This window comes from Coenobita brevimanus, chromosome 41 (assembly GCF_032717465.1).
Source record: "Coenobita brevimanus isolate Jiangsu-jjx chromosome 41, ASM3271746v2, whole genome shotgun sequence".
Classification (NCBI taxonomy): domain Eukaryota; kingdom Metazoa; phylum Arthropoda; class Malacostraca; order Decapoda; family Coenobitidae; genus Coenobita; species Coenobita brevimanus.
Window position 1 is genome coordinate 16287893 of NC_136994.1, and position 144179 is coordinate 16432071.

Below are 144179 nucleotides of genomic sequence, written 5' to 3' on the forward strand. Positions count from 1 at the left end.
GGTGAGAAGACAGGAAGAAATCAGTAGGATAGAAGTTGTGGAAGCAATGAAGAAAGTTAAATCGGGGAAAGCCCCAGGAATTGATGGAGTGTGTGGTGAAATGCTGAAGCATGGGGGAGAGATAGTAGTAGAATGGATGTGGAAGATGTGCAGATTGGCCTGGGAGGAAGGTAGAGTCCCGGAGGATTGGAAGTCAGGTATAATTATTCCCTTGTACAAAGGAAAAGGGGAAAAAGAAGTGTGTGGTAATCATAGGGGCATTTGTCTTCTTAGTATAATAGGAAAAGTGTATGGTAGGATACTTATAGACAGAGTTAGAGAAAGAACAGAGAAATTAGTTGGAGAAGAACAGGGAGGCTTTAGGAAGGGAAGAGGTTGTGTAGATCAGATATTCATTCTTAGATGTTTAGTGGAAAAGTTTCTAGAGAAGGGAAAGAAGTTGTATGCGGCTTTCATGGATTTGGAGAAAGCATATGACAGGGTGGATAGACAAGGATTGTGGAAAGTGTTAAGAATATAAGGTGTAGATGGGAAGTTGTTGAATGCTGTGAAGAGTACGTACGATGGTGCGAAGGCTGCAGTGCGTGTGGATGGTGAACTAAGTGAATTTTTCTCTTTGAAAGTTGGGTTGAAACAGGGATGTGTCATGTCTCCATGGTTGTTCAATCTGTACATGAATGGGGTAATAAAAGAGGTACAAGGTAGGGTAGTGGATGTTGGAGTGGCCCTGGTGAGAGAGGGTAGTGTTTGGAAACTCCCTGTACTGTTGTTTCCAGATGATACTGTGTTGTTGAGTGAAGACGAAGGGGAGCTGCAAGGCTTGGTGGATGAGATTGGGAGAGTGTGTAAGAAACGGAATCTAAAGGTGAATGTAGGGAAGAGTAAAGTGATGGTCTTTGAGAGAGGTGAAGTTAGTGAATGTACAGCGAGGTTGGATGGTGAGGAATTGGAAAATGTGAGTACGTTTAAGTACTTGGGTAGTGTGATGAGTAAGGATGGAGGTTTGGAGGGTGAAGTGCTTGAAAGGGTACAGCAGGGAAGAAAGGTTGCTGGTTCTTTGAAAGCAGTGATAAGAAACAGGGAAGTGAGCATGGAAGTGAAAAAGTTACTGCATGACAGTATTGTGATACCAACTCTAACGTACGGAAGTGAAGCTTGGACATTGTTGGAAGGACACAAGTCGAGAGTGAGAGCAGTGGAAATGGGTTATTTAAGAGGAGCCTGTGGAGTCACGTGGAGAGACAGGCTGACGAATGAAGATATAAAGGAGCGTTGTGGTGTGGATATGGATGTGATAGGAAGCGTTATGAGAAACACACTGAGGTGGTTTGGCCATGTGGAGAGGATGGAGGGTGAAAGACTGACGAAGAGAGTGTATGTGAGTGAGGTGGAGGGGGGAAGAGGGAGGGGGAGGCCGAGGATGAGATGGAGTGGAGAGGTATATGAGAGAGGGGTGTGTGAGTTGGGAGCAGGGCAGTGAAATGGCGGGGGACAGGGCGACTTGGAGGCGATTTGTTTGTGGTCACCCCAAACGGGATTGAGGCGTCTGGCAATAGATAGATAGATTTATTACTTCAGTCCTGCAGTCTATTGAGGTCCGCTTGCATTGTCAACAGATCATTTTCTGAATGTATATCCTTAATGATTTTGGCATCATCAGCAAAACGTAAGGTTGGGAACTCCAGTTCGCTCACCAGATCATTGATATAAACTCAGGAAAGCTTCCTGGCATAACTCCTTCAAAACAGAATATCTAGTCCTGCAGTGGATGAGTGGAATTAATCTGATACTTAAACAGGTACTAAAGTACATGCCTACACAATTTTCAACCAATCCTTGAAAACAGGTGGCTTAAAACAATTATTTTTGCTGTCTCTGATCTTCAAACTTATCCTAAAACAAAGTCAAGAGATAAAAAGGATGGCAATTACGAACGTGTCTGTGACTGTAAAGGATGAAGAGCTGGGTGAATCCCCCGAGCTGGGCCCAGTGAACCACACAGCTCTAGGGCATGGCAAGATCATTGTACAAACCGCTACATCTCTCATCAAAAATACGTTACCGTGGTGCGAGCTCGAACTGCGAAGACAGAAGGCTACAACCTGGGACACCTGCTGTTTGGCCTCAATGCAAGGTCTGACAGTCTGGCCACCATAAGTCAGTGACAGTCATTGTACGGTACTTTATCTTTAATAACACTGACCCCCCCCCTCCTTATATATCCATGCAATACTTGCCTGCCCTACAGCAAAATTCTATATATAAAACACAATAAATCATTAGCGACCTCACCTTCATCCTCCAACTTCCAACACAGTTATATAGTAAATCTTGTTTTCGCAACAGATGTATAATTTCTGTAGGAAACATAAAATAAAAGAGAATTAAGTTAGAAAATACAAAAAATAACAAATAAAAATCGGCCGAAGAAATTTTAAGAGAGAGAAGAAGTACTGTTAAATCTTTAATCGACAATATTACCATCATATAAGCAGGATGTAATGACTTGTTGGGCGTCAATTTTAAAAAGTCCCGAATGAGGGGTCAAATATTATGTGGACTTCATAGGAATCTGTGAATAATAAACCTCACTACAGAAGAAGAACACTGAATAATATAGGTAAAACATGACCTGGATGGACAGCCAAAGGTCAAACAGCCTGGCCATTTGACAGGTTCTGATTCATGACCCTCTTTACTATAGGGTCTCTAGCTTGCATGAGCGAAAAGAAGCTCAAGGTGTAGGAAAGACAACATAAAACACGTTCACATTTTCAATCCCACGGCGGAGAGACGCAAATGCGACGTCCATCCAGGAACTAAACTTTACATTCTTCACCGCGCCTCGCTGTGGCGAGGCGCTGTCCACCATATATATATATATATATATATATATATATATATATATATATATATATATATATATATATATATATTAGGAACATTGGTTCGCTGCACGGGATGGCACTGCAGGGGAGATTGCTTGCCTGTGGCTGATGGGTTAGCTCGGTCTGACAGAGTACTTTTTTTTTTTTTTTTTTATGTGTCCGACTCTGGGCATAGGCTTCACAGCCTGCTATCAAGGCCCAGCAGTCCTCCTACATACCATACACCTCTACATGTCACCACTTCGGCGCTAACACCCACCGTCCATATTGAATACATGCTAGGGCTGTCTCATACAGGACTGGTGTATTGGTATTAGCGGGGGTATTTTTACGACATGTCGGCGGGACTTCTGGTAGATCAGTAAAGCCTGATTTAATGAAATTCAAATCCTTAAACTGTTCCCTGCACCAGCCGGGATTCGAACCTGGGTCCGTTAGGACTGCAGGCCATCTCTCTACCGATTGAGCCACCGCCTCCCCCCACTGCTACTCAGCTCGTCGCACAAGGCTTAACTTTACCGCTGAAATTTTTATTAGCGCTTCGTACCTTTTACAACAATAACTACTTAAATTTCAGTTTAATTTGTATTTATTAGTACCTATGTTATTTTTTAGCAATCAATTTGAAAAGAATAAAGATGACGGATTAGTGGCAACTAATTACATAATTCACTTTCAAATGAGCAATACTTGAAAAGTTCACTAAATAATTAGTAAAGGCCATATAAATAACATTAATGTAACCCCCAGGAAAAATATTGCTGATTGTAAACAAACTACGTCACAGCTGCCATCGCTGAAGACGGAGTTACTTGGGATTTTTCGTTATTTTTACCTTGTTAGTGCATTTAATCACCAGAATCTTTTGTCAGTAACCATGGGAAATACTTGGAAGACTATAACTTCCCAGAGAAGGTTGAAAATAGTGCAGGAGATCGTGAACTCGCTTTAATAGCTTGGGGGAAATAGAGAAAGAGAGGCGGCAGTTCCTCTCGTAGTGAAGTCCCGTGGGTTATTTTTACCTCAGTAGCTTCTTGCCCTTCATCTGGTCTAGTCGCACCCTCTCCTTCTGCTAAGTCTTTATCTTCCTGTTTATTTTATCTCGCTACAATCTGTTTGGACTCTAAACCTCGCCCCAAACCCCTACAATCTCTCTGGACTGTCTTAAAACCTGGCGTAAAGCCCCAACCATGATACAAGCCCTCTGAATCCTAATTTAAACCCGGTCTTTCCCTGGACGCAGACAGACCTCCCTTAAATCCCTTACAGTATTTGTAGACTATTGTAAACCTTGCCTACTTCCCCTGCAATCTCTTGATGCGAACTTAAACTTCACCAAAAACTTCTACAGTCCCTGGCCTCAATATTAAATCTTGCCAAAAACCTTTACAATCTGTCTGAATTCTGACCTAAACCTCACCAAAAATCCATAACATGGATGACGATATGGAAGACGAGATCATTTACGAACTGTTCACGGCGCACATCCACATCATTTGGAGGTATCTGGGCGTCACTTCAGCAGGTCTGGTGGAGTTCATCATGCCGGGACCAGGGGAAAGCTTCAAGACTAAAATATTCCAACCTGGACCCTTCATGTTCCTGATGTTTTTGATCCTCGTGGCGAGTGTGGCATTACAATCAAGCAGTCATGTCATCCGCCACTGGTTAATCAAAGCCCCCTACCTCCTCGGCCTCAATTCGGTGGCCGACTCGACCTTTAAGAAGATCGGCGTTGTTGGATTGGATCTCACGAATGCCACAGAGAATGTGACGTGGGAGTTCAGTGATGGGATTGTTGGGGTGTATGGGATGCAAGGTCGCCGCGGCAACATGGAGGATCGCTTTGCAGTCCTGCAGGATGTTGATGTTGGTGGCAAGAAGATGTCCTTCTTTGGGGTGTATGATGGACATGGAGGCCAGGTAGGAATACAAGTTGATGCTGTACCAGTAGTACTTATATTTATGGTGAATATTAATTTATTTTATTTGCCTTGCCTGTTTTTGTTTAGGAGATTCATTCATATCTTCCATATTAGTTGTACAGCCAGTTTGTTCATAAGTTTCATTTCTTCCAGTTGTTTCATTCTGCCTGTTTTCTTTCATGTTTCTTTCATTTCCTCCTTTTTAAAAATTTGTTCTACCTATTTTTGTTCATAAGTTTTAGTCATTTCTGTGTGTTCTTTTATTTGTTATGCCTGTGTTTTCTTATAGTATTCTTCCATTCCTTGTATTGGTTCTGCCTGTTTCATTCATTTCTTCCTTTCTTTCTGTTTGGTCTGCCTGTTTCTTTTCATAAGTATCTTTAATTTTTCATTCCTACTGCCTGTTATTGTTCATATATTTCTTAAAATTGTACCATTTCTTTTATATTTTTGCCTGTTTGTTCGTACTGGTAAGTCATTTTTATTTCTTCCATTCCTTTCAGTGGCAGTTCCGCTTGTTTTTGTTTGGAAGTTCATTTCACTTTCGTACATTTTCTCTGCCTCATTTTGTTCATAAGTTGTTTAGTTCCGTCCATAATTTCCTCCAGTAATGTTTTCTTTTGATTTTAGTGTCCCAAGAATTTTAATAGCTACATCTTGAATTAAGGTAGGTAAGAATAAGTTAGAAAAGGTTCGGTCTTATCCTGGTGTTAAGTGTGAAGTCAGGCCACATAAAGTAGACAAGAAGTAAATGGTTCATTTGACGGGCCCTTATTTGGTCCGGTCCTCCCAAGGGATGTAAATCCAAACAACAAATGGTTCATTTAGTTTCTTCTAGTATTGTACCTCCTTTTGTTTCTGGTATTAGGTTTTTTGGGATTCATTTAAAGAATCAGAAGTTTTATCATAAGCAGTCCAGGAAGAAACGAAAGAATATACAGTAACACCAGAAACAGCTGGAACAAATAAAAGTAATTTTTATCATAGTGGTACTGATGCTTCTGTTGAAATACTGAATTTGTTATAGAACGTGCTATAATTACCTTATCGTTTGCAGTAAAGTTTTGCTAGTGCTGTACAGTGTAACAATATAGACATCATTACTGGGTAAAAATGTGTAATTCAGTTCCATGGGCATGAAGTGGTATTGCAACATAATTTTCACCCAAGTTTTAAGTATTTCTCTTCTTGTGTGTTTTTAATATCACTGTAAAGGCATAGATGTGGTATGGTAAACACAGTGCATGTAGTAATATTTATCGTAAGCATTTAATGTGTGGTCCCTTAGCTAAACTTATCTGCCTAACTCAGTGTAACTTACCTAGCTATTTCAAATCCTTTATGATGTTACCGTACCAGTATTACTTTGCATGATACTAAACTGGATATTACTGTATATTCTACTGTTTACTACAGTGAACTCAATTACAGTAGGCTGTCTGTCATTGCAGTATCCAGCCCAACTCAGTATCTGGGACTTTTGGCTTGGTTCTGTTAAAGCAACCAAACACAGGTATACCCCAGTTTAATGATGCATTTGGTTAAGTAAAAGCCCATCGCTAGGTGGAGTATCATATCTCGGAGTAGATTTAACATGTAAAGTACAGGAATGCGTTTTTAAACCCTTGTTTCCCCCCCAACCAAGTCCTAAACCCACCCAAATAAGTCCAAAAACAAGTTTCTAGCTAACCTAAACCCTCAAATATCTTTAAAACATGCTAAACTAAGCCTAAAGCAGTTTATAACTCACCTAAACCCAAAAATAAAATCTGAAAATCATCAAATATAGCTAAGTCTGAAAAAGTCACAGTAAACTGTACCCCAAAATGACAATGTTCACCCGACCTGTGACAAAAACACATTAATCTAGGTCTAAAAGCAGTTTATAAATCAACGTAAACACAAAATTTAAGTCTAAAATATCATCAAAATAGATTTTTAAAAATCAAAACCCATCATTAAACCAGGATTTGCCCATCGTTAGGTGAGGTATGGTAGTATTTCTACCTCCATCTCTAGGCCGGGGATTTGCATGTAGGGGTATCATATCTCAGGGTATACTTGTATCAGGTGAAATTATGCAATATCCAGCACCAGAACAGGAGGTAACTGGCGGGTCTATGCAATATCTGGCTCCGAGGTGTATCAACTTGCTCATAAACTTCGGCCAGCCGTTGCTGTATTACTGTATTTTATTGTTACTTTATTGTATTTTATGCTTAATTTTCATCTTTTACTCATGGGAAAGTTTTTAGGATAGAGGGTTGAGACAGATAATAACGCAGTATCCATCTCGATGCCAAATATTGAGCCAATGGGAGGGTACTGTGTAATATGCGCGCAGGGCTTGGCTGAATTACACCGGAAAATTGAGAGTTTACTGTATTGTGGAAATATTCGTGAGGGAGTACGTCTCCAGGTTGGTGAAATATGCTTATACAGTATTGTAATATAATATTGGTAAATATTGCATTCTTTATGTTGTATGATAAAACATCGCTTAATGGAATAGGAAGGTGGGTGTTAGACTGCTTCTAGCCAACTCTAACCCAACTTAAGTTGCCATCTCTTCATCTTGATTAGTGATTTGTAAAATTAGATTAGACCTAACAAAAACACTAAGCTAGTCATGAAGAAGTACTATGGAAAGGCTGTACATCCATAGTGTTGTCTTTTTCCCCCCACTTATGTTCATGAAATAATGTTAAAAAAAAAAAGAAAAAAAAAAAAAGAAAAAAAAAAAAGGCCAGGTTAAGGTTAGTAGAGTATAGCTTACTTGCTGTTTGGAAACAAAAGTAGACAAATGATGTGGATGAAATATAGCATACCCACATAATAAAATAATGTGTACTGTATTTTGGAGTCCAGGTCAGAGCAGAACTGTTTTAGCCTCACCATAAACACAATTTCACCAGTCACTCATGAATCTCATTTAAGAGTAGCCTTGATACAAAACATTTCCCTGACGGACACACATGTAGGCTCATGTCTGCAAATGAGAAAATAGCAGACATTTGCCCGGGCATGATTCAGGCTTGTCACAGATGTGCAGCAGGTGGGGATGAGATACATAAGTATTTTTTCTCAGCTTTAGCTTTAGCTTCTTCTCTGTCAGTTTCAGCTTCCCCCACTCCTTGTGCACTGGTATGTGTGTTGTATGTACTGTGTGTGGGGGGGGAAATACATGCCTGGGCAACTTCACATAGGATTGTATACTATAATCTTTTTCCTGTTTCATATGAGTCAGGTATTTAGACATTTCTGTGTTTTACAGGCAAATATTAATATGTAGTAATATAAATGATAGGTGAAATATAGAGGTAAGGATCATTAATTACCCTGTCCAACAAATTAAGGGTGTAATTCTCAGATGAATGTGCACACCTGTAGCAGATGTGTTTAGGCTATATTTCTTGAACACTTTCAGTCTCCAATGACTCACTCCCAGCTGAACTTAATCATCCAGTACAGGTTGGAATAAAATACAAGCGAAGACCATGATAGGGTTAATGGTAATAATATTAACACTCAGGCTCCTTTGACTCACTCTAAGCAGAATAAAATTATCTGCTGCTAGCGGTGATAAAATAATGTTACAGAAGATTATGAGATATTTATTGGTGACAGTACAGTAAAACCTCGATATAACGGACTTCAGTAGACCGGAATTCACTTTTATCGGACTTGAGGAGCTACCGGACTAAATTCCTATATATCGGAAAAAGTCTGATAAAGCCAGAGGCAGTCCGGACTGCCTGACCACTTCAGGTGTGTTCAACACGATCAGGTAAAGACATGTTTATCAGTGTATAATATAGTATTATTGTATATATTATACTACAGTAATCACTCTAATATCCGGACGCCCAATAACCGAACATCCCCACTAACCGAACCTTATCGTCCTGGGATCAAACATTCCCAAAATGGTCCGAAAATCCAAAAAAATTGGAAAAAAACCCGATTTTTTGCCGTCCGTAATTTGAACTTGCCGCGCGCGCCGCGTGAGAGCATTGTTTTGGTTCGTCATTCCTCCGACGTCCGATAGAGCGCCGCTGCATCCTCCCCACTTCCCGCCTGTCTCTCACCGCGACTGGACCTGCGCTCTTCGTAATGGCTGCCCACGTGCTCGCTTTTGTGGTGGTGCCGTACTTGCTGCAAGGCCTCCTGCTGCTCTCTGCCCTACTCTTAGTGTGTGTGATGATGGCCCCGCCTCCTGAGAAAAGGAAAGAGAGTGGTGTTGACTCTGGAGAAGAAACGGGAGATATTGGAGAAGGTTGATGCGGGTTGGTCTTCTCTCGCATTCTCCGCGAGTTCAACCTGGCCCGGTCGACTTTGTTTGATATCAAGCGTTCCCGAGACAAGCTCATGCAGTACACGGCTGACTTCTCGTCGAGAAGCAAACGCAACGTGGAGAGGAAGGTTATGTTTACTCCCAAGTAGAGATGCAGAGATCGACACCGCTCCAACGTTGGATTTGCAGAGATCGACCGCCTGGGAACACCAGATGCTGTTGGCATCCCTACGTGTCAAGTGGGTTGGTGGAGGATTATAGTAGCCGCAGCGAGAAATGAACGCTGTGGTGGGGCAGCCGGTCATCCGGGGATTCCCCCACTGTAGCCATATCCACTTGTCACCGACCATAGAGGTAGGATGTCACCGACCATCGGCCACCGCTGCAGCCCCGCTCCATGATCCTTACCCTGTGTCTCTGGCTTTCTCTTTCTCTCTCGGTTTCTATATAAACTGCTGTATTTCCGAAACTAATTATGAAATTATTATGACTTTTGTTCCACACCACCACTGAGGTAAAAATCAAGGAGAGTTTTCTGTATAAAGGTTTCCCCCCCCCTTGTCTGAGGGCAGGTCAGTTCTGGCGAGTGTATAATTATAGGTCAGGCGGAGGTATCGGCAAGGCCGCACTCCCCGCTCATATGCCACATTTAGGAGGGGGAAAGACTAAGAAAAGAAATTTAACGCTAACTAACCTTCTTTGTTTTATTGCTTTGAAACTTAAAAAAACTTGGGAAAAGTTAATGTGCAACACTTAAATTTAATGGAACATTATTTGGACTAAAGTGAACACTGTATCAGGAAAAGAACGGACTTCTGTGTGTTAGGACTAGAGAAAGTTCAGTGCAAGACTTCAGGAAGAGTGTAGTGCAAGTGTCTTTAGGAAATGTTCGTTACTGTCAGAGTCCGAGAGGAGGCGATACGGTATTCATCGAGGTCCTCGAGACTTGCTGTAAGTACAAAATGTTTCATGTTGTACTATTTTCCATACTATATTTACTCGAGAATGTTTCATATTGTATGTTTTTTTCCCATACTACTCCAAGCACCACTGTGAGTGTCATACTGTACTTCTAGAGTTCCATACTAAACTTACCTGGAACATGCATGCTAGTAGGAATGGGTTTTTCAGAGTTCGGTTAGGTCCGTAAGGTTAGGTCTGGTTAGAGTCCTAATATACCAGAATGTTTATTAATGTATGAATATTACTTCTACCACCCTATTGCATTTATCCAGTCATTTATATGCCTTATTGGTGTGATTTGGGTGTTAAATGGAGTGCTATGTATGTGACCCCCGTTGTACCTAGGTGTTTCCTTACTCCGTAAATACAAGTCCTTTGACGCGGCCCAATATCCGGACTAACGCCTGATATCCGAACCACGATGCCCAGCACAGGGGGATAGCTTCTGAGTGATTCACCTATGTTGCTACAGTGGGGGAATCCCAGGTCATCCCGGCTGCCCCACCACAGCGTTCATTTCTTGCTGCGGCTACTATAGTGCCCCTCCCTGTAAAACAATTAACTCTAAGCCCTTGGCCACCCCATTTGGGATACATGGCGTCTGGCAATGAATGAATGAATGAACATTTTTGTTGATGATTAAGCTTAAGAGACATATTAGAGTACGGCATCTTTGTAAAAGAAAGCCTTGAGTAGAATGTTGAAAGGCAGTAATATTAAATTTGTTATCAGCTCTATTCCCTGCATATGACAGTACCATCTTATCTTTCTAAATTTGTTGGTATTCTTTTCTGTCATACAGTCAAGTCAAGTTGCCTAATCCACGGCAATTAGAGACTGGTACCTACCCGCTGATTACAAATTCCGCAGTTTACAAAGTTAAGAACCAGTGGGAAAAAAGGATATTTAGTGTGGACCCTCGTGGAACCCCCCTACAGCACCCTACCTACACCTAACTACCCAACAGCAAACACAACCAGACAATCTTAGAAATATTCAGTGCATGTATTTAATAGAAATAAACAATAATTAAGTGGAAATAATAATTAAGGGGCCTCACCTGACTCCAACAAATGAAAATGCTTAAGTGGATGGGGTGGGTAGGGGCCAAGTCTAGAACTCGCGGGGGAACACATGTAGGTGGTGGTTGGTGGGACTGGAGGTAAACAAAACATGGTGGCTGTAGTGTGCACACTTGCCACCAGGGCCGGGCTATGATTGGCTGCTGGGTCTAGTTTGTCTGTGATTGGCTAGCAGCTGCAGAACACATCATGGGTGCCCGGACATTATAAATCTCCTCGGAAATGAGCCACTTTGGAACTTAGGAACTGCGTTTTTTGAGTTTTTTTCTTGGAATAAAAAAAATACTGACTTAGTTGGGCAAAGTACCACGGCTCACAAATACGCGGCTGACAGGTATGCGAATTAGGCGACTTGACTGTACTTATCCATCAGCTTCATATTTCTCTGACCTGGTATGACATGACAGTGCGTGATTCATGCTTTGATTTCATCTTTACTCCTGTAATTTACTGAGTTAAGAAATTGTAAAGTGACAGAAAAAGCAGGTATTTCTGTGGATAAAAGTGACTCAGCTCCATCAGTACAGTGAATATATATTTTTGTAGGTGCTGTCAGACAGTTTGATTTAGCATAGGAGGGACCTACCTGTAATTTAGTGATGAGGTTAAAAGTGTCCATATTGATTTCAGTTTATTGAGTACAGTAGTGTCTCATTTATTTTTGCTTAAACCATATGAACATTGTATCAAAATACAGTACTGTATTACCAATTCTCACCACTCTAATTCTCACTAAAAGATGGGGTGGAGTAGGCTGCAGAAACTAATAGAAAGCAGAAAAGTGGGAGAAATATGAAATAGTATGCCCATTGAAGTTGGCCACACAATCTTTCATACATAAAAATTCACAAATCTAAGCTCCACCTCGCAGTATTATGTTATGCAAGTTTATCTCCATAAATTTGAAGGCACTGTACTTCAAAACGTATTAGGACTGAAGCTGACTAAATTTGCTTAATTATACCTTACATGAATACCAGGACAATATAAATTTTCCAGGTCACAGTAACCTACATACAAAGCAGATTAGAGCCACAGTGGGTAAAAATGCTGACACATAATGATAAGTTTACACAGCAGCAATCTCACACATGCTACCTTTTTATCATAGTTTTTCTTGTATAAATTAGAGGATGACAGCACTACATTCATGGGTAACATCAACCTACATACAGAGCAGAATAGAGGGTGGAGGACAGGAGTATAGAGTCGACGGGGGCTGGTTTCTAATGCATACCAAGTAGTAATAGTAGAAGTAACAGTAGTACTGTAGTAGTAGTAGTAGTTTTAGTTTATTAGTGAGAAGCCAGGTTAAGGTGATGATGACAGAGTTTTAAACAGCAGCCTGTGACACATACAAGTTATGTTGTGAGCAGCGGGAAGTAGGGTAATGACAACAGCGACGATATTCTAATAGGAAAATGTGGTACCGGTATATAGCCTAATGTTGTGAGTTGCAGGAAATAGGGTAGCAATGATGATACTGTACATAGAACATGTGGCATATACAGTACTACTGTGAGCATTGAGAAATACAATAACAATGATACTTTATGAGTTACTTATGGCATATAGTGTTGTTAGTGGCATGAGACTGAAGGGTGGGGAAGTGTGGGGCTGGGAAACTTGCCAAGCTTGCCGGTGACAGAAACATCATTAGGGTAGTGCAGTTTTCTTAGAGGTAATTGTGCCAGCCAGCTACACGCCTCACTTTTAGGTACCTATTGACATTTAGTATCATGTGCTTTAGGTATTTTAACGACTACAGTGTTCCCTCATATACTTTATTTTTGTTACTTCATCATCATTATTACCATCCAGACCTCCTTTCCTTGCCCTAGGATTGGGTGGGGTGGATTCAGAGGGATAGAAAAAAGCTTGATAGAATGAGATATTGTCCAGAGTTGCCAAACTGAATGGACCACACTCCCATTCACTCACCATTCAAGCCCCCACAATCCACCAGACAGAATTATTCACCTCAGGTTAGACTTTGCAAACTGGATGTGTTTGATACAGCTTTCATGAACTACTTCAATATGTGGGGGACTTCCTAAGGTGAGCAATATCATGTGGTTCCATCAAGAATATAGTAAAGACGATGTCACCTAGAGTCACATGGTTAGGGTGGTGGGTTTTCTCCGAGGTACTTGCGCCAGCCAGTTACATGTCTCACGTTTAGAATCATGTTGGCACATATACTATCATGTGTTGTACCTATCTTGTCACTTGAATCAGGTGATGTATTTTATAGTTTTTCATGTTAAATTGCCTCATGTTTGCATTGAAATTAATATCCACATTTAGATATTTGTTCACACTTTTAGTATCATGTGATGTACCCAGTAGCTACATAAACTCATTCTCTCTCTCTTTCTCTCTCTCTCATCTTTTGGTGTGAAAAGAGGTTTGAATGATGATGAGTTTTGCTACTGCTGTGTTCAAGTTGTGTGCCTTATCATATATCCTTTGCCCCAGAGGCCCCTTCACAGAACCTCATCCCTTGGTTTCCTTGGTCAAATTGTGGGAGCTCTCATGTCTTTTCAGATTTGTGCAGTGCTTCAGCCATTTACTCTCACATATTCTTTCCATGTGTCCAGATTATTGTAATAGTGTTTGGCACCTCAGTGTATCAGTCTCATTTGGTTGTAAACTCAGTAGACTGCAGGTTGGCTGTCCTTCTCCTGCAGTCCACCAACCTCTTTTGGGGGGATCAGGATGCAGGAGAGGGTTGTTTGTATAACTGGGCAATGCAGCTGCCTGGTTATATTAGTGCCACAGCAGGAAGGCATCTATTTCCATTGCTATCACCTTGCTAATACGTTACTGTAAATACAGTTACCGAGTGTCATCATAATTCTGCAGACAGTGTTCTTTCTTTCATTGTACCATCACTTTTACCTCCCATCTCTCTCACTCCAGTAGGCAGCACCTGTACATGTATTAGAGTGCTTATAGAGAGTGTTTGATAGATGCACAGAGTTTGTGAGGTGCATTGTTATTGGTTGAAGTGTGGATATACCAGTAGTGATTTATGGAATGCAGAAAGTTTGTGGAAGTTGTGTGTGAGGTGCATATGGTGTGTGTAAGAATGTATTGTTATCCATGTGGTGTATATTGTGGTATTGCCTATAGCTTTTTTGGTAGGAAGTAAATGACATTGAATGGCTGACCATGGCTGAAAAGCCTGAACAAAAATAGTCACTTGTATTGTCATGACAGCTTTCACAAATTTTCAGTTCATGAACATTTCTTAGTACAGTACCTGGACTACACAAATGTTGAGAACTGTCTTGATATTTGTCTTTCAAAAGTTGTTTTCCATTCCCAGCTATTATATGAATAACTATTGAATGAAGCTAGAACAGCAGGACTTTGATGGGAGAAGATGAGAAGTGTTGGGGTGGCAGGAGAGGCAGTGGAAGGGAAAGAATCGGGTTAAAGGCCTTCATTTCGTAGACATTCATACTGTGTCTGGGGATGAGACAACAGTTGAACACCGTGTGTGACTTTCCTGTTTTCTGTAGAGAGCATCCACTCACTGTCAGTAAGGGAAACAACTCCCAAAATAACTTAAAAGCCTTTGTGACTCTGCACCACCTCTGCAGTAAATTGTGTCACGCAGGTTCCATGACTCATTGACACTTCAGAGCCACGTTCCTGACCACGTATATATATATGGACCCAAACACAGAGAGAGAGACTGTGTAGTTGATAGTCATTCATGTGGATATTCAAGGTGACTTAATTAAAGGAAGTGCCAAGGTAATACTGACAGATAGATGAGGAAGTAGACCCATACACAGATTACACAGACTATTGGGCATGTGAACTGGCAAGGTTGTGTAATGACAGACGGGGAAGTAGACTGACAGATATAGAAACTGGTAGGTAAGGGATGAACTGCCAAGGTCGTAGTGACAGATAGATGAGGACGTAGACGCAGATATCACACAGAGAAATGAGTACCGTACATTAACTGTCAGGGTTGTGTCAGTGTGTAATGACGGATGGGGAAGTAAACAGACATAGAAGAACGAGTAACATGAGATGGATATAGTAACTGATAAATGGATATAGAGAGAAATAACAATGATAAAGAAATACTATACTCATTTCACCTTAACTTGAACGAAATTTGTCCTTTTCCATTTTATTTCTCATAGCTCACTGGCAGAAAAATATAATACACTGAACTTTATTGTACATCCTTTACATAGCACTTCTTCTTGACTAGCATCATTATCTAACATTGATCCATTCTTACATCTGAGCATTCAATATGGATAGATGTCAGTTTAAGGCCAGGTTAGAGTGAAAAGAGTATATTAAGTACGGGAATGAAATGCCAAGGTTGTTTGCTGATTGGCGAATGGATATAGAGGGATTAGTATGATTGGCACTAAGAGATTGATGCACACACACACACACACACACACACACACACACACACACACACACACACACACACACACACACACACACACACACACACACACACACACACACACACACACACACACATTTATGAGAGCACGCACATAACACACGCATTTATGAGAGCGCACACACACACACACACACACACACACACACACACACACACACACACACACACACACACACACACAGCATTATGGTAGTAGAAATTGAGATAAGTAGGTAGAAAGGAAAAATTAGAGATATAAGTACTGTAGGTAGGTCAGTAGGAGAGAGAGAGAGAGAGAGAGAGAGAGAGAGAGAGAGAGAGCTTTAGTTGTTTTGAATGACGTGTAGTGATACAGTACATGGGTAGTATTGTTCTGTCCAGTCCTCACAGTTGTAATGATAGTACTGTACTGTAATGATAATAGTTTTGCAAAGAGGGGAATAAAGTAATAGTAATTGTGTGTGTGTGTGTGTGTGTGTGTGTGTGTGTGTGTGTGTGTGTGTGTGTGTAAAAGGAAGGAACCCAAGGCTGATAGTCTGCAAAACTTAAATTCTTCCCGTTTATTTCAAGTAGTAGTAGTAATAGCGGCAGCAGTAGTAGTAGTAGTTGTAGTAGTAGTAGTTGTAGTAGTAGTAGTAGTAGTAGTAGTGGTGGTGGTGGTGGTAGTAATGATAATAAGAATAAAAGACTAATTCTTCGCAAAACATGGCAGGAAGTTGTTTGTGATCATAATTTACATGAAAAAGGAATGGACCTGGTTTCCTGTGTGTGTGTTTGTGTGTGTGTGTGTGTGTGTGTGTGTGTGTGTGTGTGTGTGTGTGTTTCCTCTGTATGATTCTCTCTCTCTCTCTCTCTCTCTCTCCAGTTTGGCATGGGGAGAACTCTATGTTGCGTCTTCTCGCCATCTCATTAATTTTCCCTGACACTTCTGACGTAGAGAGAGAGAGAGAGAGAGAGCGCACACACACACACACACACACACACACACACACACACACACACACACACACTGTATCCGTCTGCCTGTCAGTCTTAATTTCTGTCTCCGATATATTTGCAATGTATTTAATCTCATCGATATGGTTTCTATATGGAGAGGATGGAGAATGAGAGACTGACAAGAAGAGTGTACGTAAGTGAGGAGGAGGGGGAGACCAAGGATGATGTGGAGGGATGGAGTAGAGAGATAGGCAGGTGTGAGTTGGAGGAAGGGCAGCTTAATGCTAGAGGACAGGGTGACGTGGAGGCGATTTGTTTGTGGCCACCTCCTACGGGATTAAAGCTCCTGAGTATGGATAGATAGATAAATAGATATAGGTGGATTAATAGTTTTTTTTTTATAATATCCACAACTATAGTACTTTCATCTTAACTTGGCCCAGATTTTCGTCTTTTTGCAGCTAATTTCCTGTACCTCTGACATAAAAGACTAATACGGCATCACATCATTCCCTAGCACTTCTTCGTGACTAGCACCATATTCTAGGGTTAATCTCTTGCTACATCGCGGAATTTAAATAGAGATGGCAGTTTTACGCCTCGTGAAAGTGAACAGAGTATAGTAGAGGAAATGATTTAACTTTTCGTTTAAAAAAAAAAATCACCCGAAACTGAATCTGCGTGACAATAATAAAAATATAAAGTTACAGACGTCACCGGAGAGAGAGAGAGAGAGAGAGAGAGAGAGAGAGAGAGAGAGAGAGAGAGAGAGAGAGAGAGAGAGAGAGAGAGAAAGAAAGAGAGAGAGAGAGAGAGAGAGTGGTGCTTTTCGCGTTAGCTTGTCTTGGAAGTATTCAGTTCAGACAAGGTATCCCAAATTATCTTCCTGTGTTCCGAGAGAGAGAGAGAGAGAGAGAGAGAGAGAGAGGATGTTTCGCGTTAGCACGTCCTAGAAATATTCAGTTCAGTGTATCCCAAATTTTGTTTCTGAGAGAGAGAGAGAGAGAGAGAGAGAGAGAGAGAGAGAGAGAGAATGGCGTATGGAGTTAATATCTATCCTGAAGTATTTAGACGTTGCAGGCTGAATAAACTCTTTGTTGAGAGAGAGAGAGAGAGAGAGAGAGAGAGAGAGAGAGAGAGAGAGAGAGAGAGGTAAGGTACACGAAAGAAATGGGAAAGATATGGAAGAAAAGGTAGAGATAATCGAATTACAAAAAATGTGTGTGTGTGTGTGTGTGTGTGTGTGTGTGTGTGTGAGAGAGAGAGAGAGAGGGGGGGGTAAGGTATACGAAAGAAATGGGAAAGATATGGGAGAAAAGGTAGAGGTATTCGAATTACAAAACGTGTGTGTGTGTGTGTGTGAGAGAGAGAGAGAGAGAGAGAGAGAGAGAGAGAAGCACTTCTTGCGTGCTGCGGAGAGAGTAGGTTGGCTCAATGAAAATTATTTGATTATTGATAGAATTAAGTCGTAGTTACCTAAGTCCTCCCCCCCTCTCTCTCTCTCTCTCTTTCGTAGTTAGCGTGTTATATCCCATGAAGGAGAGAGAGAGAGAGAGAGAGAGAGCTTGTTCCGGTCTTGGCAAACTATCACACAACCCACCTAAGGCTTTCTTTACCGGGGAGAGAGAGAGAGAGAGAGAGAGAGAGAGAGAGAGAAAATCTAGGACGCAGACACAGCATCTTTCCTTATTACTAATCCACCTACATTTGGGAGCATGAGGGCAAAGATGAAAATTTGCGCTTGTCACCCCTAAAATGGAAGTTGATAGAAAATGAGGTTGTCGCCGTCCTCTTTTGCGTTATCATGACTGCCACCCCCTCCTCCTCCTCCTCCTGCTCCTCCTCCTCCTCCTCATCATCATCATCTTAATCATCATCATCATCATGAGTAGGGTTGGTTCTGAAATATGGAAATTGACACAACGTAGGTTTGATTTAATAATAATGATAATAACGGCAGTAGTAGTAGTAGTAGTAGTTTTGGTTGTAGCAGTAGTAGTAGCAGCAGCAGTAGTAGTAGTAGTAGTAGTTGTTGTTGTTGTTGTAGTAGTAGCCGCCTGCCCTGACTCCTCTTCAATAAAATGCGAGGAATTAAACCAGTGATTGCTTCCACAACTCTTTCACATACATAACAGAAACACCGCGTAATCCTCAGTACATTACACATTAATAAAATAGGAAAAAAAAAAGATGATACGCTAATTGCTTCAAGTCACCATCCTCCCACTCCCTTGTAGACCGAATTCTTTTTTAGATGTTCAGATATGGTACACTTAGTCTCGTTTATTATTATTATTATTATTATTATTATTATTTTGTGCAAGTGTGTCGCCCCAGATTTTTCCACTCTTTTCTGAATGTGGGAAAGTAGGTTAGGATGATGATGGTGATGATGATGATGATGATGATAACGACGGCAGTGGTGGTGGTGATGATTGATAATGATGATGAGGATTGATGATGTTGATACTGGTGATGATGATGATGAGGATTGATGATGATTGGAGGAATGTAGAATGAGATGAAAGTCACCGCCAAGCCAGTTTGTGTTTCATGAAGATTATTTACAAATGGAAAGAGTGTTTACGTGAAAGAAGAATGCGAATGTTTACCAGTGGAGAGAATGGGAATGTTTATAGGAGTGGGGAGAATGTTTATCCTGTGCTTGTTGCCCCTTCATTGGTGCTGTACAAGGACGCCTTCACATGGTGGCACCGATATGACGGGACGGTGGAGCTGCCCCATCATGCATACGTCCCTTAGTTCCCTCCCTATTCCCCGAAAGGAGATTGGTGGGGAATAGAACAGCTTCATTTAGCAGTCCATAGGAGCGCATATAGATGAGTCTCATTATCGTATCGTTTATAAAGGCTCCATCATTCTTGCATGCGTCGGTCTTGGTCACCTAATGGCGGCTCCCCACGCTGTACGATCTCTGGCAGCCTCCCTATTCAATCTCTTATCCCTGAGGTCACACTCTACGACCTAGTCCCAGGTCTTTTCGGTGTGCCTCTCACAGCCCCACCCCCATGGTTCACACTTTATCACTTTCCGCGCCCCGTTGTCATCCTCCATCCTCTCCACATGCCGAAACCATCTCAATCTGCCTCTCCTCATCACAGCACCAATACACTCCAGTCCCATCCTTCCTCCTCTCAACTCCTCTCGTCTTAACACCTTTACATACTGTTTTAAATACGTTACTTTTTTTTTTTTTTTTTAAATCTCATTTGCTAGTGTATCAGCAGTAAAAATCCCTTGGTATTATCTAGATTAGCTTTCCCAGTGAGACATGGAGTCACCTTCAATGGGTTTATTCGTGACTTTGTTTTGTACGTGGGTCTTTCTGTGAATTGGCGGGAAATCCCCTTTTTTTTTTTCTCTCTCTCTCTCTCTCTCTTTCGTTCTCATCCTTCTTCCTCCTCTCTTTCCCATTAACCCCTTCCTCCCTCCCTCTCTCTCTCTCTCTCTCTCTCTCTCTCTCTCTTTCTCTCTCTCTCTCTCTCTCTCTCTCTCTCTCTCTCTCTCTCTCTCCATCTCATCCTTCTTCTTCCTGTCTTTCCCATTAACCCCTCCCTCCCTCCCTCCCCCTCTCTCTCTCTCTCTCTCTCTCCCTCTCTTCCCCTCCCTCCCCACTAACACAAAATCTTATCATAGTGCGTTTCTAAGCTTTAACACGTTATAGATATGATACTACAAAATTTGTGACGTAACATTTTTGGATACGAGAAGATAATTTTTTTTTTCGTGATCAAAGGCGTTGCAAAAAGATATAATTACATTTTAAAAACCTCTTTTGGATCTTGTTCACGGTTTTGTTTTGTAGAGCCCAGTCGAGCGCTCACACACACACACACACACACACACACACACACACACACACACACACACACACACACACACACACACACACACACACACACACACACACACACACACACACACACACACCGGGCGTACTGTCAGGGTCATGTTAAATAGCTTGTGGTCAGTAATGGGCAAGTGCCAGGACAACACCACCAGCATTAACAAAGACAAGAAAATAAAATGTCGGGTAACATAAATTATTTGTGAAAAACACTGCCAAATTTTTCCCTCCCGAAGAAAGTTAACAAAATCATCATCATCATCATCTTCTTCGTCTTCATCATCATAATCTTCGTCATCTTCTTCTTCCTCTTCATCATCATCATCATGAAGAGAAGAGAGAAACCTGTACTTTACACAGGAAAAATCATCCAATATACTGTATTACCGTTATGCTGGGAAGCGAACCCGGGACTCTCAGGTGAGAGCCAAGCAGCATACCACTACACTACGACCTGGTAGAAGTTATTTCACATTGTCACAGTCTTGTAACCAATGTCCCTCCGCCCCCACTGTGGGCATGAAGAGGATGAGTTAACCCCCTGGCACTCGGGCAAGTAGATGCTTTTAATCTGTCCCAAGCACTTACGGCAAGTCAGAATGCCCACAGTGGGGGCGGAGAGACATTGGTTACAAGATTGTGACAGTGGAAGATAACTTTTACCTGGTCGTGGTGTAGTGGTAGCCTATGCTGCCTGGTTCTCACCTGAAAGTCCCGGGTTCGATTCCCGGCATAGTGCATGGATGGATCATCATCATCATCTTCTCTTACATCTTTTTCTTCTTTGAGACGCTATTTCCAGCTAATGCATAAGATGGTAGGGATCCAGATATAAGAACATAAAAACTCAAAAGTCGAAGAACTGTTATCATGGTTCACAGTAAAATCAACCAAACATTCATTCTCTCATTCAGGCTTGCGATATTCTTGGTTCCATCCCACAGATCAAAAGATCCACACAAAAATGCTCTTGACAATGCCTGTGAAATACGTAGAAGACATTTCGTTGACCGCCAAGTTTAAAATTGCTGCCTTTGTTTTGAATTTTTACGCATGGTTCGTTGGTGTTTTGAGTGAACCGAACACATGATAAAAATAAATGGTAGTAGTAGTAGTAGTAGTAGTAATAGTTGTAGTTGTAGTAGTGGTAATAGCAGTAGTAGTAGAAGTAGTAGTGGTGGTAATTGTAGTAGTGGTAATAGTAGTAGTAGTAGTAGTAGTGGTGGTAATTGTAGTAGTGGTAATAGCAGTAGTAGTAGTAGTAGTAGTAGTGGTGGTGGTGGTAGTGGTGGTGTAGTAATGTAGTAGTAGTAGTAATAGTTGTAGTTGTAGTAGTGGTAATAGCAGTAGTAGTAGAAGTAGTAGTGGTGGTAATTGTAGTAGTGGTAATAGTAGTAGTAGTAGTAGTAGTGGTGGTAATTGTAGTAGTGGTAATAGCAGTAGTAGTAGTAGTAGTAGTAGTAGTGGTGGTGGTGGTAGTGGTGGTGTAGTAATGTAGTAGTAGTAGTAGTAGTAGTAATAGTTGCATTCCTAATCTCGTTTGGAAGTGAACCCGGTGGACTGCAGGCCGAAGTTGCCCGTGTCCGGTAGTCCACCATCCTCCTTTTGGGGATTAGGGAAGGGACGAAGCGGAATTTAGTGACACCTTTTTATCTTAGTATTGCTATCTCCAGCCGTATTATTATTATTATTATTATTAATTATTATATCCATTTATTTATCCTTAGCCAGACCATAATCCCGTAAGGGGTGGCCGTTTGTCTTTGAGTTAGTTGATTTACGAGGAGGGACACTAACCCTCCGTCAACCTACTTGTTGGCACGTTGGGAACACGTATGGGTTGTTCATATGGTTACCACTCAGCGTTGTAAGTGGTTTCGTGGCTTACGAGAAACCATTAGGGTTGTCACTCAGTGTACAACCACCAGAAAAGGAAAGAAGACTAATAAAAAGTGACAGGAAAGGTGGGAGAAACAGGAAGAGAGGAGGGCAGGCGCAGAAAATGAATGATAACGGTGAAGGAGGAAGCAACACTACAACAAGTGGATGATGATCGCCACCACCTAACACACATTGTTATTGTTACTATTATTATTATTATTATTAATTATGGAGAATTCGAACTTCAGGGGTTACAGTAGATACAGCTTACGTTAACCTCTGTGTGAATAAAAGCGTGTGAAGACGACTAAAATAAGAGAGAGAGAGAGACTTTATAGTGAGAAAGTTACACAATTGGCATTTACGAGTCTTTACGCACTTACCGCAAACTCACTTTTTTTTTTTCACCTTTTCGTTTTATTTCGTTTATTTTCAGTGTTTACGGAACTAGAGCAAAATAATAGGTCATGGGGCTTCCTTAGTGGTGTGGGGGGAATGGTAGTGGTTGGGTGTATTTCCGAGTATGTGTATTTATCTATTGGGTGTATTTCTGTGTATCTATGTTTATCTATTGGTGTTTTTCTGTGTATATTTACCTATTGTTGGTGTTTTTCTATGTATTTACTTATTGGGTGTATTTCTGTGTATCTATATTTATCTGTTGTTGGTGTTTTTCTGTGTATGTTTATTTACATATCGTTGGTGTTTTTCTGTGTATCTGTATATTTATTTTTTCATGTTGGGTGTTTTTCTGTGTCCGTGTCTTTACCTATTGCTGGTGTTTTTCTGTGTATCTGTGTATTTATCTCGGGTGTATTTCTGTATTTCTGTATTTATTGGGTGTATTTCTGTGTATCTGTATTTGTCTCGGGTGTATTTGTGTCTGTATTTATTGGGTGTATTTCTGTGTATGTGTATTTATCTCGGGTGTATTTCTGTGTACCTATATTGTATCTAGTTATCTGTTGGGTGTCTCTGGGTATCCATAAATTTATCTGTCTAGCTATCTATATACAGACAATGATACAGATAGTCAGATTGATTGAACGATAGATAGATAGATAGGTAATAGATACAGGAGATTTAGGCTACTTACTTTTATACGTGGATATTATTATTATTATTATTATTAGTAGTAGTAGTAGTAGTATTGGTGGTGGCGGTAGTAGCAGTGGTAGTAGTACCGATACTACTAGTACTACTACTACTACTTCCCGAATATACTGTGAGAGAGAGAGAGAGAGAGAGAGAGAGAGGTTGCAACCCCATTGCAGTGTGTATTTCTGAGATGACCAACACGATATTCCCACAGAGTAAATGTTGACGATCCCTAACTGGCAGGGGAGGATTCGTAGCTCCTCTTTCTTAGCGATTTTGTCTGCGTATTACACCTGAACATTCGTTTTCTATGATATTTATGATGTTTTAATATCGATATACATTGCAGCTTAAGTGAAGATATTGAGATGCGCAGAGTAAGTCACTAACGATGAGATGTTGCGAATTCTCCAGAGCAGGGTATAATACGATCGCCGTACTGGTCGATGGTATTATTATTATTATTTTATTATTATTACGAGTATTTCCAGAGTTTTAATCAGCTTAGGAACGACCACTTGTAATTCCTCCTCCTCTTCCTCCTCCTCCTCCTCCTCCTCCTCCTCTTCTGTTTCTTCATATACTTATGGCCCCAAGTTCATCAGAAACGTGAACCCAGTAGACTGCAGGCTGAAGTTGCCCTTATGCATTCCACCAACCCTTTATTGGGGGGATAGGGAGGGAGTTTAGGGACGTTTGTATAACCAGGCAGTATAGCCATCAGGATATATCAGTGCCATCACGTGAAGGAGGCGCCCTCTTACGGCATTGTGATTTTGCGGATTGCCGATTTAGATTTCACGGATTAAATTTTTCGAAATGTTTATATTTTAAAACTGGAACTCACAAGCAAGCCCACTTCCTGTTTAATCCTAACGTAACGAACCCAATGCCTCCCCGGTTTGACATTATTTTCGAATAATTGAATCCGCGAAATCTAAATCTGGCAGTCCGTAACATCAGAATGTCAGCGCTGTTAACATATTCATGGGATTACTTTTAGATATGCTATTTTGGCCTCCCTTACACCTCAGCCTATCTGTGTTGAGGTGAGGGAAGCCTCTTAAACTAGTTGAGGCTAAATATTCTCTCTCTCTCTCTCTCTCTCTCTCTCTCTCTCACACACACACACACACACACGCACACGCACGCACGCACGCGCGCACGCACGCGCACGCACACACGCACAAACACACACACACCCCTGGCTTGACACGTGACACAGGCACTGGCACGTTTCCCTGTCAGGAGAGTGAGAGAGAGGAGGAGGGGGAAAGATGGTTGTGGGTGTGGCAGAGGTCATATGGTAAAGCAAGAGAGAGAGAGAGAGAGAGGGGAGAGGGTAATGGGAAAGAGAGTGGAGGAGAAAGGAAGGATGAGATGAAATCAGAGGAAGAATGGAAGGAGGGAGGGAAGGTATGAGAGAGAGAGGGGGGGGGAGGTTATATGGTAATGCAAGAGAGAGAGGAGAGGGGAGGGGTAATGGGAAAGAGAGTGGAGGAGAAAGGAAGGATGAGATGAAAGCAGAGGAAGAATGGAAGGAGGGAGGGAAGGTATGAGAGAGAGAGAGAGAGGGGGGGGAGGTAATGGGAAAGAGAGTGGAGAAGGAAGGAAGGATGAGATGGAAACAAAGGAAGAATGGAAGGAGGGAGGGAAGGTATGGAGAAAGAGGAGGAGGAAGAGAGAGGGAGATGGGAAAGAGAGAGGGGGAGGAAGGAAGGATGAAATGGAAACAATGGAAGAATGAAAGAAGGAAGGAAAGGGATAGAAAAAGAGGAGGGCGAGAGAGAGAGAGAGAGGTGCCAACTAAATTAAGACACCTTTTTACATCCCTCGCTCACTCCCTTCCTCCTGCCACACACTCCCTCGTATTTCTCTCTCTGCCTGTGTCTCAACATTTTACACACTCCACATTTGTATCCCTCAGTTGTCTCATATTCACGTTCTTCTTTTTTCCTTAGTTTATATCTTGCTGCTTTCACTTATGTACCATTGTGCGGTGGGTCTTTTATTTATATTTTGTTACCTTCACTTATATACATACCGGTACCGGTGGTGCGTGTGTAAAAAAAAGATGTTGGATATCTGAGGGTGATATGGGAAAGTTGCAGATTGATCTTGCCGCCAACCCCATCTGACCCCAAGCCATTCCTGGTTAGATTAGAATAGGTTTTGGTTAGGTCAGATTAAGTTAAATTATATTAAGGTAGGTTAGGTATTGTTTTGTTTGGTTACGTTACGTTAGGTTTGTTTGGGTTAGGTTACAAAGGATGAAATGATGAGGGATGGATGAGTTGCCATTTTCCCTCAGTTTGCAGTGCCAGTTATATGGAAAAAATTGCTGTATTTCGAAGCATATCTTTGGTTTATGATGAGGATAGCCTGTACACTAGGTTTAGGAACATGATTTCTTTAGCTGGAGGGGTCTCCTAATCTGGGTAAAATAAGAATGCAGTTTAAAATGCTAAGTTGTCCATTGTGTGTGAAATTTTTATTAACTGTATTTACCTAATCCTATTCCTTCCAGGGGTTTGTCTCTCCTCTAGTATTGTACATCAGACTGGTGGTAGCTGTAATATTATCATACAAGCATCCATTGCCTTGGAAAGTCTTCATCTCTGTAGTATGATGGCATCTTTTTATTGTCCATCATGGAGTTGCTGGAGTGCTGTATAATGTGGTTTAGATTAAGGTGCACTGGTTGAAAGATGAGAACCGGGCTGCAGTTTAACCTGTTGAGTCCAGGGGTGGATCTTTCTGTGTATTATTGACATTTCCTTATGATTTTATTATTGGAATAAATTTCTTGAACTGCAGGAGTTATTTACAGCCTTAATAAAACTCTTCAATAAAAAAGAACCTTCCTAAGTAAAATCAGTTCTTCAGTCAGAAGTAAAAATAAGCAGGAGAGCCTTCCAGATTCAGGAAGTTATTGATGGGTAATTTGTCACAAGTCATGCAATGTTATCATTTCTCTCATGATTTTGTGTTTTGTCATACACAAATAAGGTCTGGCTTCTCACAACAGTTCTACCTTTTTCATTAACTTAAGTTCCTGTTTCTTATCTGCTTTATCTCATTTCATATTACGGAATTATTTTTATTTTATTACTGTGTATTCTTATTCCATTTTATGTATTCCATCTGTTGTAACTGAACACATCATGGGCTCACTTAATTTTACCCTGGGATATTTTGGAGGTTTGTTCTGTAATCATAGTATAAATATACACTTGCCTGCTTATTCAAACTTAAAGTAATCTTATTTGGTTGCACAGTATTCTTCAAGTCTGATCAACTCTCCTTTCTTTCAGTTCACAGCAGAATATGTCAAAGAAAATCTGTTCCGCAACACGATTGAGAAGATACGTCAACTCCGCACTCAGATGAACAAGGCAGATGAGAGCAAGAGCAAGACTAGTGGTGGTGGTAGCAATGTGAACAGGAGTAATAGCAAGACTGGTAACACTGTGACCCTGAAGAGAAGTAATAGCAAGGGAGTTTGTGAGAGGCCAACCATGGCAAGTGAGGAGAGCAAAGACCAGACTAAGTGTGGATCAGATGGAGTGAAATCAGACAAGGATGCCTCAATAACAGATTCTACATGCAGTAAAGATGATAATCCAGAGAACAAGAAGACTGAAAAGGATACACCAACAAAGAAGGCAAGCAAAGAATCTCAGAAGGACTCCGGATCAAAGAAGGAATCCCAGAATGAGAAGGAGAAGGATCAGACAAAAACTCAAACAGGCAGCTGCGTGGAAAACCTCAGCTCACACTCCTCTGAAACTTGCACCAACGACGTCCCTCTCAAGAAGGACGATACATACACGAATGTAAACCTCTTAAAACGCAATTCAGTTTCCAGAAGCTCCATAGGGGGTGGTAACAATGATACCCCCACCGTCACCCCAAGCATTGACTCGCAAGACACTGGATACATGGATTCTTTTGGAAACCTAAACTATACACGACTCTTGACTGATCAGATCTTGGCGGTGGACAGGCAGGTTGTCCAGATGTGCAAGAATCACAGCGATATGTCCGGTGAGTTATTTTTTTATTGTCATATACAGGATGGTCCATATATTGCACACCACCTTGCCACTCATCGGACAAAGTAGTCATATGCTCTTATGTTGTGGTGACAGAACATTTAGCATTATCACTGTCATCTCAGCCTTACAAAATGTTAATCAGCTATACAGTTAGTAGATGTAAGAAAGCACAGCATGAAAAACTGTACATTATGGGGAAGTAAATAATGGTGCAAGATAGATACGGTACTGGTAACACTGATTGAGCTGTCCCATCAACACACAAGAAATTGTTGACTGAGCAGCAAGGAGGGTCCAGTATGTGAACCACTGTATATATGGTGACATATATTTGTTGCTGCAAATTAAATAATGTTCTTCTTGGTACAGAGGTTGCTAAGTTGCAAGTAATTCATTGTATTACTTGAGATACATTAAAGCGCTACTGTATTTGAGTAGTAAGAGGAGGCTTGGTGTAGTCAGTGCTGAACTTTTAAGCATGAGACTAGATATCCCTTGGCATATTAGACTTTATCTGTGAGTAGTTCAGATTACCTCAGGAGTTTGGTTGAGTTAATTACTGGTAAAAAGAGTTTGGTATAATAAGGGCTTACCATAATGCTTGGTTGGTTTATGTCTCTTTTGTACAGTATAGAACATGTCTGACCAGTGTTTGGCCACATATTTATGAAGCCATGAATACTTTTAGCATACAAATAGCATAAAATTTTTCACATATATTTGTTTACTATATACTGCAACTACAGTATATATATATATATATATATATATATATATATATATATATATATATATATATATATATATATATATATAATAAGACCAGACAGACTAGTAAACCTATTACTGTGTCAACCACCAGGCACGACAGCTGTGATTGGGATATTGGAAGGTGAACTGTTGGTGATTGCCAATGTGGGTGACTCTCGAGCAGTCATGGGGGACACCCGAGGCTCTGCCATCCCTCTCTCATTTGACCATAAGCCAAACCAGGTCTGTATAGGGACAAGGGCCCTTATTTTTTAGTACTAGAATGTTCTGTTGTACTTGTGTATTTTCAAATGCAGGTATGCTTGAAATCCCACTTCAGGGGGGGAGGGGACCCTCAGAGATAACGAACTGTCGGCTTTAACAAACCTGGCTATCCCCTATTAGTCCATTATAATGAGAGCCAACTGTATTTACATGTACACACGGTGGTGAATTTATTAATACTGCCCTGGATTCACAAACACACCTAAGATCAAATCCCAGATGTACTTTGGTGTGTTTTCCCAGGAAGGACAAGGAACAGAGAATGCAAAGTCGTCCCATATCTCAGTCCTCCTGCAAAAGCAGATCTATGTTACAACAGGGAATATATTGTAAATACTTTTAAAAATCGTACGTAGGTTTGGGGTAGTCATAGCATGGAAAAGACGCTGTGTTTTATATTTCATTTTGTCAAGAGCATGGGGCTTGAATGATTGTGTGGCCCATCTTACTAAGATGTTGTTGTTTGGTTCTCCCTCTTTCGTGCTTTCTATTTACTTGTATCTGGGTCCTGCCTCACCCCATACATTGGTGGGAAAGAAGGTCAGGATGATGATGATGATGCTTGTGGTGGTGAGTGACTTATCAAGGTTTGCAGGTTGACACTTGGTCCACATTTAAAGTTGCTTGAATTGAATCTGTTTATAGCAAGACACATAAATTCTGTAATTGGTGGCCACAAGCAAATCACCTCCATATCACCCTATCCTCTGCCATCAGGCTGCTGTCTATCCAGCTCATACCCCTCCCCGTTCTCTCTCTTATACAATGTACCTCCACCCTGTACCTCATTCTCATACCTCCCATTCTCATATACTGTATATATATATATATATATATATATATATATATATATATATATATATATATATATAATATATATATATATAATATATATATATAATATATATATATATAATATATATATATATATATATATATAATATATATATATATAATATATATATATATATATATATATATATATATATATATATATATATATATATCCATTCCACCCTTCTATCTCTTCATTGGTTCTCTCTTCCCCTTTGACCCCTCCACCTTACTCTTATTTACTTCTCTAGCTAGTCACTTATTCTTCATCCTGCCACAAAGGCCAAACCATCTCAGAATATTTCTCCTAACACTTTCGGTCACATGCACATCAACACCACAGTGCTTCCTCACTTCCTCATTTGTCTATCTGTCTCTCCACATAACTTCATGTGCTCCTTAAAGATAACTCGTATCCATTGCTCTTATGACTTGTGGCTTTCCAACCATCAGTTGAAGGAGCGTCGACGAATCAAGGAGGCAGGAGGGTTCATCAACTTCACTGGAGTGTGGCGAGTGGCAGGCGTCCTGGCCACCTCCCGTGCCCTTGGGGACTACCCTCTCAAGGAACCTCGGCCGCTTGTCACTGCCGAGCCTGATGTCCTCACTTTCAGTCTCCGCGACCATAAGGTACACAAGCTAAGCCAGGTACTTGGTTGTTGGTTTGTTTATATTATTATCATCATCATCTTTCATCATCAAATCCAGTGCTGCCCCACGAGGAGTGTAGACGCCCGGGGCTAGGCAAGTTGGTGCTGACATTTAAGATGAGAGTGACCAGCCTCACTCATCCCTGAGTGGCATTACTTGAGCAATAAACCCCAGGCACTGCTTGGATATAAACCTGCACCGGTTCAATCTGATTGGAGCGCCTAAATTTCCCACTAAACCACAAGGCCTTAAAAATTATTATTATTATTATTATTTCTTTAGTGGTAGGTGGGGGCGCTCACCATCCACTCACTCAATGTATTGCTGCTCTCGGGTGTCCGCCCTTTCCTCTTTTCCATCCTTCTTTCCTTCCATCCTCTTCTGTCCTTCTATCCTTCATTCTTTCCTTGTCCTTCTGCCTACGGGTGACTTTACACTCCCTCTTCTGTCTTTCTTTCCTTCATTCTTTCCTCTTCCTTCAGCATGTGGGTGGCTCTACACTGAGTGACAAGCCAAATGATTTCCTGTGCACCAGGAAACCATATGATACATTGGGTGGTAACCATATAACCAATTTTTGGCACCTGGTGGTTTAGTGGACAATTATTGCACCCCAGTCGGATTGAACTGGTGAAGGTTTATATCCAAGGGATGGTTGGGGTGACTTGCTCATGTAATGCCACTCAGGGATGAGTGAGGTTGGTCACTCTCATCTTAAATGTCGAGACCAACTGCCTAGCCCTGGGCTCCTACGCTCCTCTCGAGGCAATGTAGGATTGGATGATGGATGGATGGATGGATGGATTATTTCTTTCATTATACAGTAGTTTTTCTTTGATATTGTCTGTTTGTTTGTCTTCCTTCCTTCCTTTCAAGTTTCTGTTATGTTATATTTTAGCACTCATCCTTGTCTCATTTCTAGGCAGTTCTCAGTTTTACTCAGTACTGTAATATGTTGCAAAATATCACAACCTTTGCTTTTGACTATGAATGTCAGTTGAGGGAAACTAACAATGCAGCTTTAGAGGTAGGAATAGAGCTTTAATAGGCAGCTTTTCTGTTATTTACTGTGGACTTAATAGTAAAAGACTACTCTACTGGTATAAAAAACTACTTATAACAAATATATACGGTAATAACTGGTGCTGGAGAGGGATGCCTTTATGCTGTAGCAGTAATATTACTGGGCAGGTTGTACGAATACCATTTTGCTGTATCCACATCCTCTGAAAAGAGTATAGTGAACTGCAGGAAAAGGGCAGCTTGAGTCTGTAGTCCAGCAGGTTCGCTTTCAGATGAGCCTGGGGGTCACAACAAAAGCAACAACGGCAATTAATGTGCAGTGTATTGATCAGTAGCATCTGTCCACAGGCCCAGTTTGTGATCCTGGCCACTGATGGTCTGTGGGATGTGGTGAGCAATGAGGAAGCAGTGGCATTCATTGCCCCAAGACTCTCACAGCGGGACCACGGTGCCTCCTGTCTTGTGAGACATGCTTATTCCCTGGGCTCCCAGGACAACATCACTGTGGCAGTTTTAACGTTAGGTCACCTGGCAGGCTAGAGAAGGGCTGGGACTTAAAACCAGGGTAAATCTAGGAGCCATACTGTCATCAATTAAGGAGGCTTCCTAGCACCTCATCATAAGTTATTTAGTTTGCCTATTATACCATACAGTACTGTTTTCTGTGTTACACATGTCATTGTAATATCAGCATATTTTGCATAGTTGACCCATGGAGTTCAGTTGACATCCTTTTTAGTGCAGAATTGTTCTCCCATGGGATTTTGTTCAGCTTAGGAAAGGCTTCTTGCACTGAAGGTGTTTATTAATGCTATATCTAACCCCTCCAGTTTAAAAAGTCTGGCCTACGCTGAGTAAAATCATCAGAATATAGCAAGAATAATACATAAAAGACATCTCCAGGCCTAAACGATTAACATACAAAGGGATAATAACAATCTTTATTCAAAAGCAAGCTGGTTAGGGAGAGGTGCCAGTGAGCCTCCATTACCAATAAAAACATGGGCCTTGAGGTGTATGTGAATTGTTCCTTATGTGCTCTGGTTAATCCATGGAATCTGGATGATGTTCATTTTAGTGTATTGTTGCTGTTACCAGATTTTTTTTTTTCAACTTAGGAAAAGCTTCTTGTATTGAAGGGGTTAATTGATATACAGTATTTAACTCCACCAGTACCAAATGTCAATACTACACTGAATCATAACTTTACAAGACATGAGTAAAAGAGATGTCCCTGTCGTAGTGCACTGTGTAAATTCTGTAAAAATCCAGGGTACTGAAGGGAATTGACTTGTCCTGGGTGGGAGGTGGATGTACTGAATGACTCCTGGTGTATATGTGTGTGCATTATGTAGCCCAGATGTGCTGTACTGAGCTTTGGGTAAATATATACCAATTAATGTTTCCTTTTTTGTCAATTCCAGGCATACTGGTAACTGGCTCTTCTGTCTCTACAATTACCTTGTAGTAAAAAATAATACCACAATTACACATTTCACTTTAACTTGGCCTAAGATTGCCATCTTTCTATCTTGAATGTCATTGTAACAATAATTTCATTTTACAAAATGATGCTAGTCATGAAGAAGTGTTGTGGAAAGGCTGTAGAGCCATAGCATTTTCTTTTTGTGCCACAGAAATATGTGAAATGAGTTGCAAAAGGATGAAAATATGGGCCAAGTGAAGATAAAGAAACTATAGTCATAATGTTATTTTTCTCCACAGTTTCATTTTGCCTCTCAGCACAGCCAATCTGTAATTTGTGTACAGTCAGGGAGATAAGTTTTACTGTTCCATTGCATTTGCTTCACAGCTGGGAGATGTCTGTCACTTTTCCCCTTGATACATGGAGATCCTTGGGCAGAGAATCATACCAAGCCTCTTTTGGTGTAGAAATACTAGCCAGCAGAGGGAATTACGATGTAGAAGTGATGGAATACTGTACTGTATTTGGCAAGCATCGTGTCGGAGAATCATCCATGGTCAGAGAAGCATACCAAACCCCTATTCCCATAGAAATACTAGCCAGCAGAGGGAAGATGGAAGTAGAAGTGATGGAATACTGTATTTGGCAAAGTATTTTTCCTCTACTATACATTTACCTCATCATCATCGTCACTTTTCTTGATAACCACACACTGATGCAAGATACCTTTGATACTTGGTTAATTTATTGTATATTTGTATGATTCTTTTCTCACATTTGTAGAAGTTTGAATTCCTTTAGTTGGTATATGTCATTTCTGTTCCTGCTGGTGTCAGACATTTTTTATTTATTTTAGGGGAGATATCATATAGTGAAAGAGTTGCTGAAGTCACTGAAGGCTTTATCTAACCTCTTCTGTTCTAAAAGTCTGTCCTGAGCTGAGTAAATCATCAGGAGGTAGCAAGAATGAAATATAAAATACATCACCACTTGCTACTGCATCATTACTACTTAACATTTTCAGTTCGATGTTGTATATTTTATTTTTTACTTGCTACCACCAAGCAGTTTTTTTCAACTTGACATACCTCTAGGAATCCAGGGGTTAATGAAAGCTATGTTTAACCCCTCCATTTCAGAAAGTCTCTCCTGAACTAAATAAATCAGTTTGTATGTGGCAGGAATGAAATTTTAAAATATGACACTGGATTTAAGAGGTTAAGACATAAAGTTGAAGAGGCTGTACAACTTAGTCATTTGGTCTGGATTCCTTTAACTGGCCAGGATGTTTATGGTATGGTTGGCTATACCCTTTTTTTTATATAAAGGCTTCTTTGACATTCAGGAGAATAAAATATATAATGTTAGCTGGAATAATATACCAGAGTTGTCCTGATTTATAAATGGTGATACTATTAACTGCATCAGGCTTGTATACTGACTAAAATGTTCATATGACTAACTCTCACCTTAATGAAAAACATCTGACATTAGCTGGAAATTGTATTTAATGATGTCAGAAACATTTGGATCTGCTGTTTATAATTTGGGATGATTTTCGTAAGTTGACTCAAAATGGCAAAATTGTGCAGCCTCTTGTTTTCTTTAACAAACCTTTGTTTTAATACATTAAGAAAGTTGTGACTGCTGTGTTGACAATACTTGATGATTTATCAGTTAGAGTTCATTATGTTGAGCTGAATACTGTACATGTAGTGTTTTTCTTTCTCACATGTATTTGTAATGTTTATTTTTTTAGTTGTCTTCCCCACTACCTTGTTCATTTGATGCAGTAAATTCACTCTTGGCCAGCCATGTATATGCAGGATCATTATTTGTCCAGGAGTTTTATTTATGTTGAAGGAATAACAAACTTGAGCATATAGGAAAAACTGGTATTCTTCCATGTATGCAGAACTGTCCTCCTTAGTCTTGTAGTCCCACATAAGACTATGTAATTGAAGAATGAAATGAACCCATCTGTGTCTCGGTGAATTTGTTTATGATGTTGATAGAAAAGAAAAAGATCTCTTATTTTGGGAGGAAAACAGAAATTGATGTCTGAATTTTGATAGAGAGGAAGAGATAGCTTACTACTGTATTTGTTAAAACTTTTGCATCACATACTTTACTGAATTATATGTGAAGCATCTGTCTTTACCTTACTAAGGTTGATGAATCACTTGTAGAAAATATTACGTTTCATCAGTGCTTGCATGCTGGAACCATTTTGTATTTTCTGTCCACCCCCATTGATTTTTCAGGCATTTTAACACCCACATTCATGGTCAGGTGTATTCAGTAGTCTTAGGTTCACTCATCTAGTACAGTTCTTGTCTTCAGGAATAAGTAGGAAAATATGTCTTAACTGTAAGATTGAATGTTAGGTAATTTTTGTTTATATATGGCTAACATATTGATGAATATGCATTATGTGAGTCTGTTCTGTGATACTGGCTATGCTTTGTGGCTTCTGTGTGTGTGTGTGTGTGTGTGTGTGTGTGTGTGTGTGTGTGTGTGTGTGTTTTTTAAGGGTCATGAATAAAAGAAATGTGGAATCTTATTTCCCGCCCATATTTAGGAAAAAAATTTAAGGATGATAATAAATGGATGATATTTGGATTACCTACTTGGTACTTTGGTATTGTTAAGGTCTGTATATACAGATGTTAGAGTTTCCCTATAAAATCATTCTGCTTAATATTTTGTAAGCTTAAGTGTGATGAATAATAGAACGTATTGCATTTTAGTTACTATTGTATATTGTACACTTGTGACTCATAGTTTCTACTTATCCTCTATGCCTAGTGCAAGGTAAAGGGAAGTTGTAGCCATAGTTTCACACTGAATGTAGAGTCCTCTGTTAAGATAGTAGTTTGAACCATCAAGAGACATCACAAGTAACATTTCATGATATGCCTGTTTACCCATACCATTCAGAAGAGCCATGAATCACCAACATTATCCTCATTTAGAGTGAAACCCTAGCCAAGATTTCCCTCCCTCTTGTGGTAGGGGTAAAGAGATGGCCAGAGAAAATGACACAAGTTTAGGTCCTACTTTAGTGTGGTTTAATCAAAGGTCATTGTTGTGGATATACTTGTTAATCAAATGCATTGTCAGAATGTATTTTTATAGAGTAAGTAACAGTGATTTGATATAGAAATGCATCATTATGTTGGAATTACTTCGGTGTGAGGTGAGCGTTAATTTATGATACTAAGACACACTGTTCACAAGCTAAACATTTATATGAGGTGATTTTGTTGGCATGGGAAAGATGTAGTGTTTTCTGTTAATGCCTGAAGTATCATGACCTCTATTTTTTTTCCTTATAGCAACTACAAAAGGGTTTTTGTGGGTCCTAAGAGAAACTCTTTAAAAGAAAGGAATTTATACTTCAATAAAATAGGATTTACTGTATTTGTACGGTGTTTCCACAGTAGCTAACCTGTTCAAGAATTGTAAGAGGTGATCTAAATGTCAGCTGGAATAACACAGGTTCACTTCACTTCCCACTGTTGCCTCTGGGCTCCATTCATAGGAGCCCTGCAACTTCATTAAAAATTAACCATGAACCATCCACTCACTCAATGTAGTGCTGCTCTCGGGTGTCTGCCCTTTCCTCTCCATCCTTCCTTCCTTCCATTCACTTCTGTCTTCTTTCCTTCATTCTTTCCTTGTCCTTCTGCGTACAGGTGACTTTACACTCCCTCTTCTGTCTTTCTTTCCTTCATTCTTTCCACTTCCTTCAGTGTGTGGGTGGCTCTACACTGAGTGACAAGCCAAATGGTTTCCTGTGCACCAGGAAACCATATACTACACTGGGTGGTAACCATATAACCAAATTTTGGCGCCTAGTGGTTTAGTGGGTAATTATTGCGCTCCAATTGGGTTGAGCCGGTGAAGGTTTATATCCAGGGGGTGGTTGGGGTTGGTTGCTCATGTAGTGCCACTCAGAGATGAGTGGGGCTGGTCACTCTCAATTTGAATGTCAGGACCAACTGCCTAGCCCCAGGCTCCTACGCTCCTCATGGGGCAATGTAGGATTGAATGATGGATGGTTGATGGATGTAGGGGCACTTCCAAAGATGTATCAGTAAGATTAAGATGTAGATACATCAAGAGCACAGATTGAATTGATGATGATGGTGATAGTGTTCTACATATCTGATGACAGTGCTTGCCAAATGGAAGAACTATACTCACCCTTGGAAATGTTGTTTATTGGCTCAACATGGACTCAGATGGAAGGTTCACATATAACTAAAGCTGTTGTATCTCCCTGATGAACAGCGTGATGCTGATATCAAGGCACAATGCTTAACCCCTTCATTCCCATGATGCATTTTTAAATTTATTTTTGCTATCTCCAGACAAACTTGTTCATCCAACCATCCATCATCTAAACCTGTGTTGCCCTATGAGGAGTGTAGGAGCCCAGGGCTAGGCAAGTTGGTCCTGACATTTAAGATGAGAGAGACTTGTTCAACCTGGGACAAACTTCTAGTAGTGAAGAGGTTAGTGGAGACTACATTCAACTCCTCCAATTCACCAGATTTCTCATAAGCATAGTAAACATGTATGAAAGTAGCAAAAATAAATTATAATTTTGGCATTGGACTTAAAGGGGTTAAAAAATGTTAACCATAGATGGGTTGCCAGCATTTTCATTCCATTTCTGAAATGGTGGATATTGGGAGTAAAAATAAACCAGTGTATGTAATTTTAGCAAAGAAGATGCCTCATTGATTTATTTATTTACTTGTACATAATGTTTGCATAAAGAATATATAACATGTATCCCTAAAGTAATATATACGAGAAAAATACAAAACTCTAACATTATGCTTTTGAATGTGAGTAAGTGTATATTGTAGATGTAGTGATGTTTGGTACGGAAGTATTTCGTTATTACATGTGTCATTGTTATATAATACTTAAATCATTGTAAGAGAAGTTAGTGCAGGCATATTGTAGTGATTGCATTAGAAATTCTCATATATTTTTCTCAAGGTAAAATGCAGGAGAGCATAAAAGTCTCATATTTTTCTGAAGGTAAATTTGGACACCCTTTGCGGGATTAGGGCGTCGGGCTATAGATAGATAGATAGAAATTTGTAGTAAAGGGTTAAGTTTATTAGGTATGATGAATTATATTGCAACCAAATTTCATATATTTATCTTATGGTAAAATGCAGGAGAGAGGTCATAGAGAAGTATTATTGATTACCTCTATATTATGCATTGTCCATCGGTTTATATTCTCACATGCAAACATAATATGTCTCATTGCATGTACTGAGACAGGAAAATAGGACAATAACACCATTTTCCCATAAGTATTCAGTTGTAGATGTATGGGGAAGCTGGAATACTGCTGAATGAACCAAACCCAGATCCGAGAAAATGGAGGATAGATTAATAAATTTTGAACACATAGCACCTTTGGAGTTCTTCCATGGGATACCATATATTATGTTTATGATGATACTCAGTGAAGGAATTCAGAAGGTGTCCTGAGTATAAAAAAAAAATCAATCAGTGAGTCAATCAGTCAATCAATTCTTTGTCAAACTTCCATTTTCTCAGTGTATTGATTGTGGCACGTTTGGTGTTGGTCCACAGATAGCCTTATATTTTTACAGAGTATGTGTTATGGCCTCATGCATCACTTAATTCTTTCTTTCACAGATGCTAGTTGAGAAGACAGGAGAGCTAAGTGTTCCGTCCCACAGATTCTGTTTTCCAGCCACTCCCTTCCTCCCTACCCTGCTTGTACAGTTTGTTCACTTGACTCACATTTTCTAAGGTCTTTTCTCCCACTTTCATACTTGCTTTCTGGATCCTACCTCACCCAATCCTTAGGTGGAGGGGGGGAAAATCGATAATGATCACTGTGATTTTTCCTTGACCTTCCCAGTATTGTGACATCTTATTTTACTTAAATCTTGGTATTGTTAGATGATTTTATTTAGGTTAGGAATAATCTCATGTTGAATGGGTTAATGAATGATGTATCTAACCCCTCCAGTTCAGAAAAATTCTAGACAATTTTGTTCAGCTTATGAATACAGTACTCTTTTATACTGAAGGGATTAATGAAGGGTAGAATATACATAATCCCTTGTGTTTGAAGAGTCTCTCCTGAGCTAAATAAAATCATCTGAAGATAGGTGGAGATTATCTAACCCCTTCCAGTTAAAAGAAATCACTAGACAATTTAGTCCAACTTAGCTGGTTTGTATACCTAACCCATCCAGTTTTACAAATCTCTCCTAAGCTGAGTGAAATGTGAAAATAGGAGATTACGAAGATGCATCATTGTAGTGAAGGGGTTAGTTTGTACCTTATACTTACCCTTACTTGAACTGTGAATGTAGCTTATGTAATGAAAAGGCATGGTGTTTATATTTTTGTCCCTTCATTTGTTTGGGTTTGCATACAAGAATTATGTTTTTGTAGGTGATGTAGAAGAATGTAGTGATGACTTTTATATTTTCTATTTTGGAAATGAGGTTACTGTTTGAGTACATGTAGCTAGTTTTTATTTCTGATTTTTTTTTTTTTTTTTTTTTATGACTGGATGATTTGTAACTACAGAAACACTGAAGGATTTGTGTAATTTTTCAGCTTTTTCAATAGAGGAAAAAATTATGGTGACAAAAACAGATGTCACATCATTTCCGTTTATCCCTGTTACTTGAATATGCCATAGACCTGGGTTCCCAGTCAAGCTCCGTGTCTCAGTTGTATGAAAATTGTTCCCCTGTACATAGCTCTTCTTAACTTATTGTCATATCTGTTATTGAGTCTGGAGTTGGCTGTTTTATAGATTTATTTGTAGTCCAACCTATCCTGATATATAATATCAGTAAAAGTGATATGCATTTAAGTAAGCTGCATTTTATTGGAATGCATTGCCTGAGAATGAACCAGCAGTGGAAGAGAAGATGACTGTGAAAGGGTTGACAAATGGGCAGGCGGTTGGTGCTAATGAAATATATAGACAAATGGTGAAGTATAATGGAGAGATCCGGCTAACTGTCTATCAGAAATTGGCCAGAAAGCTTGAATGAATGGAACTGTACCTGCAGAGTGCTATAAGGCTCTGACAGTACCCTTGTACAATAGTAAAGGTAACTGAAGTGAGTGCAAAAATGATCATGGAATAAGTGTGCTGAATATTATCTTGAGAAAGTACGACATCTCAGACTTTGTCAATTGAAGAACAGTGTTTCCCAGAGTGGCAGGAGGTATAGGAAGTAGATATCTGCAGAATGACTACAAGGTAATATGGCATTTGTGGATTTAGAGAAAAAAAAAAAAGTATGAAAAGGTGAGCAGGGAGGGAAAATGGAAGATACTATGTAAATACTGCATGTAAAGAATTGGTGAGCAGAATTGTTTATAGAGAAAAGGTGGCCAATGCCATGCAAGGGTTGAATGGAGGTAAATTTAACCCCCCAATTCAAAATCACTCCTACACTGAATAAAATTGTCTGAAAATACCAATAAAATGCAGATCACGCCATCCTTTATCCTGGGAACATCTTTATTTATTTATTTATATTATTGCTGTCTTTAGGCGATTTTATTCAGATAATGGTTGACCTGTTGAACTGGAGGGATTACATATAGCTATTATTAACCTTCTTCACTACAAATGGCTCTCCTAAGATGACTGGAATCGTCTGGTAGAGACAGAAGTATACTGTACAAGGCAATCCCTATACAGCATAATGCTCATCATCCACTCCACCCAGTGACTTCTCTTGTGTTGTGGGGACGGCTCAGTCAGCATTATCAGTATTCATATCCATCCTGCATCATCCAACCAATTCCTGTCCCACTGCTACACCTATGCCCATACCAGCAGACTGAGCCATCCCTATAACACTTGAGATGAATTTCTAGCAGAGCGCTCTGTACAGACCACCCTGTGTTACAATAGGACGCACTGTATTCAGGTGTTAAATACTGACTCTCCTCATTATTACCCCATTTTTCACTTTTTGAAAATGGGTTTGGGAAGGATCCAGAGATAGACATTTACATCTGACTGTCTAGTGAAATGTGATACATACATATATACATACACACCTGTAAATACACGTGGCTACTTACATATGAAAGTACAGTATACCTACCTACCTGCCAATCTACATACTGTACATACATAGGACTAGACAGACACAAATTGCACATACATACATACATACATACAGACTGACAGACATGAACAGTAGACATACATAAAAACATTAAGCCATCATTCAAACCTTAATTCTAAGCTGATCAGAATATGGTTCAGTAATAACCGTATCACAATACTGTACAGTGTTTTCATGTTTACAGTATTAATACAGTACATTGATACTGATACATGCACCACATATTTTCCTTAATAACTGATACCCTTTTTGATTTTAGGCTCTACAGGAAGACGTGGATAATAATGATATTACTTATGCTAGTGTTCATTAGTTCATATCTATAGTTCTTTTGCTTAAATTTGACCAGATATTCCCTTTTCAGCTTATTTTACATAGGTCAGTGACAAAATATGATAATGCCACGCCCTGCACAATTTCCATAGCATTTCTTCATGACTAAGTCCATACTCTAGTGTTAATTTATCACTATAACTTAGGCAAGACAGAGAGCTGTCAGTTTAAAACCAATCTAGAGTAAAAAGAGTATAGTCGGTGTTTTGCTCTACAGTTATATTTGTTAATACAATATTGTTCCTTAAGGCCAACTGTTAGGGGGGTTCTGATGTAAGTGGTTTAGGAGAACTCGTAACTGGCGTAGCTACGAAGGGGGCTGTTTGAGTCCCCCTTCCATTTGAAATAAATTCTTTAATAATGTTGATATGCAATGCCCCACAGGGTTTGGCCCCACCCTTCCCATATTTTGTGGAGACCTTGCAATGCCCCTGGTAAGAAGCCTCCCTTAGCAATTTATTCTTCACACTACACCTCAGCGTGTCTTGTACGAATATGTTGTCAGTTTAAGTGGGTTTGGAGATTGTGTACAACTTCTTTCTTGGTGATTTATTCTTAACATTACACTTCAGTTTCTCTTGCACATTATTCGTCTGTCAATAGATGGATAGATAGTAAAGTAGATAACTAGTAAAATGACTTATGGAAAATACATGTACACAAACCCTTGTTTCACAGTGGTTTGATATGGTAACATACTATGGCAGGTCTCTTCACTGCAAACAGATTTTGCAACATAAGTACAGTACTTGTGCAGTATAATATTGCCTATACATCCATCTGTGTTAGTCTCTTCTTTACCCCAGCCTGTTCGCACCGAGACCCGAAATAGGAACAGGGATTGTAAAGTGACAGTTGCCAGCCACTCTGTCATTTCTCAGCCGTCTGTCGTCACTCACCCTCCGATTCCACTAACATTGGTTCCTCCCTGTGATTCTTCCCTTCCCTCTAAGCATATCCCAACAGGAACATTCCTCCTCTATCTCGATCTTCTGTTTCTCAGGCTCTCTGTTTTATCTTATATCCTCTCTGCCTCTGGTTTCTTCCTTCTCCTCATGCATCCTCCACCTCTTCCTCGTCCTCGTCTTCTTCCAGCCCATCCTCCTTCTCATTGTCATCATCCTCCTCCTCCTCCCCCTTTATCTATATCTTTTTCGCAGGCTGTCTGTTTTATATTATTTCCTGTCTTTAGTTTCTTCTTTCTCTTCTCTTCATGCCTTCTCTTTTACTTCTTCTCCTCCTCCAGTCAGCAGCCCCTCCTCTACCTCGGTCTTCAGCTTCTCTGTCTCCTCCTCCCACGATGACCCATAGGACTGCTTCTTGGTTTCTGGCGGGAATGAATAAGAAAGTAAATAATCTCTCTCTCTCTCTCTCTCTCTCTCTCTCTCTCTCTCTCTCCATAGGGCTGCTTCTTGGTTTCTGGCAGGAATGAATAAGGAAGTAAATAATCTCTCTCTCTATCTCTCTCTCTCTCTCCATAGGGCTGCTTCTTGGTTTCTGGCAGGAATGAATAAGAAAGTAAATAATCTCTCTCTCACCTTCTCCCTCCGGTGGCATAACACGTTGGGATATGAGATGCAGCACAAAGGTGAGGGCGGCCACAACCGCCCCTACTAGATACAGCCAAGGCCCTCCCAACCACGAATATATCAGACCCCCGCCAAACATACCCAGTGCAAATCCTGAAACACAAACAGAAACAGGGCATTAGAAGCTTTGCTATAGTCAGTTTATTTTCATCTGACGGAATTGGAACACTCTCACAGCATAAATAGGCCTATTAATTCGTGACGGTAAACGGCATGAAATTCAAAGAACCTTAGTTATGAGGAGGGAATCTCTTTAGTTACTACCTGTCTTACTGACTACACTTGGCCATCAATTGAGCTGAAAGGGGTCAGGGATCTTCATCAGGTTAGAACAATCATGCCATGCAATCTCCCCCCCCCCTTTTTTTTTTGGCATGTGTCCCTTTTTACGCAGTTTTCTTTTTTTTCGATAACGGCTGTGGCGTTGGCCCCTTGGTAGAGGACTTAGGTTTGGTGTGTGTAGCACTTTATGACCCGATGCCCATCCTAATGTCTACCAATGACCCTTGGATGGACTCGAACTTCCGACTCTTCAGCTGCAGCAGAGCGCACTAAGCCACTGAACCACAGCTGCCACAATCTCTTCCCAGTTTCATTTAATTTATTTTTATATATAACTCCTTCATTACGATGACATACGTTACAATTCATTGTTATTAGATTACTTCAACCATGGAGCGCACGTTAACAGTGAAGGAACTGATGTACTTCCAAGCTCATCTGAAAAGAAATATCATTGGACTGCAGGATTAAGTTTGCAGTTCTCCATCGTCCTTTCGTGGGATGGGGATGTTGATGAGGAACGTTTGGAGCCGACTGTCTATGTCGGTGCCATCAAATGAAGGTGTCCCTCTTCAGCACCGATGGGGTTAATGAGGGATTAATCTCTCATAAGCTAAATAAAAATGCCTGGGAATAGCAAGCCGAAGAACACCTGTTGCACATACACATGTGAAGAAGTTACGTTGATGAAATGAAACAAAGAGGTGTATTTAGTGGATAAAACAAAGCATAAGATACTCATTACAAAAAAATGTAGAATATCCTTTACTCCTGAAAGCTCTAATAATTAACAAAGGATGGTGAGACTGATCGGTGCTGGAGGCGCCCGGCACAGACATACTGACGAACACCACATATCTTTTTAAATGAGTGTAAATTGGGGTATCCATTACGCTACACACCAAAACTCTCATAGCACAGGTTTGTAAGGCTCTGAACGGTGGTGGAGGCTCCTGGTGGGGATATTCTGGAGGAGTAGACTACAGTGGCTGTGAAGCCCAAGCCGTAGCATGGCCCGTTGAGCATCTCCACGACCAGGGTTGTCCACAGTGGCCAGTTGTAGGCCCCTGCCGCACCATGCCCCAGCATCCGCACCACATACAGGCCGAAAACCAGGGATGTGACGTGGTGAGCACCCAGTCGACGTAGGAACCAGTCTGTGCACGGTATGGATAAGTTACACTTAATTATTCTGTTACACTAGAAACTGTTACTGTAAATAGTTAATGAGAATAGTAATTAATATACGGTAATCATGTGCATCCATTATGTTTCGAGATGTGATGTTGAATGGTGTAAAAAAAAAAAAATCCAATAACGCCGCACGATAGGCTACCACAAGGATTAATAAAAGTTAATTGAACCATAGGCCTATATGTTACCCCACAGAATCAAATTTACTAGTGGAGTGCAAATATTAGCCTACAGAGAAGCGAGAAGAGAGTTTGAAGAAGAGATAACAATGTGTTGGGGACAGGAAATGGAATGATATAAAAAACAATATGGATAGAGGTGTGATAGGTAGTATCTATTATAGGGCTAAAGCACTGTGGAGCAGGGAGGGGGAAGGGATTAAGAACTTTTCAACAGGAGTATGGAAGACAAGGAATTAGGCACGCGTTTGGGGAGCCCTAAAAAAAAAAGTAATGAAAGAAAAAGAAAGTTCCGTTACGAAGCTCAACCCCAGGGGAGGGCCAAACTCGACAGGGAAGATACTGTACATACCTCGCCCGCGGGGTGTCGTGGTTGTTTTGGATTGTGGTCGTCTGAAAGTTGTGGAAAGTTTCTGTCATTTAACCTGCATGGAAGACTCAGTTAAAAGGAAAGCCTAGTGCTCATCCTGAAGCAGAAACCTGAAGCTTGTGAGCGTATCGAGAAAGGTAAATATAAACATAATTTGATGTGAATTCACTGTATGATCAGCTGGTGACGTAAGGCGAAAAGTGCTGTGATAGAAACGAAATGTACGGTTTAATGAAATCATTTGAAAAACCTTACGAGTTTATTACTTCTTGTTATAGTTTTTTTTCTATATTTTTTTTTATGGTAATTGCATTGGGATGATTTTGCGTCCCTGTTGTTTCATCCATGTTTTGTGTTCCCAACGCATTTTGTTTCTTGAGTATAATGGCAGACACTAAAAGGAACCGAACTTTACCAAAATTCACATGGTTTTCCATTTCGGCGTGTTTGACTGTTACTGTTGGTTAGGTTTGGTTAAGTAAAATTTAAGTTAGATTGATTCTGGAATTTGACTCATTTTGTTTTCATTTTTTCTTGGAACAATCTTTCTGGAATCTGGCCTTTGGATCGTCCTTGCATTAAAAAAAAAAAAAAAAAAAGTTAGGTTGTTGGGTTATGTTAGGAATTAGGATAGGTTGTTACGTTACTTCTGGTTAGGTTAAGTTTGTGTAGGTTTTGAATATATAAGGTTACGCAACTACAGCTGTAAGAATAGGGGAGCGCAGTGATAGTTCGGCCAGGAGGATGGTTCGGCCACTGGCCTTCCTGAATAATGTAGGGGACCTAGATCACTGAGATTTCACATGAAGTTGCGTGATCTTGCCGACAAATGGCACATGTTTTTTTGTTTTGGTTGGCCGGGAAACAGCAACATCAGGTTAGATTTTATGATTTTTCATGACCCCTATGTACTTTTTCGGTGATCCAACGTAAGCAGTAGCTCCACTAATACTTCAGGATTGTTATCCATATATAGTGCAAATATCATTTATTGTCTATAGGTGACGTGAGAGTAGATAACACTCGAACAGCTTATGAACTCTGGGTTTCGGGGCGCCATGTGTACATCTTTATACATGGGGGATGATTCGCCACTTAAAGTGAGGGATGGTTCGGCAGGGTTGCCCGGTGGCTGAACCATCTCTCATAATTATCTAATGATTTATTTTCTTTATTTAACAATTTTTTTTCTATCTATCTATCTATCTATCTATATACCTAGGCTGCTTCCCCCAAGGAAAGGGAGGTAGCCGAGACAGGACGACACACTCCCCATTTACTCATCCATTCAAACACATTCATTCGCATCTTAGCCCCAAAGGGGAGAATGGACTGATCCTCACCGCACCACACCGCACAAAGGTCAACTGCGCAATGCAATCAGTGACATCTGCAGCAGAGCCCGACAGCAGAACTGGTTTACCCCTGCCACATCATAACAGACTCATCCCCTTACCTTTTTTCTATAAAATTACATATTCTCTCTCTCTCTCTCTCTCTCTCTCTACTTTCCCTCAGAAATCGATGAAGCTTCTGCTTCAAGAAACGCTATAATTGGAGTATTACCTGAACCAGTTTCACAAAGCACTAAGCGAAGGCAAAGGTATTACAACCTTGGATTTTTATTTCACTGGATTTAAAATGCGTTAAGAGTAAACAGCATGTAAGAGAAGTAGCTTTCATTTGACTCGGATATTTTCTTTCACAAAATTATAGTTTTATTTTATCAGAGATAGGCAAGAGTAGAGCCATTTAATTTCATTATAAGGAGATTGTTTGTTCCTTGTTTCATTAAAAGGAGATTGTTTAGGTAAAAATAAATCCAATAAATCATGTCAGCACAGATGAAAATTTGATTCTTAATTTCCTACTGTATTTAATTCTTTAATTGAGCCCCAGAGGCAAATGGCCAAATCATCCCACATGGTGGCCGAACCATCCATCGCCAGTGGCCGAATCATCCACACCAAGAGGGATGGTTCGGCCATTTTGGAGACCTTAAGAGTTTGGATTACTGCCAAGAAATGACGTAAGTTTAAGAACTGACAATAGCACACAAAAGAGCCAAAAGATGTGGCTTCCTCTTGGAATAAGCAGATTTTAAGAATTTCTTAAACTTTATTTATTATGATTTTTTTTTCGAAAAAGTGGCCGAATCATCACCGCCCTCCCCTATATTCCGGTTGATCTGAGTAGTTTTCATAAAGTCTGCCAGTACGCTTGAGAAACGACACGAGTGAATCGGAATGGACATTGATATAAACAAGAAAATCGGCGATAGACTCATTACTACCACAAAAATTATAAGAAAACCAGGGAAAAGAGGAAGTGAATCGGTAAGGTATTTCTGCTACTTAAACTAATCAGCATCTTTACCTTATTAAACTGTATGAAAAACGAAAGTTCCTCAGATAGAAATACTACGCTACTTTATTCAAATGATTTTCTCAACAACGATCAAATAATGCCCATCCAATTGATCATAGAGGCGATTTCTTTTTCCCTCAGGGTTGACTCATAAGGCGAAAAATACGGACTGGGAGCTAACGATAGTATTTACTTTGCACCAAATTCATGCTGGGATAAATCAAAAGGCCTTTGTCATAGTTATAGGCCGAAGAAACCTGTCTTCAAAACATGTCGCAAATCAGCTTTAATTTCATTATGAAGAATATTTGTGTTTGTTTACATTTGACGTTGCATTTCACACGAACATCGCTAGGTTGGGTTAGGTTACGTCGCAAGGTTGGATTAGATTATTTTCTAGGCTGGGTTAGATTACGTAGCTAGGTTGGGTTAGGTTACATTACTAGGTTGGGTTAAGTTACGTCGCCTGGTTGGGTTACGTTACATGGCTAGGTTGGGTTAGGTTACGTCGCTAGATTGGGTTAGGTTACGTCGCTTGGTTGGGTTAGGTTACGTCGCCTGGTTGGGTTACGTTACATGGCTAGGTTGGGTTAGGTTACGTCGCTAGATTGGGTTAGGTTACGTCGCTAGGTTGGGTTAGGTTACGTCGCTAGGTTGAGTTAGGTTACGTCGCTAGGTTGAGTTAGGTTACGTCGCTAGATTGGGTTAGGTTACGTCGCTAGATTGGGTTAGGTTACGTCGCTAGGTTGGGTTAGGTTACATGGCTAGGTTGGATTACGTTACTCCTATCATTCAGGCGGAAATGTCAAAATCGATTGTATCACTATAACCATTGAAGAACTTTATGTATGGGAGTTTGGTGTAAAGATGACCTCAGGGATTATAGTTCATTGACTGTTTTGAAGATTTTCGTCCTTTTGCTGCCTGTTTCCTGTAACCTAGTGGCATAATAAGACAATACCGAAGTCCTGCATCCTTTCCATAGCACTTCCTCGTGACTAGCACCATACTGTAGTTGTCTCATGCTATAACTGGACTGAAGTTGGGTGAGGAGAGTGATGAAATTAAGTAGACTGAGGTGATTACTGCTTAAAAAACAATAACTATACTATGCTTACTTTAACTAGGCTTAAAAATGCAGTCTCATTTGAATACCGATCTGTAACAAGGAATTAACATTAGAATACGATGCCAGTCACGAAGTAGTCATGAAATGGATACAGGACTGTAGTAATGTCTTATTCAGTCACTTAACTACAGGAAATACGCAGGAGAGAGAGAGAGAGAGAGAGAGAGAGAGAGAGAGAGAGAGAGAGAGAGAGAGTACGCCGTTAGAATGAATGAACTACCGTACTGTATGCTTTCCTGGAACAACATTAATTCTTGAAGAGCTTTTAAGTGATGCAAATTTACAGTTACGGATATAACATTTGATTCACGTAATGGGGATAACTGTGAAGTGAGTAGCGACTTGTGGAACGCAGTGATGTATATTCGTAACCCAGTGGACATTTCAAAACACAGCGTTCGAGTTTTATAATAATTCAGACTATAATTGGTGCGATATTACTACTCTGTGTTCACCCTAACTTTCCCTAGATTTTCGTCCTGTTGCAGTGTATTTAATGGCAGAAAAAGAAAATGTCTTACATCCTTTCCATAGCACTTCTTCGTGACTAGCATCTTACCCATGAGTTTATTCTGTTGTGAGCGTTTTCAAGATGGAGAGATACCAGTTTTAGGCCAAGTGAGAAAAAGAAAAGTAGGCTGTATTTTCAACTGTATTATGCTGAGAATTCCGAGATGGATGATGATGGTCCTGCAGTTTGTGAAGAGAGAGAGAGAGAGAGAGAGAGAGAGAGAGAGGATGTACTTTATCGTTTATTGGAAGTGTTCGGGTAGCATGGATATTAATTCCAATGAAAATTGAGAGAGAGAGAGAGAGAGAGAGAGAGAGAGAGAGAGAGAGAATGTACTTCGTTGTTTATTGAAATTGTTAAAGTAGCGTGGATATTGATTTCAGCTGGGGTGCAGAACAGTCGATCAACAACAGTCTACAACATGGCATCAGTCAAGCCCACATCACAACATCGGCCTACATCCTACAACAGTCTACAGTGTGAAGTGAGGAAGGAAATTGTACTGTATGCCCTAATGGTGAGTGTTCATTAAAATCATGTAATTTTTCATTTTTTGAGGGGGGGGAGGGGTCAAAGTCTAGGGGAGCTACAATTTATAACTTCATAATCACATGTATTTCAAAGTTTGGCTCTCTTTTAATATTTTCTTTGCGGGAACAGTTTGCGGCCTTCAAGCTTTTGGTTCCGTCTTTGCACACACACACACACACACACACACACACACACACACACACACACACACACACACACACACACAATGAGTTATAGTTTACTGAAAATATAATGGTTAGCTATGCCTGGTAGCCCACCTGGATTTTTACCTTTGTTACGGTACAGGTAGGCAGTAATTAGGAGGATACCTGACACGGTGAATTTCGTTGTTTTCATACTGTGCAGTGTCTGATAAAATATAAAATACAGCTCTTTTTCTTGTATTCATTTCACTCAACGTAACTTTATCAGGGAACAGACTACCGCAGATTTGAACCTCTATTCTCGGGAAAGAAGCATCCCTAGCACCTCTTCCTTAACGATTTATTTCCGAAACTACCCATTATTATTATTATTATTATTATTATTATGCTCCTTCTGACTTGGAGATTTATTTCCAAACAACGCGTCAATAATATCATTGCTTTCTCCTTGTATCCTTTTAATATCGACATAGATTGCATGAATAACACACAAGAATATAGTAACGAAGCAGTCAGAAATACACCGGTAAGGAAGAGGTGTTAGTAAGCTTCCCAACTGCACGAGAATACCACACTAATATTACGTGTCTGAGGGCATTATGTATTAAAACTGAGTGCCCAAAGGTTTAGCCCTCCTTTATTTATTTATTTATTTTATTGATTTTTTTGCAATATGAATGTATGTGTATTGATTTGATGCTTTGTTTATATCTCACACAAGTTCCGAAACATGCAGACTTGTCCATAAATGAATCTAAATATAACCAAACCTTTATACGAACGAATGATAAGAAAATTGTGAAAGAAAGGACGACTGCAGTAAAAGTGTTTGTCCATGCGAGGTGAAGTTACCGAAGTTTATAGATATAGGTAGGTAGGTGGGTAGGGTAGGTTGGTAGGTAGGTGAGAAGTGACATAGATAAATTGATAGTGAGATTTAGGCTGGTAGGTAGGAGATAGATAACTAGACAGTGCGGTAGAGGTGGGTAGGGTAGGTTGGTAGGTAAGTGAGAGGTGAGAGATAGATAAATAGATAGAAGGAGAGGCATAGGTAGGTAGGTAGGGTAGGTTGGTGAGAGATAGGTAGATAGGTGTAAGCTGGCAGGTAGGTGAGAGGTGAGATAAATAGATAGACAGAGGTATTACTAGGCAGGTGAGAGGTGATAGATAGATAGGTGAGATAGATGGATGGAGAGGTATGGCTAAGTAGGTAGGTAGGTGAGAGGTGATAGATAGGTGAGACAGACACACATACAGAGAGGTATAGCTAGGTAGGTAGGTAGGTGAGAGGTGAGATAAATTGATAGATAGAGAGGTATTGCTAGGTAGGTGAGAGGTGATAGATAGATAGATAAACAGATAGAGGGAGGCTGTCATACTTACTCGTAACAGCCATAAAAGGTGCCTCCGTACCACACTGCACAAACAGAGTCAACCCTTGTATCAGTTTTATGTGACTCATGTACCAGGTCCCCTCCGCCATATCCTTTTGCATGCTGAGGGGGATAGGTAAATGCAGGTGAATTATTGTTGTCATTATCTTCATTGTCATCATTATTATGGTTATTATTATTATCAGTGATTCTTGTATGCAAGGGGGAGGGCAGATAGATGTGGGTTTATCATCAGCATCGTCGTCATCATCATCATTATTATTATCATCATCATCGTCACCACCACCACCACCACCACCACCACCATCATCATCATCATTATCACCACCACCACCACCACCACCACTATCATCATCATCATCATCACCACCACCACCACCACCACCACCACATTCTCTTACATGAGCACGAGGGTCGCAGCGATGATATTGAAGGCACCATTGAGCACGACGAAGGCACAGAACACCAAGAACCTGGGCTGCTGCAGGAGGGGGAGCACCGATTTCAGCTGGCCTATGTTGGTCTTCATTTTAGGCACCTGTAGGGAGAGGGAGATTAATTGAAGGTGTTTCTCTCTCTCTCTCTCTCTCTCTCTCTCTCTCTCTCTCTCTCTCTCTCTCTCTCTCTCTCTCTCTCAGTTAAGGCACCTGTAGGGAGAGAGAGATTAATTAAAGGTGTTTCTCTCTCTCTCTCTCTCTCGTGAATATGGTATTCGTAGGTGACCTGGTAAGATGTAAGTCAAAGATTCGCTTAGGAAATTATATATATATATATATATATATATATATATATATAGAGAGAGAGAGAGAGAGAGAGAGAGAGAGAGAGAGAGAGAGAGAGAGAGAGGGCAGCTCAGTGTAGGGTGGACGGTTTCAGAAGGGTGAGAGAATAAATCAGGAATAAATCAGTGTTTTAGTCTTAGCTGGTACAGGAACAAGACCTAAAATGTAACCAGGTACCGCTTCCGTATACCTGGTGTCTTAGAGTCATTAAGTTTTCACATGACTGGGGGGGAATCCTCTCAGGTACGTAAAGTCACCTGGAGGTAGCCAAAAATAATTGAATAGTTAGGACTTTTCGTATAGAGTGCTAGAGGTAAGCTGTGCCCATTCCTTACCTTGATAGTTGAAGCTGCTAGAAGTACATCCGTAATCCCTAGAACGAAGCATACGAGGAAGGCAGGTGTGTAGTCCTTAATGAGTGATGTACCTGAGCACCAGTCTATCAGGCAGCCACTCAGAGGACCCATCAGACCCCAACCAAAAGTACCCCATACACGCTGTGAACCGTAATCTCCATCAGGGCCTGTGGGGCGGGGGGACACAGTTAATATCATCATCATCATCATCATCATCATCATCATCATCATCATCATCATCATCATCATCATCACCACCACCACCACCACCACCACCACCACCACCACCACCACCACCACCACCACCACCACCATCATCATCATCATCATCATCATCATCATCACACTCAGTCCTTGAGTCACTCAAGGACTCAGTTAAGGTTGGCTATTATTTGCATGCACAGATGCACGCGAACATTCCCTCTCTCTCTCTCTCTCTCTCTGTTCATCCATCTGTCCATCCATCCATCAATCCGTCTGTGTGTGTGTGTGTGTGTGTGTGTGTGTGTGTGTGTGTGTGTGTGTGTGTGTGTGTGTGTCTATCATTCTATCCATCCATCCATCAGTCCGTCTCTCTTTCTCTCTCTCTCTCTCTCTCTCTCTCTCTCTCTCTCCATCCATCTTTTTATCAGTCTGTCTATTCATCCATCAGTCTCTCTCTCTCTCTCTCTCTCACCTATAGTGTCGACGGCAATAGCATCATTAATAGAGATAGCTGTTTTGAAAGCTATAGTGCCGGAGTGGAGGAGGGCAGTATATCCCCAAAATTGCCACAGCCACCACACTTCACCACAGCCCTCACCACACCACTCACCGCCACCACACCACACACTGTAAGGAAGAGAATGGTTGAATCAGTACCTGCCGACTGCACGGAGTTTACTGAGGCAGATAATTGATTAGTGTAAGTCTTCTACCACCTCTCTCTCTCTCTCTCTCTCTCACACACACACACACACACACACACACACACACACACACACACACACACACACACTGCACCGCTCGCTGGTGCAGTGGTAACGTTCTCGCTTGCCATCTGGTAGACGGGAGTTCGCGCCTCCCTCAGGTTGCGAAAAGTTTCACTGACGAAGTGGGTGGTTACTGTCCCCCTTGAGCAAGGGGACGGGTGTGTGCGTGTGTGAAGGTCACAGTCTTGCCATTAGATCGGACTATATGAGCTCTCAGCTCCCTTCCGGGAGGGTAAAAGCTGACGATCACGTCCATCATGTGATCCTGACCGACCCGGTGAATTACACACACACATCTCCCATAAAAACAATATTGGTTTCCCTCGACCGTGAGAGGATGCAATGTTGAGTTTCCTGGTAGTGTTACCGTACTTTCGATACATTCCTCTCTTTCTCCACACATAAAAGCACTATCGGCAATAACAGTATTAGTTTCCCTGGACCGTGATCTCATTATGCGATGTTCTGTTTCCCGGTTGTGTTACGTTATATATGCCTGAGCAGGTTTAACCGTCATGAGGACGTGACGTGCATGTAGGATGTTTGTTAAAAGGAGTCGAGGTTAGCGGTGATTAGGCTGGATGACGAGAACAACTCAAGATTAGAGATTCTTCAGTTGGAATAAGATTATTGTTTTTGTTTCATCTCATACAAAAATGAATGAGAACCAGAAAAACATGTCCCTTTCAAAAGAAGTTGAACAAAATTGTCATACACAAAATGCGTTTATATCTAGATGACTATATACATTGAATCTTATTATCATCGGCTCTAAGCAATATATATCTTTATGTATATATACATATAATATATAGATACAGGGTATATATATATATATATATATATATATATATATATATGTGTGTGTGTGTGTGTGTGTGTGTGTGTGTGTGTGTGTGTGTGTGTGTGTGTGTGTACATTTTAGTATCATATTATTACATTTCCATCCCAGTTCCTAAAAGAACCACCACTATACCTGATATTCGATGTGACCAGCTGGTCCGAAATGTTTACACCTTCGAGTCGATACAGTCGCGTCCTCTCACCCACCGTCTGATCTTCCTCCTCTTCATCTTCCTCTCCTCCTTCTCCCCCTCTCTCCTCCCTCACCTTCTCCCATAGCACCTCCAGGCGGGTGACGGGGAGTGGGGGGATGGTGTGGGTGTGAGGGGAGGGGGTGGTGACTAGAGACTGACTAGGAGAGTGACTGTTCCTCATCTCACACGACCATCCCTCCTTCACGTAACACCTGCCTGGGGGATTAGAAATTAATTTAGAGTTTAATTAACCTCTTCACTCCGATGACGTGCTGGAGAGACGCCTTCCTGTGGTGGCACCGATATGTCAGGGCGGTGGAGCTGCCTGGTTGTATAATCGTTCCCTCCTTCCCCTCCCTGTACCCCGAAATGAGGATGGTGGAGTGCAGGTTAAGGGCAACTTCAGCCTGCAGTCCACTGGCTTCACATCCGTAGGAGCCTGGGGTTGCACCCACCATTCCTCCTCCTTCTCCTCCTACTACTACTACTACCACTACTACTACCACTACTACTACTACTACTATTACTACTACTACTACTACTATTACTACTACTACTACCACCACTACTAACTGCTGCTACTCCTCCTCCTCCTCCTCCTAACTACTACCACTGCTACTACTATTACTACTTCTACTATTACTGCTACTACTATCACCACCACCACCGCGTCATCAGACTAAAGGGGTTAATGGTATACTCTGTCCGTTTGAGTACGATGCTAGTCACGAAGAAGTGCTGTGGAAAGGAATGTAGGGCCGTAGTATTGTCCTGTTCTCCCGTTGAGCTGTAACAATATGGTGCTAGTCACGAAGAAGTGCTGTGGAAATGAATGTAGGGCCGTTGTACTCTTATTCTGCCATTGACCTGTAACACTTAAGAGTACGGTGCTAGTCACGAAGAAGTGCTTTGGAAGGGAAGTTGGAACCGTGGTAGCTATTGTTTGACCAAAGATTAACACAAGAATATAGTGCTGGCCTAATCACGAAGAAGTGCTGAGGAAAGGATGTACAGCTTTGTGTGTGTGTGTGTGTGTGTGTGTGTGTGTGTGTGTGTGTGTGTGTGTGTGTGTGTGTGTGTGTGTGTTTTAAAAGCTACAGAACCAGAATCTTTGCCAAGTTAATATGAAAGAACCGTATGGACACGAACCACCCATATCCAGAAATAAATCGCCAAGGGAGAGGTGTTAGGGAGATAATACAAGCCACAGTCACGATCGCCGCGTTACCTGGCCGCTTACACACCTGGTTATCTTCTTAATTAACGGGCATTTAACACCTGTGCAAGATTTCATTGTATATTTGCATAAGTAAATATTTTCTTTGTGTTATTCATAGACTGTAACATAAAACAGATTAAACTGCATATGGCCGTGGGTGGGATGATGATGATGATGATGATGATGATGATGATGGTGGTGGTGGTGGTGGTGGTGATGGTGGTGGTGGTGGTGGTGGTGGTGGTGATGATGATGATGATGATGATGATGGTGGTGGTGGTGGTGATGATGGTGGTGGTGGTGGTGGTGGTGGCGGTGGTGAAGATGATGATGACGGTGGTGGTGGTGATGATGATGGTGGTGATGATGATGATGATGATGATGATGGTGGTGGTGGTGGTGGTGGTGGTGGTGGTGGTGGTGGTGTGCTTTTCCCAACAGTTATAGTCAGGGGCGTAACTAGCTTCCAAAAGTTGGGGGGGACACTGACGATATTAGGTTTGCTAGCTGTGGCAAGCGAAGCGACCCTGTAAAGCTCCCCCTCCCTCCATGAGAAAGCTGTGAGGTTTGACAAACTTTAGAGACGTTTTTGAGGCCATATGGGGTACGTATTTGGTCAGGTTAGTGTTAAGTAAACTCATTGGCGAATCTAACTTGTCAGTGAATTGTTCGAGTAGCTGACTTTAATCATAAGCACATGCAAAGAAAAAAAAAACATCAGTAATAATATTCATCAAATGTAATACGAAACTCAAATGAACGCTTTGCACAGCTACATTTTTTACAAAAGTTACATAAAAAAATAGCTTGCTGCCATCACGTTTAATATGCCAACATCACACGGTATCAGTATTTACCAAATGTAATATGAAAATTAATTAAACATTTGCATAGCTAATTTATTTACAAAAGTAACGTGAGAAAAACAGCTTGCTGCAATCAGGTTAATCCACCAGCATCACACAATATCAGTATTTATGAAATGTAATATGAAAATTACCTGAATATATTCATAGCTAAATTATTTACAAAAGTAACGTGAAAAATGGTCAAAAAGGTAACGCCTTATTAAAACACACACACACACACACACACACACACACACACACACACACGAGAACATGCTGTGTTCCTGTAACCTCTTTAGAATACAGAAAAGCCATGAACCTGCAACATTCGCACACCACGGTCTATGGGCAGAGTCCAGACAAGTTATATTCTGATGCACTGACGATACTGGGTCTAATTTAGTGACCACCTGACGAGCCCCAGGCTGGGCTGTAGTTAGACGTGTGCAGGACCTGTCCAGTTCAGTGCTCATACACTTATTAAACACGGTGGATGAACGAGATTGACAGTTGTCCCGGGTTGCAACATTTAATATCCTTTTCCCTGTAAGTTCTCAGATTTTCGTATGAAAAATGAACATCTCTCTGGTTCAAAAGTTGAGGGGGACGTGTCCCCCCTGTCCCCCCCATGAGTTACGCCCCTTGTTATAGTTACTGTACCTAATAATGAAATCCCACGAACAAGTTGTGTACACTTTCCATAATACTTGAGAAGCTGGTTTTGATGTAAGGCAGATTATATTTGGAAGATATATCGTAAAAGGCTATATAATATATACACGGTAAGGTAAATCAATAGATGTGAAACAGGAGACGTAACATTCACTGCAATTGCAGGCTCAACATTGATCAAAAGAACTACAGTAAAGGAGTCATGTTTTATATTTCCTGTACCCACCGTTCCCTCCTTAAACCCCTCCCTGCCCATTAGCCATACCAGAGGTGAAATGCGGGTAGTTATGAGCGTAGAGTTTTACAAGGTGCTATCCTGTTGATTTTTTTTTTACTGTTCTCGTTCCAAAAAAATGAGTTTAAAAATGTCAGAGAGAGAGAGAGAGAGAGAGAGAGAGAGAGAGAGTCGAACGTGGAGTATAACAGAGTAATAGGCCAAGCGTCAGCAATCTGTAAAACGTAACCGGCAACATAATACAGAAGAGCAGCGCGTCAGCTGGTAGTTTCGTTTATTCATGATCTTTGAAGCTACTGAAGCGAAGCCTTGTGAATCAGACTAATAGATGCTGACCTCTTGGTATAATAGATGTTGACCTCTAACGAAGAGAACAAGCAATGCTTTCTTCAACGAATCTAATATTGATGTTAATTTTCATCAATTTCTAGGGTTATTACTCTCTGTGACACATGGTGTCTTTTAAAAATGCATAGGCAGTAAATTAATACTAAATGTATTGTTTCCTTATTACTTTTTTATATTTCTTCTCAATATAATATATTGAAATAGGAAAAGGAAGACTGCGCTAAGCCACAGTGATGTTGTAGCGCAAAGAAGGAGATTGAGAGGGAGGAAAGCAAGCACGAGGGAAAGAGAAGGAAAAGAGGGAAGGCTGAAGAGGTACCGGTATATAAAACAGGAATATTATTTATCTGTCTGTCGTATAAAGATCATACATGTGATTTTGGAGAGATCATTATTTTATAATGTTATGAGGAATGAATATTTTGTCAGAGGAAATAAGCTTACTGTATATTATTGTGATTTTGTTCCATGCCTACCGTTGATGAGATATATCAGAGTTGAAAAATTATCAACAGTGGCAAATATATGTTAGGCAAAAACAAATCCTCATAACTGATTACCATGCCGTCCCTGTATTCATTTTCACCACATTAAAAAACATGTCCTATTGAATGACTGTTATGAATTTTCTTGGAAAAGATAAAAGGAGGTAAAACCGTTGTGAGATATGTGTTGTAATCAGCGCTGTGCTCATCTCGCAGGTATATCGCACACGGTAAACATCCTGGCAATCGATAGTGATGTCTGTAAGTTATACACAAAAAATATGCAACAAATCAAAGCAAGCAAACATATGATCTTAAAACCCCGTCTACACTATCGGGCAGCGCCCGGCGGGCACGAATGATAAGCCCGTCATCGAAAACTTTATGCCCACTTTGACAGGCACACCAGCGAACTGCCAGTACCCTTAGCTGAGCGAAATCACCAGACACTTCCCGGTGGTTTGGCGCCGGGCGTGGGCCGACGACCCTATCTATCTATTGCCAGACACCATAATCCCGTAAAGGGTGGCCATTTGACACTGAGTTAGTTGTTTTACAGGGAGGGGTACGAACCCTCCACCAACCCACTTGTTGACACGTAGGGAGCACGTATGGTTTGGTTATATGGTTACCACCCAGCGTTGTAAATGGTTTCTTGGCTTACAGGAAACCATTGGGCTTGTCACTCAATGTAAAGCCACCTGTAAAGGAAAGAAAAGGAATAAGAAGTGACAGGAAAGATGGGAGAAATAGGAGGAGAGGAGGACAGGCACAGAAAAAGAATGATAAAAGCTAAGGAAGTAGGCAGCACTACATCAAGTGAGTGGATGATGGTCGCCACCGCCCCTGCCATCCCCCAAAAGTTGGCTCTTTAACCAGAATGTTTTTTTCTGCACGCTGTCATTTATTTAATATTATATAATTGCAACAATTAATATGCTCTACCTAGCTATTGTTTTTTCTTTTCAACTGTTGCGCATGGTGATACCACCCTCAAGCGCTGCCGACCGTCTATTGACAAGTGGCCGACTTTACTGCTTGACCAGCTAGCCTACTCAGCAATGTGGACATCACAGTCATGCCCTACAAACTGTGCCCGATGAAAGCACAGTCCGCCAGCCACTGCCCGATACTGTGGACGGGGCTTAACCTCAATTCGGGGAATGACTAGCGTCAAGCAATATAATTATTTATTCAAATGAGGAGACAACCTCACGGCTACCAGTGTTAATTGACGCTAGTTACTCATTTCATAACCTCTTCATTTCACTGTCTTCATTGCTGTCTCTTTCCCTCACTCTCCTCCAAGCAATGTGGAGGAGGGGTCGGTGTTGATTATGTATTGCAAATCAAAACTGGATATTTGGTCACCTAGACCCTGTGTGATGTTACAAAACGATGTTGTATGCACCTTATGGACGTGAAAGTAATGAAGTGGAGCTGCTGGGAAGAATTTTAAGGTAACCATCCATAATATATGAATGTTACTGATTATCTGACCATATTTTTGAGTTTCCAATGCAGTGCATGTATAATAAGATGAACCCCGTAGGGGAGTATTGCCTTCAGAAAGGTGGGCGATAGTTAAAGGGTTTTGGCGCCCCTTCGGTCCAGAGTCAATCCATTTTACCTCTTCAGCCTTCCCTCCTTTCCTTCTCTTTCCCTCGTGCTTGCTTTCCTCCCTCTCAATCTCCTTCTTTGCGCTACAACATCACTGTGGCTTAGCGCAGTCTTCCTTTTCCTATTTCAATATATTATATTGAGAAGAAATATAAAAAAGTAATAAGGAAACAATACATTTAGTATTAATTTACTGCCTATGCATTTTTAAAAGACACCATGTGTCACAGAGAGTAATAACCCTAGAAACTGATGAAAATTAACATCAATATTAGATTCGTTGAAGAAAGCATTGCTTGTTCTCTTCGTTAGAGGTCAACATCTATTATACCAAGAGGTCAGCATCTATTAGTCTGATTCACAAGGCTTCGCTTCAGTAGCTTCAAAGATCATGAATAAACGAAACTACCAGCTGACGCGCTGCTCTTCTGTATTATGTTGCCGGTTACGTTTTACAGATTGCTGACGCTTATTACTCTGTTATACTCCACGTTCGTTCATTAAATACTGTAGTATTCTCTATACACTGTTTCGTGCCACTTATTGGTTATTAACTTTCATGAACGTATAATATGATGAGAATATTTGCTTCACCACCACTCAAAAGTTCAGCCAGTCACGTTCTACCTGGCACAGACCCTAGGATCAGCGATTCATTCATAAAGATATGTGGGCTTACTACGGGGAATTGCCAGATGTCTCCATATAACCAAGTATTTTTTCGCACTTTCTACAGTACTTGCCCAACTGTACACTCCAGGTCCTTTTTTTTTTTTTTTTTTCCTTCAGCTTTGCGGTGTGTGTGTGTGTGTGTGTGTGTGTGTGTGTGTGTGTGTGTGTGTGTGTGTGTGTGTGTGTGTGTGTGTGTGCGCTCCGTCCCTACAATGAGTGTCTTACGCTAATACAGGGCAGTTTGTGCACCTTAACTCAGTGTTTTTCGTTCATTTGTGGTGTGCCTATTGTAGCGAGTTAACTGGCAGAATAAGACATTACTACGCCTCTGCATCGCCTGCCCATTTTAAAAGAGTCTGCATCGCCTGCCCATTTTAAAAGAGTCTGCATCGCCTGCCCATTTTAAAAGTCTGCATCGCCTGCCCATTTTAAGAGTCTGCATCGCCTGCCCATTTTAAAAGAGTAATTTTTATTGTACTTCAGCCATTCAGTCACTGGTCTTTCAAAATTGCAGCCAGTCATGTTCAGTATTGCCCATTTCAAGGCTTGCATTCCCCCATATTGCCCATTTCAAGGCACGCATTCCCCCATATTGCCCATTTCAAGGCACGCATTCCCCCATATTGCCCATTTCAAGGCACGCATTCCCCCATATTGCCTATTTCAAGGCACGCATTCCCCCATATTGCCCATTTCAAGGCACGCATTCCCCCATATTGCCCATTTCAAGGCATGCATTCCCCAGTATTGCCCATTTCAAGGCTTGCATTCCCCAATATTGCCCATTTCAAGGCAAGCATTCCCCACAAAGTTTGACTATACGTATTTGGAGTTGTAGTCTGAGCGGCTTCCTTGATTCCCCAACACCTCTTCCGTTGGTATTTATTCTGCTTATTTCTCCATACTGCCCTTTGTATGTTGATGAGTGTTGACTGATTATATTTAAAAAGATCATGGCAGCAGTGAAATGACGGGGGACAGGGCGACATGGAGGCGATTTGTTTGTGGCCACCTCTTACGAGATTAAGGTGTCTGGCAATAGATAGATAGATAGATAGCTGGCACCGTAACAACAGAGATGTATGCCACCTCACGACCAGAACAAGATGCAAACTTTATCGAGATTAAAACGATAAGAATAGCACACAAGAGAAATGAACGGTGTAGTATGCTATCATGTTTTTGTTTCTTCTTAGAGGGAACAATTTTGCGGGCAGGCCTTTGGTTCCTTCTTGCATTAAAAAAAATAAATAGGTAAGGCAGAGGTGTTGCAAAATCTCCTATTCCGCCTGGATTATTCTCTAGAGCATCACAGGCACCAGGGCACCGCGTAACGGTAAACGAGGTAAAGCTGGCCATCATGAAGGTCGGAACGTGGGATTCGGCGCTATAGTAGGACTCGCGTACGTTTGCGGCTGTGGTGTGGCCCGCACCTGTGTACAATGGTGCCACGTTTCCCCAACTTGCGATGTGAAACGAAAGCTATTTATGTACAAGGCATCACAAATTCGATAAATTCAGATGAATAAAACTTACACTTGTGTATTTTGATGGATGAATCAACAGTAATCTTATTATGCATAAAATATTTATACAGTAACACAGAAACATGGCATACATATTGTACAGTGTTGCTAAAAGAAATTGTAGTCACTTTTAATGGTTTTTAGCGTAGTTTTAGGGTGGGTAATAATATCACAGTTATAGATATAAGATAATGAGCCTGAAAAAAGAAGAAATATGCCAATATCCAAAGTAAAAGAAATAATTCATGTAATTCTTGTGAGTGGCAACACTTACACATCCAGTCTGGCCTAAGGTAAAGTACGTACCTCCATAGACCCAACCATAGCTTGTACAGGTGTTGCTAGGGAAAAATGCTCACATTTACTGGCTTTTACCGTAATTTTAAGGGCGAGGAATAATCACATTTATAATCATAAGCTAATATGTAGGACAAAATAGTAGGCATATGCCAATACTGAAGTAAAAAAAAAAAAACATTATTCACTCGCGAGCGGCAACACTTCCACACCCAGTCGGTGAGAGAGAGAGAGAGAGAGAGAGAGAGAGAGGCAGGAGAGGGGCATGCATTGAATGCATTGTCGGCATCACTAAATATAACAAAACCAAATTAACAAATGAAAGCTCAATTATAAATAACTTAAAAAAGAATCAAAAGTACTCAGGGTGGCTCACATTTCCCGCCAGGAGAGAGAGAGAGAGAGAGAGAGAGAGAGAGATAACGGTATAGAAAACGTGGCAACACTGTACACAGGTGCGGGCCACACCACAGCCGCAAACGTACGCGAGTCCTACTATACTCGCAAAGAACTAAGCTTCAAGAACCTAACCGCTATTTATTCAACGGTGATGTGATCCTGCATGACACAAGTTTATGTTTCTGAGAGTTAAGATTAGTTAAAAGAAGTCAGCCACCCGGCAGTGAGAAACGTACCCCTTTTGTTTCATCACGTCTTTGTCGTGAATAGCACAAGTTGAAATATATGAAAGTCTTGGGTAAGTTCGTGCCACATTTCACTTAACAGATTTCGATAGGGCAAGTGTTTGATGTGGCTTGAGTTGCTGGCCTTGTCTCGAATAAAGGGCTGCTACAACCTACTTGCAGATTTTTGGAGTGATTGGTGAACTCTAAGTACTTTTATTATCATTTTTTGTAATAGTGCAAACTTTTTTACCTTTCCCCATATTTATTAGACATGGAAAGTTGGCCGGGTTATGGTGGAAGTTGAATCCCAGTAAAAATAATTAATCCCAGCCAGAGTTAAAAGTGTTAGCCACATTACCCACCGTCATCCTTTGTCAACAACACGGGGTCCTCCGGCACGGGTTCCCGCGTCCCAAGTCCCGCATCTGGCACTGACTCCGGCTTCACTCCCTCACCCCCACCATCCCCCACACCCCTCACCAGCACACCTTCCACCCTGATCTCCCTCCCCATGCGCGGGATGAAGGCTATGGAGCTGAGAGACGCCACCATGACCGTCAGGGTGAGGAGGAAGATGAATCGGCGGTGAGAGGGGAACGCGTCGGAGATTGCAGAGATGGCTGGCTTCAGAAGGACGACCATCATGAGTGAAGCGGCGATGAGGGCTCCGGTCAGGGATACAGGCAGACCCAGCTCAGTGCCGACCACCACCAGGAAAGGGATGATGGGAGACGCACCTGGAGGGAAATAACGGTAAAATGATAACTGAGAGAAAATGGTAACGGTAAGAGAAAGTGGTAACGATAGAATGGAAACGGTGAGAGAAAGTGGTAACGTTAAATGGATAAATGTAAGAGCAAATGGTAAGGATAAATCGGTAACTGCATGGTGTTAACGGAAAAATGGTAACTAGAAGAAATAGTAACGGTAAAATGGTAACTGTAACAGGAAACGGTACCCACCACCATCAGGAACGAGAGAGAGAGAGAGAGAGAGAGAGAGAGAGTGAGTGATTGTGTATTCACAGGCAGATCCAGCTTTGAGAGAGAGAGAGAAAGAGAGAGAGAGAGAGAATCATTCCATCAACAGGCACCTAATCCCGGAGTTCATTAGGGTTTGATCAATAAAAACTCCTCCATACTTTTTTTTTTAACCATGGTTGCTGACTATGCACTTCAGCCACTAAGCTCTCTCTCTCTCTCTCTCTCTCTCTCTCACACACACACACACACACACACACACACACACACACACACACACACACAACTACCCTTCTTTTCTGCCCACAAACACCCAATCCCAGAGTTCATTCTAGGCTGCAAACCTCTTTTATCCAACATGTAGGCATATTGCAATAAAACTTAGGGCGTGACCACACTTATTTTATTTAGTTTTATTTATTTTTATTCTCTCTCTCTCTCTCTCTCTCTCTCTCTCTCTCTCTCTCTCTCTCGGGTACTTACAACCGAAGAAGCAGAAGTAGTGAAGTTTCAAGGGAAGTAGTTTGCTGTTGATCCTCATACTGGTAAGTGTCTGGAATTGAAAACAGGACGATTATAACTGATGTAATAATAATAATAATAATAATAATAATAATAAAAATAAGTAAAAAAAAAATAAAAAAAAAAATAATAATAATAATAATAATGTAGATGTGTAATTTCTTCCTGTCCATTCACATACAACATGGAAGCTGCATACCCAATCCTGCGATATGTATGTGTGCCGAGTTCGTTGCCATCGATGTTCTCTTTTTCCCCTATTTCTGGTTGTTTATATTTTTGAGAGAGGGACTGATCCCCCAAGAGTCCCTAGGGGGGTGGGTTCATGTCCCCCAGATAACGTATTACAGGTTAGAGTCCATTGTGCAAACCATTACTAAGATAGCAAAGCCTTATCTGCCTTCCTTTCATTAGTTCTGAGATTTTTTAATTTGGCAAGGGCGCCTGACCCCCTAAAAATCACACACACACACACACACACACACACACACACACACACACACACACACACACACACAGTAGACTGGAGGGTTGATTCGACTAGTAACCGAGGAGACTCATTTCTAACTCACTACAAAGTCCCATCAGATTTTATTCAAACACGGCTTAGTCTCCAAATTGCTAAAATGTCGGAGGTTGAGAGACTAACTAGGAGAGTGTGAGTGAGGTGGAGGGGAGGGGGAGACCGAGGATGAGATGGAGAGATGGAGCAGAGAGGTATATTAGAGAGGGGGGAGGGTAAGCTGGGGGGTAGGGCAGCGAAATGGCAGGGGACAGGGCGACATGGAGGCGATAAGTTTGTGGCCATCCTTACGGCGTCTGGCTGTAAACAGACTCATATCCTTAAAAGGGAATTTGACTAGTAACCAAGGAGACTCTGAAGCCTCATCGAATTTCACAAGCAACCAAGGCTCAGAATAAGTTGGAGAGTAACACAGTACCAGCACATGGAAACAGCGGCCATAACCTGAATGACAACAGTTTGATATATACCGTAGCACGTCTGATGGGCAATGTTTGTGTATGTGATGCCATGTGGTGCTGGTGGTGGTGGTGATGATGATGATGATGAGAGAGAGAGAGATAGCAGGGGTGAAATATATGAATTGTTTGCGTTCTTCCTAGTCTTCAGTTGTAATAATTTTAATACTGCAGTAGCTATAATGTTTTTTTTTATGCTAAGAGAGAGAGAGAGAGAGAGAGAGAGAGAGAGAGAGAGAGAGAGAGATGCAGTGTTATTTAAAACCAGTTCAAGAATGCCAAGGGAAACTGGTTCTTAGGCTTATAATATGTTTTTGCTGACGGGTGTTTTATCTGCCATTACACACACACACACACACACACACACACACACACACACACACACACACACAAAGCACAAATCTTACATACATACATGCATATATACACGTATATACATGCATTTATGCGTACGTGTGTAAAAGCATACGGTACATACATAGGGTTCACATACACACAGCCATACCGCATATCAGGCATCATAAACGTCGTCGTCAATCATCATCATCATCATCACCCATTCCATCATCATCTCTCTCTCTCTCTCTCTCTCTCTCTCTCTCTCTTTCTCTCCCTAATAAGCTGACAATTTCTCCATTTCATTCCCACCATCACCTGTGCGATCTTATTGACACACCTGAGTCTATAAATCAAGTGGAGGTGGTGGTCTAGTGGTAAGGAAGGCGTTTGCGGTCTATATGGACGGGAGTTCGAGCCCGTACTGTGGCAGAGATGAGTTGGATGATTTCAGATTCGGTATATTGAAATTCGCTGATCCTCCTCCAACACCCACCGACATGTCATAGTGTATTCAATATAGACGGTGCGTATCAGTGCCCAAGTAGTGAGTTTTGAAGGTCTATCAACCTATCTATTGCCAGACGCCGTAGTCCCGTAAGGGTTGGCCACAAACAGATCGCCTCCATGTCGCCCTGTCCCCCGCCATTTCATTGCCCTGCTCCCAGCTTACACCTCTCTCTCTCTCTCTCTCTCTCTCTCTCATATACCTCTCCACTCCATCCCTCCATCTCATCATTGACCTCCCTCTCCCTCTCCCCCCCTTCCACCTCACTCACATACACTCTCCTCGTCAGTCTCTCACTCTCCATCCTCTCCACATGGCCAAACCACCTGAATGTGTTTCTCCTAACGCTTCCTATCACATCCACACCACAACGCTCCTTCACTTCCTCATTTGTCAGTCTGTCTCTCCATGTAAAGTGTGGTTTGAATGTATGGAGGAGCGTATATGTTATTTTACTCTTTTTACTTTACCTTGCCCTCCCTAAAATTACCATCCTTCCTTCTTGAATGCTGAGCTGTTAACAGGAGATAGCCACTAGAATACGATGACAGTCACGAAGAAGTGTTATAGATAGGATGTAGAGCCACAGTATTGTCTTTTACTGCCACTGAGCTACGTGAAATAAGCTGCAAAAGGATGAAAGTTTGGGCCAAGTTAAAGTGAATGAAGTGTAGTGCCCAAGTGGTGTGTTGTGAAGGTGTGTGTTGTACATGCTTCTCCAGCGCGTAATAAGATGTCAAATTATTTCAAATCCATTGCTGTTTAATCTTCTTATCATCATCATCGTCGTCGTCGTCGTCATCATCGTCGTCAGCATACTACTACTACCACTTCTACTACTACTACTACTACTACTATTGTTCTGGTGCAAACTATTGTTACATATTACATACAAAGTTGTTTATTCACAATTAACAATGTATAATATACTGTGAATGATAAGCAACCAAACGCCATTTCACTGTAAAGTGTGGCCTGGGATGGGATGCGCAATCAGACATCTATTTTTAATAAAGAAACCTAGAGTAAAGGGAAGGCAGTAGAGAAATATGAATTGTATATATGTTTGAGTCTTGGGGGAAATATTTGCCTTGTTGGTATACCTTAATGTAATCAGTACTATTTTACTGAGGTGTATAATGAACGTGGTATAATTATGATGCTTCTATTCATGTATCAATCCCAGTTGTCTGTGGGGTTTGGCATCTCTATATTATGCTGATTCCAGTGCCACTCCCCAGTGGGGGAAGGCGGCTAACAGCAGAAAGCACGTAGCACTAGAACGAGAGGGACGTATAAACTCTGAGCTCTCTCTGTGTCACAGTTGTATCTTTCTGTGGCCCATAAAAAAAGAGAGATATCTGCTCTATTTCAGTTCACCCTGCACACGCTACCTCTACATTCCTTCAACAGGATTCTACACCGATACAGTGGCGAGATTCCTATGCTGCTGATACACTACTACTACTACTACTACTGCTACTATTAATATTGCTACTACTACTACTACTACTACTGCCACCACCACCACCACCACTACTACTACTACTACTGCTACTACTATTACTATTGCTACTACTTCTACTACTACTACTACTACTACTACTACCACCACCACCACTACTACTACTACTACTACTATTACTATTGCTACTACTACTGCTACTACTACTACTACTACTACTACCACCACCACCACCACCACCATCACCACTACTACTACTGCTATTACTATTGCTACTACTACTACTACTACTACTACTACTACTACTACTACTACTACTACTACTACTGCTGCTGCTACTATCACTACTACTACCACCACCACTGTAACCTGACGAAATCCATAAACCCATTCAGCTCGGTTGATGGCCAAGTGTAGTCAGATGAGAGGGACTGACTAGCAACCAAGGAGACTCATTCCTGCGTTATATCAAGAGTTCATTTAATTTCACGCAACCACGACGTAGTAATCAGGTTGTGTGAGTTGCCCAGTTCCGTCAGATGAAAGCACAGTGAGGCTAGCAAGCACAAAGAAGAAAATACGTACTGGCCTCTGATGACGTGTAATTCCTGGGGTGGAAAGGTGGGCAGAGTTTGTTTATCAGGGAAGGTTATGGTGATTCTGTTTGTATGGGCTGTAGTTTGCTGGGCCGTGGCTAAAACACACACACACACACACACACACACATTAATTATACCTTATCGTACCTAAATCCACACACACACACACACACACACACACACACACACACACACACACACACACACACACACACACACACATTAATTATACCTTATCTTACCTAAATCCACACACACATACACACACACACACACACACACACACACACACACACACACATTAATTATACCTTATCTTACCTAAATCCACACACACACACACACACACACACACACACACACACACACACACACACACACACACACATTAATTATACCTTATCTTACCTAAATCCACACACACACACACACACACACACACACACACACACACACACACACACACACACACACAATCCAAACCCCTTCACTCCGCTAACTTTTTAAAATCTTGGCCCAGATTTTCGTCCTTTTGCAGCTTATTTCACGTAGCTCGGTGGCAGAAAGGGACAACTCTACATACTTTCCATGGCACTTCTTCGTGACTAGCATCATAGTGTAGTGCCAGTGTATTCTCACAACTCAGCATTCAAGATGGAGAGAATGGAATTTTAGGCCAAGTTAGAGTGAAAAGAGTATAGCGTCTCCCAAGGCTTATAGAAATGTCTGGCGGTAGCAATAACTGCATACAGAAGACGTCATCATTCTATCTATCATGCTCTCTATCTATCAAAATTCATCTATAACTATCCATCTATATCTATCTGTCTATATATCTTTCCAGACATGGGGTAATTGTAATCTGTAATCGTAATTGATTGTCATCGATTACAGACTTTTGTGTAATCGTAATCTTAATCGATTACTTTGACATTTTTTTTTTTCAGAGTAATCGCAATCTTAATCGATTACTCTCATATTGTAATCGTAATCATGGTTACTTTTACGATTACAAGGCCCCAGATAAGTTATTCTTCCACAAATATTCGTCAAGAATAAAATACTGCAGTTCAGTGTCAAACAGTCAAAAATACAACATAAAAGTCCATAAATAATATGAAAACAAAAGTGAATTGTAGGTTATCACTCAGACGCTTCCATATAATATCCTGCCTAAGCTGCAATAACATCACCCGGGAAGATGTCAGTTGGTAGAAAAGTTAACCGAATGAAAGAGTCAGGGACAAAGTGAAGAAAAGTCTCGGTGCTTGAATTATTAAAACACATTTGTACTGCATATTGGCAAAAAAATAAAGGAACAACTTACTGGCCATAGCACTGTACAAAATATTTTTATCCAGAGTAACAGTCGCCATAGGTTCTGCACAATCCCAGGTTCTTCCTTACGCAGGCAATTCTTATTAAAATGAGTTGCATACAAGATATATATCCCTAGAAAATATCAGTTTTATATTACTGGACGATGTTTTTGCCTTTATAAAGTAACATCAGCTGTTTACTTAATGTCAAGTACAAAAGAAACATGCTCAAAATTATATAGTGCATTACGGTACATGTAATCATGATTGTAATTATGATTACTTCTTATGTAATCGTAATTGATTACTTTTACTTTTACTGTAATCGTAATCTGAAGTTTGCAAAGTAATCGTTATCGTAATCGATTACAATACCCCTGTAATCGCCCCATGCCTGTACAAGCTCTCTCTGTCTACTTATCTATCTTTCCATCTATATCTACCTATATATCGCTCCATCTATCTTTCTATCTGTATATCCGGACGCCCTAATCTCATTAAGGGTTGGCCATAAACAAATCGCCTCCACGTCGTCCTCATCATCGACGCAACTCATACTCAATGCCAGCTAACTTCAGACGATGTTATTTATCCGAGAGTGAGTTATAAGAGCCTGAGGGGGTTCGTACTGTAATATTAGCTCTCTCATGGTCGGGGTGAATCTAGTGTTATATGCTCGCCCACGACAGGCTGTTAAATTCAGGAGAGAGTCGCGGCAGCCTCAAAATACAGGTATTAAAGAGAGAGAGAGAGAGAGAGAGAGAGAGAGAGAGAGAGAGAGAGAGAGAGAGTAGAAATTATAAACAAAAATAAATTATAGTAAACAAATAAGACTGTGTGTGTGGGTGTGTATGTGTGTGGGTGTGTGGGTGAGAGAGAGAGAGAAAGAGCGAGAGAGAGACAGAGACAGACAGACAGACAGACAGTAGAAAATATAGTAAACAGAAATAAGAGTGTGTGTGTGGGTGTGTGGGTGTGGGTGTGTGTGTGTGTGAAAGAGAGAGAGAGATGGTGTAGAAAATAAGCAGAAATAAGGGCATGTGTGTGTGTGTGTGTGTGTGTGTGTGTGTGTGTGTGTGTGTGTGTGTGTGTGTGTGAATCGGTAGAGAGGCGGCCTGCAGTCTAAATGGACCCAGGATCTAATCCCGACTGGGGCAGGGAACAGTTTAAGGATCTGAATTTCATAAAAGCAGACTCTACTGATCTATACCAGAAGACCCGCTGACATGTAAAAATACCTGTACACCAGTCCCGTTTGAGACAGCCCTGGCATGTATTCAGTATGGACGGTGGGTGTTAGCGCCGAAGTGGTGACATGTGGAGGTGTGTAGGAGGACTACTGGGCGTTGGGATAGGCCTTGAAGCCTTTGCCCAGAAGAGGACACAAAAAATTACAAAAAAATGAAAAATAAAACTCTGGTCCTGATCTATGCCAGTGTTACGCAATGCTCTATCAACTTTTCCACAAACCACCAAAGTAAGAAACAGTGTCAAAGTCAGCTATCCTGGTACAGAGGAGAGTGGCACCCTAGAATTCTACTAGCGATACTTCCCCCAGTACTTCCAAGCAGCCCGGCACTGACCTTTGGGTGAGGTGAGGGGAAGTAACCGAGAGGGACGGGAGTGTGAGAGAATGCAACCACCCTCCTCGCTGGCACGTGGGTAACTAAGTGCTGGCAAATGAGGCAGGGGGTTTTATATGCTTGGTAATACTTTCTTGGCACCTTCTTCATAGCGATTTTTTTTCCATATCACACTTTTATCACATAGGTGTAGGTTTGTAAGTCACCAAGAAGGCTTCGTGGCACTTATTCCATTCAATACGAGATCGTCTTTACTTAAGGGATAAGGGACTGAAGAGGGAGGCTGCCAGAGATCGAGCAGCATGGACACCCGCCATTAGGTGACCAAGGCCAACGTATGTAAGCATGTTGGAGCCTTTATAAACGAAATGAGTCAATCGTATGCCCTTTTTTTTTTCTTTTTTTTTCATCGTGCTATCTCCAGACGGTTTCACTCAGCCTTCACTCTGCCTTTTGACATGGAGGGGTAGATACAGCCTTCATCAATCCCTTCACTGCTAGAGGTCTGTCCCAAGCTGAATAAAATCGTCTGGTGGAAGCAGGAATAAACTAGGAGATGCCTAGGATTCAGGGGGTGTTGTTATGTATGTATGTGTTGTGCTGCATTGTGTGTGTGTGTGTGTGTGTGTGTGTGTGTGTGTTCTTACCTCACCTAATTGTTCTTATCTGATTGTATCTTTACAGGAGTGAGTGAAGCTCATACTATCCCGTGTATTAAACCATTTTTCTCACATATCCTTAACTTTATAAATAGTGTTGGCACACACTATTTCATTCGGTAGTGCATTCCACTGATCAGTTGTCCTATTTGGGAAACTGAATTTCCTTACGTCTTTATCGCCTCTCCTTTTTTGTAGTTTTTTTGCAGTGTCCTCTTGCTGATGCATCCCCATAGGTTATATATTCCTTTATGTCTTCTTTCCCTGAGATGCATTTATATAGCACAATCATGTCTCCTCCTTTCCCTCTCTTCTGTAGTGTTGGCAGATTCAGTTTTTCTAGTCTTCCTTCGTAGCTTAGATCCCTTAAGTTTTGTACGCATCTTGTAGCGGCCCTTTGAACTTTTTCAGTCTTATCTATGTGTTTCTTGAGATGAGGATTCCAGACTACTGATGCATAATCCAGGGTTGGTCTGATGAATGATGCTGTTATCCTTCTCAGCTTGTCTTCATTTATGTTTGTGAATGCAATTCTCAAATTAGCAAGCAGTGTATACATGTTCCGTACCTTCTCACTGATGTGGTCAGCCGGAGTTAGTCTGTTATTGATAATCACTCCTAGGTCCTTCTGTCTTTCTGATGTGTGTAGAATTTTACTTCCTAACTTATAATCCCAATCTGGTCTTTCTCCACTCTTACCAAACTTATTTTCGTGACACTTGGCCACATTGAATTCCATTTGCCATTTATTCCTCCATTCATGAAGTTTATTTAATTCTTCTTGTAGCGCTGTACAAGAGTCAGTGTTAGTAATTCTCCTTTGTATTTTTGCAACATCCGCAAACATATTTAGAGAGCTTCCATTGTCAGTGTTATTGTATATGTCATCTATATACACTAAAAACATAATTGATGCCAGCACTAAGCCCTGTGGAACTCCGCTAGTCACTTCCCTCCATGATGAGTAATTTCACCCTAATACTGTTCTCATTTCCCTTTTTTCTGGGAAAATCCTGCATCCAACAGTACAGATTGCCTTGGGTACCTCCTTGATGGTACAGTTTCCATAAAAGTTTTTGGTGCGGTACTCTGTCAAATGCTTTCTCGGAATCTAGATAGATACTGTCCACTCATCCATCTCTTTTCTGTAATGTTTGTGCAGCTCTATGATAGTAGCTTAATAGATTAATGACACATGATTTTCCCTGTCTAAAACCGAACTGCCTTTCTGTAATCATATTGTGCTCCTCTAGATGGTTTATCCAAACTTTTCTTACCAACTTCTCTAGTATCTTACAACAATGGTTAGTGATGCTGGTCGGTAGTTGAGTGGATTTTGTCTATTCCCTTTCTTGAACAGGGGAACAATATTTTCTTTCTACCAAATATCAGGTAGTTTACCTTGACCCAAGGATTCCTTGAATATTAAATATATAGCAGCCAACATGAAATTTCGTCGAGACCATTTGCTTTTCCTTTGTCTAATTTACTTAACTCCTCCTGTATTTCTTTTTCTGATATTTGTATATCTGGTAATACGTGTGGGCATGCATGTTGACTATATCTCTTTTAAATTATTTTCTTCTGTAAAAACTGATTGGAAATTTGTATTTGGTGCTTCACAAATATCTTTCTCTTGCGTGTAGGTGATCCCCTCATCCGTAATGGATTGTATTATATCCTTTACTTTGGTTTTGCTTCTGATGTAGCTGTAAAATAGCTTCGGTTGATCACTACTTTTATTTATGATATCCTCCTCAAACTGTTTTTGGGCTTCCCTCCTTATTCTTGTATAATCGTTTCTTGCCTGTTTGTAATTATTATATGCCCTTTCACTATTGTGGCTTCTGTATCTATTCCACAACAAATCTCTTTATTCTTTTGATTTTATACATTCTGTATTGAACCATTTCTGTATTTTCTTTTCCGCTTCTTTGTGCTGTGGGATGTAATTTTGGACTCCTATTTCTTAAAGTTCACAGAATTTTTTATAAAATAACATTTAAATCTTGTCTTCTAAGCTCTTTTTACCAATCTGTTTCTAAGAAGTACCGGTACTTCTTTAGGTCATGGTAGTTGCCCTTTTTGTAGTTCAGGCCGTTTTTGTAACTTTCATTACTGTTAACTATGTCATATGCAATCCTGAAGTTGCAGTTTGATACTGCATGGCCACTTTTGCCAAATGGAGGGTGATACATTGTAATGTCAATATCATTTTCTTGCCTAGTAAATATAAGATCTAGTACTGATGGATCATCAAGTCCTCTTTTTTCTGGTGTTTTCCTTTACATTTTGTGTTAGGAAAAACTCCTGCACAAGGTCCAGGAGCTTTTGGTCTCAACAGCGTTCATGGTTTTTTATATCTAGAGCAGGGGTGGGGAACCTTTCTCCTATTAAGGGCCATTAGGATATTTTTAGCATCATTTGCGGGCCATACAAAATTATCAGCATAAAATCAGCTGTAGCCCAGTACATAATATAGATAGATAGATAGATTGATTGACTGATATTCGTTCATGAGTTTATGAAATTGCATTTATGAATTGCCTCGCGGGCCTGACATGTAGAGGTGTATGGTACGTAGGAGGGCTACTGGGCCTTGAAAGCAGGCTGTGAAGCCTATGCCGAGATTCGGTCACATAAAAAAAAAAAAAAAAGATGGTCTTGCGGGCCTTATACGGCCCGGAGGCCTGACGTTCCCCACCCCTGATCTAGAGAGCATTCCTATTCATAATTGTATTGAAATCTCCAGTTAATATAATTCTTTCAGATTTCCCTTCCATTCTATGTAGTAATGCTTTTAAGCTCCGAATTGTACTCTTTGCCTGGTCTTCATATTTGCCTCTTTCCCAAGTGTTTGATCTGGGTGGCATATATAAATTTGCCACAATTATTTTCTCTTCGGATGTATTGATCTCTGCTGCAACAATTTCTACTTGTGAGGATATATCAAGTTCTATTTCTTTGCCCTGTAGATTTTTCTGTGTTCTCATTATAATTCCTCCTCCATTTTTTAAATTCCTGTCTCTTTTCCATATATTGTATTCCTCTTAAGTTTAGGATGTCGTTTGATACCCTTGAGGTTAATTTTGTTTCAATTAGGCAAGTAATATGTGGTTCCTTTTCTTTGATATAATCTTTCATCACTGATAATTTAGATACCATTCCATCCATATTTGAGTACATCAACTTAATCATCTTGGTTACATACTTGTCATTATTTGAGTCTACTACGTCTTCTTATTCCCTTCTGCTTATGTACCATTTTCGTACCTGCAATCTAACTACTGTGTAAAAAAATGCACTCTTCTCTTCCTCTAATCTCCTCTCGGTCTTTGTTTTTGTCTTCTCCCTCTTCTCTTTCAGTAATTCTAATTCCTCTTGAGTTAGGCATCTTTTTATCCATACTTTTTTAACTTCCTCTTTTTCCATAAGTTTGTTTGCATTTTTTAGTATCTCCTCCACAGTGTTCACCCTCTGGAAGGTTGCTTTCAGGGGCCTTGACTTATTTCTCTCATATTTCCTTAGCCTTTTGTGTTCTTCTGTGTCTTTATGTGCGCCAAGTTAGGGTTAAAGAAGTAAAGCAGCGTGTGAGAGTAAGGGATTGCATGTCATGGAAGAAGAGAGCAGATGCATGATGAGGATGTGTGTGTGTGTGTGTGTGTGTGTGTGTGTGTGTATCTATCTGTCCCTCTATCACACACACACACACACACACACACGCACACACGCCATCTTCATCATGCACTCTTCTGCTCTCTTCTCCCTTGTCATGCAACCCCTTGCTCTCACACACTGTGCTATACTTCTTTCACCTTAACTTGGCCCAGATTATCTTTCTTTTGCAGCTTACGTAGTTCATTGGCAGAATTAGACAGTACTACGGCTCTACATCCCTTCCATAGCACTTCATCGTGACTAGCATCGTATTCCCATGTTCATCTCGTTACAACTCAGTATTCAAGATGGAGAGAGGTGAATTTTAGGCCAATTTACAGTAAGAAGAGTTTAGTCTTTAACATTCCATTATCCTTATTTCTTTTCACCTGGCCATGTGGAGAGGATGGGGAGTGAGAGACTGACGAGAAGAGTGTATGTGAGTGAGGTGGAGGCGGGGAGAGGGAGAGGGAGGCCAAGGATGAGATGGAGGGATGGAGTGAAGAGGTGTATGAGAGAGGTGAGAGCTGGGAGCAGTGCAGTGAAATGACGGGGACAGGGCAACATAGAGGCGATTTGTTTGTGGCCACCCCTTACGGGATTAAGGCGTCTGGCAATAGATAGATAGATAGATAGATAGATAGTTTTCATCTGACGGAACTGAACCACTCACAAAATTCCATGAAGCTTGGTTTTGAGGTTGGAATGAATCTCCTTGGTTACTACTAGGCCTTAAATTGGCATCTCATCTTGAATTCTGAGTTGTCACAAAACTGACCATAGAATATGATGCTAGTCACGAAGAAGTGTGATGGAAAAGATGTAGAATCGTAGTATTGCTTTATTCTGCCACTGAGCTGCGAGAAGTAGGCTGCAAAGGGACGAAAATATCCACCAAGTTAAAGTGAGAGAGAGAGAGAGAGAGAGAGAGAGAGAGAGAGAGAGAGAGAGAGAGAGAGAGAGAGCTGACAATTGTGGTAAACAGACCAGCTCCAAAGTAGTTTTGTATGAGAGAGAGAGAGAGAGAGAGAGAGAGAGAGAGAAACTAACTGTGGTAGTAAACAGTCCTGCTCCAGAGTAAGGATTTGTATGTGTGTGTGTGTGTGTGTGTGTGTGTGTGTGTGTGTGTGTGTGTGTAATAAATCCTCGTTGTTAAAAATCTCCATATATTAGGATCAAGTCGCTTTTTGGAAACTATGCATTACAAGAAAACACAACATATTTTCATTCCCAGTAGTAAACCAGCCTTGGATCATCTTAAAACTTCTTTATCTTCAGAACGCATCTGATGTTTTATTTTTGCCTCTCTCACAGGGACGGCCAAATACAGTGCTTGTCTCTGGGTCACTCCCTCCCACATCACTCATCCACTGCGTTGCTGTACCTTCATAAAGAAATGGGTCCAGGCGCTATGCAAAGAGTGTTAGGAAAACGAAATTTTGTTCAGTGCTAGATCTCTGCTTAGGCAACGCTTTGGCAGGGTGACACCCCCAAAGGCCACCGCTACGGGAGGTCCTGGCCAAAGCCTGTATATACGGTTATGGTTTTTCATCTAGGAACACGAAATTTTCCATACTGGTAGCGTTCATCCCGACCTTGTTTTGGTTAGGGTGGGACCCCAGTGGCCGCTACAACGCCATAGTTTTCACGTAGGCACACGAAATTCTACATAGTAATAGACACCTTCATCCTGACTGGAATTTATAGAGGGAGGGACCCCGGAGGCTCGCCTCTTCGCCTCACCGGAAATAATTCTTTCCCCTTACAATATTGTAGGGGTGGGTGCGGCTCTCGTTGGTGTCATTTGCCTTGTTGCTACCTTCTGACGATTTCATTCAGTTTAGAAAAGACTTTTCGAATTTCATGTAACCACAACCTTGTATTTAGACCATGAAAGTGGCCCAGTTCTGTCAGATACAATCAAACCGACAATAAAAACGAGAGAGACTCACTCCAGGTTCATAACTAATGAGCGTCGTACTTCATGTAACCACGACTTAGTATTTAAGATGTGGAGGTGATCCACCTCCATCAGGTGAAAACAAGCCAACAGCAATAACCAAGGAGATTCATTGCTAAAGTTCAACAAATATTATTCAACCAAGTCTTAGCACTCGAGTTGTAGGGGCCCAGTTGTGTCAGATAAAAGCAAACAGACTACAAGACTAATGGATGTTAAGCAATATCAGCGTGTGTGAGAGGAAAGTGTTGCATGACGAGGGAGAAGGCGGTGGAAGAGTGCATCATGAGAGAGAGAGAGAGAGAGAGAGAGAGCCTAGTGAACCAGTATAAGCCAGCCCAAACCAGCCACTGTTTATGAGAAGAGAACGTGACGTAAACGGAGTATCTTGCATTGAATTTAATTTCTCCAACATGAGGACGTTCTCGAGTAGTTTCGTCGTCCAAGGGGAGGGTCTTATTATTTTTCTTACTGGGGATGTTATACAAATCCGTTATCAATACCTTCTTGCTGGGCGAGATCAAATTTTCATCTGACAAAACTGCGCCACTCACAACTTGATTACCATGTCGTGGGTGCATAAAATTTGTTGAACCTTTGTTATGGGATAGGAGTGAGTCTCTTTGGTTGCTAATCAAATCAAACCCCCAATATAACTACATCCTGGCATCAATTGAACTGAGAAGGACTTCGATATTTTGCCAGATGTACGGATGAAAAAGCGCAGAAACAAGAGAGCATTTGGAATGGGAGGAGATTTTGATTCCTCTACCCACTCCACACTGCACTGATTAAACGTGTGTACCTGATGCAGTGTTGTAATGGGTATAGAACTCTGAATCTCCTCCCATCCCAGCTGTTCCATTGTTTCTCAGCTTTATTTTATTATTATTATTATTATTTTTTTAAGCAGTTTCCATCCCTACATCATGACAATCATTTGAGTATAAAATTTTTGTTTTCCAGTTTATGATGTTTTATGGAGGTTAGCTACCAAATCCCCATTAGCTATGCTGTATAACGACTTTCATGGTCACTTCCCTGTTTCTTATCACTGCTTTCAAGTAACCTTGTTGTGATAGTAGATGTCGCGACTGGATTTTATAGTACTCAAAATTTTTCCGTGGAATGAGGCAACATGAATTCGTGGAGTTTTACTTATTATGAGAAGTCTAAGTGCTAGTTTTTTTTTTTTTTTTTTTATAACTCGCGTATTGTAGCCCGGATGCCGCACCATGTATGAAAAGAAACATCCTCGGTTGTTAAAAAGCGTTTTGGTGAGTAATACGCTTGTGTACGCCTTTTCGTCGTGTGTGTGTGTGTGTGTATATATATATATATATATATATATATATATATATATATATATATAATCTAAAGGTGAAAGTAGGGAAGAGTAAAGTGATGGTCTTCGACAGAAGTGAAGTCAGTGAATGTACAGTGATGCTGGATGAGGAGGAAATGGAAAATGTGAGTGCATTTAAGTACTTGGGTAGTGTGATGAGTAAGGATGGAAGTTTAGAGGGTGAAGTGCTTGAAAGCGTACAACAAGGAAGAAAGGCCGCTGGTTCCTTGATAACAGTGATAAGAAACAGGGAAGTGACCATGGAAGTAAAAAAGTCGCTGCATGACTGTATTGTGATATTGTGTATGAAAGTGAAGCTTGGACCTTGTTGGAAGGACACAAGTCAAGAGTGAGAGCAGTGGAAATGAGTTATTTGAGAGGAGCATGTGGAGTTACATGGAGAGACAGACTGACAAATGGGGAAGTGAAGGAGCGTTGTGGTGTGGATGTGGATGTAATAGGATGCGTTAGGGGAAACACACTGGCGTGGTTTGGCAATGTAGAGAGAATGGAGAGTGAGGGACTAACGAGGAGAGTATATGTGAATGAGGTGGAGGGGAGGGAGAGGGAGGGGAAGGCCAAGGATGAGATGGAGTTACAGAAAATTGAGAGCGTTAATTACAGTTTTTGCCACGGATACGAACGGCACAATCCGACATCGCCACGTGAAACCAGATTCATTTACAGCTTGGCAGGTGTTACGGGAGGGATTTATGCCCCAAAATGAAATATCTAATGACATTCCACTGTAGTTATTAAGCCTTCATGTACTTCTTGATCTCCTCCTCCTCTTCTTCTTCTTCTTCTTCTTCCTCCTCCTCCACCTCCTCCTCCTCCTCCTCCTCCTCCTCCTCCTCCTCCTCCTCCTCCTCCTCCTCCTCCTCTTTTTCTGTCCAGATAACTTATTTTTACCAGCTACACGTAAGCTCATTCCCTTCATGTCTACAGGACACCCCATAAACTTAACGTACCCGCTCATAGCGTCGTGTCGCGTCATGATATGCGGTATTTATCAATTTATTGAATGCAAAGCACAGACTAGGTTATGCACAGATAGCCCTGAGTTATCGGTCACTTCTCTTACTTTCGACCTGTGATGGGCTGTGGATCACTGAGGGTCCCTGTTAGTCAAGTGACCACCATCGGGATTTCTTTAATGTACCAGGGGTCACTGCTTCAGGAGGAAACTTGTGTACTTGTCCCGCTCGGGAAAGTTCCTTGTCTCAGTGGAGTGAACGGAGCTGGGGCCTGTTGACTACTCCCAGTTAACTCAGCTTACCCATACATAATGTCATGCTTTAGTTATTTATTTATTTGATTATTCATTTTATTTTTTTAGTTTCTCTTTCAGGTTAGTTAAACTGGTATCTTGTCGATAAAGAATTAGAGAATTTAACTTCCACTTCAGTCTTTCCTATGAAATAACCATGTCAGTTTATTCATACATCATGTTGGTCCTCACCTTTTCCCGCCAGTTTTAACTGGAGGGTTTGGAGGGCGGAGGGAGCCTTCTTGCTTAACTATATTTATCCTTCAGCATGTAGAATTAGAACTCATAGTCATAGTCTACTCAGTAACAGACAGCCTTGATAGGACCATAAGGTCTGTTGCTGTTTGCTTTGTTCAGTTTATATTCCTCCTCCTCCTTCTTTCTGTCTTTCTTCCAAACACATTTCCAGCTTATACAGACCTAAGAGTCGTATGCTAGTGGGCTGAAGATGGATGAGTAGATAGATACAGATAGACAGAGAGAGAGAGAGAGGTAAATAGACAAGTTTTTAAAATGCAGACCCGAGTCGCATGCTAGTGGACTAAAGATAGATCGGTAGATAGATACAGATAGATAGACAGATAGATAGATAAATAGATAGACAAGTTCTGATAATGCAAACCAAAGAACCGTATACTGGTGGGCTGAAGATAGACATAAGTAGATAAGTACAGATAGATAGATAGATAGATAGACAGATAGATAGATAAGTTTTGATAAGGTAGACATGAGCCATATTTTAGAGCACGTCTTCCTTTGTGAGTGTAGATAGATAGACAGATAGATAAAAGGACTGACAGGTAGATAGATAAACAGATTGATAGATAGATAGATATATAAGGCCATGTTCTAAAGTGTTTTAAATATATTTGAATAGCACCTTTGTGAGAGTAGATAGATAGATAGATAGACAGATAGATAGAAGTTTTGCCAATACACAACAAAAAGGCTAAGGTATTTTTTGCACGTATTTTAGATAGATAGATAGATAGACATATTTACTACGTATTTCTTGGGGGGTAAATAACACATAGATAGATAGATAGATAGATAGGTTGACACAGATAGATAGAGATGGATAGATAGATATTTCGCGTGTCTTTGAAGGGGCTAGTTTCTGGTTGGTGGTAATTGCAGTATGTATAACACCTGTAGTTCCGAGTATTGCATCGGTGTGTGTGTGTGTGTGTGTGTGTGTGTGTGTGTGTGTGTGTGAGAGAGAGAGAGAGAGAGAGAGAGAGAGAGAGAGAGAGAGTTGTGCTTCAAAGTCCTGGCAGCGTAACAAATGAGAGAGAGAGAGAGAGAGAGAGAGAGAGAGAGGGAGAGAGAGAGAATGAAGCTGACAAATGTGGTAAACAAACCTGTTCCAGAATAAGGTTTGCGTGAGAGAGAGAGAGAGAGAGAGAGAGAGAGAGAGAGAGAGAGAGAGAGAGAGAGAGAGAGAGAGAGAGAGTGCATATGTCACAGAATCGTATATTTTTCAAGTAGCAGATATTATACTACATTGTATAATTACTTCCAGTGGAGTATAATAAGTTGTAATTATCACTGAATTATTATAGAACAGAAAAAGTGGAAAGAAGGAACGTAGAGGCAGGGGACGAGAGGGGAAGGGAGGGGAAGGAATGGAGGGGGGAAGCAGAGGGGGAGGGGAGGGGAGACGGTAGGGAAGAAAGGGAAGGGAAGGGAAAGGAAGAAAAGGGAAGGGAACAGAAGGTAAGAAAAGGGAAGGGAAGGGAAGGGAAAGGAGGAGGGGAAGGAAGGGAGAGGTATGGGAGGGAGGGAAGGATAGGATAGAGTATGGGTGAGAATACAAAACAAAATCTACTGCAGTTAAATCACCTCCCCCCCTCCTCTACAGGGCCTGTTGTGTATGAATGTATATCTGTTAGGAACGCCAGGAATTTGTATATTGTATGTCCGTAGAAAGGTCATGGTCAGCCGTAATAAATCCATGTACAGCCGTGATAAAAAAGTGCGCTGATAGTTCCTCTCCATCATCATGCCCTGCTTTCCATATTTCTTGTTCCCCTCCAAACCATTGGGAATATGCTTTCTGTTCATACTCTTTTCCCGCGTGCTTCATAATGCTGTCATATGAAAGTGTATACGTCTGTCGTTTCCCACGCCAGCAGAGAAGTATGACACACACACACACACACACACACACACACACACGCAACCGCTTACACCAGTAGCATGGTTTAAGCAGGATATATTTGATGTTACAGAATAATGTAACAAAATGTAACTGAATGGAGTGCGGGTATATGCCAATGAAAATAGTGAGGGTATGCCGTACTCCTCTGTACCCCCTCCACAACAGCACTGCTCATGGCTGAATACTCGTACCTGCTCGGAAAAGTATCTGAAAAATTTTCCATTTAGTCAGTGAACTCGTATCGTATCATATTGTTTATAAAGGCACCAACATGCTTGTATGCGTTGGCCCTGAGTCACCTAATGGCGGCTCTTCACATACTTGATTTTTTGCAGTCTCCCTATTCAATCCCTTATCCTTGAGGTCACACTTTTTTTTTTTTTTTTTAACCTCGTCCCAGGACTTTTTCGTTCTGCCTCCCGCAGCTCTACTCAACGTTCACTCATTTCACTTTCTGCACCCAATTGCCAACCTCCAACCTCTTCACATGCCCAGACCATCTTAATCTATCACACCTCATCACAGCACCAATACACTCCAATCCCATCCTTCCTCTCAACTCTTCATTTGTAAACCTAGCCCCCCAGGCCTCACATTCAAGGATGCGCTAGGCATCCATCTAATCTGCTTCGTGACTGTATGTTTGAGCCTACGAAAATCCATTTCCTTTACTGCACAGGTATCGCTACCATACAGCATTACATTCCTAGCACATGCTGCATACAGAGATCCCTTAGCACAGAGGTAGAGAGCCCTCTCAATGTCATTAGAGGCAACAGCTCCCTGAACTTCTTCCAACCACTCCTGAGCTCATACCCTAGCCACAGAGCTAGCTCCAACCCCACCTCCAGCACGTAAGAAATCCTCCAAACAACAAAGCTCTTCCACACACGCACGACTTGCCGGCAAGATCAGCCCTTTCATGCCTGATATTCCCTACATGCTCTCCCCGACACACTGTACACATGAAATCAGCATTATCTCGCAGTCTACCCTTAATACCACTACGGTACATCTCTTATGCACCCACTTATCACAAATACTGTACTGCACAAGATGGAGTTACAGTAGTTCCCACATCCTTGTGACAAACTACACATGGTCACTCTCCCTCTGCTTTGACAGTACCGTCACCAGCCCTAACTATCATTGCCTTTGTTTTATCCGCATTTTCTCTCAAATTCATGAACCCTATTCTGCCTCTCCACTCCCAAAATCTTTCCTCCACCTTCCTTTTACTCTCTGTAATGAGCACCAATATGATGCATTCAACATCTCCCATGGGAGTCCATATCTGGAGCCACGTGAGAGCTGTTTCCTCCTGTCTTCCCCTTCGTCTCCTCAACCATTTTCTTTGCAGCTTTATCTTGGCCATCACTAAGTGATGGTCCGAGACTCCATTCCCCCACCCTCTCCACACTCTTGCATCCAACACTTGTCTTCTCAATTCGCTCATCCACACACACTTAGTCTATCATTACCTTTCGTTCAACAAGTTCTCCATCCATCCTCCTCATTACTCTCCATGTATACCGGTGGATCATCTTATGCCGAAAGTAGGTGTTGGCTATTGCCAACCCCTTACGAGCACAGATATCCACCAAAGCACTACTATTCCCATCTACTTCAGCTGGCACACATTTGATGTTGTGTAATCCCCCCCTCTGGGGGTAGGGGGGTTTCATGAATACTCCTCCAGTATCCCTGCTTGTCGTACGAGGCGACTAAAAGGGTTGGTGGTGGGTAAGTACCCCACCCCGTAAAAAAACCTAACTAAACAAGCGAATAAAGCGCCTCGGACCAGGACGGACCATACATTGACGACTAAGGAACGGACAAAGGACTTTCTGAGGGTGGGAACGTGGAATGTGAGAGGAGTGAATGGTGAAGTGAAAGAGAGATTGTTCAGGTGCCTGAGGATGCAAGAGTGGATATATGTGGATTGACTGAAACTAAATGGAAAGGTGAAAGGGGGAGAGAATGGGAATATGGTTTAGGTATATGTGCGGGAGTTAATGTGAGGGCAAGAGAGGGAGTATGTCTGATGATAAGCAAGAAGTGGAAGGAGAATATAAGAGAGTATGGAACAGTGGGTGCAAGGATTGTATGGGTGAGGATGAAAGTAGGTATACAAGCGTGGGCGATTGTATGTGCTAGGTCAAGAGAATAGAATAGGGTATGTGTGTATGCTCCGACAGAGGACCGAGTGGCAAGAGTGAAAGATGAGTTTTGGGCGAAAGTAGAAGCATGTATGGACAAGTTTGAGAGGAGCGAGAGTGCTTTTGATTGGAGACATGAATGGCAAAGTTGGGAATGTACAAGTGGATGGAGTGGTTGGTCAGTGGATTATTATCTATCTATCTATAGCCCGACGCCCTAATCCCGCAAAGGGTGGCCACAGACAAAACGCCTCCAAGTCGCTGTCACCCACCATTTGACTACCCTCCCCCCAACTCACCTCCCCTTTCCTCATATACCTCTCTACTCCATCCCTCCACCTCATCCTCGGTCTACCCCTCCCTCTCCCTCCCTCCACCTCACCTACATACACCCTCTTAGTCAGTCTTTCATTCTCCATTCTCTTCACATGTCCAAACCACCTCAGTGTATTTCTCCTAATCTTCTCAACCACATCCACATCCACCCCACAACGTTCCTTCACTTCTTCATCCATCAACCTGTCCCTCCATGTCACTCCACATGCTCCTCTCAAGTAACTCATTTCCACTGCTCTCAGTCTTGACTTGTTCCCCTCTTGCAAGGTCCACACCTCACTTCCATACGTCAGGGTAGGGATCACAATACAGTAATTCCTCTAATATCCGAACGCCAAATATCCGAACATCCGCACTAACCGGACATAATCGTCCGGAAACCGCAAAAAAATCGAAAAAAAAAAAAAAATCCCGCCCGTAATTTGAACTTGGCGTGCGAGGCATGGGACAGCTTTGTTGTGGCACGTCATTCCTCTGACGTCCGCTAGATCGCCCCTGCATCCTCCCCACTTTCCGCCTGTCACTCGTCGCAAGTGCACGCTCGTCGTCATGGCTGCCCACGTGCTCGCTTTTGTGGTGGTGCCTTACCTGCTGCAGGCACTCCTGCTGCTCTCGTGCCTCTCCTTCGTGTGTGTGATGATGGCCCCGCAGCCTGAGAAGAGGAAGAGAGTGGTATTGACTCTGGAGAAGAAGCGGGAGATATTGGAGAAAGTAGATGCTGGGTGGTCTTCTTCCCGCATCCTCCGCGAGTTCAACCTGGCCCGATCTACTTTGATATTAAGAGATCCCGAGACAAACTCATGCAGTACACGGCTGACTTCTCGTCCAGAAGCAAACGCAACGTGGCTAGGAAGGTGATGTTTACTCCCAAGTTTGCTGAAGTCGACCGCTCCACGTTGATTTGGTATCGACAGCAACGTGCTGCTGGTGTGATGGTACGTGGTACAAAGCTGAAGGCTGCTGCTGAGAAGTTCGCTGGGCTTCACGACGCCCTAGACTTCAAGGCATCCGAGGGTTGGCTCTTCGCGTTCAAGTTACGGCATGGCCTTACCAACCGTAAAGCTCATGGTGAAGCTTTGGACGCTAACGAGGATGGAGTTGACGACTTTCGGCACAAGGTGAAGGGCTTGATCGACAGGGAGGGCCTCACTCTCGGTCAAGTCTACAACGCTGACGAAACTGGTTTATTCTATCGCTCTTTGCCAACGAACACTCTAGCCGAGGAGACGGAGAAGCGTGTACCTGGCCGCAAGCTCTCCAAGGAACGGATATCTGCTTTGTGTTGTGCCAATGCTAACGGCATGCACCGGCTTAAGCCCGTTATTGTTGGCCGTGCAAAGCAGCTTCGGTGACTTCGTGGGGTGATGGATGTCCTTCCTGTCATCTGGTCCCATTCTTTGAAGGCATGGTTTACAGCCCAGATCTTCAAAGACTGGTTCCACCGCCACTTCGTCAAGGAGGTCATACATTACCAGACGGAGACACTGGGAATCCCATGCGACCAGGTAAAGGCCCTCCTTCTCCTCGACAATGCACCTGCCCACCCGTGTGACAAGGACTTGGTGGCTGAGAATGGCTGGATTAGGTGCATGTTTCTGCCACCTAATATGACTGCTCTCATCCAACCAATGGACCAAGGAGTAATCGTGGCAACAAAGCGCCTATACCGACGGAAGTTCCTGGACGAGGTGATGGTTGTTCTCGAGGACGAGGACGAGCACAGGGAGGGACGGGACATGCGAGGCCAGCGGACTTTGGAAAACCTTTGCCGCTACAACATCAAGTCTGCACTCTACAACTGGGCCAGTGCATGGAAGGAAGTCCCTGTCAAGACTCTAGAAAATGGTTGGTCTCGTCTGCTTCTCGGAACGGATGTGGAGTACGATTTCCTAGGTTTTGACGTGGATGACTTCCATGCATGTCTACGTACGCATGGCGACAATGTTGATGTGGACAATGTGCGTGAGTGGTTGGATGACGACGAGGGCGATCCTGGGTATCAGACCTTGTCTGATATCGAGATCGCATCTCCAGTTGCAGGTGTCAGTACCCAGCTTGAAGATTCCGACAAGGATGGCGACGATGATGCGGGCTCCTCTCAGCATGACACAACTCCAGCCATCCCCAAGCTGAGCGCACTCCGGGAACACCTAGAGTTCGTTCTCGACTACCTGGAACACCTGGACTGCGACAGGGAGATGGGACCCTTGGGACTTGTGGAGGAAGTGCGTGCTTTCAGGCAGCGCATCATCAATCGTCAGAATCGTCGTTCCTTGCGTCAATCAACGATTGACAGTTTTTTCAGGCCTGTGACCCCTGCTGTGCCCAGCCCTGGCTCCACTCCGTTGCCTCCCCAAGGCAGGCCCTCATGCTCCGAGCCACAGCCCAGCACATCAGCCACGGCGGAGTCACCGCTCAACGTGAGTTTGCGTCCGTCTTCAGAGTCGTCTGCAGTGGGTACGCCATCACCACGACCCAGCGATGCACCCCTAGGTCACCTGCCAGTGATACTCTCGGACTCTGACAGTGAATAGACGCCAAGAACTTCTCCACTAGACCACACGGGAATTTACAGTGTTGTGCAGTGAATAAAACAGTGCATTGTGTTAAGGATTTACAGTTGTGAGTGAAAAGACAATTTTTGAACTAAATTTAACATAAATAGACTTGTGTGTTTTTGCTTAGAAAATGGTTATAAGAGTGGAAAAAGTTAAAGTGCAGAGTGCAACACTTATTAAGTTACAATGGAGCATAAGTTAGACGAGAGTGCGCACTGTGAAGAGAACGGACTTCTGAGTGTGAATGACTTAAGTTCAGCGCAAGACTTCATGAACAGTGTACTGCAAGTGCTTCAGGAAATCCTTCTTACTGTCAGAGTTCGAGAGGAGGCAGTTATTCATTGAGATGGCCATGGACTTGCTGTAAGTAGGCAGAATGTTTCATACTGTACTCAACTGTATTTTCCATACTATACTTACCTCAAACACCTCATTTCACTCTTTTATGTCCCTTATTGGTGTGAATATGCTGTGTCTTAGGTGCTATACATGTGCAGTAGGAAGGTGTTTCTCTGAGTTAGGCTAGGTTATAGCGTCCATAACTACCAGTTCAGGAGCCAGGGACTTGTAAGTACCCAGAATGTTGAATATTGTATGAACCTACCTCTAAAACCTCATTTTATGCTTCTTTTGCATTTATTTCAGTCTTTTATGTGCCTTATTGGTGTGATTTGGGTCTTAAATAGGTGCTATGCATGTCCAGAGGGAGTTGTATAGGTGTTTCTCTGAGTTAGGGTCCATAAGTACAAGTCCATAAGCTGGGGCCCAATATCCAGACAGGACCACTATCCAGACCTGCCTATGGCTCTATTACGTCGGATATTGGAGGGATTACTTATCATGCAGTGACTTCTTAACTTCCGTACTCACCTCCCTATTTCTCATCACTGCTTTCAGTGTAGCAACAACCTTCCTTCCCTGCTGTACCCTTTCACGCAGTGGATTACACATCATATAAATTGGAAACACACGCCAACGCCTGAAGTGATTATCTAATTTTACACATGAAAGTACTGAACTGCAAGTTTTTCTAGAGTCTGTAGGACATGATAGTGTTAGTTTGGTCTGTAATAGTTGCATGTAACCCTATGTACTTGGAGATGCTTAACTTTTGAGAATTCACACAGGTAGTCATCTCTCATTTACTAAATACGATATCTTTCTCTTAGACTGCATCTATTAATGGTAAAAGAAACAGCCAAAAAATCTGTCACCTTTTATTATTTCCGCAAGTGACATAACATTACACATACTGTATTGCCTATTTACACGTATGAAAGTCATGTTCTCCTCCGTAGCTGAGGACTGAGAACACTAGGGGAGGTGAAAGGGGAGGGTTGAGTGTGGGGGGGATTGATTTATCAATGGACATTAATTGACATGTTAATTTGTTTATGTACAATAAAATATTCTAGAAAATAATAATAATAATTATAATTATAAATATAAATAAAAGTCAACCCTGTTTGTTGTCATTAATTTTTGGACATTTCCCTTTGTCTTTCCCAGTCCCTCCCTTAGTGATTTTACTTTGCCAATTGATACTGAGGAGAATGGGAAGGAATGCATGGAAATGGGGGAGTAAGGAAAATAAGGCATAATACACAGAATACATCCTGGAATAGTCACCACCTGTGACTTGAAGATGTTGCAATGGTAAAATTTTATATTACTGCTTGCTTTTTTTGTTGTCCAATTTTCCTTTCCTTCCAAACATTAAACAGCACATAGAAACAGCACCATAATACCCAACAATGCACCACATTGGCACATCCTTTGGTTCACTGCTCTACAACTGCTGAAAATTTGGTGCATGGAAAATAGTGGTCAAGTGACTGAATGACAACTGTAGTTCTGACCCTATGACTGCTTTATTTCTACAGCTGATTAGTGAACATAATAAATTACTCTCAGAGTTAGCAACTGTAGTTGTTAAGAAGTGCACCGTTGTATTTTTTATGTTTACTTCCAGTCACCCTTGGAGTAATCCCAGTTGGAAGAAGTGCCCTGAACTGGATTGCCGCGCAGGTCGATCATTCGCTTCAGCTGAGCCTCCATACGATCAGGGTTCAGGGTCTCGGGCAGTGGGGCATACACTGCCGGAAAAGCATTAGTTATACTATTTTCACTTTAAATTGGCCTAAAATTGCCATCTCTCTATTTTGAATGCTAAACTGTAACAATAAATTAACATCAGAATGAGACAGCCATGCAGAAGTGCTATGGAAAGGATATAGAGCCACATTACTGTCTTATTCTGGCACTGATCTATGTGATACAGGCTGAAAAGGGACAAATCTAGACCAAGTTGATATGAACAGTCTATGGTCGTGCTGAAAGCAGCACTTTACATATAATGGTATTGCTGATGCAGCCCTAAATCCACTGACTGCCCTAAGCAAGAATTATGTATTATGGTAAAATCTCACTATTGAGGAAATCCTCATTACAATAAGTTAGCAATGTGTTAAAAATATTGCAACTTCCCATACTTGGTCCTTGGTTCAGAAAATTTGGGAAACAGAAATCACCTCCCTCCCTATACCCTGAAAGGAGGGTGGTGGACTACAAAAGAGGGCAACTTCAGCCTACACTCCAGCACATTCATTTCCAAATAAGCCTTGGACCATCACCTACAGCACCACCAGTAGAGATCCTTTTAATGGTGAATAAAAAAATCATTTAGTGGTATCAAGAATACACTAAAAAAATAAGTCAATGGAGTGAAGACAGTAACAAGCATACTGTACACATTTCCTGCTGCATTATTTACATCCCTAGAAGTACCTCCTTTGCATCAACTTGAGCTTAAAGGAGAGGTTGTACTGACAACCTGTTTTCTCCTCTGATTGCTGTCTCCAATGAGGTCATAGACCCTTGCCAACTGTTTCTTAAATTATCCAAAATATACAAAGGAATGGTTAAGCATAAGAATATTTTGTGGGATGAGAGGAAACAGGAACCCCATGAGGCTAAATCAATGCTAATGTTGGGTTTGTTTTATACCTCACCTCCCTGTGCATTCCCTATCACCCACTCACTCACAGGCAACCCTATCTTTACCAACTGCTTATAACCTCCCTTACCTCTAATGCACCAACACTTACCCATAGGCATTGTCTTCAACTGACCCTTTCCTACAAACTCCTCACTCAAAATACCACACAGTTCTAAGATTAAAAAATGTCAAAAACCGAATAATATTGTCCACCTATGTATTAGTGAAGAGGATAATGAAGGCTACAGTTCTCCAATAAGAAAAATCTCTTTTAAGCTGAATACAAACTGCCAAAATACGTCACTGTTAAAAAAGGGCTTAGTTTACCATAGACCATCCATAGATATTTAGTATGAGTAGCAAGAAAAATGTGGAAATACTGTATATTTAACTGCTGAGAGGGATTTTGGTACGAATACAACAGCAATAAACATCATTATTGTGAAGGGGTTTACTCACCATAGACCTTCATCCACATGTACATCCAGACTGCAATGGATGCGCCGATAAGTGAAATGCCGATAATGGACTTCCACTCCCCTGTTGGCGCCTTCATCTCTGCAAAGGTCTGGCAGAAGGATGCACGGTACAGGGCTTTCTTCTCCTCCAAGGTCAGTTTGTTCCAGTCGCCCTTCTCCTTCTCCCTCAGAGCCTAATGAAACAATGGAGAAATGGAGTATGAAACAAAGGAGCAGTGAAGTATAAAACAATGGAGAAATGAAGTATGAAATAGAGGAGAAACGAGGTATGAAAAGAGATGGACAAAAGTAAAAATATCGGTATGTTACGGATGCACAAAAGAAAGCCTATCCCTTTTCTCATCATCCTTGTATAAGTCTGGTATCCTAAATTTGGTTCTGTTGATGGAATTTAAAAATTTACAAAACACTTTTGGGGTGGCTTTGACAACACTTGCAATCTTCCTTTCCTTCTGCTTCAGAACATTTCTGGTCTTTTGTCTGATTTGGTTATTCAGCCTCCTATATTCAGGCTTGACCTCCGAGTATGTCTCACATGGGCACCTGTCAATCTTCAAAATCTTCATTCTTTTCTACAACCTCCATGGGTAGCCTAGGATTGGTTTTCATTCTATTATTTCTTATACTCATACGTATAACTTTAACGGGCACCCATTCATCAATGACTTCCCAAAGTTTCTTCTTGAACTTCCTCCACTTTTCCCTCGAATTAAAGTCATAAGTCAAAATGCTGGTCCACTCTAGGTCCAGCCTCCACTTCTTATACACCTGGCAAGTCACAGCAAAAAACATATACAGGAATGGTTGCTCTTTCCTAGGGGGTTACAGCAAAAACATATACAGGAATGGTTGCTCTTTCCTAGGGGGTTACAGCAAAAACATATACAGGAATGGTTGCTCTTTCCTAGGGGGTTATGTAATTCAATGTTCTCAACTACTGATTCACCGTTACTCAATATTAAGTACAACATGTTGCCTCTGTCACCTCCTCTGAACCTAGTGATTTCCTTAATGTGCTGGGTGAGGAAACAATCTCTCACTTTTTCAACAGAGAGGGAATGTACGTCATTGGATACTGTTGTTGTTGTACAGCTGGACCAGTTACTATCTGGTAAATTAAAATCACTAATAATACTTCCACCACCTGTAGCAATTCATTATTATTTGCTGAATCACTGTTTGGGCTTCTGTATATGGAAGACATGAACAAACTGACAGCATTACAAGGCTTTTCTATGCATGAATACTCACAGTAATCATCCTTAAATTCAACCAAGGTGCATTTAATTCCACTCTTAATGCATAAAAGTATTCCTCGCCCTTCATCACTGAACACTTTTTTTTCAACTATTTCATATTCTTCCAGTTTATTCTGAAAGAAGCCTGTCATCTGAAATGTTTTGGTTTTACTTCTTGACACATTATTACTTCTGGTTTATGTGCACTGGTTGTGAGTTCCAGAAATATCTATCTATCTATTTATTGCCAAGCGCCATAATCCTGTAAGGGGTGGTATCTTTACTAAATATATCAACATTGCTGAACATAATAAAATGGTTTCCAGCAACAGTTTCACTTGTGTAGCTATTTACATCATGTATATACTGGATTTCCTTCTTTGTTACCTGGTCTCACTTCTCATTTTCTTTTTTATCCAGTAGTTTTACAATTCTTCACTTCCATAGTGGTCCCATACTCCATTCTTCTCCATTGTTTCTGTCACATTTTTTGCTTCCCTCCTTAATAATGTTAATGGGCATCTAACTGAATGGTCCATGATTGGTGTGAACATGTGAGAAGGTTGTGTAATGTCCCCATGGTTGTTCAATATATACGAGGTGCTACCCAAAAGTTCCAGTAATTTGACCAAAGGGAGCCAACCGTTTGCAGTTTTGCCTTTTGCCGCTATGAGGACTCAGCAGCACCCCTTGTGCGTCAGTGTGGCCCTGGCCGTGTCTGTGAGCGGAAGTGTTGTTGAGTTACGCTTACTATTGTAACATGGTGTGTAGGTGGTTTGGCGGTTTTGCAATGGTGGACCAATGGCACAGCAATGTTAAGTCTATGATGATCGTTTTCTTCAATATCCAAGGGACTGTTCACATGGAATTTGTCCCACCTGGTCACTCTGTCAGTGGAAAGTTTTACTGTGAAGTTTTGCAGTCTGAGGGAGAACATCCACTGCAAACGTCTAGAACAGTGGAAGAACAAGGACTGGGTCCTGGATCATGACAATGCCCCGGCCCACACATCAGTTGTTGTCCGGCAGTTCCTGGCTTCCGCTATCACGGTAGTCATTCCCCACCCACCCCTATTCGCCTGACTTTCCCCCCTGCTTTTTCCCTTTTCTCAAGCTGAAATTACGACTGAAAGGGCGTCGATTTGACTCAATTGAGGAGATACAGACAATTGCAGGAGGTGCTCAAGACCATCAAGCCTGAAGCCTTCCAGGGATGCATGGACTCATGGAAAAAACGGTGGGACCACTGTATACTGTACATGCCCAAGGGGACTACTTTGAAGGCAACAGTAAGAACTAGGAGGTGAGGTAACTTATTTTCCTACAATATTCAAATTACTGGAACTTTTGGGTAGCACCTCGTATATGGATGGGGTTATGAGAGAAGTAAAAACGCAAGTAATGGAGAGAGGGATGGCGTTGGTAATGAATGGTGATGGATGGAATATCTCAAATTTGCTGTATGCTGATGATGCAGTGCTACTTGCAAGTACCGGACAAGAACTTGGCAGGTTAGTGCTGAGTTTTGCTGATGTAGAAGAGTAAAATGATGGTTATTGAGTAAGAAGGTGACTCCCAGTGCAATGTTACAGTGAATGGAGACTGGAATTGGTGAGGGAGTTCAAATACCTGGGTAAAGTGACAGAAAAGAGAGGAAAATGTGCAAAAGTGGAAAGCAGAGTGACATAAGGAAGAAAAGTAGCCAGTGCAATGAAGGCCTTAATAAGAAACAGAGGCTTGAGTGTTGCAGCTGCATGAGGCTTACATGATGGAGTGTTAGTGCCAACTTTAACATATGGATGTGAGACTATGGTGTGGCATGAAAATGAAAAGTCAAGAGTAAGAGCTATGGAGATGGGACTGCTGAGGAATGTATGTGAAGTACAGAGGGTGGATAGGATACGAAATAAATGTGCTTGGTGAAAAATGTGGAGTGAGGAAGTCTGTGAACACTAGAATTGAAGAGAGTGTACTGAGATGGTATGGTCATGTGGAGAGAATGGATAACAACAGAGTGGTGAAAAAGGTATATCTGAGAGAATTTGACGGAGGGAGGAGGTGAGGTAGGCCAAGGAGAAGGTGGAGAGATTTGGTGGATGAGTGTGTGGGGAAGAGAAGTTTGGAAGTCGGTGAGGCTAGGGAACTGACGAGATTAAGTTGACTGGATGAATGTTGTGAGGAGAAGTGAATGATCAGGGATTTGGCACCCCTTTTTAATGTGACTGTCTGGATTGACTCTATCGGATACGTTTATGTGAAGCTACAGAACGTGATGAATGTTTCTGGCGTATCCAATAGAGCCAGGATTCCAGGGACTTGAATGATGAGTGACTGGAAGTGTGGCCCAGTGGACTGGGCAGATTTGGGCTGTCTGGACACTGCTATTCCTCACCCTGCCCTAGGGTGGGAAAGGAGGTCCGGATGATGATGACGATGACTTAACCCGTGGACTGTGAACCACAGCTCAGGCTGGGTAGCGTTGCATTGTGAGCCACAGCTCAGGCTGTGCTGGCTGTGCATCACCGTAAACAACTTGACCCCTATGCAAACTTACGCATGGCACTACACAACGATGGAGAGAGAGAGAGATTTTTTTTCACTTCACGAGATAATGCCCTGGATGTTTATCTTCAAGTTTATAATAAAAAACAAACAAAGATTTCTTTTTCATTTTTTCACTACTCCCATAGGTAAACTTACGCATGGCCCTATACAAAGACAGAGAGAGAGATTTTTTCCTTTTCTCCAGATGATGCCCTGGATGTTTATCTTCAGGTATTTAAAAAAAAAAAAAAAAAAAAAATCCCTTCGTTTTTTGCACACCACGGGGTGGGATTAAAAAAAAATGTAACTGCGCAATCCACAGGTTAATAATGTTTCACATTCTCTCTTGGTGTCATACCATGAACCATACTCATATCCACTCCTGATTTCCTTGCAGTTTACTACATGTTTTTTAACAGCTCATTCTTAAACTGAATATCTGTGAATGCCACATGCATAGGGCTACACCTCTTTCTATCGGCTGACACCTTACCCAGTCTTACCACTTTATTGACTATCTCTGGTTGAGTGGTAACATTACATACATTAAGTAATTTCAACATGTGGTTAAGTTTCTTTCATCAAATTTATAGTAAATAATCCTTCTCTGGTCTTACCGAGTCATTGTTTTACTTTACCATACTAACATCAATGAAATGAAAGCATTCTGAAAATGAACAAAGAGGCTTATATTGTCCAGCTCCAACAAGAGGAGTCTTGAGGTCAGTGATATTCCAGTCAAGGAAGAGGGGTACTGAAGGTTCAGATTAGATATCAGTAAGATAAATCCATAAAAACAACGGCGTAACAATGGAATGCCCTGTAGATTAGATAGTAACAGCCATTGTGCCACATTCATGACCATTCACAAGATTCATAATCTGCATCATAGATGCTATTACTTTTCTCAAAAGTAGGACAAGATATTTTATAAATACAACAGAATGGCCCACGAAAGTTTCAGTAGTAATTATTGTTAACTTTAAATAATATACAGTACACATGTTTTACTGGTGCTTTGCATTGCTGACACATGCTTTGGAACAATCAAGATCCTACACACTCCTCTTATACAAAACATTACTGTACAACGGTACCCCCACCCTTGCAATACTGGTTCATTATTTACATTTTATGCTGACAGAACTGGTGAACCGTAAACTGTTCTGGAATCCAACCCTAGCTAGAGTTATTGTAGGATTTACTTCAGACCATGTGGTCATCTTGAGCTGCAATAAACAAGCATGCACAGGCACCTGGCAGAGAGTACAATTCAGAGTATAAGATCATTGCTACATAAAATGGAAGAGAAATCGAAAAGAATTATACTAACTGGGGACTTCAATACAAATATATATATATTTTTTTTATGTGAGGAAGAAGGAACCAAAGGCCATGAGCCCGCAGTAACAGTTCCCTCCAAGAGAAAAACAAAATACAATAGAGAGCCAAATTCAAGATCTGATCATTTTGAGATGCCTGGACACACTGCGTTTGAAAGACTGGAGATCATAGGCAGCAGGAAATACAGACAGAGGGAGACAGTTCCAGAGCTGACCTGTTGCATAAATGAAAGACTGGGAGTAACGGTTAACTCTTGCATTAGAGAGTTGGAAAGAAAAGGGATGAGAGTTTGCTGCCAGACAGGTGCTACGCGCCCGTCGTAGAGGTGGAGGAATGCAAGCAGACAGTTCAGAGGAGCAGTGACCATTAAAATAGCGATAGAAAAGAGATAAAGATGCAACAGAGCGGCGAAGAGACAGAGGTTGAAGGGAGTCAGTAAGAGGAGGAGAGTTAATGAGACGAAAAGCCTTTGACTCCACCCTATTGAGAAGAGCTGTATGTGGGGAGCCTCCCCACACATGAGAGTTGTACTCCACACAGGGGTGGATAAAACCCCTGTATAGAGTCAACAATTGTGAAGGGTTAAAGAAAGAGCGGAGTCGGCTTAGCACACCCAATCTCTTGGAAGCAGATTTTACAAGAGATGTAATATGATTTTTCCAAGATAAGTCCCGAGTAAATGAAACCCCAAGCATGTTCAAGGATGATGCAGGATTAAGCTGAATATTATTAAACATTAGTGGGTATACCTGTGGAAGATTTTGTCGGGTTGATAGGTGTAAGAACTGAGTCTTAGATGCATTAAAGATAACCATATTATTTTTACCCCAGTCAAAGATACGAGCCAAGTCAGACATTAGGTGTGCCATAGCCTCATCCCTTGTTTGTTGAAGTAACTGTTGAGATGGGCGTTGCGGGAACCGAATGGAAAGGTGAAGGGTGGAGTCATCAGCGTATGAGTGGATAGGGTTAGATGTACAGCTTAGATCATTGATGAATAAAAGGAAGAGAGTTGGTGATAGGACAGAGCCCTGAGGAACACCACTGTTGATAGATCTAGAAGAAGAACGATGGCCGTCTACAACAGCGGCTATAGAACGACCAGAAAGGAAACTAGCGATGAAGGCACAGATAGAAGGATAGAAACCGTAGGAGGGCAATTTGGAAATTAAAGATTTATGCCAGACTCGATCGAAAGCCTTTGAGATGTCAAGTGCAATGGCAAAGCTTTCGCCAAAGTCCCGAAAGGAGGATGACCAGGAGTCTGAAAGGTAGGTGAGAAGATCGCCAGTGGAGCGTCCCTGACGGAACCCATACTGACGATCGGAAAGAAGGTTGTGATAGGAAAGATGCCTTAAAATTTTTCTATTAAGAATTGACTCGAAAACTTTTGAAATACAGGACGTTAAAGCAATTGGACGATAGTTGAGTGGTCACCCTTCTTTGGGACTGGCTGAATGAGAGCAAACTTCCAGCAAGAAGGAAAGGTACAAGTTGACAGACAAAGGCGAAAATGTTTGCCTAGGCAGGGTGTAAGCACAGAAGCACAGTTCTTGAGAACAACAGGAGGGACCCCATCAGGCCCATATGCCTTGTTAGTACTGAGGCCAGTGATGGCAGAAAATACATCATAATATAAATTGGAATACTCTAGATATAAATAGCCAAGAAAGCTGTTGGGACCAAAAGCTCCTGGATCTCGTACATGAGTTTATCTTAACGCAACATGTGAGGGAAACCACCAGAAAAAGAGGACTTGATGTACCTTCAGTGCTAGATCTAATATTTACTAGGCAAGAAAATGACACTGACAGTTTAATATATCACCCTCCACTCGGCAAAAGCGATCATGCAGTACTAAATTATAACTTCAGGATAGCATATGACATAGTAAACAGCAATGACAGTTACAAAAAAAGCCTAAACTATAAAAAGGGAAATTATCAAGACCTAAAGAAGTATTTCTTAGAAGTTGATTGGGAAAATGAGCTTAGAGGACAAGATTTAAACGTTGTATATAAAAAATTTTGTGAATTTTATGAAATAGGAGTCCAGAAGTACATCCCACAGCACAAAGAAGCAGATAAGAATATACAGAAATGGTTCAATACAGAATTTAAAAAATCAAAAGAAAGAAGAGATTTGTTGAGGAATAGATACAGAAGACACAATAGTAAAAGGGGGGTATAATAATTACAAACAGGCAAGAAACGACTATACAAGAATAAGGAGGGAAGCCCAAAAACAGTTTGAGGAGGATATAATAAATAAAAGTAGTGATCAACCAAAGCTGTTTTACAGCTATATCAGAAGCAAAACCAAAGTAAAAGATATAATACAATCCATTACGGACGAGGGAATCACTTATACACAAGAGAAAGATATTTGTGAAGCACTAAATAAGAATTTCCAATTAGTTTTTACAGAAGAAAAAAATTTTGAGAGGGACTATGTGGAACACACATGTCCACACATACTACCAGATATACTATCTATCTATCTATCTATAGCCCGACGCCCTAATCCCGCAAAGGGTGGCCGCAGACAAAACGCCTCCAAGTCACTCTGTCACCCACCCTTTGACTCCCCTCCCCCAACTCACCCCCTCCCTCATATACCTCTCAACTCCATCCCTCCACCTCATCCTCGGTCTACCCCTCCCTCTCCCTCCCTCCACCTCACCTACATACACCCTCTTAGTCAGTCTTTCATTCTCCATCCTCTCCACATGTCCAAACCACCTCAGTGTATTTCTCCTAATCTTTTCAACCACATCCACATCTACCCCACAACGTTCCTTCACTTCTTCATTCGTCAACCTGTCCCTCCAGATATACAAATAGCAGAAAAAGTAATACAGGAGGAGTTAAGTAGATTAGACAGAGGAAAAGCAAGTGGTCCTGATGAAATTTCATGTTGGGTATTACGACAATGTGCAAAGGAGTTAAGTAAACCATTATTTTTAATTTTCAAGAAATTCTTGAGTCAAGGGAAACTACCTGATATTTGGAAAAAAGCAAATATAGTTCCCTTATTCAAGAAAGGAAATAGACAAAATCCTCTCAACTACCGACCAGTATCACTGACCAGTGTTGTAAGCAAGGTATTAGAAAAACTTATAAGAAAAGCTTGGGTAAATCATCTAGAAGAACACAGTATGATAACAGAAAGACAGTTTGGTTTCAGAAAAGGAAAATCATGTGTTACTAATCTGTTGAGCTACTATGACAGAGTAACAAACACAATACAGGAAAGGGAAGGATGGGTGGATAGTATCTATTTAGATTTCAAGAAAGCTTTTGACATAGTACCACACCAAAGACTTTTATGGAAACTGTACCATCAAGGAGGAATTCGAGGCAAACTGTTTTGTTGGATGCAAGACTTTCTCATAAAAAGAGAAATGAGGACAGTACTAAGAGGAAACTACTCATCATGGAAAGAAGTGACTAGTGGAGTACCACAGGGTTCGGTGCTGGCACCAATCATGTTTTTAGTGTATATAAATTATATAAACAGTAACACTGGAAATGAGAGCTATCTGAATATGTTTGCAGATGATGCAAAAATACAAAGGAGAATTACTAGCACAGACTCTTGTCGGGAGCTACAAGAAGAATTAAATAAACTTCATGAATGGAGTAGTACATGGCAAATGGAATTCAATGTGGACAAGTGTCATGTAATCAAGTTTGGTAAAAGTGGAAAAAGACCTGATTGGGATTATAAGTTAAGAAATTAAACCCTATACACATCAGAAAGAAAGACCTAGGTGTGATTATCAATAACAGACTATCTCGGCTGACCACATCAGCAAGAAGGTATGGAACATGTATACACTGCTTGCAAATATGAGAATAGCATTCACATACATAAATGAAGACATGCTAAGAAGGATAATAACATCATTCATTAGACCAACCCTGGAATATGCATCAGTAGTCTGGAGTCCTCATCTCAAAAAGCATATAGACAAGATTGAAAAAGTTCAAAGGGCCACTACAAGATGGATACCAAGCTTAAGGGACCTAAGCTACGAAGAAAGACTAAATAAACTGAATCTACCAACACTACATGAGAGAAGGAAAAGAGGTGACATGATAATGCTATATAAGTGCATATCAGGAAAGGAGAAAATAGACATAAATGATTACTTAACATATTGAGAAGCATCAGCAAGAGGACACTGCAAAAAACTGCATAAGAAGAGAGGTGATAAAGACGTAAGGAAATTCAGTTTCCCAAACAGTGCAATTGATCAATGGAATGCACTACCGAATGAAATAGTGTATGCCAAAACAATTCACAAATTTAAGGATATGTACGATAAATATGGTTTAAGACACAGGACAGTACGAGCTTGACTCATTCCTGTAAAGATACAATTAGGTAAGAACAGTACATGAACCAAGAATTACGACAGATTTGTTAAGAAAGCAGTTTACCATGATATCTGGTGTGTTCTCCTTGAAGCGGATGGCTGGCATTGGGAAGTCAATTCTGTCTGCATATGAAGGCTGTCCATTGAAGCCGAAGCCTACCACATCCCTGTTGCCTATCTTGGAGAGGGAGGAGGCAGCTGCAGTCTGTTGATGCTGCCGGCTTAACTGTCTCAATGTCAGTGCCAGGGCACTGCGGCTTAATGGTGTTAGCGCCATCTGCCAAGAACATACACAATGGAGGGTAAATGGAGATGATAGTACCATCTGTAAAGAAAACATTAGAGACAATCAAGAGGATAAGTAATGAAAGTGTATATATGAAATTTACTGCTCATATCATAATAAAAATATTGGTAATAATAATGATAGGTCTCTTGCTTCACAAAAGCCCCAGTTCTTCCTTAAGGTATTCACTTACACTCAACACACGCTTACAGTTTTACACTTACAGTAAAAAAATTGCGATATCGCTTATACACCATACAAACTTCATCAGTAGAAGTGGCATCAATTAAACCCAATAATTAGCTATCCATCATAACACCTCTCGCCAGATCATAGCTTCTTGAAAACAGAAAGGTTTTGAGCTACATCTTAAAAGATTCAACAGAAATTGCTTGCCTTATGGATAATGGCAATTTATTGTACAACCTAGGGGCAGTGTAAGAAAATGACTGATCAGTGAAAGATGACAGACGAACAGCTCCAGGCCCATCATGGTCCATGGAATTATCTTCACTTTGAAAAAAATCACAATAAAGTAGGCTAAACCAGTGGAAGTTTTAACAATTCAGCAAGATACTGTACTTGTGTTTGGCAAACTGGAGAACCTTAAAAGTAATAAGATAGTTTATATCAAAATTTGGAGTCTGCTGAAAGGAGCCTCACTGACTGTGCTTCTAGAGGTAATGATTCTTAGAGGAGTTACTGAGAATTAAGAGAGGAGAGTATGGATGCTTGTCTGACCCTAAGATGTGGTTGCAAGGTGAAAATGATAAGGATAGAGGACAGTGGGTTAGAGGAATTCTGAAAGGTGAAAAAATGACCCCCTTCACTTCAATTTTTTCATCCAACTCAGCCTTTCAATTAATTAATGATAAAATCCACAGGTGATATATAATGTTTTTGTGTCAGTTACACCTCCTTTTGCATAGCTGCTATGAATGATTTTGGTTTTGTCTTTTTAACATGGCTCACAGTCTGCACCACCAACTTTTCCTTACCACTGCTTTACGTAAACTCCCTCCTCCTTGCCCCCTCTCCCAAACCCTTTTGCCTAGTCTTGCATAGCATCCTCTAACTCCTTCCCTTGCTGCTTTGATATCTTATCTGTGGCTCATAACTGATAACTTAATCTGTGCCTAGGTTAGATGGGTTGGTGGATGCATGTACTGCCAACCTGGCCAAGGTGACAAAGGCAGATAAGAGTGAGTTTGAACTTTGAAGGCTGGAGATATGGGTAACAAGGATAAATGGGTATGACAAACATACACGAGACTGTATAGAGATGGAATTAACAAGGCCTGCAGTCTGATACCTCTCCCAGGTTCTAATGTACTTCCCTCTAAGATGAGAATCTAGGTCTATTAAAATGATTCGAATAAACAATCAGTGAACATACACAGAATACTTATCTATCTACTATCTACTGCCAGACACCATAATCCCGTAAGGGGTGGCCATTTGACTTTGAGTTAGTTGTTTTACGGGGAGGGGCACTAACCCTCCACCAACCCACTTGTTGACACGTATGGTTTGGTTATATGGTTACCACCCAGCGTTGTAAATGGTTTCTTGGCTTACAGGAAACCATTTGGCTTGTCACTCAATGTAAAGCCACCTGTAAAGGAAAGAAAAGCAATAAGAAGTGACAGGAAAAAGAATGATAAAGGCTAAGGAAGAAGCAGGCAGCACTACATCAAGTGAGTGGATGATGGTCGCCACCACCTACCACAAACTGAATACTTATGCTAGGGATAAAGAAACTGGAGTACAGTATTTTGAGAATGCTATATAATCTTTCCACTTTGGTCTAAAATCAACCTATCTCCACCTTGAATGCTTATTGTGTCACAATTGATTAACACTTCAGTATGATAATGTTAAGTCATGAAGCACTGCTACAGGAAGGATGCAAATTACAGCCGATGCATTGTCATTTTCTGCCACCATGCTAAGTGAAACGCACAGCAAATGGATGAAAATCTGTACAAACTGGTATATTGTCACCAGTCAGTTGATATGCTAAAGTATTGCCTTTTCAACGGCACTCCCCAATGTGTTCTTATTCGTTCCTGCATTTTCTTCTGTCTTCTTTCCTTCTGCGAGGTGTGCATGGTGGTCTGGCCTTGGATGCGGAAAGAAATGAGATAACGTTTTCATGAATACTATATTAGGCGCTGGGAATAATTTATCGTCAAACACTTCAAGTAATTAGGTCTTACGGCCCATTAAATTATGCTAAGTAAAACCTCAGATTCCCCAAACGATACCTGTACAACCACAACAATCCGGGGAATGTTATGAAAGTCTCTATAGACCATCAAAACATTGGGTCAAACTCAGCTGATCGGGGATTGCATAGCCAGTTGCGTCACTGACACCGGCAGCTATTCTTAACAGAGTGTTTCTTCGCCTGTCTTGTAAATACCATGACTATGCTTATACTCAGCCACTCTACATAACATTATCAATACAAAGCAAGAGTCATAGTGGCTTAAAACTAGAGGTACTGGGCGTAACAGGAAGTTTCGTACCCTACCTTGACGATGTTTTCCCCTGGCAGACAAGAGGGTCGTCAGTGGGCAGTAGCAAATGGTGGATAGCCTGGTATTATTATATATTTCACAAAATGCTTCGTATAATTCAGGTCTTTTCAAAGTAATTCAGTACTTAATAAATATTGAAACAATTTGGGGTAAAAGACAAATTATTGACAAAAGAAATGTAAATTAATGAAGAAAAGCGTTTTGTAACAAGATAACTTCACAAGATGAGCTTTGTCGGCGTGAGTAATATCTCGGTCGTAAATAAAATAAATGCGAGGGAGAGGTTTAAACAGATCCATAATGAAAAGAAGTCAATGTCCTTTACTTGCGTAATTGAATATAGACATATCACGGGAAGAACGGGGTAAAAGTTGCGTATTATAGAGGCATTCCTCTCGTATTTCATGATTCTCAGAAAACTTGCTAAGTTATAGCCAACCATATTTAGAAAAAATTCAAGTATCTATCTGACTATAAAGCCAAAACCAAGCGATGATTATCACTCGTCATCGTTAGTTAGGTTTCGAAATAATGAGTATCACTTTGAGAGGTTTGATCCTCGGTACTAAGTGGAATATAGGTTACGGAACTACTGATTGTATAAAACTGTTTTTGCTGGAGGAGGTGTGTGGCAAGACCCACCACCTCCTTTTGTTGTATAAGTACTTAGTACACCTTTACAACAATAAATATGCGATGCGATGCGATGATTGGTAGAGGGATAGCCTTTTCAACGGCCCCTCTTGTAGTATCTCTTGGTTTTACAGTTTATTCGTTGCTGAGCTCCTTGATTTTTTTCTCTCTCTTTTTCCAGCATTTATGTGTGAATTGTTTTATTCTTTCAAAATCTTCCGCTTCTATAATAGTTGTCCTAATATGTCCTCTTTGCTTTCTATGTATGGTTGTTGTAGTTCTGGTTGTTTTTCTCTTCCCTGTATGCCTGGCAATCTAATATGAAGTGTTCTAAATCCTCATTTTCGTTGCCACACATTATGCACTTTGTTTCTTCCTGCGAGTGCCTTTTTCTGTTATTTAATTTCAGTGTATTGGTGCGGCACTTGAACAAGAAAGTGATAGAGGCTGGTGTGTTGTCATACTTCATATCTTCCCCACCCATTTCTGTCTTCCATTTTCTGTATATTCTTAGTGTACTTTTTGTTCCCATTTCTGTTTTCGATCATCATCAGCGACGGTTTAGGAGACACCGGCCAGGAACTATGCATGTGATATTTTCTCGATGATCCCTAAGTATGGAGTTTTGAAGTAAGGAAAATGTCAGTATAGAAGATTCTTGCTGCTTGTTTATGTTTGAAAATATGCAGTCCATTTTTGCCGAGTTTATATAAAGCCGAATATTTTCGTTACGGCAGCAGACGATAATGTTGTTCGGAAGTGTTTGTAAGGCTTTGAAATATAGAAATTAGACACATGATTAATAAAAAAAAATAATGAGCAGAACAATTTATTAATTGATGAGCAAAGTGTAATACCCAGAAATATTAGTTTTGAAGATCAGTGTTAATAATAAAGCACGAAAGTATATTTAGCGATGACGCAACACTCGAACACAGCTTGGATTTATTTACGTCTGGTGGGCACAGAAGGCGAGTGTTTGGCTCAGGGAGTGGAAATGTCGAGTTAAGGCGCACATCTAACTCCACCGCCTCCACCAGCCACACAAAACAGTCTGATTGGCGAGAAACGACGCTTATGGGCTGTCTTAAAGGTGAATATTGGCGTCTGTGACGTACTGTAGGGTGAGGAAAGACACTGTCAACTTGCCAGAAATTCGAACCTTTTCCCTCCCACTCTCACTCACCTGACAAGACGTAGTTTATGGCTAGTGCTGATCAGGTTTACGTCTGATCCAGAATTCGATACACATACAGGACAGTCTTAGTATGGTGTGGCAGTGCTGGAAAGTCAAGGTTCTTAGTTTGTCGAGTTGCCTAGGAACAGAATGGCCACTTTGTGTTTCAGTGTATTTAGCCTTAGCTGCATTAGTTAAACAGGTGTCCCCATTCATCAGGACAAGACAACTATTGGATACTATTAGTATCATAGATATTGCCATGGTTTCTGAGTTTGTGTTATATACATCATTGCCTATTGAATTTATCATTATTTTGTTTTATTTCAGTGTTCAGAAATAACCAGTATTCTTTAGGAGCCTTGTGTAGGTGGTTGTCATCCAGACCAGTAGAATCAGTAGAGTAACTGCTGGCTTCTGACCATGTTAATCATTTGACTGAATACTAAGACCTACTGTGCTGAACATGTATGGGAACCAATGTTAAAGAATGGAGATTTAGAAAATATGAGTACTTTTTATATGGAATGGATCATGTGTGAAAATTATATTAGTTGGCCGGATTTTGATGTCAGTTCTTCTGTTGTTAAGAACCATTGTTCCTCCGAAAAATATGTTGTCATTCTCAATGCCGTGGGTTGTCTAGGGAACCTCCTGACAGATGGCCAGTGAAAGAACTGCCTCCAGACTCGTTTTTTTCTCACAGGGATCCGTGACTACGTGACTTACATCTGAGTTACAGATTACACTGGCATTATGTTAAGGTTTTGTTTGAAAAAAAAAAAAAAAAAAGTAAATATAGTTTATCTGTCTGTCTGTTGCTAAACGGCATAATCCTGTAAGGGGTGGCCATTTGACTCTGAGTTATTTGTTTTACGGGGAGGGGCACTAACCCTCCACCAACCCACTTGTTGACACGGAGGGAGCACGTATGGTTTGGTTATATGGTTACCACCCAGCGTTGTAAATGATTTCTTGGCCTACAGGAAACCATTTGGCTTGTCACTCAATGTAAAGCCACCTGTAACGGAAAGAAAAGCAATAAGAAGTGACAGGAAAGATGGGAGAAATAGGAAGAGAGGAGGGCAGGCACAGAAAAAGAATGATAAAGGCTAAGGAAGAAGTAGGCAGCACTACATCAAGTGAGTGGATGATGGTCACCACCACCTACCACTAAGTGCTGTAACCAATACAATTTACTGAACCAATATATCACTGATATCTGCATTCTATCTTGATACCAGACTGATACGAATATTTACAATCTATGTCAGTTCATCAGATACAGACAGGAAAAACATTAAAATGCCTTTTATTGAAGATTTCTTTCATTGTTTTGCCTCATATCTGCATGAAAGAGTATAGTTACTGTGACACTGTTTTGCAACTTAATAATGAAGTCCTAATGAAAACCATTAAATCTTTCTATCTCTCTTTAGCCAGATGCCAGGTTTAGGACAATTCGTGGGTGAGTGGAATAGGAGAAAAAAAAAAAAAGCTGAAAACAGTGGGTTGAGGGTGAGGTATTTTGTGTACTGGTAGTGTGTAAGTGTGGTGACCGTGTGGGTTTATGTGTGTAAATGGTGTATGCATGCTGTTGACCTACCGATATGTGTGAACTGCCTGCAACCAGTAGTTCTTACATTCATTATTTTGTTGTAATATTGACGGTGTGTCAGGAGAGCATGTGGAGATTGTCAGGCATGAAAGGACTGATCTTGCTGGTGAGGCTCTTGAGTGTGTGGAAGAGATTTTTTATTTGGGATACATGTTATGTGCTGGAAGTGTGGCTAGAGTTAGGAGTGGTTGGAAGAAGTTCAGGGAACTGTAGCCTCTCCTGACATTGAGAGGGCTTTCCCTCTGTCCTAGGGGATCTTTGTATGCAGCATGTGTTAGGAGTGTAATGCTGTAGGCTATGGTAGTGAGACCTGGGCAGTAAAGGAAGAGGATATTTGCAGGCTCAAACGTACACAAATGACAGTGATTAGGTGGATGTGCGTACATCCTTGAGTGCGACGCCTGGGAGGGTTGGGTTTATGACAGAAGAGTTGAGAGGTAGGATGGGACTGGAGTATATTGGTGTAGTGATGAGGAGAGGTAGATTGAGATGGTTTAGGCATGTGGAGAGAATGGGGTGCAGAAATTGAGAAGTGTTAATGTTAGGGGTTGGGTAGTGAGAGGTAGACCAAAAAAGACCTGGGACGAGGTCATTGAGCTTGACCTTGGGTTAAGGAACTGAATAGGGAAGCCGCCAGAGATTGAACAGTACGGAGAGTCGCCTTTAGGTGATTAAGGTCAACACGTGCAAGCTTGTTGGAGCCTGTACAAAACGATATGAAACAATTGACAGTCACTTTTCTCTCTGTAGACTAATTAAAGAAGTGATTCACTGCATACAATAAGAAGGAATTCATTAGATGGGGGCAATAATGGGATAGTGTGTATGTGCATAAATAATGTCCAGTTTCAATTATAACTTCAGAATGAATGTTTAGCATGGTGTAAGACACAGTGACCACAAAAACGTTGCTCACTTCAGCAAGAGGTCCTTCAGTGCTAAGCTTTTCAAAGTAAATCATATATACTTGACTGAAGACTGTCTTAAAATCTAGAAAAGCATGACATTTGAAGTGTGTGTAGCCAGATGTGAGGCACTACATATTACTAGACTACCTACGTAAGTGGTTGGCATACACTGTACTTGGTCATTCATACTTTTTTTCATGAATGTGGTATTAATCATAATACTGTATATATTGTGGCAGTCCTCTACTGCTGATGAATTTGTCACATTACTAGTGCTCATCACAGTAAACCAGCATTCATTCTTCTTCCAGAATGAGTGATGGTGGAGTGAGGGTGTGAGGGATGCGACGGAGTGGCCCTGGGGGAGGAGGTGGAGGAGGAGGGGGTGGGGGCAGTGGGGGAGGGACAGGAGGGTTCAGTAAGCCTCCCCCTGCCCCCCTCACCCACGGGGGCACAGGAAGAGTGCGACTACACACCCCAGAAATCAACGGTACTCTGGGCAAGGACAGGTTTGGGTGCGTATTGTCCTGTGTACTGTTGGGGTGAAATACGCTCTTGATTAACCCTCTGGCAACTGCTTTTTCATCACCATCATCATTATCATGACTTTTTTCTCACCTGTGTATGGTGCGGTGTGGTAAGGTTCAGAAACAAGGAAAGGGACAGTACAAAAGGAAGAACCATCAACAGCATGTCACATGAAATAGGACAATAAGACTGGTGGGATTGCAGATTGGTTTGGGATTCTTTTGTCTTGTGGTTGATCCTCTTCATTACTGATTTTGCACATGGGTATTTTGCTCTGTCTACCACCAGACAATATTATTTAGCTGAGAGAAGCTCTCATTAGTCAAAAGATTAGGATAATGAAATACTGCCATTTTTACATCCAGCTTTATCTGTCATGCCAAGTTTATTTTACTTCTTTGTGTCATGGTATATTGTTCTCTGCAGTACAGTCAGGAGATTTATGTCAAAAGACTTTATCCATTTGGCTGTGTTGCATCTCAAGCCTGTAGCCCATTCTTCCATTCCAGATTTCTCATAAATTTATCATGAAAATACTGTATTCCATGTACAGTATTGTATTGTGCTTATGCCTGTGGCTATTTTATAAAGAAATTTGTGTGTGTGTGTGTGTATATATATATATATATATATATATATATATATATATATATATATATATATATTTTATATATATATATATATATATATAAAGATAGATAGATATACACACAACTGTCAACCTCCTCATGCACCTCACTTCTCATTTACACTTAGCTTCATGCTGCTTTTTCTCTTATCCCATATTACATTTTTTTTTTTCTTTAGCACCATTTTCTGGGTATTATTTGCATTCACTTTTGTTTTTCGTCATGTGCATACTCTTGTCAAACTTAGTCACCACCTTTTGTTGAAATGGGTTGGCTTTTGCAAAACTGTATCATTAGTATGAAAGCATGTTACTCAGGAGAGACTTTTCAGACTAGAGGAGTTGAGTGCTGCATAGTCTTCATTAACCCCTTCACTGCAGGAAATCCACTCTTCTTTAAACTGAATGAAATTATACACTAGATGCAAGAATTAAACAGCTGCTGCAACGTGTCTTACTGATGGGGCTAATAGTCTCTACATGCTGCCATCTTATTCCAGTTGAGCTCCTGTGCTGGCTGTCCCTACATTCAGCTCCATCACTACTCCATCCATATACACAATGAACAACTAAGGTGACATCATTCATTCTTGTCTTAACACCTACATGTATACCAAAGTTATCACTAAAACTTTTACCTTGACACATGCATTACTGTCCCCTTGAACAGATTGTATGTCAGCCACAAAACTTCTTCAAACACCAAATTATGTTCATATTCTTCCTTATTCCCTTGGAGTTCACATTGTCATCAGCCTTTTCCAAACCAAGGAGTGGGAATGTACTGTGCAGCCTTTTTTAATTCTGTTATCACCTTCACCTTAAATAACTTTGGTCTGTATAACCTCTACCATTTCTCAGTCCACCATGTCCTTACCTCTTGTTTTCAGTAATGTCTTGCACTTTTTTTTTTTCTTAAATAAAGTATATACTCTATGATACACCTCATATTTGCCCAGGAAGCAGAGCCCTCGGTGATTCTTTGCACTGTTCCTTACTAGCTATCTCTGTATACAAAATAATCGTCACTTTTCTTCAGTCATCCAGCACTTTCCTTGTCATCAAGAGATTAGTATTCTAGTTCTTCACAAAAAGTACCGGTAACATGTAATATTGCACTGTAGAAAATTTAAATGTGGATGTGGAGCAGTTGCAGTAATTTACCATAACTTTAATTACAGTAAATTCCTTCATGTTACCTTTTCCTCACCTCCCACAATCTGTTCTTTGTTGTAGTATCCTGAATTCTGTGTTCTGTTCACTTACAGGTATATTTCTGTATGAGGTTCCAGATATTATTTCATGTACAGTATATAGGCCTACTGTAATTTTTTTTTTTTTTTTTTTTTTTTTTTTTTTTTTTCAGGGTAAAAAGAATGAAAGGAATAACACTTTCATTTCAGATTGATAATTTTGATGTAAAGATTGATATTTTCCACTCTATTAGTATTTATACAGTACTAAAGAGAATGAGAATAGAATGGGCTCACAAAGACTTCTATATTTGCCAGAGTTGCTTTTTGTTTTTATCTTTGTTTTCATAATTCAGCTACATTCATGTGGTAGGTGGGGGCACTCACCAACCACTCACTCAATGTAGTGCTGCTCTCGGGTGTCTGCCCTGTCCGCTCCTCCAACCTTGTTTCCTTCCATCTTCTTCTATCTTTCTTTCCTTCATTCTTTCCTCGTCCTTCTGCCTACGGGTGACTTTACACTCCCTCTTCAGTCTTTCATTCCTTCCTCTTCCTTCTGCGTGTGGGTGACTCTACACTGAGTGACAAGCCAAATGGTTTCCTGTACACCAGGAAACTATTTACTACGCTGGGTGGTAACCATATAACCAAATTTTGGCGCCTGGTGGTTTAGGGGGTAATTATTTGTGCTCCAATCGGATTGAGCCAGTAAAGGTTTATATCCAAGGGGTGGTTGGGGTTTATTGCTCACGTAATGCCACTCAGGGATGAGTGAGGTTGGTCACTCTCATCTTAAATGTCAGGACCAACTGCCTAGCCCCGGGCTCCTGTGCTCCTCATGGGGCAACGTAGGATTGGATGATGGATGGATGGATGGAAATGGAATATTTGAGACATATAAGAGTATTTACGTACCATCCTTCTCTGTCACTCCGTCTCTCTTTCTACCTTAAAGTAACCAGCCCTGTTCTATGTCATCCTTTAGATCCCCCCGAGAGAGATCCCCAAGCCTGGCGTTATCTCCATCCCACCCCGGCAGCAGAGAGAAGTCCCCAAACCCGGCTTCCCAAGACCTCCACGACTGTTCCATGTGCCTCTCAGCTTATATTCAGGCAAGTCACTGAGACATCTTGATGGTATGTTGAGAAAGGCACCTTGATGGTGTGTTTGAGAAGGGTCATGCATCAAAACAAGCATAGATTTGCAGGGGGGGGGGGAGGTGGAATTAGATGCATATATCCCCCTTCCCTCCTCCCCTAATCAGCAGACCAGATGTTGTTGTTGATGATCAACACCAGTCTGTCTGACTGAGCAGACCAATCAGCCACAAGCAAGCAGGACCTGGATTGGTGGCATCTTTGTCATGGGTCCTCCCCCCAGAGGCTGTCAAAGCGGAGAGGCTGTCAAAGCGGAGGAGGAGGACAGCATGGGGCCAAACCACCGCAGACCCCCCCAGCCCCTCACAGGGCCCGAGGCTGTGGCCTTCCTTAGGGACTGGGGGCTGTTTGGCCACACTGCTTAGGGAACAACTACTACTGCAAACAAGCATCTGCCTTTGCAGGGCCATCCCATGCAATGAACCATTGTTCCATTATGGCTGACAGTGTCTTTCTGTGGAGAGAAGTGATGAGGTTTGGCCCCTGGATGGATGCTGCACTTGCATCTCCACCCAGTTAACAGGGGCACCATAGTATGCTCTACTTCACCCCATGATCTGGTTACAGTATATGGTTACCACCAAGCATTATAAACACAGGAAACCATTAGACTTGTCACTTAGTGGAGAGCCACCTGAAGTGGAAAGCAGAGTAATACAAAGTGACAGGAAGGAAAGGAAGAGGAGAAAAGAGCAGCCACTGAAATAGAATGATAGAGGTGAAAGAAAAAGTAGGCAGCACTACATCAAGTAGGTGATGGGTACCACTACCAGTACTTACTTGTTACTCCTTACCCTGCAGTAGGGTGGGAAAGGAGGTCTAGATGATGATGATGATGATGAAAAGAACAATTTTATTTGCCATAATATGCAGTAAATATCATACATAAATGTTATGATATTGAAATCCTGTTAGTAAAATGGAAGTGCCTTTTAATTTGATTGTTTAAATGGATTAAATGATTATTCCACCAGGAATCACGCCCTCCTTTGTCCAAAGTGCTGGATTCGGTCAAGCATCAGAGAAATGTGTACTAACCCACCACAGTTTAGTTTCAAGAGGTGGCAGGAGGTTTGTCTGGTGTTTGAATGCTACCGGGGTTGTAGATTGGTCTCTTATGGCTAAAATTATCTGAACTATAGTACCCTCACATTCGGCTTTCCACCTCAGGCCGTCTGGAGTCCCTGATGGAGTATTAATGGATTAGCCATTACCAAGTGAGTGAGGAATGGAGTGAGAGCTAGACTGAGATTCACAAACAAATGCATGATTAACTCCATATATTAATTGTGATTTATTTTTGCAGGAAGACAGGGAGAGTGTACAAACTTCCCATATCTCTTCTTTCTCTTTGCAGAAATGTTAGTTATGTGAGGGGGAATTTTTCATGAACTTCATTTTGTGTGTGTGTGTGTGTGTGTGTGTGTGTGTGTGTGTGTGTGTGTGTGTGTGTGTGTGTGCAGGGAGGATAGGGAAGGGAGATCACAGGAGGGAATTAATTACATTTTTTTTAAATCCAAGATCTGGGACTTCTGATAATTAATTCATGATAGCACAGTATTAGTAATAGTTGTAGCTAAGGTTCATCTGAATGTGAACCTAGCAGACTGCAGACTTCAGTTTCCCTTCTGCAGTCCACCATCCTCCTTTTGGGAGATAGGGAGAGGCGAGAGACATTTGTATAGCTTGACAGTCCACTACTTGGTTATATTGGTGCCACCTCGTAAAGACATCCCTCTCTAGCACCAGAAAACATTGTAGGCACAGTATATAAATGCACACAGTGTAAACACAGGGTTTCAGGTGGTGATTAGTGACCTGCACTGGAATGTAAGAGTGTAGTTAATGGTAAGTGATCCTTTTACACATGCAAGGGTGATTTTACAATACAGTAATTTCATATGTTTGGTTATATGTTTCAGATTGCCACTACTGTTCCACACAGCTGCTGCTGAAAATAGGAGGAACTGGCAAATTAGCTTTGTTGGAAGCAATGGCAGCTTTTCTTGAATTTCCTATGGACTTAGTACTAAAGTAAAAATGAATGTCAGAAAAGGCTACATGTAATTGGGACCTGCAAGGAGAGTGGAAAGGTTACAAGAGGATGAAAAAAAGGCAGAGTATAAGAGAGAAGTGGAGGAACGATTGGGCAAATATGAATTGGAGCAGATGGGAGACGTGGAAGGTGTGTGTAGAATATTTACAGAAGAAATATGTGCAGCATGTGATGTGGTGTGTGGAAGGAAGGGAAGACGGAGGGGGGTGCAAGGAACAGCGTGGTGGACTGAAGAGGTGAAACGGGCTGTGGCACAAAAGAAGAAAGCATACAATGAATGGATGAGAATTAGGGGCGTGGAAGAAGTTGAGAGGCGGAAGAGAGAGTTATATGTAAAAAGAAAGAGAGAGGTGAAAAGATTAGTAAGAGAGAGTAAGAAGAGAGTGGATGAGGAATTTGGAAGGAATTTGAGTGTAAAGTGGAGGGACTGTAAGAAAATGTTCTGGAAAGAGGTGAAAAGAGTAAGACAGGGTGGAAGTGAAGTTAGCAGGGGAGTGAAAGATAAAAATGGTAGATTACTAGTGGAGAAGGGAGAAAAAGTGAGCAGATGGAGAGAACACTTTAAGGAATTGTTGAATGTGGAGGATGGAAGTAATGCGAGTATAAGTGGCTGGGGAATGGCTGGGAGAAGGAGGGAGGTGAGAAGACAGGAAGAAATCAGTAGGATAGAAGTTGTGGAAGCAATGAAGAAAGTTAAATCAGGGAAAGCCCCAGGAATTGATGGAGTGTGTGGTGAAATGCTGAAGCATGGGGGAGAGATAGTAGTAGAATGGATGTGGAAGATGTGCAGATTGGCCTGGGAGGAAGGTAGAGTCCCGGAGGATTGGAAGTCAGGTATAATTATTCCCTTGTACAAAGGAAAAAGGGAAAAAGAAGTGTGTGGTAATCATAGGGGCATTTGTCTTCTTAGTATAATAGGAAAAGTGTATGGTAGGATACTTATTGACAGAGTTAGAGAAAGAACAGAGAAATTAGTTGGAGAAGAACAGGGAGGCTTTAGGAAGGGAAGAGGTTGTGTAGATCACATATTCATTCTCAGATCTTTAGTGGAAAAGTTTCTAGAGAAGGGAAAGAAGTTGTATGCGGCTTTCATGGATTTGGAGAAAGCATATGACAGGGTGGATAGACTAGGATTGTGGAAAGTGTTAAGAATATATGGAGTAGATGGGAAGTTGTTGAATGCTGTGAAGAGTATGTACGATGGTACGAAGGCTGCAGTGCGTGTGGATGGTGAACTAAGTGAATTTTTCTCTTTGAAAGTTGGGTTGAAACAGGGATGTGTCATGTCTCCATGGTTGTTCAATCTGTACATGGATGGGGTAATAAAAGAGGTACAAGGTAGGGTAGTGGACGTTGGAGTGGCCCTGGTGAGAGAGGATAGTGTTTGGAAACTCCCTGTACTGTTGTTTGCAGATGATACTGTGTTGTTGAGTGAAGACGAAGGGGAGCTGCAAGGCTTGGTGGATGAGTTTGAGAGAGTGTGTAAGAAACGGAATCTAAAGGTGAATATAGGGAAGAGTAAAGTGATGGTCTTTGAGAGAGGTGAAGTCAGTGAATGTACAGCGAGGTTGGATGGTGAGGAATTGGAAAATGTGAGTACGTTTAAGTACTTGGGTAGTGTGATGAGTAAGGATGGAGGTTTGGAGGGTGAAGTGCTTGAAAGAGTACAGCAGGGAAGAAAGGTTGCTGGTTCTTTGAAAGCAGTGATAAGAAACAGGGAAGTGAGCGTGGAAGTGAAAAAGTTACTACATGACAGTATTGTGATACCAACTCTAACGTACGGAAGTGAAGCTTGGACGTTGTTGGAAGGACACAAGTCAAGAGTGAGTGCAGTGGAAATGAGATATTTAAGAGGAGCCTGTGGAGTCACATGGAGAGACAGGCTGACAAATGAGGATATAAAGGAGCGTTGTGGTGTTGATGTGGATGTGATAGGAAGCGTTATGAGGAACACACTGAGGTGGTTTGGCCATGTGGAGAGGATGGAGGGTGAAAGACTGACGAAGAGAGTGTATGTGAGTGAGGTGGAGGGGGAAAGAGGGAGGGGGAGGCCGAGGATGAGCTGGAGAGATGGGTTGGAGAGGTATATGAGTGAGGGGGGTGTGAGTTGGGAGCAGGGGAGTGAAATGGCGGGGGACAGGGCGACTTGGAGGCGATTTGTTTGTGGCCACCCCAAACGGGATTGAGGCGTCTGGCAATAGATAGATAGATAGATAGATCTCCCTCTTTTGAAATGGTGTTCCCCTCGCCCCTCCTTTTTTCCCCCCTTCTTTATATCATTTGTATCTTAATTTTATATGTTGTCTTGGTGCTGAGGAGGGACATCTTCTTGTGGTGGCACTGATGTAGCTTGTTAGCACTGCTGTCTGCTTATACAAACTTGCTTAACCCTAGATCAGCAACCATGCCCAACTAATGCTATCAGCAACCACTGGCCACATGTGGCCAGATTTGGGAATTTAAAAAAAATACTTACATGCATTGCACATTTATAAAAATTTTATCACATGTAGAGTAAAGACTAATGAAAATGTTGGCACCAAAAAAAAAAAAAAAGTATGGAATTTTTTTTATTGTAAATTTTTTTCTAAAGGCACTAAAAACCTGTCAAAATTACACTTATCATAACATATTTGGCTATAACTTTGTTTACAGCCTTGTCAAGGGTTGCCGACAAGGATACGTTGATTCCAGACATCCCCCTTGATGGTCATGTTAATAAAAAAGTAAAAAAACACCAAAAAACACACCATGCAAACGTTGTTTGCAACCATGGCCACATGTGGCCTTTTTCAATATATTAGAGAAATAAAAAACACGAGCAACCCAGATGCACCTTGAATTGAAAGTACAAGCCAAAAGAGGAAGCTACCTGGATGGTGAGCCAAATTCTCAAAATGGCGCCATGGTGCCAAGCTTTTAAACTTTGTCTGGCCAGATGTGGCCGGTGGTTTCTGATCTAGGGTTAAGCTCCTTCCCTATCCCCCAAAAGGAGGAGGATGAACTGCTGGAGTCAGGAGACTTCAGCTTGTAGTCCACTAGGCTCACATTCAGATGAGCCCTGGGGCTGCAGTTGCCAGAACTGTTCTCTTATTACATTGTCTCGGATTTCTTTTCCCTACCAAATTAACATTTCCCTGCTTGCCTTACAGTCACTGAATACAGTGTGTGGTACTGCGTGTCGCCTGTCGCAGTGTCTGGCACAAGCCTCAGGAGGAGATGTGGCAAGGGAGGCAGCTGAAGGATGGGAATGGGTGGCACGTGCAGTGGGTGTGGCCAGTGCTGCCGTCAAGACCCAGTCACTGGTTCTGCTACAAGATGCACAAGCACGACAGGACACATCAGATCTCACACGTAGAACACACCTACAAAGGGTATGTTGATTTTGCACATGATTATCTTGCAATCTCTTGATGGTTTTCTGAAGCTTATGATAGACTACTGAGATTGAGAGGGTTAGGTAGAGCTTTAGTACATCCCTTCAGTAGGAGAGACCTTTTGTAAATTTATCAAAATTGTCTAATAGTACTGTGGCTAAATTAAAATGACCATCACTCAGCTTCAGAGTTAACACTACAGTAAGGTTCCTGTGACTCACTCTACTGGGGTTCTTACTGCAGGTACAACCCTGATATTCTGGCACCCTTGGTTCCAGAGCCATGTTGGATTATTGGAGACCATATATGTCACAAACAGTGATTAAACAGTATCCAACAGAGGTCATGTATAATAATTCAACAACACACCTGTGACCCACTGTCCTTCAGTGTAATCACACTCATGTTCAAATTAATTTTTTTTGTGTGGAATAACACAAGATTAGATGATGATGATGATGATGAAATAACTGAACCTGGGTCATTATCATGCTACTTAACAATCCATTTCATCTCTCTGACTCTTTTGAAACCATTTCATCGTCACTCGATCATACTCAGTATTGTACTCTTACCATCTTTCATAGCTTTTCTGATGTTCATTTGGCTCTTTGAATTACTGCCTACATAAAATTTCAGTATTTTTTTTTTCCATTGCTTCGTTTTATCATAAAGAATTGAACTAGTAACATGTGACACAACTCTGTATGGGAACACCATGGTCCAGTTTTTTCAACATTTCTACCATATCCTGTTTTATTGTTTTTATTTTCAGCATAAAAATTCATTACTGCATTAAATTCCCCCAAATGCCTGTTACTGCACATACTGACTAGGCAGGTGAGTGAAAATATAAGTGAAGATACAGATGGCCAGTGGGTAGGTCACTGGGTAGCTACATATCAGTTACTGTGGTAACAGCATGCCTCTTGGTGTCTGGTTTCCACACACAAACAACCCCAAAACCTAATAAAGGTTTTTGCAGACCACACTCACTTACAAAGTGTCTCAGTTGATACCAGGGATGGAAATAACCTTTTGAGTTGACTTTGGTAGTAATTCAAAGTCAACTGAATTGATGATGTAATTTTTAAAGGTAAACTTAGCTAAAAGAACAAGCATGGTGATAAGAACTGTCATTTTTGCAAGAACAGATTTTTGATGGTTAGGTATGGTTACTTGTGAGAATGCATGTATACAGACAAACTATTGATAACAGTGCTGACTCACAAAATTAGTTAGGAGAAATGTGAGAGAAATGTAACTTACATTGATTCCTGTTTTTTGCTTTATTTGGTTGTTGAGGGGTTTTATCAGTGTGATAGTTTGGTGAACCAGTTATCCATGATCAAGGTTTGACTTTTGAAATAGGCTGGTGTTCTTGCTTGACATCACCACTGGTGCTTGCATCTTTCATGGAGGCTACAGCTAGGGTTAAATGTAAGTAAAATGAGATAAGAATCAGACAAAATATAGGGATCAGCACCAAGACATGCAATATAAACAATCCAAGTGATCACGCACTGCACTCAACACTGTCTGTGGCTGCCTGGTAAAGTAGCCTGGCCGGCGGGGGAATTTCAAGTTCCTTCTCAATTTTGCCTGGATTGAAAGAGATGCTGGTCCATCCAATGCTGGAAAATTGGTGGTGTGCCTGTATGTGGAGTTTCATTTGACACACTTTCATGATGAATGCAGCAAACCCTCTCGTAATGCATTGTGTGTGTGTGTGTGTGTGTGTGTGTGTGTGTGTGTGTGTGTGTGTGTATATGTGTGTGTGTGTGTGTGTGTGTGTGTGTGTGTACAGTACTTTTCTAGAACGTATGTGTTAATGGTACATTCTCTTGTAGCGTACATCATTCCTAATGCTGGTACAGTGCAGTCTGTCTCCATCTACATCCAGTTCTATTATTTGTCATTCATCTCTAAGTTCAGCATGTGTTTAACCAGCAGACTGCATTCTACTGATGTTGTTGCAGGTGAGCCAGGCAATGCTGGCATCATTCCTCGGCCTTCAGTATCAGTTCTCAGCCCTGGTGGTTGAGCGTTTCACCCCGTTGCTGCAGGGCCTGCGTGATGAGCCCCCTGCTCCACCCATCCCACCTGCCCCATCCCATTCCCAAGCAATATACACTAACAAGGGGACAGGAGGGCCTGGGGTGGGGCTGCTAGAAAGTCCCAACAAAGAGGACATCAAGACTAACAGCAGCCGTCACTCCTCCGGCAGCCACCCTCGGCCTGCCCCCCCTGCCTGGGCCAGCCCTGGGAGGCCAAGTAGCTATGGAGCGGGGCCTGTGGGGGGTTATGGTGGTGGGGCAGGGAGTGGATATGCTCCATACAGCCCATCTAACACCCTCTCCCCAGGAGCATGCTACACCTTGTATGGGCAGCTGAGTGGAGGGGGCTTAGGGTCAGGGCAGGGATGGGGTAGTGATGCCACCTACCGCCGCTGGTCCATGGGTGGTCCCACCGTGGGTGATGGCTGGGAGGGGAGGGGTGGGGGAGGAAGTGGGGGCAGCCTGGGACCCTTCAGCCTCATTGCCAATAGACGTTGGTCTGTCCCAGAAGCCAGTGAGGGAGGGGAGGGTGGTGGAACTGGATCAGGTGGGGCGGGGGAGCTGTATGGGGGTCTGGGCAGTGATGGGTGGGGCAGCAGCAGTCCAGGATGGGGGTCACGGGGCAGTGGGCTTCATCTGCCTTCCAGAGACAGTAGTGTTACACGCTCTCCATCACACAGTCGTTCCGTTACTCCAGGTATGTACAGTACTTTAATTACTTGTTTCCCTCTCAGACTCATTTATCATATTCATATTCTTGTATACTCTGTTTTCCACTTTTGTCTACCAAGTTTTGTTATGACTTGTCCCATTCCTTCCCTCTTACTCCTCATGTTAATGCAAATGTACAGTACTGTATATTGTTTCAGCAATTTTATTGAAGCTGTTTAAATTTTATTAAAACAGTTGTATTCAAACAGTTTAACCTTTTCAGCTTAAGGGATTTCTTCTGAGCTGAGTTTTATCATCAGTTTTTCTTCTGAATATAATTTTGAAAAAGTTCTTGGGCTGAAGTAATGTAGATATATTTAACCCATTCAGACAGAGCTTTCTCATGAGCTGAGTAGAATTGGCAGGCATCAGTTGGAATATAATATATGTTGTTGGCTGAAGGGGTTCATGAGTTCAGAGATGTAATGGATGTGGAGCAAACTGCTCATGAAATATTCGGTGAAGTAAAGTTATTTCAAATACATCCCACCTTTTGTCGTGAACATAGAGTATACTGTAAATTAATTGCGGATTTGTATAAAAGTACCTGTTGCATATATTCTTTTTTACTCTTCATTTTTGCCATGCCACGTTCAGATCACATTCTCCACCTGTTATATTTTCTTTTTGGCTGTCAGTGTATTGTTATGCCACTTGAGATCATAGTCTTCACCTCTTAGAGTCTTTTTTACAATCCAGTTTTTTCATTCCACTTTCAGATTACATTCGTAGCCTGTTATATTTTCTCTTTTTCCATCTAGTATTGTCATGCCATTTTCAGATCACGTTTTTCACTTGGTATGTACAGTAAACTCATATGGTCACGACTCACTGTGTGTTGGAATTGCCAAGTGACAGCCTATCACATAATGATGTATCGTATAACAGGGTCGATATAACATTGTTTCAGTGGGAACAGGGAGGGGGCCTTTGACCATGTAACCTAAAATCTGGGGGGGGGGGGGAATTGGGATTGCCATTGGCATCCCCAAGTAGCACAGTATTTTCCACTAGGGGTAGCATCCTTGCCAGACACGATTTCCAAGTCACAAGTTTCAGTATTTCTGACAAAAAGTTATCTATCTATATATCTATTGCCAGACGCCTCAATCCCGTTTGGGGTGGCCACAAACAAATCGCCTCCAAGTCGCCCTGTCCTCTGCCATTTCACTGCCCTGCTCCCAACTCACACCCCCCTCTCTCATATACCTCTCCACCCCATCCCTCCATCTCATCCTCGGCCTCCCCCTCCCTCTTTCCCCCTCCACCTCACTCACATACACTCTCTTCGTCAGTCTTTCACCCTCCATCCTCTCCACATGGCCAAACCACCTCAGTGTGTTCCTCATAACGCTTCCTATCACATCCACATCCACACCACAACGCTCCTTTATATCCTCATTCGTCAGCCTGTCTCTCCATGTGGCTCGACAGGCTCCTCTTAAATAACTCATTTCCACTGCACTCACTCTTGACTTGTGTCCTTCCAACAACGTCCAAGCTTAACTTCCATACGTTAGAGTTGGTATCACAATACTGTCATGTAGTAACTTTTTCACTTCCATGCTCATTACCCTGTTTCTTATCACTGTTTTCAAAGAACCAGCAACCTTTCTTCCCTGCTGTACTCTTTCAAGCACTTCACCCTCCAAACCTCCATCCTTACTCATCACACTACCCAAGTACTTAAATGTACTCACATTTTCCAATTCCTCACCATCCAACCTCGCTGTACATTCACTGACTTCACCTCTCTCAAAGACCATCACTTTACTCTTCCCTACATTCACCTTTAGATTCCGTTTCTTACACACTCTCCCAAACTCATCCACCAAGCCTTGCAGCTCCCCTTCGTCTTCACTCAACAACACAGTATCATCTGCAAAAAGTTATACTTCACTAAAAATTACACACTACACTGTTTGTTATGCACTTGCACTGTTATTTGGCATTAGCAATGGTCTTTGAATGGCCTTTCATGCACAGAATGGAATGAAAGGCAGATAATCACAGCAAATGTAAACACTGAGCTGTCAGCTGACTGGGAGGCACTGTTATCAGCTGACTGGAAGGCTGTGTAGGCATGGTAGACACGATTTCCAAGTCACAAGTTTTAGTATTTCACACATAAAAAAGTTATCACTTCACTTAATATCACACATTGTACTATTCGTTATCCTCTTACACCGTTATTGGGCAATATCAGTGGTGCTTCAGTGGCCTTTCATGCACAAAATGGAAAGAAATGTAGATGATCAGAGTGAATGTAAGCTCTGGGTGGCCATCTTAGCTCACTGGGAGACATCATTCTTGTGAATTTGTGATAATTTCACGATCATTATTCCAAAAATGGGTCTAACATTTTATTCATCATTATAGCAGTTTATCGCATAGTGAACAAGTGTATAACGACACCTGTCTATGTATTTTGTTAATATCCACTGTAAACATACCATTTTTAAATCACTGCCTTTGCCTGTCATATTCCCCTTTTATTTATTCAGTATAATCATGCACTTTCAGATCCAGGGAGACAAGGAGTTTTTATAAGCAACGAGGAACTACAGGATGTGATTGAGCTGCTGTCTCTCCCTCTCTCCCCAGACACTGGAGGGAGGGAGGGAGAGGTGGGAGAGAGTGGAGGGAGAAGAGCAGGAGTAGGTGACAGCTCAGAAGGAGTAGGGGGAGGCACTGCTTCACCCCTTCCACTCAGCCCCTCCCACCCACACACTACGATCACACAGCTGTTTGAAGAGGTGGGGAAACAGCAACAGCAGCAACAGCCTCAGCAATCCATCAAGCCACCACAGCCACCATCATCACAGCAGCAGTTTCAGGACCTGTACCACCAACAACCACCACCACAGCAGCCACAGATAAAGCCCTCGCAGCAGCAGTACCAAGACCTGCACTACCACACACAGCAATCACAACCCTCACAGCCACAGCAGTACCAGGACCTCCACTACCACAACCAGCCACCGCAACAGCCACAGCCACAGTTTAACAAGACGCCAACCTCCAGCCGCCGATCCCTGGGAGAAATTGTTGTTGAGGCACCGGAGTGTGACAGCCAAGTGAGCACACCAATATGGCCGCCCTCTGGCATTGCACCAGGTAAAATGGCAGTGTTCTCATTGTTCTTATTGATTACTGTAAAGACATCTCAGCTTGAGGATGTACAGTACAGGGTGGTCTGTGTATTGCACCCCTTTGTGTTGCCGGGAAGGTTCAGTCTGCTGGTGTGGGGAATGCAGACATTTTAGCTTCTTCATGAATTCAGTAATCAACCGTGCAATCATTGGATGTTAAAAAGTAGACACTATAAAGCATGAAAAGGGTTATGGATACAGAAAATGAAGCTAGTAAGATACTGGTACTGCTGACTGAACCATCCTCACAACTGACATATAGGCAATTCTCCAGCTAGTGGTAAGGGTTATGCAGTTTATGGAGCACTTTTATTTTTATTTTTATTTATTTTTGTTTTTAAATGTAGCTATATAATGAGTGAAATGATGGTGGTGTTCTTTTCTTGAGTTCTGATTGAATTTGTGTGCTTTATTAGTTGTGGTGCAGTATTTTTCACAGTGCAGTTGGATCTCTGTATTTTGAAATTTTATAGACTAGGAAAATTGTGTGTGAGAAAAATGTCATCAGTTAAAATTCATAATTTTTTAGGTGAAAAAAATCATTTGGGACTCCCACATCCACCCCAAACTTTTACCTCATGCAAATGCTCATCATCATCATCAACATCATCATCACAGCCCAGTTTCTCACAGAAAAATGAACAGAATAAGAGTCAGAAAAAGGAATAGGAAAATCCATCCATCCATCCATCATCCAATCCTACATTGCCCCGGGAGGAGCGTAGGAGCCCGGGGCTAGGCAGTTGGTCCTGACATTTAAGATGATAGTGACCAGCCTCACTCATCCCTGAGTGGCATTACATGAGCAATCAACCCCAACCACGTCTTGGATATAAACTGTCACTGGGTCAGTCCGATTGGAGCACAATAATTACCCACAAAACCACCAGGCGCTAAAATTTGGTTACCGCTCACTGTAGTAAATGGTTTCCTGGTGTACAGGAAACCATTTGGCTTGCCACTCAGTGTAGAGTCACCCACAGGCAGAAGGAAGAGGAAGAATGAAGGAAAAAAAGAGAGAAGAGGGAGTGTAAAATCATCCATAGGCAGAAGGACGAGGAAGGAACGAAGGAAAGAAAGACAGAACAGGATGGAAGGAAAGAAGGATGGAGGAGAGGAAAGGGCAGACACCCGAGAGCAGCATTACATCAGGTGGGTGGGTGGTGAGCGCCCCTACCTACTACAATAGGAAAATACGAAAGTAGAAATATTAATAGTGTCCAGTGCAGTGGGCTTGTTATTGATTCACTCTGCAGTCAAGCCATTAACATTCTTGGCTCCACAGACAAGCATAAACCTTCCATATTCTTTGCATAATTAAGTCTCATCACAGCACCAGTGGGGTATAGCCATTCTGTTGAGTGTTCGGTTACAAAAGGAGTACAAATTTTTTCGTATGGTTCATCATACATATCTCACCTTACCACCTTTCCCCCCCCCCCCACTGTCTCGCAAATATATAGTCAGGTACAAAATTTCACCTAATATTTCACCTCTTCCATGTTTCACTTCCCTCTGCTGGCTAATGGTCCTAAGCTCAAATGCCCATGCAACTCGTATACTGTACATGCCACAACAACCCTGTCAATGCTTCTCACTCTTCATTTTCAACTTCATGCTCTACCAGTACAGAGTATCTAGATGCACTATATATTGGTACATTTAAGACACAGATAAGGCAAAGTACACACTGTACAGTAGTATAGGTAAGAGAAAACTGATTGATGCAGTTACTCATCAAAGAGGTAGAAAAGGAAAACTTTGATGGTTGTGGGTGGTGTGAGAGTGGAGCCTGCCAGAATGGAAGTGTGTCACCCGTCACAACTCATACCCCTGCTGGACAGGGCTTTGCTTTGTGTGCAGGTGGAAAACATGACATAGTTAGGGACAAAGTTGCCTGCAAGGCCACTATGTCCACATCATACCTTTGAGATGTCTCTCACTTTCCCCCCCTGATGACTCATATCCGACAGAATTATCCATGGGCAGAGAAAGTACCAAGCCTCTCTCAGTGTAGGAATATTAGCCAACAGAGAAAAGGTGACATAGGCAACCTTTGTTCCTAACTGTACAAATCAACTGACTACAATAATGCAAATCTCGTGGTAAACTCACACACTAGGTGATCCAGCTGTCTGTACAAGTACTGAACTGTTTGTTTTGTTTTGCTGTGCTAATTTTTTTTTTTTTTTTTTAATGCCAATATAATAGTAATTAGTGCTTGCATAGCTTTGTACTTCTGAATAGTGATTACTGTAATGGTAATGTGTTACTGGTAACTAAATAAGCATTTGAAAGTATGAGTTTAAACAGCAAAATATATTACTGGTAATCCATGATTTGGTAATGTTGATTGTTAAAGTATCATTGTTATAAATATTGGATATTAATTCAGCACTTTAATTCAGCATAGCAGTTAGGGATACACTTTAAATTTAACAACTAATTACACTGACTAAAACTAATAATACCCCTTGCTGATGTCAAATAGTTGTTGTTAAGCTTTCCTTGAGGATCTGTTATATCATAACCAAAAAGAAAGAAAGAGAGGAGTGAGCAATCTGTCCCCAGTTTTAAAAGATATTTGTTAAGTTTATTAATAATATGAGATCTAGATTTAACCCCTTCTCTGTGAGGGGTTTCAGAAGCCAGGGTAATGTGAAACAGATATCATTGTACTGAAAGGGTTAATGGAGATACCTATAACCCCATCAATACAAATGGTATCTCATGAGCTGAATGAGTTGTTAGAAGACTGTGAAAATATTACCGTAATAAAAGCCATCATACTGAAGACGTATGAAAAATGATATAACTCTTTCGTTATGAGAGTCTCCTAGATTGTAGAAAATTGTGGACAGATAGAATGTAAAAAAAATATAAAAAACATCTTCATACTGAAGGAGTTAATGATAGTTTCTCTAGTAATGTTTTTTAAGTCTCAAGGAAGTCTCTGTTTTGATTGTAGTTGCCTGGCCTTGGAACCCCACATGTAAGTCTGATGTGGATATTTTTGAGTCTGGATAAATCTGTTTTAAAGTTTGTCTGTTTTATCCACGTCCGTCCCAAATCATCTCCCTCACTTGCATTTGGCTAGCAGTGCAGTATTTCTATTGTTTATTATACAGTATTTTATTTTCCATGTTCCTCACTTTGATTCCTTCTGGAAAGTTTAATAAGTCAATAATAATTAATGATATTGATGTTTATCCCTTTTGGCATTTGGTCCCTTTCATCCTCTTGCCATCCTCTCATTTTCATTTCTCTTCTGTCTGTTACAACAGAAGTTCTTTAGGTATTATATATTTCCCTCCCCTGCCACTGCCACTGATTAAGTGTGTCTGTCAAATTTATCATGGCTTTGATATGGATACCACTGCATTCTTGTTTGCCCTTTTTGTCAGCAAAGAATTTTATTGATGTTGTGTGCTTTTTTTCTTTGGTGATACACTGTATATGTTTATCACCAATATATACTACTGGACTGCTATAATATCCATCAACGAGTAACTATAATTTTTTCCTTTTTCAAGTTCTGCTTGGATTTGTAATGCATACTTTTAGAAGCTGTTTTTAACAGTGCAAAATTAATTGTATAAGTGGACTGGTTTACGTGAAACTACAAGTGTTGTCTGAAGTGTAAACATGGTAGTACGGTATATAGATAATTATATCTATCAGTCTATCTGTCTATTGCTAGACACCTTAATCCCCTAAGGGGTGGCCTCAAACAAATTGCCTCCATGTCACCCTGTCCCCCACCAATTCACTGCCCTGCTTCTAGCTCACACCCCCCTCTCTCATATACCTCTCCATCCCTCCATTTCATCCTTGGCCTCCTCCTCCCTCTCCTCCCCTCCACCTCTCTCACACACACTCTCTTCATCAGTCTTTTGCTCTCCATCCTCTCCACATGGCCAAACCACCTAAGTGTGTTTCTCCTAATGCTTCCTATCACATCCACATCCACAGCACAACGCTCGTTTACTTCCTTATTTGTCAGTCTGTCTTTCCATGTGACTCCATATGCTCCTCTCAAGTAACTCATTTCCACTGCTCTCACTCTTCACTTGTGTCCCTCCAACAAGGTCCAAGCTTTGCATCCATACATCAGAATTGGTATCACAATACTGTCATGTAGTAACTTTTTCACGTCCATGCTCACTTTTTCACTTCCATGCTCACTTCCCTGTTTCTTATCACTGTTTTCAAAGAACCAGCGGCCTTTCTTCCTTGTTGTACCCTTTCAAGCACTTCACCCTCTAAACTTCCTTCCCTACTCATCACACTACCCAAGTACTTAAATGCACTCACATTTTCCATTTCCTCCTCATCCAGCCTCACTACATTCAGTGATTTCATTTCTCTCAGTGACCATGACTTTACTCTTCCCTGCATACGCCATTAGGTTCCGTTTCTTGCGCACTCTCCCAAACTCATTCACCAAGCCTTGCAGCTCCATTTCGTAATCAGTTATATACTGTATATATTTTATTATGAGTGTGGTATATGGCTGCTTGAAAAGCACTCTTTTTTAAAAGACTGGCATATTGCTGACTGTTCCTCTCATTCCTGTATTTTTTCCCCCCATACTTTTTTTCCATGTCTTTTTTGACCAACCTGCTTATATCCATTCTTTATATATATGATCATGCCATGGAAGCAACTTGTCTTCTTTTTTTTTTTTTTTCCCACTAGACTTTCTTATTTGGCATTTTTTACATATCACTTTGTTTTATATTTTGTCCAGTCTACGATTTGCTCATGTTCCTTGACACTCCTTTTTCCACTATTCTCACTCATAGCTTTTCAAAATCATTATATACAGTATGTTTATGTGGGCACTTACCTTCTTGCAATCCTCTTGCAGCCTCTGTTTTCTGTCAAGGCCTTCTTTACACTTGCCATCTTTCGTCCTTGAGCCACCCACTCCCCTGACAACACATCTTTGCAAACATTTTTTTTTTTTTCCAACCAATGTGTATAGTGCATTGCATGGTCTATTTATGAATATGATACGTTAATATCTTAATGCCCATGTGTGAATGGGAACAATTGGCTGTTACTAAATTTAAGAAAGTGTCACTGTTTAACATATAAGAATAAAGAACATTACTGTATAGTAAAGGATTGTGTGATGTTTTATCAAGATTTAGAGGTTTATGCTCTTTGTATCACCATTTTTCTTATTGTCATTGTTATTTCAAGAATTTAGTACTGGTATACAGTAATTTGGTTATTAATTTGTTGGCTTTCCACTTCACCAGGGGTAACATTAACAGAATGCTCAAGTGCAGAAGAGAAGGCTGATCTTCCACCTTGGACAGGTGAGATAATGTGCTTCAGTGCCTCTTCCTGGGAGGTATAAAAAAGTATACTGTAGTGTATGTGAGTGAGTGTGAAGATGTGAGAAGGCATGGTTGGTCAAGAAGAAGGTGGATAGATACTGTAAATGCGCGTGTAAGAAAGTGAGGTATATGTGGAGTTTGGTGAGGCTGGGGAACTGACTGGGATGAATTATGTACTGAAGAGAGCATGTTTTTTTTTTTTTTTTTTTTTTTTTTTTTTTTTTAAAGAGAGAGAGAGAGAGTTTTGTTATTTGGGAGACATGATATGTGCTGGAGGTGGGCAGGAGCTCTCTCTCTACTAGAGTGAGGAGTGGTTGAAAGAAGTTCAGAGAGCTGTTGCCTCTCCTGACATTGAGAGGGCTCTCCCTCCATGCTAAGGGATCTTTGTATGCGGCATGTGTTAGGAATGTAATGCTGTGTGGTAGTGAGTCCTGGGCAGTAAAGGAAGAGGATATTTGGAGGCTCAGATGTACAGAAATGGCATTGATTAGGTGGATGTGCAGTCCGTCCATGAGTGCAAGGCTTGGGGGGGCCTAGGTTTACAATGGAAGAGTTGAGAGGTAGGATGGGACTGGAGTATATTGGTATTGTGATGAGGAGAGGTAGATTAAGATGGTTTGGGCATGTGGAGAGGCTTTGGGATGATAATTGGGTGCAGAAAGTGAAAAGTGTTAATGTTGGGGGTGGGGTAAAGGGAGGAAGACTGAAAAACACCTGGGACGAGGTCATTGAATGTGACCTCAGGGTTAAAGGACTAAGTAGGGAAGCTGCGAGAGATCGAGCAGCATGGATAGCTGCCATTAGGTGACCAAGGCTGATGCTTGCAAGCATGTTGGAGCCTTCAAAAACAAAAACACAAAAAACAAAAACAGTCAGTGGGTTGACTACCTGGCAGATACATTTGGAGCACATGTATAAAAAAAAAATTTTAATGTGAGGTGGAACAAGGGTTCTCAGTTTGAATGATTGTGCGGCCCATATCATTGGGTATGCAGTTGATAATTATCTTTTATTTGTATTTTCTCTGTTCTTGTTTTTGGATTCTAACCTACCAGTCCTTGGGTTGGAAAAAAAAACTGATAAAAGGTTAAGATAAAACTGTAATAATTTACAACCCATTTGTTTTCCTTTACTCAAGGAAACCATTTACTACACTGAATGGTAACCCTATGAGCTGATAGATGTTCGATAGTCTAACGGGTCTGAATCTTGTGAGTTTGTTGTTATTTAGCAAATCAGAGCATTTCAAGCCAAAATGGCTGTGGTTAGACTGACTTAACATTATTTTACAGCTTATTAGCAATAGCTCATTGGCAGAATAAGACAGTACTACAACTCTGCATACATTCTGTAGGATTACTTCATGACTATTGATGTTTTAGTGATAATAAAGCAATCAAGATGGAAAGATAGGCCATATTAATTGGACAGAGTATAATTTCTTCAACCAGCAGAAGGTGTGGGGTGTGAGAGGAGAAGCAATGTGTCAGCCGCTGCCCGAGACTCCGCCACCAGAGCATCCTGGCCTGCTGCGGCTACCTTGCTGTGAGTGACACTGCCAGACTTCATGGGGTTAGGTTAGAATGTATTAGGTTAGGTTCATTCAGGTGAAGGTGTTACATTGAGTTTGTTTGGCTTGGGTTAGGTTAGGTTAGAATTGATCAGGTTATTTTTGCTGAGAGTTAGTTGGATTTGATAAGATTAGGTTTGCTTGGAAAAGATTAGGCTGGGTGTCTTAGACTGAGTTAGGTGTGGTAGTTTAAACAGCTCACTTGATTAGATGTAAGTTAGGTGTAACAGGGTTGGGTTTGGTTAGAACAGTTTAGGTTTGGTTTGGTTAGCTGGATTTTGGTTTTGTAGGGCAAGCAGGTTGCTTTTTGGCTAGTTGCAAGTTAGGTAGTCTTATCTAGGCTTGGTTAGAATAGATTAGGCTGGGTTTGTTTAGGTTGGGTCGAGTGAGTTTGGTAAGGTAAGCAAATGTTTGATTATTAAATTTTGAGTTGGGTTGGTTTGGGGTTGGGCAAGGTTTTGTTGGGTTGGGTTGAGTTTGGATTAGATAGGATTGGGTTTGGATTAAGTTAGGTTGGGTTTGGATTAGGTTGGGTTGTGTTGTTTCAGATTTAGATCAAGTTAGATTGAGTTTGGACTAGGGTATATGTAAGGAGAAAGTAGCAGTTGCAAGTTGATTATGTTGTCATGCTAGACTGGTTTAGCTTTGAATCATATTGCCAAGGTATCATTTTTCCCTTTGTGTGCGGTAGAGAGTCTTATAATTTTATTGTGAAACCTTTAATAGGCAGTTCCATATATCTTTAATATGCTGAAAACTTCCATGCAACTTACAGTGATGATTTACTGTGGTATCTGATATATTTGCAGATGGGCAGGTCTGGACAGCCTGTTAGGAGGAGGAGGAGGGAGTGAGGGTGAGGGTGAGGATGGGAGGATAGAGAGTGGAAGGAGAGGGACTGAGGGGAGAAGAAACACCGCTCCCCAGACCGCCACCAATGCTGCCACACAGTACCGCCGCCACTCTACCGACACCACACACCTGCTTGGCCCTCACCCAGCCTCACACCTGCCTAAGACCAGGAGTTCTGACAACATTACTGCTGTAAGTTATACCCTGTTTAAACACTGTTATTGGCACTTACACTCAAAGAAAGTTTTATGTTTTATACTTGCCCATTGGGTCTAAATGCTGAATGTGAGACAAGTAGTAGCAGACCAGTAGTCAGATGCGTGTCTTCCTGGGAACTGAGTGTCAGAGGGATGGAGTTATAGGAAGAGGAGGGTAAGGGAAGCTGATAGAGCTCCTTTCAACATCCTCCCATCCCCACCTCTCACACACAGTTATAAGATAAACAGATATGTCGCTACTGTTTCACAAGCCTTTCACACACATGCTCTGGTTTGAAGTGGTGAGCCAGTGTATTTTCATTCATTCATTCATCATCTGACCCTGTGTTGCCCCGTGAGGAGCGTAGGAGCCTGGGGCTAGGCAACTTGGTCCTGACATTTAAGATGAGAGTGACCAGCCTCACCCATCCCTGAGTGGCATTACATGAGCAACAAACCCCAACCAACCCTTGGTTAAACCTGCACATTCTTTGTCTGATTGGAGTGCCTTTATTACCCACTAAACTACCAGGTGCCATAATTGGTGAAATGGTTACCTCCAGCATTGTAAATTGTTTCCTGTTGTACAGGAAACCAGTTGGCTCGTCTCTCAGTGTCGAGTCACTCATAGACAAAAGGAAAGGAAAGACTGAAGAATAATGTGATTATCTCCTTGAGTTAACCTTATATTTTTCATATCTGCATAAACAGAATACTAATGTTACGATTGTGTAACCAGTAAAACTATTATACATGTGAGTGACACAAGGTTTAACTTATTTGGTTCAGTTAGGCTGATTCAGTACTCAGTATACCCTTAGTTCAGTCAGGCTGATTCAGTAATCAGTATACATGCATACATACATACATCATCTAATCCAGTGTTGCCCCATGAGGAGCATAGGAGCCTGGGGCTAGGCAAGTTGGTCCTGACATTTAAATTGAGAGTGACCAGCCTCACTCATTCCTGAGTGGCACTATGTAAGCAGTAAACCTCAAGCGGAGTGCCATAATTACCCACTAAACCACCAGGTGCCACAAGTTCCATAGTTTGATTATATGGTTACCACCCAGCTTAGTACAGTAAATAGTTTCCTGATGTACAGGAAACCATTTAGCTTGTCACTCATTGTAGAGTGACAAGCTACACTGAGTGACAGAAGAAAGAGGAAAGAAGGAAGAAAGGAAGGTTATAAGAGGAAGGAAGGAAAAGAGGAAAGGTAGCCACCTGAGATCACCATTACATCAAGCGAGTGGATGGTGAGCGCCCCCACCTACCACTAGTAGTCTCATATAATTGAGACATTTTTATTGAATTTAGAATTTGCAGTTAGACCATTGTATATTTATATTTTTCTGATTATTGTGATTTGATGAAAATACTGTACAGTAAATACTCATTATTTATCAAGGATTTGTTCCAAAGTATGTTTCCCTACAGTTGGTAAGCAAAAACTGACATAGTTTTATATATTGTTTAGTTAGTAGTGAACTTTTAATTGACAATTTTTCTGTAATTTATGATGCAAACAAAAAATGTCAAAAAGTTATTTCATAATGAGGACTTATTTTATGCAGATGTTCTGACTTGACAGACCTGAAAGATAGATGATTTAGTGTTGATGGAAGTATTGTTTACACTTAGCATGATTTATATGCAACTGTAGTCTTTCAAATTATATCATTTCACTTGACCACAACTTGCACACTTTCACACCTACCCATACTGTACTCCTTGACCTTTATCTATAGTTCATTCCATATTAGAATTATAGTTACAGGTGATGAACTTATGGTGAGGGAATGTGGGCAGATGTGATTTCTAGTTAAGTGTAAGTCTCATTTGGAATGAACTATAAAGCTGCATCCACTTTAAATGCGTTCTGACACAGGTGGGAGTTTTGCATCACTGTAACCCATAGAAGCTTTTGTCTGCACCTTCCTGTATCCACTGAAGCCATGTGCGTTGGTTATAGTGATGCTGGAGAGGGACACCTTCATGTGGTAGCACTGATATAACTGGGTGATGGATGTCTTGTTTTACAAATGTCCCTCAGCTATTTCCATATCCCCAGAGAGAAGGATGGGGAGCTGTAGGAGGAGGGCAGCTGCAGCCTGCAGTACACCTTGCTCATATTTCAGATGAACTTGATACTGCAACTATTACTACTACAGTGGTTAAAAACTCAGCCACTCCCACCAACAAGCAATTGGTGTCAAGTGACCTAACTTCCTCCTTCTCATTTAATCCACAGGGAACAGCAGCTGGAGGCTTGGATGGAACTGCTGGGGTGGGAGGCATGGGAAGCTGTCAGGGCTCCTCCTGCTTAGACACAAACCTCCAGCACCTCCTCCTCCTCAACTCTCTCCTTCCCTCCTCCTCCTCCAGCTCCTCTCCACCTCCTCCACCTCCTCCCCCCTCCTCCACCACAGCCCCCTCCACCTCTCAATACTCCCTCTTCAGTTCCAGTACCTGAGATAAGGGTGTCCTGTTTCTTGTTTGACTCCTGTGTCGTCCGCAGCCTGTGATTGTTTTCTTGTCTTGGGTTTGTGTGATTTTCTCGTTATTGTTGTTTTTTTAATATCTTTGACCCATGTCTTTAGATTTGGTTTATTTTTGCAATATAATTTCTGTTCCTGTATTGTATGCCACACTCTCCTTTTCTTTATCATCATCCTTTTCAAACTGACTTTCCCTCCTTATATCTTTCCTTCACTCCCTCCATCGTTTCTTCCAGCCTGCCTTCCTTCATATTTCCTTCACTTAAATTCCTTAACCTGGAGCTTGATTGGTGGATTTTAGCACAGACTGCTATCAGTCTTCACCCAGACTCCCCTCACTCATATTTCTGTGTTATGACAGTTTTCTGTTGAGCGTATTTGTCTCTCAGTTACTCCTGATTCTTCATTACTCCTGTTTCTTCACTGTGTTTAGTCTTTTATAACTTTCGCTGTACATACTGATACTCATTCAGTCTCTGGGAACTATATCATGGGGCAGATTGTTATTGTTTTCTACTTTCTCATGTTGTAATAATAATGGTTAGAGGGTTTTCTTACTCTTTTTGATGGAGTGGCTGAATGTTGGTCTTTAGATATTTTTAGCTGCAATGGGTATATAATCCCTTGTAATGAACAGAGAGCAAACATCTTCCACCGTCTTTCACCATTGTGTTGTCTGAATCATCTACAGTGTAGTTGTGATGTTGACAAGGAACCTACACATGGTGGCTGTGTGCACTGTGGGTGGAGGATCTGTGTTGTCTGCTCACGAGCCATACCTCCTCATATTTCTCTGCACCTCACCATGGGGAAGGACCCTAGGCCGAGCCTGGCAAGGTACTGTCTGCTACAAGGGGACTCCAGTTCCTGACATGGTGAATGTACTGTATAATACCTGTAGGACATATCTGCAGATGCGCTTACCTGCCTGTGGTTGATGTGTCTGCGTAGCCAGACAGACCGGGTTTGACCAGCAACAACTGTGCTGTTTTAAGCAATTGTTAACCTCCTCACACGGAGTATGTATTTATATCTTGTTTTTTCCACTACCTCATGATTTCATTCAACTTGGGAGTGGACTCCAGTAGGAGAGGGGTTACTGAAAGCTGTATCTTACCCCTCCAGTCAGAAATGTCTCTCTTGAGCTGAGGAGAGTTGTTTGGGGATAAAGAAATTAAGTAAAAAAAGCCGTCATTGTGGGAGTTAACTTGTGTTATTTGTGTAGGCAGTTGATCCCAGGCTTTATTAAGACACTTCTGCGGATCATAGGAAATAGGTGTCTACAGTGATTCAATAGGTGACAGTTGCATCACAGTGGCAGAAGTTGTCTGATCTCTGTCTATTATAGGGTTTTGTAATTGGATGGAGTGGCAGTTAATATTTGTTGAGTGGAATGAGTGTATTGTATTAAATTGTTTTGATGCAGTGTCAGGTGGAGATGGCACTTTTGGGTAGATATGCTGTGGATTACGAGCAAAATTTACTTAGACATTGGCATTTGGTAGTGTGTGACTTTAGCAAACAGTTTTTATTTGTTTATTTATTTATTTTTATATATACAGTGTGCTTTTTAAGTGAATGCATAAATGAAATCTCATCTGATTATTCTTTGCACTGACTACCATGCTCATAGAGCCACACCCTCTGAGCGAACATCTGACAGTGATAATGATAAATATGGACACACTGTGTAAGGCAGATCACCATTTTATCAACAGGAAGAAAATTACTTTAGTCAGTAAGAGGAAACTGTTCGTAGAAGGTGTGAATCTATGGACATGTTGACTGGTGCAGAATATAGTAGGTTTTGCTGGTGAAAAAATTACATTGTTATTACCAGTCTGTCTCAGAATCCTATAACATGGAGTGGGTTCATGCTACAGGTATTTCTATGCTTAAAATAATATCAGACATGTAGGAGAATGTAGATGAATATTTGGTAGTAACAGCAGTACTGCATGACTTCTCTTTGTGTCCAACAGTGGCCTTATGTTGTAGAGTTCTTACACTAGTTTGGGAAGAACGGTTGAAGATGATTTTGCTAAATTGGACTGTAGTATGGTACTGTAGTTTTGTTACATTGATCTGAATGACATTTTATGAATCCCGGCAGTTTTTTCATATATATGGATTTTTACTGAGGGTTTAGATATATTTAGTCAGTCTTGGCTAGTGGCATCCATGTTTTGGACACATTAGGTTCAGTCTGTGATTTATGGCATAAGTAAACTTGATAATAGCTGTGGCATATTTTTGGAGCTGTAGAACTTAGCAAAAAGGGTTTTAAGTTATTGTGATAAAGCCTCTCATAGTGGTGAAGACAACCACCATTTACTGTTTGTTTGGAATGAACACATCATAGCTAGCTGTAGCTTTCTCATTTTGTCTGGACATTGACATGCTAAGAATGATTTAGTAAGGACATTTGACAAAAGAATTATTTAGTAAGAAGAATTGACAGTTATTTTGGGTAATTAAACCTTCCCTGCATAAGGGGAATGAAAAAAGTCCTTTCAAAACAAAACATGAGATGTGTTGAGTACATATAGATGTGTGCTGATAAAGTACCATTAAATGAACTTTTAGTATACTATATATCCTTTTTTTCTTGTTTAAATCACACAAAACACTGGTGGTTGCAGTCTAATGTGAAGTGGTATGATGCAGCATGTGTGTGTGTGTGTGTGTGTGTGTGTGTGTGTGTGTGTGTGTGCACATGTGTGTGCATGCACATGCACTTGCAGCTGAATTGCACTCCCACCAAGGCCTCAAAAAGTTATGGCATACATTAGGTATCCAACATATGATGACCAAATGTTGATTTTTGCCTTACTTTATGATGCCCCTTCTATCTTCTTCATCAGTACACACCCTGAAAAAAAGTCATTATCTTGATGCAGTTGACATTTTCTCATTTCTCTCCAAGTATTTAAAATTTTTAGTAGTCTATAGCTCTGATAGGCTTTGTATTTAAGTGGATGAAAAATTATATTTTGTTTTTTTATCAAAAGGGCAAAGCTTCATTGCTCCTTTCTTTTATGTGATACTGTGACTGACTGGGTTGTCAGTCCACTAGGGCTGTAAGTTAAAAATAAACTGCTCATCTTTTATTCAACTAGACAGAAGGAAGATGTGATATAAGAAGTGTAGTGCTCTGCTAACATTCACGCAATATAAGTCTAGTTATTTCAAGATCTGTCAACCCTTCATGAACTGTCAAGTAATATAAGACCAGCTGTTTCAAGATCTGTTTATCTTCATGAACTGTCAGTCACAGGTGTAGCTAAGCCTGCTAAGAACCATGTTTCTGGCTTACATAATCTGTCTGTATTTCTCAGTTGGCTCACTGCAAATCTTAACATCTAGCATCCCTTAAAGTTTGGTGGGTAACCTAGTGTCAGATGTAAGAGACTTTTTGACACACATCCTTTGCCCAGTAAGGCTAAAAGTTCCCTAAGCTGAAGTATTGTCATTGGGGTAGTCTGACTTAAATATGCATTAGATGTCTGCCCTTTAAAGTACACCAGGCCCTCCACATTCGCGGATTCAACTTTTGTGGGCTTCGAAGATTCGCAGATTGCCCCTCTGTGGAGCCAAGACTGAATTTAATGAGTATGATTGCTCGAAGTTGGGGTATATATGCAGCTGATGACTTGCCCACACCCACGTGTGGACAAGTCATCAGTTTTTTGTGATATTTTATGCTGCTTTCAGGTCCCACATATGGTTTATTAGGTACAGTATGTGCACACTTGCTCACAAGGGGTAATTTGCAGCTGTAGAAGCATTGACTGGAGCTTGCACCAAACATTCGCTGAAATTCCACATTCACGGGGGTCTGTTTCCCCTATCCCTCGTGAATGTGGAGGGCCTGGTGTATTAATTAAGAACAATAACTTGTGTTCTTCATTACTATAAATACATGCTAATGCATTGTAGTAGTGGTCCTTCAGTTGTGAGATATCCCTCAGCAATATCATGCAGTTCAGCATTTCTGGTCACAGTGGTATCATTTCCAGACTAGCTGAGTCATGGATTATAACAGCACAGCACACTCTTGTTTTTATTATGCCATCATTTACTGTAGTGTTTGTTTTTGTTACTGTGTTATAATTTCCTGTCATCACATGAAATTGGAGATCCGGAACAAAGCAGTTTGGTGTCTTGAAACATGAATCAAGGAGAATAGATCATCCATCCCTTTTCTGTCTTATATAAACTATGAGGCTGCATGTACCACATGTAGTGGGTAGTGGCTTGCCATATCCTTACACTAGTATACCACACTTACAATAGTCAACTGTTACATCGTGGAGGCAGTATGTGGATAGTATTAGTTCTATTCTTTCTTCAGGGATATAGTTGTCATTTAATTTTTATGTACATCCATGTGAGCATTACACTGGATTGTTCCTATTGTTGTGGTATTGTAATATGACCCAAATTACTTTTATTATTTAGATTGCCACATCAGCTGAGGTACAAGCACCATTTTTTGTAACTCATTATTTAACAGCAACCAGTAAAATGTTGTAAATTTGCTCTTGTCCATCATGGTAGAGTGAATTTTATGCTCTCAGCACATCCATTTTGTTAAGAGTGAATGGAAGGCAGGGTTCTTTGCTCTTTTGGTAATGAATGAATTAAAGCTGTACAGTGAAGAATGCCACAAGATTTTCCTGCAACATAACCACTGATTTAGACAGTGCCCATACAGCACATTCAGATACCAAAATCTGTTTGCGTCCTTTGACTTTCTCTCACTGCTGGATTCACAGATGCTTGAATGAGGCATGGTGGACAGGGGTGTGTATTATCACCTACAGATTGACAGTAGTTGCGCTTCAGTTCACTACATCACACCGAAGCATCTGTGAATCCAGCTGTTACAGAGATTGAGAAGAAGTGAAAAAGCTTTAGCATTTTGACTGTACATGTTTGCATCACTCCAGCCATATTTTTGGTGTATGAAGTAATGGCCTATCCTTTAGACATATCTTTTATTATCATTTATGTGCCTCCTTCCATTTTATTGCTCTTCTCTTCCGTCTTCTCCCCTCCTCTCCTCTCCTCTTCCGTCTTCTCCCCTCCTCTCCTCTCCTCTTCCGTCGTCTCCCCTCCTTTCCTCTTCTCTCCTCTCTCCTTTCCTCTTCTCTTCCGTCCTCTCCCCTCCTTTCCTTTCCTCCTCTCTCCTCTCTTCTCGTCTCCCTTTCCCTCTCAAAATTTTATCCCTTATTAATTTTTCATGACGTTCATAATACTCTAAGCATAATTTCTATGTTTCACTGTACATAGTATATTTTTCACTTCTGTAGATTGCTTAGTGCATTACATACACACCCCATAGGGCAGCAAGGAGATACACACATTTATATTATGATTTTTATATTGTGTTTGGGCTAGGTTATTGGAGGCTCATGTTCTTGTTGCGTAAGGAAGATAAATGCTGTAACGACTCTTCCTTAGTGATTTATTTTGAACACAGCAACTTAACCTTTTTTTTATGTTATTTATGTCTGTAATATTGACCTAGATTGCATTGATAACATACAAGAGATAATTAAAGCATTGTTAGGGAAGAGGTGTTAGTAAGCCTTCCAAGCCAATAAGAACATAGGCCTTATCCAGATCATTTATCCACTTCAGTATGACAGCGTATTTTTTTTATGTTATTCTTGCTACCATCATGCTTGTATGTTTTTATTAAGTTTTAGAGAGACTTAACCCTTTTACATATCACAATGTGATTCATGTCTCCAAAAGTACCTCCCAAAGGTGTATGGTAACATGAATCGTGCCATGATTGGCATCTGGATATGATTTGAGTCTCAAATCTTACTTTCTGAAGTTACACTTTGACTCATATTGTGTTGTAGAGCATGGTATGAACAAGTTTGAATTTTAAAAGTTGCTCAGCTGCCACTTAAACCTCACCAGGCATCTAGGGTGCTGTGTACAGATGCACTTGGCCAGAAACTTTCTGCTATGCATGAAAGGGTAAAAATGGCAGAGGTTAAGCATAGTATTCATTTAATCTCTACATTACAAGAGGTCTCTGTAGATTAAATGTAGAGAGACATCTTGTAGTATTTTAATGATACAGGTACCATCTGGAGGTAACAAGGAAAAGGTAAAAAATATGTAACAGAAATAGTGTGCCATTGAATTGGTATGTTGAAGGAGTTAGGTCATAGGGTGGTCTCATATGGCTTTAAAGATCTGGACAGTGGTAGCATAGTGTTGAGTCCTTCTAGAAGAAGAGAATTAGCTGTTTTTGTTTTGTATATATATGTATAAATAGTAAATATATTTTGGTGCTGGTAGACTTAAGTTGTTGCAGAGTGTGAGGGGGGTCAGATTCTTAACCCCTTTCATCGAGTGATGTTTTTCAGTGGTTTATTATTGGTATTTCTGGGTGATTTTTATTTAGCCTATGAGAGGAACCTATGCTTTGTTTACTTTAACCAGGTATAAAATTGCCATCTTTCCACTTTGAATACTAAGTAATAGCAAGGGATTAACATGGATTTGATGCTAGTCATGAAAAATTGCTGTGGAGAGAATGTAGAGCTGTAGCATTATTTTATTCTGCCAATGAGTTATGGGAAATATACCAAAAATGTATGAAAATTTTGGTCAGGTTAAAGTGAATGAGCTATAGTTGTAATGGTTTGATGAAGGCTGCATGTAACCCCTCCTGTTCACTCTTAACTGAATCACATTGTCTGGAAATAGTAAGAATAACTAAAGAATATGTAATCAGAGGAATGATTAATAAGAGGAGCCTAGATCAGTAGTGAATGATTAATGAGAGGAGCTTAGTACAGTAGTGAAAGATTTGAGTGTAGTAGTAGTAGTTGCAACCCCAGGTTCATCTGGATTGTGAACCCAGTGGACTGCATGCTGATTACGCTTCTCCTGTAATCCACCATCCTCCATTTGGGGGATAGAGAAGTAACTACTAGATAATGGAGCTGCCAGGTTATATTAGTGCCACCACACAAAGGCATCCCTCTTCAGCACCAAAGGGTTGAAGGCTGTATTTAACCACTCCAGTTCCAAAAATCTCCCGTAAGATCTATCTATCTATCTATTGCCAGACGCCTCAATCCCGTTTGGGGTGTCCACAAACAAATCGCCTCCAAGTCGCCCTGTCCCGTAAGATGAATCATATAAATAGCATGAATAACCTTCAGTACATGATCAGAGTGAAGGAATATATCAGTTTTCTTCATCAGCAACTAATTTTACCATTGTTATCTCCAGACTGTTGTATTCGGCTGAGGAGGAACCTGTCATCTGTCACACTGAAGGGGTTATGAAAAGCCTTACTTAACCTGTATACTGTAAAATCCTCCAACAGTGGCAAGAGTTGATTTCAAAAAGTGTCATTGAACTGGAAGGGTTAAACTGGAGTATGATGCACTAGCAGTCTGTCTTTATCATCATCATCATCATCATCTTTCATATTGAAGGGAATAACTCTGGTGATGCATTTTTCAATCTTAATCTTGGTGTCTCAAGATTGTTTGACATGGGTTAGAAGTTTTTTTTTTTTTTTTTTTTTTTTTTTTTTTTTTTTGATGGAAAGGTTAGATACAGCCTTCAGTAACTCATTTCACTACCAGTTGGCAATGCAAGTTAGATATAGCCCTCATTAATTCATTTTAGTACCAGTTGGGTGCTGGAGAGGGATGCCCTGATGTGGTCACACTGATGTAATCAGGTCATTCAACTGCATGGTTATATAAAATATCCCTCACTTACTTCCCTGTCCCTGAAAAGGTGGATGGTGGACTGCAGGAGGGAGGCAACTTCAGCCTGCAATCCACTGGGTTCATATTTCTGATGGACCTGGGGTTGTGACAACTACTACTATGACTATCATTTCACTCTTGTAAGCTGCATCAAATCAGAAATAAATTGCAAAATGAGTCATGGGATTGATTGGATTAATAAAGCTCATATGTAACACCTGCAGTGTGAAAAGTCTGCAGAGCCGCATAAATCTTGCAGATGTTGCAGGAATTAAAGAGTGTATGATGGTACTAGTTGGGTTAAACTGGAGTATGACACAGTAACAGTCTTTCCTTACTGACAGTATCATCATCATGATCATGATCATTGTGACCTCTCCTCACCTAAAAATAGGGTGAGGAATAAACTTTCATTACCTTGTTTGGAAGAAAAAAAAGATCATTTATTATAGAAAACATCCATCCATCCATCATCCAATCCTATGTTGTCCCATGAGGAGAATACAAGCCCAGGGCTTGGTAAGTTGGTCTTGTCATTTAAGATGAGAGTGACCAGCCTTACTCTTCCCGGAGTGGCATTATTTGAGCAATAAACCCCAGCCATCCTATGGATATAAATCTGCACAGGCTCAGTCTGATTGGAGCACCTCAGTTACTCGCTAAACCATCAGGTTCCATACCTTAGGAATTAATGTAAAGCTATAGCAATAGTGTACATGGTGTTGGTAATAGATACCTCACAGATGGTGGTATATACAGATGATAGCACCTTTCTCATTTGGCAATAATTATTGTACTTTCTGTGGCAATCATGTAGTGTTGCTCTCAGGTGCCTGCCCTTTCCTCTCTTCCTCCCTTTCTCTTGTCTTTCTTTCCTTCATTCTTTCCTCTTCCTTCTGTCTACTGGTTACTTTACACTGAGTGACAAGCTAAATGGTTTCTTATACACCAGGAAACCATTTACTTTGCTGGGTGGTAACCATGTAACCAAATTATGGCACCTGGTGGTTTAGTGGGTAATTAAGGCACTCCAATCGGATTGAGACGGTTCAGGTTTATATCCAAGGTGTGGTTTGGGTTTATTGCTCATGTAATGCCACTCATGGATGATTGAGGCTGGTCACTCATTTTAAATGTCAGGACCAATTTGCCTAACCCTGGGCTCCCATGCTCCTCATGGGGCAACACTGGATTAAATGATGGATGGTTACAAATGAGACCCACATCTAGTAGCATTATTTTATATTTTTTTTTATTGTGACTCACGAATGATAAAGTGAAACTTGGCTTCCTTTTATAGTGGCTGTTTCACTGTTGATAGAAATGAAACAGCTCTGATTTTGAGCACTGTTAATAGAGAAGAGTCTGGCAATCACTGTCTGTTAGGTATTATCGTAACTTTTCCCCCACAGGGTCTTTATAAAGAGGGCACTGTGTCATACTCCAAGGTGTACACTTGTAATTCATGGTTTCTGCTTGCCTACTACCCCAGCCCCTAGAGGAACTCATAAGCAGGACTTTGCACAGGAGAAATACTGTACAGTACTGTACTTGTTTTGCAGTGCTGATAATTGTTTAGATGGAGGAATTGTGTTTATTGTGAGGATAACATTTCTAGATGCTGAATGCATCCCAGGTATCGAATGCTTTATACCAGAAAATGGTACAAGTCAGGCCTAAACTCTTCTCCCCTAACAGTGATGACAGTATACAATTCTTCCATTAAAAAAAAAAAAAAAAAAAAAAAAAAAAAGCCTGATATGCAGTAGTAAAGTGGTAGTTTGAATCTTTACTGTAGTTTGAAGCATTTATTACACTGCACAGTATGAGTGGCAGTCCTGTAAAATTTTGAACAACCATCTTAGCATTGGGCATTAACTCCTTGTATAGTTTGCAATCTAGGTTACAGTCCTCTTACATCCAGGGGTTAGGGCAGTGAATAAGCAGAAACTAAAGACTACAGCATTAAAATTATAACTTATGGAACAGTTTTGACAGTTAGAAATGGTTAACCATCATGCCACATTACAAAGCATATTGAGCACTGAGGTAAAGCCAAACACCATAGATATTGCAAGCGGCTGTCTACATGATCTTTGTTTTGACCCCTTCAGTCCAGTGATGTATTTTTCCTCTTATTCTTGCTATCTTCAGACAATATTAAATCTAAGATATATTTCTCAAGCTGGAGGGGTTGGATATGCCCTTCATCAATAGGTGTGTCTCCTAAGCTGAATGAAATTGTCTAGTAGTACAGTGTAGTAGTAGTTGTACATGCAGCCCCAACTTCATCGGAAACATGAATCCGGTGGACGGCAGGCTTAAGTTACCCTTCTCTGGCAGTTCACTATTCTCCTTTCAGAGGTAGGGAGGGAGTTAAGAAATGTGTGTATACCCAGGGAGAGGAGCTGCTCCGGCACTGTCAGGAGATAACAGGAATGAAATATATACCATTGGATTGAAGGGGTAAATTAAAGGATACTGTAGGATGTCACTTAGAGTGTACATGAGACTGTTAGGACATCTGTGGGTCACAGTCATTGAGTCTTTGGTGCATATCGTGAGATGGTAAGGATTTGTTTATTGACTCTTCAGTGGAATTTTTTTGGTGGTTCCTTGGTATATTTGTGCATAATATTTTCATCCTTCCATATAATTGTATTGTGTTCTTTAATGCTTACTTTATTCCATCAGCTGGTTGCAACTGTCATCCTTGTCATTGTTTTTCATTTGGCTTCCTTTTCTCTCACATTTTCAATCTCATAACTCATTCCTCTTACACAGTTGTTTTTTATGTTTTCCTACTCATTTATTATTCTCATTCTTCAATTTTGTAATACTTTTCCTTCCCTTCTGTCTCTGTCTCTGTGTCTTTCTCTGTTCATTGTATCTTCATCTAACAACTTTTGGAATCCTCCTTCCCTTCCACCTCTGTATTTTTGTGTCCATCCTACTCCCTCCTACAAGCACAAAACTTGGATTGAAGTCACACTTGTGGCTCAAAGTGACAACATAGTACTGTATAAAAGTGACCCCAGACAGTATTGAAACCTCACTAGTATTACTTGTTGCAGCGGTAGAGACTCAGTGTGATCATTTTTAGCCATCAGCAGTGTACTTCACGTATTGCTTTGATGGTCTCTGAGGATATCACCCAGTTTCAGCATTGTGGGTGTTTATCAGTAACTGGATGGTGAACACTCATTTCCCTGGAGCTGTAGTTTGATGGTTTCAGTCTGGCCATTTTGTTGTACAGTTCCCAACAGCATCAATATATACTGTATATATATATATATATATATATATATATATATATATATATTTTTTACAAAAATTCCAATCACTTCCAGATCCACATTAGGCATTTTTCAGTATAATTCCCTTCAGTTTCAGTATCTGTCATTCAGTTCCTTTCATGTTCCCTTAAAGATCCAAATTAATGCAGTGAGGTCTAGCTCTTCTCCTGTATATCTTCTTATATCTTCAGTATTAGTTTTGATTCAGGCCCATTCAATCTTCTCCAGATCCATATATGTGGTTTAAGGTCTAGGGATTTTGTTGTATGTCTCCTTGCAGTTTCAATATTTGTTACAATTCAGGTCCACTCATTTCCCTCCAGATCCAGTTTACGGTTTTGGCATTTTGATGCACATCTCCCGATAGCATCAGTACTTATAATTCAGGTTCCAGCTGTATTCCCTCCAGATCTAGATTTACAGTATGAGGTCTAGGCTTCCCCCAGAACATCAGTATTAGTTATAATTGAGGTCCACTTGGTCTCCTCCTCAGATCCAGGTATGTGGCCTGAGGCCCTGTCTTTCTGCTGTATGCCTCTGTGCAGTTGTGGTATTCAAGAGCCAGGTCCCCCAAAAATCTAGTGGCAAGGTTTGAGGTCTAGCCATTTTGGGTAGATGATTGCCCTTAGCTTTAGTACTACTGTACTGTATATTTGTTTTGATAAGGGCCTACTTGATAACCCTCCAGATCCAGATACTGTATATGTCCTAGGGTTTGCATTTTACTGAGAATGTTTCGGTATGTATCAATCAGGGTTGCTGTAATTCCCCTCAAGATCTAAATCCAGGTTCCACCCTGGTCTGTTTTCAAATCCCTTTCAGGTCACCCTCCTGGCCCCATCCATTTTTTTATGAATGGGTTATGTGGTGAGTGAACCTTTGATAATACATTTCACAACCTGGATTCACAAACAGACTTGTGATCTTGCCCCTGTTATATCTTTTAT

General features: G+C 41.2%; 4 protein-coding genes across 4 annotated transcripts; 2 read left to right on the forward strand and 2 right to left on the reverse strand.

The window, feature by feature from the left end:
• Positions 1-4322: 4322 nt before the first annotated feature.
• Positions 4323-39273, forward strand: LOC145397487 (uncharacterized). Its single transcript, XM_080270543.1, has 6 exons — positions 4323-4811; positions 26682-27414; positions 28288-28418; positions 29748-29924; positions 31317-31591; positions 38844-39273. Exons 1-5 carry the CDS (start codon positions 4323-4325, stop codon positions 31506-31508), a joined length of 1722 nt encoding a protein of 573 aa, XP_080126669.1. The 3' UTR covers positions 31509-31591; positions 38844-39273.
• A 2839-nt stretch (positions 39274-42112) lies between these two features.
• On the reverse strand, positions 42113-63829 carry LOC145397526 (uncharacterized). The gene is made up of 10 exons (XM_080270597.1): positions 63769-63829; positions 62668-63042; positions 53697-53796; positions 52426-52580; positions 51729-51916; positions 51013-51149; positions 50601-50713; positions 43675-43929; positions 42440-42583; positions 42113-42228 (listed from the first exon to the last, which is right to left on the reverse strand). Exons 1-10 carry the CDS (start codon positions 63824-63826, stop codon positions 42113-42115), a joined length of 1641 nt encoding a protein of 546 aa, XP_080126723.1. The 5' UTR covers positions 63827-63829.
• A 24078-nt stretch (positions 63830-87907) lies between these two features.
• Positions 87908-102557, reverse strand: LOC145397431 (cytochrome c oxidase subunit 4 isoform 1, mitochondrial-like). Its single transcript, XM_080270495.1, has 4 exons — positions 102509-102557; positions 99751-99963; positions 90161-90353; positions 87908-88799 (listed from the first exon to the last, which is right to left on the reverse strand). The coding sequence occupies exons 2-4, from the start codon at positions 99961-99963 to the stop codon at positions 88666-88668; spliced, it is 540 nt and encodes a 179-aa protein (XP_080126621.1). The 5' UTR covers positions 102509-102557; the 3' UTR covers positions 87908-88665.
• A 4636-nt stretch (positions 102558-107193) lies between these two features.
• On the forward strand, positions 107194-132154 carry LOC145397527 (uncharacterized). The gene is made up of 9 exons (XM_080270598.1): positions 107194-107366; positions 110186-110312; positions 115566-115787; positions 117770-118544; positions 121082-121675; positions 126978-127037; positions 128513-128603; positions 129438-129672; positions 131933-132154. Exons 1-9 carry the CDS (start codon positions 107194-107196, stop codon positions 132152-132154), a joined length of 2499 nt encoding a protein of 832 aa, XP_080126724.1.
• The last annotated feature ends 12025 nt before the right edge of the window (positions 132155-144179 follow it).

What these genes read in the sequence shown, in the direction of transcription:
- LOC145397431 (XM_080270495.1), bottom strand. Translation starts at nt 99,963, where the DNA reads ATGGCGCTAACACCATTAAGCCGCAGTGCCCTGGCACTGACATTGAGA. An exon ending in AGAACACACCAGATATCATG is followed by an intron (nt 90,354 to 99,750) that starts GTAAACTGCTTT and finishes TTGTTTCATTAG; the next exon opens with GCTCTGAGGGAGAAGGAGAA. An exon ending in CATGTGGATGAAGGTCTATG is followed by an intron (nt 88,800 to 90,160) that starts GTGAGTAAACCC and finishes CTTTTCCGGCAG; the next exon opens with TGTATGCCCCACTGCCCGAG.
- LOC145397526 (XM_080270597.1), bottom strand. Translation starts at nt 63,826, where the DNA reads ATGAGGATCAACAGCAAACTACTTCCCTTGAAACTTCACTACTTCTGC. An exon ending in CTACTTCTGCTTCTTCGGTT is followed by an intron (nt 63,043 to 63,768) that starts GTAAGTACCCGA and finishes ATTTCCCTCCAG; the next exon opens with GTGCGTCTCCCATCATCCCT. An exon ending in TAGCAGCTTCAACTATCAAG is followed by an intron (nt 51,150 to 51,728) that starts GTAAGGAATGGG and finishes CTCTCCCTACAG; the next exon opens with GTGCCTAAAATGAAGACCAA.
- LOC145397527 (XM_080270598.1), top strand. Translation starts at nt 107,194, where the DNA reads ATGCGACGGAGTGGCCCTGGGGGAGGAGGTGGAGGAGGAGGGGGTGGG. An exon ending in CTGGGCAAGGACAGGTTTGG is followed by an intron (nt 107,367 to 110,185) that starts GTGCGTATTGTC and finishes GTCATCCTTTAG; the next exon opens with ATCCCCCCGAGAGAGATCCC. An exon ending in GCCCTCTGGCATTGCACCAG is followed by an intron (nt 121,676 to 126,977) that starts GTAAAATGGCAG and finishes CCACTTCACCAG; the next exon opens with GGGTAACATTAACAGAATGC.
- LOC145397487 (XM_080270543.1), top strand. Translation starts at nt 4,323, where the DNA reads ATGGATGACGATATGGAAGACGAGATCATTTACGAACTGTTCACGGCG. An exon ending in ATGATGGACATGGAGGCCAG is followed by an intron (nt 4,812 to 26,681) that starts GTAGGAATACAA and finishes CCTTTCTTTCAG; the next exon opens with TTCACAGCAGAATATGTCAA. An exon ending in TCAGTCTCCGCGACCATAAG is followed by an intron (nt 29,925 to 31,316) that starts GTACACAAGCTA and finishes ATCTGTCCACAG; the next exon opens with GCCCAGTTTGTGATCCTGGC.